General features: G+C 36.1%; 1 protein-coding gene across 1 annotated transcript; it reads right to left on the bottom strand.

Annotated features, from left to right (window-relative positions):
* Positions 1–64,744: 64,744 nt before the first annotated feature.
* Positions 64,745–125,056, bottom strand: LOC129229915 (uncharacterized). Its single transcript, XM_054864295.1, has 5 exons — positions 124,920–125,056; positions 74,093–74,192; positions 71,978–72,007; positions 71,101–71,139; positions 64,745–65,638 (listed from the first exon to the last, which is right to left on the bottom strand). Exons 1-5 carry the CDS (start codon positions 124,935–124,937, stop codon positions 65,175–65,177), a joined length of 651 nt encoding a protein of 216 aa, XP_054720270.1. The 5' UTR covers positions 124,938–125,056; the 3' UTR covers positions 64,745–65,174.
* Between the last annotated feature and the right edge of the window lie 19,123 nt (positions 125,057–144,179).

The following is a 144,179-nucleotide window of genomic DNA, read 5'->3' as shown; positions in this document are numbered from 1 at the left end:
ATAATATATATATATATATATATATATATATATATATATATATATATATATATATATATATATATATATATATATATATATATATATATATATATATAAATTTGAATTTTTGGCATCTTGAATTCAAATAATGTTTTTCGCAATCACGAGCCGTGTATGTGTATGTATGCGCGTGTGTGTTTGTGTAAGCGCATGCGTGTGGGTGCGTGTGTGTGTATGTATGCATGTGCGTGCGTGTAGGCGTTCGTGTGTGTGTGTATGTAGGCATGAGTGTTTGTGTCTGTGCAGGCATGAGTGTGTGTATGTGTGTGTGTGTAGGAGTGCGTGTATGTGTGTGTGTAGGAGTGCGTGTATGTGTGTGTGTAGGATATTGACGCGACCTGGAGACGGTTTTCGCCAGAGGAGCAGCATCGTGAGGCGGCCGGCCGACGATGGTGCTGCGGAGGGTGCTGGTGGGAAAATAAAATGATATCACATTAAAACAGTCAAAGGAAAGCAATAAGCAATCGTGATTGCTCAAAAAAATTAACATGCACAACTTTTTCACAGAAACATACAACAAAACCCCAGTGTCTTGCCAGTCATGTTGCAATAGAGTGTAGAATTAGTGGCTCTTCCCGGTGATAATTTGCTAAAAGGAAAAATTATTGCCTTGTCTAATTCGGGAAAAAGTACTCGAAAAATAGCCGACAGTGTGAAGTTTCTCCTTTAACAGTATCCAAATGGGTCAAAAAATAATAATTGCTCTCAGATAAGTTTACTGGTTTTTAGGAATTATTTTTTTTTTGTATAGAGTTTGAATAATTTTCAATGTGTTAGGATCTAGGAGAGGAAATCTCAATCGCACTAGTGGGCCGCGTGCTTTGAGCTGTATTCAGCACAAAAGTAGTAGTTGTGGCTAATTGTGAACTTTTTTTTTTTTTTTTTGACTTCGTCACAGATTTAACAAAACATTAATTTGCGTGTTAGATTAAGTTGAGTTTTTGTCTATTCTTAATTATAATTTAAATACTATTTTTCTATTTACTTTCTCGGTCATTGGCGTGCATTTCACATTAAAATAATTCTCGCAAGACAATGATAAAATTTCAAAATATTTTCTTCTCTTTTGAACAACATGGAAAAATATCGTCAAAGAAAGAAAGTGAAAAAAAATATTGTTATCAACTAATGGGTGCCTATTTTATTAAATGTATCTTTTTCAGAATCCAATATCTGGATATTCGGCTCCAACTTTGTGACACTGGAACTAATTCCACTTCCTGTTCTTATTCTTTGAACACACAACGGGCCACATGGACCAACGTCGCGGGCTGAATGCGGCCCGCGTCTTCACTGCGAATTGGTTTTCCCATTCCATGGCTGCTGTGAGTCCTAATATTGAACACAACAGCCCAGAACGAGATTTAACCGAACAATGTAGCAGGTGTCATGTCATTGAAGCCGAGAGTGCCTAAAAACTGGTGGATGAAGAAAATTTATCTCACCAGTGAGATGCCGTAAACATACAGCAGATAAATTTACTTTGCCTACCAGTTTATTCGCACTCTCAGCTTCAATAAGATGACTTCCGCATCCCACACGCTTAGTTCCGATTCCAGTCTGCGAAATATGCAGCGAGGACGAAATCGTAGCTTCTGGATAGTTCAACCCGCCTGTCGGGTATGCTGCCTATAGTATTGCTATAGGTGCGCCAGCCTGATGCTGTAGACAATGCTAGTGTGCAAGTATATAGTGCGCGAAACAATATCAAATAAAGCAAAGTTTTGTTTGTAATGTTAGAAAATCGGAGAAATGACAAGAAGTCAGATTTCCGTTCACCTTGGTTAAAATTAAAATGACTTTTTTTTTTTTAATTACGGGTTGAACCATCTCGAATCTCGTTGCTAGAAACAGCATTGGGAAATTACTTTCCTAAATTGGTTTTAAGAGATGTTACATGTTTAACTAAAACCGCCGATTGTGTTATGTCTTTTTAATAATACCACGCATTATGATCTTTCGCATAAATTAGGATTTGAAACAAATTCTCTTTTTTTGATCACAAAAAAGCCTCTAGAACAATTACTGTGTTTGTCCACTGGGTTAATTCAAATAACCAAATTTTTCCCAAATAAAGTTCGAGTATAAAGGGTTTGCTCATTAACGGGTATTTATATTCTCCTGTTTCTGCTTTATTTTTTAGATTGATACTTCGTTCATTTTATGTATTTAGAGCAAGTTTTCACGGAATAAATGGACCTTGCTTCGCTCGAGTCTCCAATCTATTTAATGCTGCGTCTTCCCACGTTGTGCTATATTTTTTATATTTTTGTGTGCGATGGTTCAAACTTCTGCCGATGTTCTGCGAAATTAAAAACGCGCAATTCCATTTTACAATCAAAGACTTTTTATTCATTCCAAAATAAACCTGTAACATAGGTGCAACATTTATCAAACATATTCACATCATGTTTCTAGGTATGAAGTTGAATATTTACATTTCTATGAGGCTTGAATGATTATATGAGCAATCCAATAGGTTTATATTAGGAAAAGTCAAAAAGTTCCATTACTTTTAATTTGTCATTATTCGGTTTACTAAAGAACGATCTATACGATGGACCAGCCAAACATCATCCGTCTTTCTTAGGTTAATGCAGATAGACAAAAATCAGTAAATATTTTTACTTTTTTTTTCAAAAAAAAAAAAAAAAACGACCGTAAATCGCTTTTTGCCGCAACATAATCGGCTAAAAAGTATCGGATTACGGAAGAAAAGAGAACTTCAAAAAAGCATGAGTTGAGCTGGATAATCTCGATCTTTTCATTGTTCACCTTCCGTTACTTGATAAACCGTGACCTTGAAAGAAGCGTTTTCAATGTGGGAATGTTCCCTAAAACGTTTTTCGTTAATAACTCCTGTTCTACTGCACGGAATGCAGTGAAATTTCGTATCCTGGCTGTATTTTGCGGTCTAAACATAATCATGTAGCAAAAATTAGGGGTTCCCATTTGAAAATCAAGAGTTGGTGCTCATTTTGCTTTGTATATGGTCCCTTATCAAAATTTTACTTACGTAGTTTTAAAGAAGACTTTAAACTAAGTCGGATGACATCTTTTTTTTCCTTTCTAACATGAAAAATGGCCGAATAATTAAAAGTGTTTCGTTTTTTTTTTCTATGACTGTACAAATCAATTACACTAAACCTACTTAATTTTTCTAGAAGGTTCTAGAGACACGACTGGCTTTAACAGGGGAGATTTCGCAGTTCTTCAGAAAGTTTCAAAGTTAATTTCAGAGAGGTTACTGACTTTTAGCGGAAAACGTTCCTGGTTTTTCCAAGATATGTTACAGGAAGAAATTGGGCACATCAGCTGCCTATTATTTTCCAGGAACATTTCTGAATCGTTTTTACTGTGTAATGTAGCTAATCTACATATTAGCAAAACCTCAGTTTCCATAAATATAAGGAGCATTTGAACAACAGGAATAGTGCAAAAATTCTGTTTTAACATTTAAAAAAAAATAAATAAATAAAATAAAAATAAACGAGTATTCTAGGGCTGCATTTCTGTGGATTATACACTGCAAAAACGATTCAAAAACGTTCCTGGAAAAAAATAGGCAGCTGATGTGCCCACTTTCTGCCAGTAACATATCTCGCAAAAACCAGGAAAGTTTTCCCCTAAAACTCAGTAACCTTCCTGAAAAATCCAGAAATCTTCCCGTTTAAAGCCTTCGTGTCACTGGAAGATCAAAGTCATCTCTGGTAGGGATAATATTACAGCTTGGCACCTTCCTGATTTATCAAGACAGTGCCAAAAGCAGTACTGCAAGCATGGCCAAAGCTAAGTCAGAATTGCAAGTGAATCGCTGATTTTGAAAAGGGCGTAAGTCACTATTTTTGACAAATCGAGATAATAATGGGAAACGGTACTGTGAACGTAAACCTACTAAATGAGATTTAAAACAGCATAAGTTTGTATGAAAAGTGATTGAGAAAAAGGGAGGGGAAATTTGCGATGATTTTGAAAAGGGCGTTAGTCATTGAACTTACGCCCTTTTCAAACTCATTGGCAAATTCTAATAGATGTCGCTGGTTGTGCAAGGTGCTATTTTTTGTTTCTCTTGCAATACAGTGTTTTATGAACTGTAGTGGGTAATCTTCCGTCACTATTTCGTGATATTGCATCATTATTTTACCAATAAAACGTCGTCATTATCTACGTTGTTTTGGTTTAGGTATTTTTTTTTAAACATTAATGGTGAACAAAGTAAATGAAAAAAAAAACATAAAAAAAGAGTCAGAAACATGTTTTGATTAATTTTTTTCACAGAAACGTGACGGTGTCCTTGCTAATCTGTACTCTATATAATCAAAGACAATACAAGACGTCTATTTTTAATCCCTCGTTGATCACCATGAAGTCGAAAAACATCGTCTCAGAAAAGAGAACCACGAGTGAGGCAGTCCAATTTTAGCTATCATGTCATGCAGGGCTCCCAAAAAGTATCTGTTTGTCAAAAGGTTTTTTTCAGTCTTCACAGCTTCTCCGAAAAGAAGCTAAGGCGTTTACAGGGATTGTTAAGAATAGGAGACACTCCAAAAGAACTGTTCGCTCAAGCTCCTCGACCAAATTTTTAAGAATTTCACCATTGAAATACACCGAATGGTGGAGTATCTTAAATCGTTTCCCACAAAAATGTACCACAATTCCAGCAGAGAAAACATCTACGTCCCTGACGAATATCATGCATTCATTCTGGCTACCAGAAAGGATCCCTTCACTGTCAAAGTGCTACGCCCCAAAGAAGTCAAAGATTTCAGTCAATGGTGGCCAGAGTTTTATAAGAAACCCTGCGTCCCTTTGAAAAAGACCCGCCCGGGCCAGAAGAGAGATTATCACGATTTATTCCTCGGGGAGGGGGGGGGGGTCAGTTCCAACAAGATGTACGTGTTTGATTCTTCAACATCTAGGATCCTTATTGCTTTTGACTGCATTGACGGTCTTAACTACAACAGTTACATATTCTTGAAAGTCAAGAACATCCCCGATCTACCAACTACGCCAGCATACACTCACTGATCAGGTGCCCATCAATGAAAAGAAGTTGACTAACATTAGAAAGCTCCTCTTTCACATTCCCGAATAACACCATGGATTCTACAAAATGATCCTCTCTTGGAAAAATACGGCTTCTAACAACGCCAACCAATTTGTAACATTTATACAATTAAAAAATATCTTTAAAATAAGTGCAAATAAAATATTTTTTTACTGCCAAAAACCGATTGATTTTGAAAAGGGCGTAAGTTATCTAATTCGTAAATTCGGTATTTGATCTAAATTAAATCGGAAATTAACCATAACTTCACTGAACATATGTAAAAGCATTGCCTTTGGAACGACTGCTATAGATTTATAATAACTAATTTGTAACTTGAGAAAAACGGTTTTATCAAGTTTTCTTAAAATTAATTACTGGTGACTTACGCGACTTTCAAAATCAGCGATTCAAGTAAGTATCAAGCATCTCACTTGCAAGTCTGGCAAAGCTACGAAGTCCATACTTATTCGCTCCCTTTTGGGGTTTAAACAGCATGGACGAGCCGTAAACGAACTGAAGCCGGTACACCTTATAAATACTCTCAATTAATCTTTAAACTGGGAGCGAAAATATTTTTTACAACTGAGAGAAGTCTGCATTTGTGCAACTTGTAGCAATTCAGGAAACTTTTTGACAATGATATTTGATATTTCCAAGAAAGGTATAAAAACCATTGAAATCCCGAAAGGTGACATGGAAATAGTCAGTAATGTTTCTGAATTTTTTACAGCGTACCTTAATCCTATTGCAAAACCGAAATATTAGTTTTTATTATTATTCGCTGAGGTTTTATAGACAGAATATGTGACTACGTTCTTATGAACATACGCATTTGGAGTTTTTACATACATTATCTAATATAAATATAATATATATATATATATATATATATAAACACTATCATATATTGTATTTATATTCTGGACAAGTCAACCAAAATGAACTTCACTAAAAATGAACTTCACTACTCAGTTCAATAGGCGCCACAGGCTGCTCTATGATACTGGTAGACAACACATTTGATAGCAATATAAGGATTGAACAAGAACGAAAAAATCTTTTAAAATAAGGAAAAAATGAAAAATCCCAAAATACCCTGGGGCCTCATCAGGGGATACTCCCCAAGGGTAGGGAAAAACCATGAGATGTTTCGTGAGTGCTGCTGGCGAAATTTGCCTAAAAAAGCAGCACTAGTCCCCGACATCTCACAAAACAAGCAAGTGGGTTACTGAAAGTCCAGAATATCAGCATGACATGAAATACAAACATTGAGCCTTTTAAAACGAAAAATACAAGTTTTATCTAAAGAAAATAGAACAATATTTAAGCTACAAGATTTATATAAAGAAAATAGAACAACATTTAAACCACAAGAGAAACAAAATTCATACCTGAACTCAAAATCAAAAGAAAGAACGGGCAACCATCAAATTCATGGAACAGAAAAATTAAGGAACTGACAATCGACAATCGCCAGTTCTCCAGAAGACTGCAAATAAAATGCTTCGTAAGATGCTCCGAATATTGGTTTTCAGTTAGGGTAGCAGTTAAAATTCGAATCGCTGTTTTCAGATTTGTTTTATTATTGCATATTTTTTTATATCTAATAATTTGTGAAATGATTATATTTTTGAACACTTTTCTACTGACACAACTGTGAAAATGAATTAAAGAATACACTTTAAAATCAAAATCCTGACGTTTATCATACAAAGCTATACTGGGAACTTTAGTCACATAAGTAAAAGAACGATCAAAAAAGTATTTTGCAAAGAATTGGATATTTTCATATTAAAACTTGCTTATAAATACAATTAGCCAACTGAAGGCTTTTTAGAATGGAAGAAAAATATTTTGGATGAATTCAGTTATTGCTATAATCTTCAGGAGATTCAGAACAACAACATAATTGACAAAAAACTTAAAAAAAGTATAGAGGACCTAAAACAATAGTTTTATTATAACCACAGTTGATAAAGCGGCAAATAATTTTGCCATCATGTGCAAATATTTTTATAAACTTATGCTTCAGAAGGAATATACGAATATCAATACATACAAAAACGTCACAGAAGCTGAATCCAGTTTAAAGAAAATAATCCTAGCCTTCGACAAAATTCTAAACACACGGCATCTCAATTTCAATTTTCCTTTCCTTTTCATAACGGTTAAGTTTCATAAAAATCCAATAAAGTTCAAATTCGTTACTAGTGGAACATACTCCTACAATAATCAAGCAGGTTGCATTTTTTTCGAAAAATTAAAAAAATATCTTGGCCAAAATTGCAGAAGAAAAAAGTTTTATAATTCTGAATAACCAGAAAGTTCTGGATTTCATAAACAGTGGTAAATACCATATTCATAGTATCAATACTTTTGACTTTGAAAATCTTTTCACCAACATTCCCCACAAACTCATAATTGATGTTTCAAATAGACTTTTCGACAGATATGAAAAACACATCAATTTAGAAAAACACTCTTGGATTAACCTAGTTAAATTTTGTATTTTTGAAAATTACTTATACAATGGTTCCAATTTCTACAGACAGATCAATGGAATACCGATGGGCACATCTTTTTCTAGTGCATTTGCAAACCTATTTTTGCATTTTTATGAATCTATTTTTTTTAATAAACAACAATATAGAAGCATTTAGATATATTGATGACATTATTATTTTTAATAACAATGATTTTCACAATTTACACAAAGAAATTTACCCAAATGAACTACTGCTGAAACAAACAAATAAGGATGAGTCAGTTAATTTCCTTGATCTCAATATTCAACTGAATAATAAAGTTCCCAGTATAGCTTTGTATGATAAACGTCAGGATTTTGATTTTAAAGTGTATTCTTTAATTCATTTTTACAGTTGTGTCAATAGAAAAGTGTTCAAAAATATAATCATTTCACAAATTATTAGATATAAAAAAATATGCAATAATAAAACAAATCTGAAAACAGCGATTCGAATTTTAACTGCTACCCTAACTGAAAACCAATATCCGGAGCATCTTACGAAGCATTTCATTTGCAGTCTTGTGGAGGACTGGCGATTGTCAGTTCCTTAGTTTTTCTGTTCCATGAATTTGATGGTTGCCCGTTCTTTCTTTTGATTTTGAGTTCAGGTATGAATTTTGTTTCTCTTGTGGTTTAAATGTTGTTCTATTTTCTTTATATAAATCTTATAGCTTAAATATTGTTCTATTTTCTTTAGATAAAACTTGTATTTTTCGTTTTAAAAGGCTCAATGTTTGAATTTAATGTCATGCTGATATTCTGGACTTTCAGTAACCCACTTGCTTGTTTTGTGAGATGTCGGGGACTAGTGCTGCTTTTTTAGACAAATTTCGTCAGCAGCACTCACGAAACATCTCATGGTTTTTCCCTACCCTTGGGGAGTACCCCCTGATGAGGCCCCAGGGTATTTTGGGATTTTTCATTTTTTCCTTCTTTTAAAAGATTTTTTCGTTCTTGTTCAATCCTTATATTGCTATCAAATATTTATATATATATATATATATATATATATATATATATATATATATATATATATATATATATATATATATATATATATATATATATTACATGAAACGTTACGTACAGAATGTTTATGTATACTTACGCAGCGCACATAATTAAAAGATACATACTGTCTGACCACGGATTGTATGGAAAGGCAGACATCCCGTTTACACGCGGAAATGGACGCATCTATTAGTTTTCAGGGATGTCCAATTTTGCAGATGTGTAATATCTTCCAAATTAAGCAGCGTCTCATTCAAGTGAGCGGAACACGAGCATCAAATTTTTATTTTTCCCCCTCATTCAGATGGACTCATCTTAACTGGACGTTAAGAACCATACAAACCGTGGACAAACGGTATATAACTACAAATATGTATAAATAAATAATTTTAATTGACCAAACAAAGTAATAACACAAGAGATACTGTACTTCAAATTTCGAAATGTATAGCGGACTACTACATATCCAGTAATACATATTGTATATTTTCAACATGTATAACTTCAAGAAAATGTTTTTTTTTTTTTTTATTTGTTTGCACAGTTAAAAAAGAACAATCAAGGAATTTTTAGACGGCGAGTTATTTTTAGATTCGTTTCGTATTGGTTTAATTTTGCTCTTTTCTTCGCGTCGTAAATCAAAAAAGGCGGTGATTGGTCAACGACTAATAAAATGCCAAGCCCAGCTGTCGGTGGCAATCAATTTTCTACCCAAGTAATCCCTTTACAAATTCAACAGTTTGTTGACATTTTATTATAAATTATTTTTCATCAAAGGCAGTGGAAATCTTGTTCTTTCAGACAAATATTTTTCTCTGATACGGAAAACTGATTGTTTGGAGTTGGAGTTTGTTGAAAGAAATAAAACTAAGATCTAGATTTCTTACAAAAGTAAAAAAAGAACTAGGCGAGAGATAGACAAAAAAATTCGTTTTTAGCTAGACTAATAATTAGGCTTTTAAATTTTTACACCCCTTAATACGTATAGTTGCGAGAGATACATGTTTTTTTTTTTTACTTCTTTTAGGCAAAATTTGTTAAAGGAAATAGATACAGTTGAATTCAGCTTAATGTCAAATTATAAAAATGAATAAAAAGAGAAAAAAAATCTTAAAAAAGACTGAATCTCCTGCAAAATGTATTGTAAAAAGTTAGTTTTTAACCTATTTAAAGATAGAAATATTGTTACAAATTCTGTAAATAATAATTATTGTAGTAACGTAACCTGTAAATAGTTTCCCGTAACGAATATACAACCCCTTTTTCATTCGGCTAAAGTATACGACCCCTATTTCCATTTCTTTTCATTGATAAAATTTGATAACGGTCTACGCATTTCTGGAAGCAGAAAGAATGTTGTGGAAAATTCTTCGATGTTTATAAAAGCCGTTAGCGATGGATAAACAGGAGAGTTTCGATTGATATTTCGAACTGAGAGCATTTTTGCTCTGTTGCGAGGCATTTCGCTGTGTTGTTTTCGTATTTGGAAGTAAATACGTGTGTAAACGTTGAGTTTACGGTGTAGTGTGATAATTGCTTAATTGCTGATGAATAATTTAGCAGTTGTTGAAGATCTTTCCTGTACATAGTGTAAATAAATTTCCCGTGCTTTTATCAAGAACTGTGTCTTCATTTCAAGAAAGTGGAAGTCGCACCGAATCCGTTACAATTTGGCGCCCAACGTGGGGCTTCTTCTGGACTTTCTTGGAGTAAGTGTGACTTTGGACATTTTTTTCATAAAGACTGTTTGAATTTATAGACTTTGTTTTTATGGTGATTACTCGCGCAATGGATGACCAATTAAAACAACTTCTGGCAGCAATTAATGCTGTGAAAAGTGACTTGACCGAAAGTTTCGCGGCTAATCAAGAACAATTAAAAAATGATATGGCGGCTAATCAAGAACAATTAAAAAATGATATGGCGGCTAATCAAGAACAATTAAAAAGTGATCTGACTGCAAGTATGTTGGCAAATCAAGACCAAATAAAAAGCGATTTAACGGTGCTGAAAAAGGACTTAACGTCTAACCAAGAAGAAATTAAAAACGACCTTATTTCGGTAAAGACTGTGATGGAAAATAAATTTAATGACATAGAGCATCGAGTTGATGCTATTGAAGAAAAATTTGATACCGTTGAAAGCCGATTCAATGCTGTAGAAAATAAATTTGAAGAAGAAGATAGAAGATTTCATCTACTTAAAGAAGAGATCTTTAAGGACGTGGAAAGGAGATTGGCGACCGCGGAAAGCAGCTCTGTACAGTTTGGTGCTCCCACATCGGTTGCTCGACCGTCCATTAAACTTGCCACATTTGATGGGAAAACTTCGTGGCAGGTTTACAAAACTCAGTTCATGATAGTGGCGGAAGCGAACGGATGGGACTCTGCTACCAAGGCCTGCCATCTTGCAGCATCCCTGAGAGGTGACGCAGCGGACATTCTCCAGACCCTTCCGGACAGCCAGCGCCTGGATTTCGCCGCCCTCACATCTGCGTTGGAGCTTCGCTTCGGTGAGAAGTGCCAGAAAGATTTCAGCCGACTCTAGTTGAAGTCCCGTTTCCAGAAAACCGGGGAAACCCTGCAAGAGCTTGCGGCGGACATCGAGAGACTGTCTCATCTTGCTTTTTGCGACTGTCCTGCGGATGTTCGAGACAACCTGGCACTCAACTACTACATCGACGGGGTTCGAGATCCGGAAATCCAGAAAGCTCTACGGATGGCGGATGTCAAAGACCTGAATTCTGCTGTTGTGTATGCGATGAGATACGAGGCCGCCCAAGAAGCAACCCGTGTGGATCGCCATCTAATCCGGACTCAGGAAGCTGATGAGTCTGATTCCAGGTCGTCCCACCTTGCTGAACTTGAGAGACAACTCGGTGACTTGACAAGACATCTGAGCAGCATAACAGCCCAAAAGAAACAAGAGCAGAAGTGCTGGAAATGCGGTAGTGAAGGACACCTGCGAAGGAGTTGTCCGGCTCGCCAAGCTACGCGAGGGAAGGAAATCACCACCACTAGAGCTCTGCAGATTTCCTCTTCTAGTAGTGGCAGTGATGGACTTTTCATTTACGCACATGTAAATGGGAACCCCTGCAGACTGATTGTCGACACTGGAGCCAATGTGACAATCATTAGGACAGATGTGGCTCGTGAATTAGGATTGGAACTGCTGTGGACATCGCCACGCGTAAGTCTCCAGACTGTGACAGGTGACAAGATCGAGATTGACGGTAAAGTGGACTTGGAAATAGTGTTTGGGAATGCCACCTACCATCATATGGCATTCGTCGCTAATATCACGGACCCCTTCATTCTCGGATTGGACTTTTTGAAGAAATATGACTTCACTCTCGACTTCAAGACTAATGAGCTGCACTCGATGAGAGAAGACATAGCCGTTTTCCCTGCAGAAAGTGATGTAAAATCCGCTCATCAAATAATAGCCCAAACAGATTTATCGATTCCCTCAAGGTCAGAATCATTAATACCTGGCTCCCTTGAAGAAAGCAATAGTTTTCGATTTGGACTCATTGAATACCCTAACCTAAGCAATGGCCTAAAAGGAGTGCTGGTAGCATCTACGCTTGTGGACCTTTCTAAGGATGTAATTCCTGTGAGAGTCGCCAACGTGAGTGAAAGGCCAAGGAATATCCGGAAAGGTGAAGTGTTAGCAACTTGTACTCCAGTAAACTGCATCATTAGAAGAATCAATTCCCCCGAGACTGTGTCTTCTGAGTCCTTGACATCGAAGTTAATTGGGAGTGCGCCATTATCGAAAGATCAAAGAACTGCTGCGGAAGAATTGGTGGACGACTTCAAGCATCTGTTTTCATCTACATCGGAGGATGTTGGCCGTACGAATATAACGCAGCACAGGATTTACACTGGAGAACACCCCCCTATTAAACAGCATCCAAGACGACTACCGTTCGCCAAGAAGGAAGAGGTTGAGACCCTCCTGAAAGAGATGAAGGAGAATGATGTAATCGAACCGTCATCCAGTCCTTGGGCCTCTCCCATCGTCTTGATCCGAAAGAAAGATGGCTCCACCAGATTTTGTGTAGATTACCGACGGCTGAATGAAATCACCAAGAAAGACAGTTACCCTCTTCCACGGATAGACGACACCTTGGACACTCTTTCCGGACACAAGTGGTTTTCGACCCTGGACTTCAAGAGCGGCTACTGGCAGGTTGAGATACACCCTGATGACCGAGAAAAGACAGCGTTTACAACTGGACAAGGCTTATGGCAGTTTAAAGTGATGCCCTTCGGCCTCTGCAATGCACCAGCTACTTTCGAGCGTCTTATGGAGACAGTATTAAGAGGACTTTCCTACGAATCCTGTCTGGTCTACTTAGACGATATCATCATCGTGGGACGCAGTTTCGAAGAACATCTGGCAAATCTTAGGAAGGTGCTGCAAAAACTTAAGGAAGCCAATCTGAAGTTAAGCCGTCTAAATGTAATTTGTTCCGCCGGGAAGTGAACTACCTTGGTCACATCATCTCTTCTGAAGGTGTACAAACCGATCCAGAAAAGGTATCTGCTGTCAAGAGTTGGAGTCGTCCCCAAAACATCCATCAGCTGCGAAGTTTCCTGGGGCTCTGCACCTACTACAGGAAGTTTGTAAAGGGTTTTTCCAACATTGCACGACCTTTGCATAAGCTGACGGAGAGCAAGCAAAAGTTCGAATGGTCCAAAGAATGCGAAGATGCATTTCTACGACTGAAAGAGGCTTTAACATCAACGCCTATCCTCGCCTATCCTCAGCCTGAAAAATCCTTCATCCTGGACACTGATGCGAGCAACGAGGGCATCGGAGCTGTTTTATCCCAAGAAATTGACGGAAATGAACATGTCATCGCTTACTGGAGCAAATGCTTATCAAAGTCGGAGCGAAATTACTGCGTCACCAGAAAGGAGTTACTGGCCATAGTGAAAGCTGTAGAACACTTCCATCATTACCTCTACGGCCGAAAATTTCTGCTTCGGACAGATCATGCCTCATTAACTTGGCTTTTGAACTTCAAAAATCCGGAAGGCCAGATAGCCAGATGGATACAGCGGCTCCAGGAATATGACATGGAGATCAAGCATCGAAAAGGGTTATCTCACGGTAATGCTGACGCTTTATCAAGGAGACCCTGTCCTGAGAACTGCCATTATTGTTCCCGAATCGAGAAACAGTATGGAATGACTAGCCCTACCGCCTATCAGGTGACAGTGACTCCAACATCATCAGTATCTGATCCATGGAGTGATGACCAAGTTCGAAAAGATCAACTTGAAGACCCCGACATAAAACCAATTTTAGAGTTCATGGAAAGTGACAGTCGACGCCCTAGCTGGCAGGACGTTTCCATCTTCAGTCCTGCAACAAAAAGATACTGGGCTTTATGGAACTCACTCCATTTACGGAACGGCGTGCTACACCGGAAATGGGAATGTGACGACGGCAAAATATCTAGGTGGCAGTTACTACTTCCCCGATCAAGGATTTCAGATGTTCTGAAAGAAATACATAGTAGTGCGACTGGAGGACATTTTGGTGTCTTGAAAACCCTCAATAAAGTTCGGGAGCGCTTCTTCTGGAGCAAGGCGAAGGATGACGTGAAGAAGTGGTGCCATTCTTGTGACGCCTGTGCTGCTCGTAAAGGACCGAAGAAGAGAAGCAGAGGGAAGCTACATGTGTACAACGTTGGAGCTCCTCTCGAACGAATTGGGATCGACATCCTGGGTCCTCTACCAAGAACTGCTGATGGGAACAAATACATTCTTGTTTCCATCGACTACTTCACCAAATGGCCAGAAGCATATCCCATTCCAGATCAAGAAGCTACCTCCGTAGCAGAGACTCTAGTCCAACATTGGATCTCGAGATACGGAACACCTTTGCAGATTCATTCCGATCAAGGGAGGAATTTCATCTCTGCTGTGTTTAAGGGCCTATGTCAAATTTTCGGAATTGAGAAAACTAGGACAACACCACTACACCCACAATCGGACGGCATGGTGGAGAGATTTAACCGCACAATCCTGAATAATCTCTCACTTATGGTCTCCAGAAATCAACAGGATTGGGACAAGAAGCTACCTTTGTTCCTGCTGACCTATCGCAGTGCTGTCCACGAGACTACCGGATATGCCCCATATCAGATGCTCTTCGGACGAGAGCTTCGGCTACCTTGTGATCTCGTCTTCGGTCGTCCTCCGGATGCGCCTGCATCGCCTGAGGAGTACATCCAGGATCTCCAGGCCCGGTTGGAAGACGTTCATAACTTCGCACGAGAGCGAATCAACATCGCGGCGCAGAAGATGAAGACCCGATTCGACACAAGGTCTACTGGACATGAATTCAACGAAGGCGACAAGGTTTGGTTATGGAATCCCATCCGACGGAAAGGTCTGTCACCCAAATTGCAGTCGCATTGGGATGGACCCTACAAAGTCCTTAACCGACTAAATGACGTCGTAGTGAGGATCCAAAAATCACCTAATGCAAAACCTAGGGTTGTACATTATGATCGGTTAGCCCCATACTATGGCCATAGTTCATGAGTATTACGTAAACAACCATGGTTGATAACATAAAAGTTGTAGATAATTTTTGCTTTTAATGTTTAGTAATATTTCTTGTTATTATTTTGTTTTCTGTATCTGTTAGTTATTAATTGATGTGTGTATTTGTGAACTTGTGATAGACTTGTGTTTGCACCCTTTCTGGGGATTGTACTGCCCGGGACGTGCAGTCCTTAGGAAGGGGGCAATGTTACAACTTCTGTAAATAGTAATTATTGTAGTAACGTAACCTGTAAATAGTTTCCCGTAACGAATATACAACCCCTTTTCATTCCGCTAAAGTATACGACTCCTATTTCCTTTTCTTTTCATTGATAAAATTTGATAACGGTCTACGCATTTCTGGAAGCAGAAAGAATGTTGTGGAAAATTCTTCGATGTTTATAAAAGCCGTTAGCGATGGATAAACAGGAGAGTTTCGATTGATATTTCGAACTGAGAGCATTTTTGCTCTGTTGCGAGGCATTTCGCTGTGTTGTTTTCGTATTTGGAAGTAAATACGTGTGTAAACGTTGAGTTTACGGTGTTGTGTGATAATTGCTTAATTGCTGATGAATAATTTAGCAGTTGTTGACGATCTTTCCTGTACATAGTGTAAATAAATTTCCCGTGCTTTTATCAAGAACTGTGTCTTCATTTCAAGAAAGTGGAAGTCGCACCGAATCCGTTACAATATGAAACTTGAGGTTATGTTTTCTTTGCTCAGTTTGCAACCATTAAAGATTTTACAATAACGATAGCAAAAAATGACATGGAACACTTAAAAGAGGGTTTTTTTTTTACTTCCTTTTACAAAAAAGGAAGTATTGTATTCGCGAAAAAAATTTCACTCAAAAATCGACCTTAATCTTCGTTTTACTCACCCCCGAATGAATATTGAGTTTTTTTTTTTTTTTTGACTCAACCACACGTGGATAAGTGCCTAAGAACATATAGACACGCGAAATACCCATAATGACGATTCCCGAGTTAATTACATCAAATTTTCTCGTGACGTCTGTATGTGCGTATGTATGTCGCATAACTCAAGAACGGCAAGTCCTAAAAAGTTAAAATTTGGTACGTAGACTTCTAGTGGGGTCTATTTGTGCACCTCCCCTTTGGTTGCATTTGGGTGTTTCTAAATGGACTTTGGTCAATTTTTGGGGTAAATCATTGTTAATTTCGATGTTAACCCAAGTGGTGTTATAACTTGGCGAACACTTGGCGATATATTACCAGTCTTTTGGTTGCCAAGTTTTGTCGCCAATTTGGCGACAAAGTTGGCGATTTTTTTTTTTTAGTCTGTTTCAATTTTTCCACTGTTGGTGATATTTAGAGAGAAAAACTATTGAATCACATTAAAATTGCCAGTAATCGGGAAATGACATTGAATTAAAGTAAAAGGAAGTCATGCACACATCAGCTCGTTTTTTTTTTTTTTTTTGGCTTAGTCTTTTAAATTTCACGTTTAAGAGCCATTATTTTGAAATTCAGACAAAAAACGGAAATTTTGGAAGTGACCATTTTTGATTTTCCTAATTTTTTTCTATGTCAGAGTAGGTCATGAGAAGTGAACATTCTGAAATTTTTAGCCAACAAAAGATTTTTTTTCGCTCGTTAAAAATTATTAAAGTTTAAGGTTTTGCAGCGCTTTTTTAGAAAAATTCTAAAAGTCGCATTTCAGTGAGCTATAGTTCTTTACAGAAACACCACCTCACGATTATGTTTATATTAGTGGCTGTACTGTATCTAGTGATGTTGACTTCATAGTCATTTTGGTTGGGGGTTGTTGCTTTCTTCAGATAAGTGGTCACAAAGTATGGATGTTATCCGTTTTCGCGCAAGTTTAACCTGCGTAATTTAACCCAAAAAGCCCCCCCCCCCCGAAAAAATATAACATAGACTGAAAGTTTATACTATGAAGAGAGTAAATGGCACAACATTTGTTTGAGGTTTAATTTTTTTTAGGAGAAAAATACCCTAATATTTTTCAAATTTTCAACAGTTGAGCTTTTTTGATCGCAATTAGCCCAAAACCGCATCACTAGGAAAAAAAACCCCTTTTATATATTATGGTACCTGGCTATGTGTAAAACTTCATGAAAAAGAAAGCAGCATGGGCATCTCTTCTTGTTTGCCAGAAAATAATTTTTTTTCTGCTCATTTTATGCGTTTTCTCGTACGTAAAACGTGTGTCCAGTATGCAGATTAGATCTGCGAAAACTTAAGGGATGTGGTAAGAATGTATATATGTGTGTATAAAGAAAGAGAAAAATCTTAGCAATACTTGATTTTTCTGATGTTTACAAATTGATGGTATTTTAATTGCAAGTAAATCAGAAAACGATAAATCGATATCATATATATATATATATATATATATATATATATATATATATATATATATATATATATATATATATAATAACGATAAAAGTGAAAAATATTGAAAAGACCACACCAAAAGCCCATAGATGCGCAACGCAGCAAAACTAAAAAGCCAAGTAAATATAAAATTAAGCAAACAGAATTTCAAATATTAAACAAATTATATATAACTAGCAAAAATACCCGGCGTTGCCTCGGTCAGTAATAATTATGAGAAAATATCGTTAATTGCTTTTGTTTTCTGGTTTAGGTGAAAGAATTTAAAACACATCTTTTTGACGTGATTAAAAATCGAGTTTCTTCCTTACCCATAAAAGTAAAATAGCAATAAGTATAAAGAACAAAATAGTATTAATTTAGAAACGAAAGCACTATATTTAAGCATATACAAATTTCCAAAACATGAAATTATTCTTCTCATGTTTAAAAAGATTAATCTGTTGATACTTTTTTTTTAATATGGAGTCTAAAACCTTCTCTGTATTGCTATTGAAGTTGCTCGTAATCCCCTTATACTTGCTTTAGTTATTTTGGGAAATTTCAATCATTGTGGGCTCTTGGTGCGATTTTACCGAATTTGCGGGAATCGTTTTGGGATAACTTTAATGATGCTCCCTCCTTCTTTCCTTACTTTGTAAAACGATATGATATTAATTTTCGTTACAGAGATATCGTCGCCAGATGCCGAGATATTTTTGGTCACCATAAAATGGCGCTAAACAATTTCATCCGAAATGTTTCCAAAATAAGTAGTAAAATTTGGCGATTGTTTGAAATTGTGCAAAAAGGAAAATTAATGGAAGTTTTTGTGCTGTTTATGGATTTGCCCAATTTAGTTGCTGGATTATTTAACACAGTAAAAAAAGTTTTTTAAAGATTCTTTGATTGGCGATATTTTGTTTACATGGTGAAAGCTGAGACATTATGACGTAGTCTTCGGCTTCAAAAACAGCGACGTTGAAAAAAACTGCCAAATGCATCAGCTACGGAAATCTTTCTGCAAAAATTTTGGCGATCTGCTGGTAGATTGGATAATGAGTAAGTGTTATATCAGCATAAATAATAATAAAAACCATTAATTACATGAAAGTTCCGTTTAAGTGGAAATTGATCAGCCAAATCATGTATTATTTGCCAATCTTGTGCAAAAATCTTACTTCAAGATTTGACTTGAGAAAAGCCTTGAACAGTCACGAAAAGCAAAGATAGTCAACTATACAACAATTGTCGCTATCGACAGGGAGTTAAGATGATACACTAAATACTGTATTGAGTTTAGGAAAGCCTTCGAACATAGAACTAAAAAGCTCATAACTCGTTTTTTATTCTACTTAGAAATTTCGAATAGGTGCTATCTTCAGCAGAAAAATCAGAGCTTTCGATGGACATATAATGTAAATATGTGCAAGTATTTTTTCATCCCTATATTAGAGAATTTATACGAAAATTGTATTTTATTGCTCTCCTAAGGGGGTTTTGCCCCCCATAACGGGACGAAAACTACCCTATGTGTTATTATGGTGCATAAGCTATATTATTGTAAAGTTTCATCAAAATCCGTTCAGTAGTTTTTGCGTGAAAGAGTAACAAACATCCATAAATCCATACATCCATACAGACAAACTTTCGCATATATAATAGTAGTAAGATTAATGATGATAAAAAGGAAAATTGCAAACAGCTATTAAATAGGAAAAGATAAAGTATGAATCCAGAGCAAATCAGCCGTGGAGGATTCATTAATTATGGTCAAAAGACCAAAAATGTAACTATGAACTAAAAGAGAATGTTTAAGCTCCAGTACATGCAATATAGAGTAACATTGGGCAAAAGCACCACTTGCTAAACTAAAAACAATAAACTAGAGCTCAAACCTAAAACTAAAAGCAGGGGGTTTTGCCTCGACTAATTAGGAAAACAAGTTCCGATAATTAGCCATCCACGGGACAGTACCTGCCTATAACAAAATTATCTTACCTTGAAATCCATGTAAACAGAGCAAAATTCCATTGTTCAACCTGATAAAAATCCTTTCCAGTTGTCAACCGTAAAAATAAAATAAAAATAAAATCATATCCAGAAGATAAATCCATAGACATACCAGTGGCCTGTTTCCCACGTGTAAAAATTCATCCACCCCGGTGATTCATAAAAAATGGTTTGTCACGGTTGTATCATACATTTACACAGTTAAACAGTTTCAAAAGAAGTGAAATGCTCATCGAAAGCTATACTTAAGCAAATGTTTTCAACTAGATTTTTAGGGAAGTTATTATTAAAAAGTAAGTTTTTGAGTACTGAAATTTCTTGATTAAATGCAGAAATGGTATTGCAAATTGTTTTTATTCTGATAGCTTGCGAAACAATGATGCCAATAAAAACCTTTTTACTTAGGCAGGAGGAAATATATATATATATATATATATATATATATATATATATATATATATATATATATATATATATATATATATGGACGTTTGTCACCATAAGGCTTTTAAACAACTGGACCGATTTTGATAACATTTTTTGTGTGTAATTAAGTTAAGGCAAGCATGGTTTCGAAGCGCGATGGATCGAATCGGAAACGTTTTTCTTAATTAATTAATTAATTTAAACATTGGATGGTCATATCCCCCAAATGATTAATATTTATTTTAACCTATTGTTGAGCGAGAATTGAAATAAATACTATTTAACATTTTGCCAAAGGACAACAAGAAAGTCAGCTCTGCTTTTTGTAATGAAATTTCCTACTGTGATATGTCAATGAAGAATAGATGAAACGTAAGGAGAGAGAGTGAAGCCTTCATTTCAAAAGCAAAGATTTTAGTTCCCGTGGTATATTATTTTAAAGTTAAGTACGGTTTTTTTTTCACTAACCAAAGTACCGTACCTAACAACATTAGTTTCTCGGCTTACAAACCCATTCGAATTTTGGCACCAATGGCAAGATGGCAAGAGTACTTTAAGAATCATCAAACTAATCAGTACATTATTAAAGGAAAAGACGGTGGATTTTAAACACGAAAGAAATTTTAATTTTCATCCAGGTAAATTACAGCAGGGTAGTTCTGTACACAAAAGATCAGTGCAGTGGAAGATTTTTAACTTTGGCGGAAAGAACAAATTTGGCAATATATGAAGAGCATTCAAGTACGCAGAGAAAGGTAGGGGGGATATTTCGATAATTGGGAATCTGGCGCGGTCGTCTCATTCTTGGTGTTAATAGATTTAGGAACTACTTTGATATACCCCCCCAAATCAGAAATTTGGCTACTTTTTTTGTTTTTGTTGACACAAAACTTTGTTGCCACAAAAATTGTTGCCACAAAACTTTAAAAAAAAACTCAAAAAATGGTACAAAATACAAGAAAATACTAAATTTGGCAACAGCAAAAACCTAAAAGCTGAAAAAACCTAAATTGGCAACACCAAAATAAGAAACAGCAACCCTAAAAAGTCCGTAGGAAATGCCAGATTTGGCGTGTAATTTTTGGGGGTGTATATCAAAGTTATACCTAGATTTATTTTGGTAACTCTGCTGATTTATAGTAACCCTATGTAAATAGATGTTTCAGTTCTCTTTGTTTAGCTTTGCAACGAAAAATACCTCTCGCGCAGGCGCTGGAGCCAAAAATTGACGCCAATGAAGAAAGATCGCCAGATTCCCAATTATCGAAATATCCTCAAAGATAGCAAGTGAGAATGCTTAGCGAGAGAGCGGGATTTAAAAGTTTTCGTTCAAAAAATCGGACCGCTAATCGGTCGGAGTTCGCTTTGCTCACTGATCGGCTGAATTACAGTAACGTGGTGGCTTGGCGACTTTGGCCATAAACAATACAATTGCGGGATTATTTGTTTGCATTTTAACCGTTTAACCGCCAAACTATTGACGGATGATCAAATTTGAGTAATTTTTTGAAATTATGTCTATTTATGTCTAGTAAATACAGAAATAAAATAAAATTTCCAGAAAATATTTTTTTTCTATGATTTTCAGTGTGTTCCATTTTTGGAACATTGGCGTTTTGCATGAAGTTTTTTTTTTTTTCAGAGAATTCTTTTAAACTAAGAGGTTTTGAATGCGGATTTTATCTTAGCATACTTTATTGCGGAAAAAAATAATATTTTAAATTGCATTTGTGTACATATCAGAATTCAGAAAATCCAATACAGAAATATCTAATGCCCATAATATGAAAGGAAGCGTTGCTGGTGAAGTCGTTTGTCGCAATGGAAACATTTCTTAGTCGTATTTTTTTGCACACCGCGCAACGTCCCTTGGGATGCAGATACAATATAATGTCCGTCAGACATTCTTGACCGTTTATGTAAATGACAACGAGGCCCTGGAGGACTTTCCACTCGTACTTTTCTTCTTAGGAGGTGAGTTATTTCTCTTCGGAACTCTAAATGCTTCATCTTGACTTCGTGTAAATCACAATGAAGTAACCAACTAGCTACAACTGAAATATTCAGAGCATTACTAAAAAGATTCCATAACCATTTTTTACTCCTCAAATGAGGTCTGTAGCTCCCTAAAAGTTTATCCAAGACGTCCACACTCCCCATTCCTTCATTGTATCTCTTGATAAGATGAGGTTTGTGGCACATCTATCTTGCATTTCTGCGCATTTGAGTAACATTTTACAGATGTAAGTGGCTCATGTGTATAACAATTAGATGCTACTGTGCCACTGCATTATCTTTCCAGCTGCACATGTACACTGATCCATCAGGTCGATAGTCGAAATTTCCGCGATCTTCTTTAGAAAGGGCTTTTTTGGATTTCCGTGGACAATGGCCAGTTCGGTTTTCACGAATTGTTCCTGTTGCTCGTACACTTTTTTTTTTGATAGCTGAGAAATTAAGTCATATGATTTAAAAAAGTTATCAAAGTATACTTCATGCTTAGACGTGTCAGTCAAAACTGATAATAGATCATTTACAACTCTGGATCCTAATTGCACATCAGGGGATCCTTCTTTTTTGCCTGAATAAATCTCTATGGAATATGGGTATCCACTTGAAGAGCACAGCATCCAAATTTTGAAGCCGAATCTTATTGGTTTTCATCTAATAAACATTTTACATGAATGCCGACCGTAGTAGGGAACCATAGATTCATCTATGCTTAATTTTTCATGAAATACACCAAATTGTTGAGGGTTTTTACACAATTCTTCGTAAATAAGGAAAACTTTTCTTAGTTTGTCATTTTGTGTTGGTTGTCCATCAAATGAAAGTTGTTTTTTATTTTTCGAAAACGATTTTGAGGCATAACTGTTAGTACAATTGGCACAGATGTATCTTCTGCACTGCTCCAATACATATCTTCAGAAGGAACAGAATGGTACCCACTCAATAGCAACAAACCAAAAAATTGTAGGATTTCATCTCTGTCAACATCTATTCTTCCTCAGTGATATTGTCTAGTTCATCAGGGGGTAATTGGCATATATCTACATCTGACAAATCCGAATCTGACAATGTCTCTAAATAAGCCACAGCTTGTTCTACAGTAAGAAATCTTGTAGACATTTTTTAACATTTATGAACAGTTGGTATACGTCAAACAGAATTTCGTTTCGCCCGAAAACAAAGCTAGCGAATTATTGAACTGCATTTAAAATATGAAGAATAAAACTCTCACTAATATTATTTTTTATTATTACGTGACAATGCAGCTGTCCGAGCAGGTGTGGATTCGGAGCCATGTAGTCCGTCAAACAGAAGACTGTTATTATTTTCTTTGCTAACGAAACGTCATATCCTTTCAAAATATAAACTTACTTGGTTTTGCCAACATCTACATCAGAGTACATTCAAAATGAGAAAAAAAAAAGAAACATATATTACGAAAAATGAAATTTCCCCTTGGAAGTCGAACGATTTACTTCTTGGAAATTTGACTCCCTAAAAGCGCCAATGTTCCAAAATTGGAACATGCTATTTTGAAGGAGTACACCTTTCGGAAATATCATTGTACATTTCTACAAGCATTTTAAAATCATACATTGAAGTATTTTTCACAATTATAATAAATATCATCACATTTTCTGAAAAAAACCAATTTTTGGTAAATTTTATAAGAAAAAGTTGCAAAAAGCTAAAAAAACACTCATCTTTGAAAAATCGCAATAAATAATTGAAAACATATAAACAATCAAGCAGGAAATCAAAAAATACTTTGAAATAAGACTAAACTGTGTTAAAAAAAACTTGTTTATTTTAACGTTATTTCTTGGGAAAATTTTCACTTAAATATGATGTTCCATTTTTGGAACATTGGCGGGTAAACGGTTTAAAGCTACTGTTTATGTAATTTACTATATTTTTTGTTCATTTCGCGAAATATTTTAAATTGCAAAGAATTGTTTTTGGGTTTTTAAACATGTAAGTTGAAGAATATTTGTTTTATATCGGGAGGGGGGGGGGCTGAGTGGTTTTTTCTTATTCAGGGAACTGTTTTTACCTTTAACATTTTTTCAAATGATATCCTTTCGATTGTTTTATTCTTTTTCATATGGGGAACTTTGCAGCGGGATTTGCCGTTTGTTTTAGATGGGTAGTTAGTTTTTTTTTACACTTAATATCCGAGGACGATTTTTATCCTTTGAGTATGGCTGAAGGAACAAATCATAAATTTTATAAAGATCTTTCAAGTACACGAGCAAAAAATAGTTAATAAAACAGCTGCTTAGTGGGCATTAGATAAAGCAAGTGTAATAAATATACGCATTCTGACACCAAGCAGCTTAAAATATTTTCGTTTCACTCTTATTTGTCAACAAAGAAGTTCAAATACTTTATAGTTTGTTGAAATTTTTCAACTTTTCTATTTACAGAGTTTTGAACAGAACTATATATATATATATATATATATATATATATATATATATATATATATATATATATATATATATATATATATATATATATATATATATATATATATATATATATATATATATATATATATATATATATACATATATATATATATTTATATATCCCAAAATTATTCTTTCTTATTTATGTCCATAGCAATGGAAGAAATTTCATGAACAATATCTGCTTCACTTTCCTCTAAATGTCTATTTTCTATGTCATCTTCAAAAACCTCTAAAAGGCTGTGGGTTCTTGATAAATCAGTATTATTCGTTTTTTTTTTTGCTTTGTAAATCGGCTAAAAGCAGCTTGAATTTGACTTTTTGTCAGACATTCGTTCGTCAAACGTCAATGTGTAAACAATGCGAAACACTATTTCATTGTCTAATAAAAGAATGTTTTATAAAACTATGTATTAAAATTAAAATCTAAACTTAAAATACGTTTGTTTTTTTTTTCTGCGTTTAGCTATTGTCTTTTGCAAAACAATAACTCAGAAAAAAAAATTAACATACACAACTTTTTCATAGAAACATACAATAAAATCTTATTGTCTTGCTAGTCGTATTGCAATAGGCAGTGTAGAATTAATTGCTCTTCCCGGTGATAATTTGCTAAAAAAGAAAAATTGTTGCTTTGTCTAAATCGGGAAAAAAAACACTCGAAAAATAGGCGACAGTGTGAAGTTCCGCCATTAACAGTATCCAAAGAGGTCATCTTACTAATATTATATACAGTGGCTCCCAAAAGTCTTCGTACACCTACGACTTTCAACGAAATAGGCCCCAATCCATTGGTTAGAGTTAATATTTCGGAATAGGTATTTAATTATAAGATCTATGATCAATTTTTTAACAAAACTGCATGAAATTTTTTTAAAAAATATTAAAACTTAATTTTTAAAAAATCAAAAACCGAAAAGTGCCGGAAATTTTATCTCACAAGTCTTCGTACACTTTATGAAATGTCTATATATTATTAAATAATCTAACTTTTGATTAAGTTATTAATTAGTAGAATATCATACAGTATTCATAACACCTTTTAAACGTCTGGGAATAGATTTCATTCTTTTTCTTTCTATTTTTAGCGTAATTTCTGAGTAAGTGTTCTGCTACACTTCGAGTCTTACTGTTTCTAGCTCTGTTTTCGTTTTAAAGCCCTATTTTCGTAATCTAGCCTCCAGATAACTCTAAATACATTACATTAAGTTAAAATCTGGAGATTGAGGGGGTATTTTCTGAACTTTAGGACAATTTTCGAGGCACTAGACGCAAATGTTGAAAACCGTGTGCTTCTTATCGTTATCTTGATAAAAAACAAAGTTGTTTCCAATAACCAAATTTTTGGCTAAGAGTTCAAAATTGATTTTAAAAATATTTAAAGGAACAGCATGATTCATTATTTCATCAAAAAATTACAAACTACCAAGTCCTGATGCTGATATGCACCCTCACACTAAAACACCTCCACCGTCATGATTAACTGATCCAACTAAATCCTTAACATTAAGTTCCTAATTTTTTCTTCTACTTACAGTTATACAACAATTTAACCAAAAATGTTGAATTAATTTTTATCTGTAAGTAAGACGTGATTCTAAAACGTTTTTAGCTTATTTATCATTGATTTTGTGACGAAAAGCGTAAGCTTTCTGTTTTTCGCACGATCAAGAAAATTTCTGCATGAAGAGGTCCCATTTAATCCAGCTAATCAGAGAACTTAGCGAACAATTTTAGGTAAAAATTAAATGTAAAATGTTTCATTTAACTCTGCAGAAACTTTTACAGTACTCAAATGTGTATTTTTCATAAATTTTTTAACTTTAAATCTACGATTATGTTTTGTCAACTTTGCCGGTTGACCTTTTCTTACCTTGTTTTCGGTCCGATTCCTTTCTTTAAAGCATTTTATCAAGCAATTTACTATACAAACAAATAAATTAACTAATTTAGAGACATTTCAAACCAATTTACCACTACTGTGGAGAAAAAATTCAAATTTTGAATGGTTTTTGCGGTTTTTTACGAATACCAGCCATTTTACAGAAATAAGCACAATATTAAGGAATAAATAAACAAAAAATTAAAGTCAAATGACTTATAAGGGTCAACACAATGCAAAAATTTAATAAAACGGCATATGATAATTTTAATCATGAATTTATTCGAAAATATTTGAGTGTACGATGACTTTTGTGGCGTGTTATTTCTCTGTCTCTTCGTTTTCTGACCCATTTCAAAACGAAGATCCGTGAATATTTTGAAAAAAACCAACGGGTTGTATTTAGAATGACATAGGAATGATGAGAAAAAATATTGGACTTTGTATTCAAATTCAGTTGAGCCACTGTATGCGAAAGTTTGTCTGTATGGATGTATGGATGTTTGTTACTCTTTCACGCAAAAACTACTGAACGGATTTTGATGAAACTTTAAAATAATATAGCTTATGCATCAGAATAAGACATAGGGTAGTTTTCGTCCCGTTATGGGGGCAAAACCCCCTTAGGGGGGCAATAAAATACAATTTTTGTATAAATTCTCTAATATTGGGATGAAAAAATACTTGCACATATTTACATTATATGTCCATCGAAAGCTCTGATTTTTCTGCTGAAGATGGCACCTGTTCGAAATTTCTAAGTAAAATAAAAAACGAGTTATGAGCTTTTTAGATCCATGTTCAAAGGCTTTCCTCAACTCAATACAGTATTTAGTGTATCATCTCAACTCCCTGTCGATAGCGACAATTGTTGTATTGTTGACTTTCTTTGCTTTTCGTGATTGTTCAAGGCTTTTCTCAAGTCAAATCTTGAAGTAAGATTTTTGCACAAGATTGGCAAATAATACATGATTTGGATGATGATTTTCCATTTAAACGGAACTTTAATGTAATTAATGGTTTTATTATTATTTATGCTGATTGAACACTTACTCATTATCCAAACAACCAGCAGATCGCCAAAATTTCTGCAGAAAGATTTCCGTAGCTGATGCATTTGGCAGTTTTTTCAACGTTGCTGTTTTTGAAGCCGAAGACTACGTCATAATGTTTCTCAGCTTTCACCATGTAAACAAAATATCGCCAATCAAAGAATTTTCAAAAGACTTTTTTTACTGTGTTAAATAATCCAGCAACTAAATTAGGCAAATCCATAAACAGCACAAAAACTTCCATTAATTTTCCTTTTTGCACAATTTCAAACAATCACCAAATTTTATTACTTATTTTGGTAACATTTCGGATGAAATTGTTTAGCGCCATTTTATGGTGACCAAAAATATCTCGGCATCTGGCGACGATATCTCTGTAACGAAAATTAATATCATATCGTTTTACAAAGTAAGGAAAGAGTGGGGGAGCATCATCGAAGGTACCCCGAAACGACTTTCGCAAATTCGGTAAAATCGCACCAAGAGCCACAATGATTGAAATTTCCCGAAATAACTAAAGCAAGTATAAGGGGATTACGAGAGCAGCTACTTTTTTTTAATCACTTCGTACTTCATTAGCCATACAGAGAAGGTTTTAGACTCCATGTTTAAAAAAAAGTATCAACAGATTAATCTTTTTAAACATGAGAAGATTAATTTCATGTTTTTTAAATTTGTATAGTGCTTTCGTTTCTAAATCAATACTACTTTGTTCTTTATACTTATTGCTATTTTAGTTTTATGGGTAAGGAAGAAACTCGATTTTTAATCACGTCAAAAAGATGTGTTTTAAATTCTTTCACTTAAAACAGAAAACAAAAGCAAGTAACGATTTTTTCTAATAATTATTACTGACCCAGGCAACGCCGGGTATTTTTGCTAGTTAGGTAATATTTGCTGTCATATAAGTTTAATGGTTTTTAAGAATTATTATTATTATTATCATTATATTATTATTATTTATTTTTTTTTGTTGTAAAGTGTTTGAATAATTTTCAATGTGTTAAGATTAGGAGAGGAAATGTCAGTCGCAGTAGTGGTCCGCGGGCTTTGAGCCGTATTCTGCACAAAAGTAGTAGTTGTGGCTAATTACGAACTTTTTATTTTTATTTTTATTTCGTCAAAGATTTAACAAAACATTAATTTGGGTGTTAGATTAAGTTGAGTTTTTGTCTATTCTTAATTATAATTTAAATACTATTTTTCTATTTACTTTCTCGATCATTGTCCGCGCATTTCACATGAAAATCATTCTCGCAAGACAAAGATAAAATTTCAAATTATTTTCTTCTTTTTTGAACAACATGGAAAAATATTGACAAAGAAAGAAACTTAAAATAAATTATTGTTATCAATTACTAGACGCCTATCTTATTAAATTCATGTTTTTCAGAATTCAGTATCTGAATATTCGGCTCCAACTTTATGAAAATGGAGCTAATCCTACTTTCTGATCCTATCTTTTAAGCAAACAACGGGCCACATGAAAAAGCTTCCCGGGCTGAATGTGGCCCGCGTCTTCACTGCGCTGAGATTTCCCGTCACGTGATCGATGTTGTCGAAAAAATCTCACAACGTTGAATTCTGAACAGCAGCTCACAGCTGTCTCTCGAATAGGCGATGATTTTCTCGACTTGTTTGGGCGGCCAGGAGGTACACGTGACTTCTTCCAACCAATGTCCTTTCAGCGCAGCTAGTTTTGTTTTGTTTAATCCTTGCACGGAAAAGCGCGAACTTTGACTCTGGCACGCTAATGGCTACTCTTCAAAGAGTACGTTTTACGTTGCAAAGAATCACACCGAAATAATTTTAGATTTTCGTGAAGCAAATCCAGATGTTCTTAAAAATTAATTCTCCGAGAATTTTACAAAATAGTACACAAAAGAAAAATGGCCGAGGGCTCCGGTGCAAAAAGCATAGTCAAATGGCAAAAAGTAAGTCATATTTTTTGCATGTTTCAATATTACAGTTTCGAAAACAAAAATCGAAGAGGTGAAAACAACCAATACATAAATAAGATAAAAATTAACCGTAAATTTTGTTGATTTACTATATAACACCATCTATACTAGTAAGAACGTCTTATATGAAATATATTTTTCCCAAGAAACTATAATCGAAATAATAATAATAACTTAAAAAAAATAATGATACTAAAAATAAAAAAAATCTTAACCGTCATAAATGCAGACGAAAAAATATAAATAGTTCGTAATCGTGGATTGAATATTATGTTGTTGCGGTGTCTAATGAAGTGCTGAGTGCGAAAGGTTTAGAGACATCCAAAAGTCTTGATGAAAAAATCTGCTAATTCAAATTGAATAAAAAAACACTAAAATGCAGGGGGGGGGGGTTAGGGCATGACGCTGACTGCGCCATTGGAATTTTTAAAGGGGGTTGAGGGGTTTTTTATTTGGGGGGGGGGCTCTTGCTTTTGGAGGGGTGAGTCTTCCGGATATTTGGGGGGAGGGGCACCCCTACAAAATGTAAAAGGTTTGTTGTGCTAATTGAGCTTTTGGGGATGGGAGCAGACATAACAGAATATATAATCTTCCATATTAGGATTAGTAATGTAAAAATCAACCCTCCCCCCGCTCCAGTTGCAATTATAACAACAATCTCAGTTTCAAAGACATATTTCAGATTTTTTTTCTCTTCTCATTTAAAATTATAATTTAATAAGCATATGCTAAATAAAAAGTATTACTTCATCAGTATTCCGGTTTTCAAATTCCATTTTTTCTAGGTATTGTTTTCCAAGACCCAATCTTAAGATATCTTCAAAACAGTACTTTTCTAGATTTCCTTTTTCGAAACCAGCAACTTGTACCTATGATTACACAGTTCCATCTTTATTTTCAAGATTAAAAACTCAAAACAGCAATCTTGGTTACAAAAGCAGTTTAAAATAAATAAATACTCTGTTTCTGTAAATATATATTGAAAAATATTCGTAAAAGGAATAAATTTTTCAATCATTATTTCTCTTCAGCTGATAAAGAACTTTAAAGTTCAACCCAAAGGAAAGATCCTAAATTGAAGAAGAAAAGAAAAAAGGAGCATTTTGAAGCATTCTCTTTTCCTTGAAGTGCATCATATTATATAGCAGCCAATTTACAAATGCTTACAGTATAATCGGATACAGTATTTGTATAATATTGCTAATTTTGATGTCGGCGAAATGGAAAATCAAATTTTAGAAACAATTCCCCAGAAATTGCCAGCCTTTGTACTGTTTTGTAATTAGATAATCAATATCAAATTTCAATAAAGAAAAATAAATTTTCTTACAAATTGAATTCAATTGAAACTGAATACTGACAGTAGGTAATAAATAAAGAATTTAGGAAAAAAGGGGGAGGAGGATTTTATAGCAAAAGACAAAAAAAAAAAAAAAAAATACCTACGTCAGTGGCGTACCCAGCATGGCTGACACCCGGGGCGGTAATTTTTAATGTCACCCCCCCCCCTAAAACGCAAAAAAAAAAAAAAAAAGATTGTATATTCTACGTAAATTTGAAATTCATACAATTTTCAGAAACAACTAGTACTTTTGTGAAAAACTAAATTTTAAGTGGGATAATGTACAAAAAAAAAAAATATAAACGCCTTTTACATAAAATTTGCCCTAGACGCATTTGTGCAGGCCGTCGAGCGGTCAAAAAAATAAGAGGGAGTAGGAAATTCCTAGCTCCTTAATTATTTCAAATGCATTATATCTTGAAAATTTAGAGTGCCCCCGATCCCCCCCCCTTTACCTTATTTCCTAAATGATGGGTTTGGTTACAAGAAAGTGGAATCAATGGAAGTTATCAACCTTAGCCGAATGCATTTTCATTCACAAACTAACCTTTTTTACATTGAAAAAGGAGCTCTTAATAGCTCCGAAACACGTGTCTGCAATTTAATTCGGATGTTTGTGCATTATAATGTTGTTATTAGTTGAATTAAGCATTTTAAGCTTTGAAAACTTGTTGCGAAAAATGTTGCATATATACCTATTTTATGTTTGCAGTTATAACCCCTCCTGCCCCCTGCACCATTTTTGGGGTTGGCCACATCCTAATTCGTTTTCCTCGTGCCAATACCTATCAAAAAAACCAACTGCCGTAATTTTATCACAAAAATTCCACGGACAACCACTCCCCCTCCCCCTTCACTATGTTCAAGGTTCCTAACATTCTAATTTGCTTTCTGCTTGCCAAAACTAACGCTCAGAAAAACTAACTCCCGTTTTCGTGTCACAAAAATTTAATGGAAAACCACTTGCCCCCAGCGCGGTTTTAACCCCCCTCCCTCCCCTTCACAATGTTCAAGGTTTGTAACATTCTAATTTGTTTTCTGCTTGCCAATACGTATCTGAAAATCTAACTCCCGTTTTTGTGTCACAAAAATTTAACGGAAAACCACTTGCCCCCCTCCAGTGCAGTTTTAACCCCCCCTTGCCCTCTGCACCAACTCCAAGTTTAGCAATATCCAAATTTGTGTTCCTCGAGCCAATACCTTTCAGAAAGACCAACTCCCAAATTGTATCACAAAAATCGCACAATCTCACCTACTTTAGGGCAGTTGAGATTTCGCTCCGCAAATAAGCGCCCGAAAAGTCACTTTTCCTCTTCTTTTGGCGATTGGAATTGCTACTTGCGAGAATTCCTTACGAGACCGCTTTTTTTCCTATAGCGCCATCTAGTGAGTCGATCAGAACTAATCTCGCAAGGAGAATTTCGAGCTTGGAATAAGCGCCTGAACTAGATGTAACCGAATAACGAAGCAGGTGTCATGTCATGGAAGCTGAGAGTGCCTAAAAACTGGTGGATGAAGAAAATTTATCTCACCAGTGAGATGTTGTAAACATACAGCAGATAAAATTCCTTTACCTACCAGTTTATTCACACTCTCAGCTTCAATGCGGTGAATTTTGCATCCCGCGCGATTTATGCCGATTCCAGTCTACGAAATCCACAGCAAGGACAAAATTGTAACCTCTGGATAGATCAACCCGCCTGTCGGGTTTTCTGCGTGTAGTATTGCTATAGGTGCGCCGCCTATTGCCTGATACTATAGAAAATGTTCGTTTGCAAGTATATATAGTGCGCGAAACAAAATCAAATAATGCTAAGCTTTGTTTGCAAGTGTAAACTTACAAAACGTAGAAATGACAAGAAGTCTGATTTCGATTCACCTTGGTTCAAGCTAAACTAACTTTTGTCTTTTTAAATTACGGGTCGGACCATCTCGAATCTCGTAGCTAGAAACAGCATTGGGAAATTACTCTCCTAAGTTGCTTTTAAGAACCATTACATGTTTAACTAAAACCGCCGATTGTGTTATTCTTTTTAAATAATACCATGCATTTTTTAATAATCCCATCTTTCGCATCAAATTTGGGTTTGAAGCAAATTCTCTTTTTTTAATTACAAAAAAGCCGCTAGAACAATTACTCTGTTTGTCCACTGTGTTAATTCAAATAACCAAAATTTTCCCAAATAAAGTTCGAGTATGAACGGTTTGCTCATTAACGGGTATTTATATTCTCCTGTTTCTGTGTTATTTTTTAGATTGTTACTTCGTTCATTTTATGTATTTAGAGCAAATTTTCACGGAATAATTGGACCTTGCTTCGCTTGAGTCTCCAATCTATTAAATGCTGCGTCTTCCCACGTTGTGCGGTATATTTTTTATATTTTTGTATGCGATGGCCCAAACTTCTGCCGATGTTCTGCGAAATTAAAAACGCACAATTTTATTTACATCACAAGACTTTCTATTCATTCCAAAATAAACCTGTAACATAGGTGCAATACATTTATAAAACATATTCACATCACGATTCTAGGTGTAAGGTTGGATATTTACATTTCTATGAGGCTAATTTGCTGAATGATTATATGAGCAACCCAATAGGTTCATACTAGAAAAGGCAAAAAGTTCCATTACTTTAAATTTGTCATTATTCGATTTATTAAACAACGATCTATATGATGGACCAGCTATACCCCATCCGTCTTTCTTAGGTTAATCCAGATAGAGAAAATTCAGTAAATATTTTAACTTTTTTTTTTCAAAAAAAAAGTTTTCGACCGTAAATCGCTTTTTGGCGCAACATTATTGGCAAAAAATCATCGAATTACGGGGAAAAAAAAGAGAACTTCAAAAATCATGATTTGAGCTGAATAAGTTCGATCTTTTCTTTGTTGACATTCCCTTACTTGATAAGCCGTGACCTTAAAAGAAGAGTTTTCAATGTGGTGAAGGTCCCTAAAACGTTTTTTGTTAATAACTCCTGTTCTACTGCACGGAATGCAGTGAAGTTTCGTACCCAGGCTGTATTTTGCTGTCCAAACATAATTATGTAAAAAAAATAGGGATTCTTATTTGAAAATCAAGAGTTGGGGCTCATTTTGCTTTGTATATGGTCCCTTATCAAAATTTTACCTACGTAGTTTTAAAGAAGACTTTAAACCAAGTCGGACAACACCTTTCTTTCCTTTCTAGCATGTATAATGGCCGAATAATTAAAAGTGTTTCGGGTTTTTTTTCTATGACTGTACCATAATATATAATAGTTTTTTTTCTTAGTGACGCTGTTTTGAGTAAATTGCGATCAAGAAAGTACAATTTTTGAAAATTTGAAAAATATCAGGGTATTTTTCTCCTAAAAAAAATTAAACCTCAAACAAATTTTGTGCCATGTACTCTCTTCAAATTATAAACTTTCATTTTATGTTACATTTTTTTCGGGGGGGGGGGTGGCTTTTTGGGGGAAATAACGCAGGTTAAACTTGAGCGAAAACGGATAAAATCCATACTTTGCGACCCCTTATCTGAAGAAAACAACAACCCTCAACCAAAATAATTATGAAGTCATCATCACTAGATACAGTACAACCAATAAATATAAATATAATTGTGAGGTGATGTTTCTGTAAAGAGCTAAAGCTCACTGAAATGCGACTTTTAGAATTTTTCTAAAAAAGCGCTGCGAAACCTCAAACTTTGGGAATTTTTAACGAGCGAAAACAAATTTTTGGAAAGCTAAAAATTTCAGAATGTTCACTTCTCATAACCTACGTTTACATATAAAAAAATTAGAAAAATCAAAAATGGTCACTGCCACACCTTGTCTGAACTTCAAAATAATGGCTCTTAATAGTTTGACTACATTAAACATTGGTATCTTTAGCAGCAGTTCAAAATTTTAACAATGCAAAAAGTATGGGTTTTCTAAATTTGGGAAGAGTGAGGGGTCCAGGCTTAATTTCCTATCACAAAGGTGGAGAGGACTTATCCTACATTTTGGTTCCAGAATTGATAGGTGAAAAAAATAGTATTTGTAAAAAAGCCTCATTGCAGAAAACTGGTGCCCAAGCTTTAGACGTGTTGCCTGATTGATGTTTGATTATTGTATTCTATAGATGAAGATGGTTTAAATAATACAAATTAAAAACAAATAAGGTGTGAAAATGAGGTATATTACAGTAAACATTTCCCGATGCCATTTTTGTTAAATTTGCGAACTGAGTTATCTCTCTAGATTCACCTTAAGTGACATTTTAGTCAACTTATCATAAATTTTTTTACGACATGCAACCAACGAATATTATAACGTATTTATAAATACTAGAAACGAATTTGGATCCAATTCTGTCATCGAGCCAAATTGTAGTACCAAGTCAGCCTGTCCTTTTCAAGGGGCTCTACTCTACACCCGGTAACACAGAACGAATATGGCTACGATATGTTCTTTTGGCTTTCGTTGGAATCTCTTAAGAATTTCGATTCGAAAGAGACTTTCATGACGGAAGTTTGCTGTCCGATCTTGTCGACGTTGGTTGCCTTTTTTTTTTAAGTTATACAAATGCAATCTTAACTCAAACTGGGAGTCAAAAAGATATATATTAGGGCGGTCCTTGGTTTTTAAGTTGTACAGTAGACCCTCGTTTTTTTTTTTTTTTTTTTTTTTTTTTTTTTTTTAACGCGGTTTCGAATATACGCTGTTTAAGATTTGACTCCTTTAATTTACTTTACGCAAATGAGTTTCGGTTTAACGCAGATGCGGCAATGCAAACAGATAAAAATTTCCCCTCTTTCAAAATCCAAACTCCTAAAGATTGCAGTTTACACGTAATAAACTGCAATTTGGCGTGCTAATAATCGAGCTTTGGCCACTGGAGACGTTTTATGCGTTTGGTTCCAGAGCTCTTTCCAGAAGTAAAGTTATAAAACTCACACTATTTGGAACTCACTGGAAGGAGAGCTTTAAGGAGTGACAGAGGAGGACAAAACCAACGAGGATACCGACATTGATGACACACAACCGAAAACTTTAACTTTGAACATTTTGATCCATTTCTAGACAATAGAAATGATGTTTCTGATTTGTCAGTAAAGAAAGATTCTATCATTCAAATGACGCAAGTGATTATGGATAAGCTAATGCTCTGCAAAGAAATACAGAGAAAAATTCTTAATGACTGCCAAAAGAATATCATAGCCAACTCCTTGTTATAAACAGAACACGATATTAGTTTAAGTTTTTATATGCATGTTTGTACATAGAAATCGATATAAGTACACATTAAACTTATACAATTAGTCATCACTAAAATGAAGCATTTTTCTATCTACGGAACCTAACCCCTATTTTAGCTCTAGAATTAAGTCTTAATTTACGCGGTACAGATTTACGTGGCATTTCCGTGGAACGTAACCCCCCCCCCCGTTAAACGAGGGTACGAGGGTCTACTGTAATTATTTTATGCGACGCCTCCTTAATTTTTTCTATTATATAAATAAATGATTCTTGCAAAAAGTTAACTCAATTCTTTAATATTAACCTGTGACCAAAAGAGATTCTTTATTTTAAACACATAAAAAATTGAAAAAAAAAACTTTGAAATTTTTTATTTTTACCGTGAAATTTGATTTTTTTTTAATTTTCTACATGAATTATTTTTTTTTATCATTTACCGTTTTCCTGTTTTACATTTTTGAAACAGTCAGTCTTTTTCAGGGCACCCTGTATAAAGAGAATAATAAAAGAACATATGGTTTCACTTTCAGAACCTAGACCAAAATACATTGGCCATGTTACTCCCATATTTTTGCTAGTTCTACACTAAAAAAATTCCGAAACGTTACTGGTTATTTCTGTGGAACGTCTCGGGATTTCACACGTTTTCACCTATTTCCCCGTAAAAACAAGTATCTTTACAAAAAAGTTTCCTGAATCGCTACAAGTTGCACTGTTGTGGTAAATATATTGTAACGGATCCGGCGCGACTTCCAACTTTCTTGAAAGGACAACACAGTTCTTGATAAAAACACAGGAGCTTTATTTACACTATGTACAGAAGAAATCGTTAACAACTGCTAAGTTAATCATCAGCAAATAAACAAATACCACTCAACACCGTAAACTCAACGGTTACACACGTATTTACTTCCAAATACGAAAACAACACAGCGAAATGCCTCGCAATAAACAGAGCTAATACACTCTCAGAACAAATTCTCAATCGAAACTCAACTTTTTATCACGCGGGACGCTTTTATAAACATCGAAAAGTTTCCACAACATTCTAAATCTTTCTCGAAATTCGTAGACCGTTATCTGATGTCATTAATGAACAAAAAAAAAAGAAATAGGGGGCTCGTATACTTCAGCCGAATGTATAGGGGCTATATATTCATTACGGGAAACTATTTACAGGTTACGTTACTACAATAATTACTATTTACAGAATTTGTAACATTGCCCCCTTCCCAAGGACTGCACGTCCCGGGCAGTACAATCCCCAGAAAGGGTGCCAAACTTCTATCACAAGTTTACAAATATACACATTAATTAATAACTAACAGATACAGAAAACACAATAATAACAAGAAATTTTTCTAAACATTAAAAGCAAAAATTATCTACAACATTTATGTTATCAACCATGGTTGTTGACGTAATACTCATGAACTATGGCCATAGTATGGAGCTAACCGATCATAATGTACAACCCTAGGTTTTGCATTAGGTGATTTTTGGATCCTCACTACGACGTCATTCAGTCGGTTAAGGACTTTATAGGGTCCATCCGAATGCGACTGCAATTTGGGGGAAAGACCTTTCCGTCGGATGGGATTCCATAACCAAACCTTGTCGCCTTCGTTGAATTCATGTCCAGTAGACCTTGTGTCGTATCGGGTCTTCATCTTGTCCGCCGCGATGTTGATTCGCTCTCGTGCGAAGTTATGAACGTCTTCCAGCCGGGCCTGGAGATCCTGGATGTACTCTTCAGGCGATGAAGGCGCATCCGGAGGACGACCGAAGACGAGATCACAAGGTAGCCGAAGCTCTCGTCCGAAGAGCATCTGAGATGGGGCATATCCGGTAGTCTCGTGGACAGCACTGCGGTAGGCCAGCAGGAACAAAGGTAGCTTCTTGTCCCAATCCTGTTGATTTCTGGAGACCATAAGCGAGAGATTATTCAGGATTGTGCGGTTAAATCTCTCCACCATGCCGTCCGATTGTGGGTGTAGTGGTGTTGACCTAGTTTTTTCAATTCCGAGAATTTGACATAGGCCCTTAAACACAGCAGAGATGAAATTCCTCCCTTGATCGGAATGGATCTGCAAAGGTGTTCCATATCTCGAGATCCAATGCTGGACTAGAGTCTCTGCTACGGTGGTAGCTTCTTGATCTGGAATGGGATATGCTTCCGGCCATTTGGTGAAGTAGTCGATGGAAACAAGAATGCATTTGTTCCCATCAGCAGTTCTTGGTAGAAGACCCAGGATGTCGATCCCGATTCGTTCGAAAGGAGCTCCAACGTTGTACAGATGTAGCTTCCCTCTGCTTCTTTTCTTCGGTCCTTTATGAGCAGCACAGGCGTCACAAGAATGGCACCACTTCTCAACGTCACCCTTCGCCTTACTCCAGAAGAAGCGCTCCCGAACTTTATTGAGGGTTTTCAAGACACCAAAATGTCCTCCAGTCGCACTACTATGTATTTCTTTCAGAACATCTGAAATCCTTGATCGGGGAAGTAGTAACTGCCACCTAGATGTTTTGCCGTCATCAGATTCCCATTTTCGGTACAGTACGATGTTCCGTAAATGGAGTGAGGTCCATAAAGCCCAGTATATTTTTGTTGCAGGACTGAAGATGGAAACGTCCCACCAGCTAGGTCGCCGACTGTCACTGTCCATGAACTCCAAAATTGGTTTTATGTTGGGGTCTTCAAGTTGGTCTTTTCGAACTTGGTCGTCACTCCATGGATCAGGTTCTGATGATGTTGGAGTTACTGTCACCTGATAGGCAGTAGGGCTAGTCGTTCCATACTGTTTCTCGATTCGGGAACAATAATTGCAGTTCTCAGGACAGGGTCTCCTTGATAAAGCGTCAGCATTACCGTGAGACAACCCTTTTCGGTGCTTGATCACCTTGTCATATTCCTGGAGCCGCTGTATCCACCTGGCTATCTGGCCTTCTGGATTCTTAAAGTTGAAAAGCCAAGTTAACGAGGCATGATCTGTCCGAAGCAGAAACTTTCGGCCGTAGAGGTAATGATGGAAGTGTTCTACAGCTTTCACTATGGCCAGTAACTCCTTTCTGGTGACGCAGTAATATCGCTCCGACTTTGATAAGCATTTGCTCCAGTAAGCGATGACATGTTCATTGCCGTCAATTTCTTGGGATAAAACAGCTCCGATGCCCTCGTGGCTCGCATCAGTGTCTAGGATGAAGGATTTTCCAGGCTGAGGATATAAGAGAATAGGCGTTGATGTTAAAGCCTTCTTCAGTCGTAGAAATGCATCTTCGCATTCTTTGGACCATTCAAACATTTGCTTGCTCTCCGTCAGCTTATGCAAAGGTCGTGCAATCTTGGAAAAACCCTTTACAAACTTCCTGTAGTACGTGCAGAGCCCCAGGAAACTTCGCAGCTGATGGATGTTTTCGGGACGACTCCAACTCTTGACCGCAGATACCTTTTCTGGATCGGTTTGTACACCCTCAGAAGAGATGATGTGACCAAGATAGTTCACTTCCCGGCGGAACAAATTACATTTGGGCGGGCTTAACTTCAGATTGGCTTCCTTAAGCTTTGGCAGCACCTTCCAAAGATTTGCCAGGTGTTCTTCGAAACTGCGTCCCACAATGATGATATCGTCTAAGTAGACCAGACAGGATTCGTTAGAAAGTACTCTTAACACTGTCTCCATAAGACGCTCCAACGTAGCTGGTGCATTGCAGAGGCCGAAGGGCATCACTTTAAACTGCCATAAGCCTTGTCCAGTTGTAAACGCTGTCTTTTCTCGGTCATCAGGGTGTATCTCAACCTGCAGTAGTCGCTCTTCAAGTCCAGGGTCGAAAACCACTTGTGTCCGGAAAGACTGTCCAAGGTATCGTCTATCCGTGGAAGAGGGTAACTGTCTTTCTTGGTGACTTCATTCAGCCGTCGGTAATCGACACAAAATCTGGTGGAGCCATCTTTCTTTCGGACCAAGACGATGGGAGACGCCCAAGGACTGGATGAAGGTTCGATTACATCATTCTCCTTCATCTCTTTCAGGAGGGTCTCAACCTCTTCCTTCTTGGCGAACGGTAGTCGTCTTGGATGCTGTTTAATAAGGGGGTGTTCTCCAGTGTAAATCCTATGCTGCGTTAAATTCGTACGGCCAACATCCTCCGATGTAGATGAAAACAGATGCTTGAAGTCATCCACCAATTGTTCCGCAGCAGTTCTTTGATCTTTCGATAATGGCGCACTCCCAATTAACTTCGATGTCAAGGACTCAGAAGACACAGTCTCGGGGGAATTGATACTTCTAATGATGCAGTTTACTGGAGTACAAGTTGCCAACACTTCACCTTTCCGGATATTCCTTGGCCTTTCACTCACGTTGACGACTCGCACAGGAATTACATCCTTAGAAAGGTCCACAAGCGTAGATGCTACCAGCACTCCTTTTAGGTTATTGCTTAAGTTGGGGTATTCAATGAGTCCAAATCGAAAACTTTTGCTTTCTTCAATGGAGCCAGGTATTAATGATTCTGACCTTGAGGGAATCGATAAATCTGTTTGGGCTATTATTTGATGAGCGGATTTTACATCACTTTCTGCGGGGAAAACGGCTATGTCTTCTCTCATCGAGTGCAGCTCATTAGTCTTGAAGTCGAGAGTGAAGTCATATTTCTTCAAAAAGTCCAATCCGAGAATGAAGGGGTCCGTGATATTAGCGACGAATGCCGTATGATGGTAGGTGGCATTCCCAAACACTATTTCCAAGTCCACTTTACCTTCAATCTCGATTTTGTCACCTGTCACAGTCTGGAGACTTACGCGTGGCGATGTCCACAGCAGTTTCAATCCAAATTCACGAGCCACATCTGGCCTGATGATTGTCACATTGGCTCCAGTGTCGACAATCAGTCTGCAGGGGTTCCCATTTACATGTGCATAAATGAAAAGCCCATTACTGCCGCTACTAGAAGAGGAAATCTGCAGAGCTCTGGTGGTGGTAATTTCCTTCCCTCGCGTAGCTTGGCGAGCCGGACAACTCCTTCGCAGGTGCCCTTCACTACCGCATTTCCAGCACTTCTGCTCTTGTTTCTTTTGGACTGTTATGCTGTTCAGATGTCTTGCCAAAACACCGAGTTGTCTCTCAAGTTCAGCGAGGTGGGACGACCTGGAATCAGACTCCTCAGCTTCCTGAGTCCGGATTAGATGGCGATCCACACGGGTTGCTTCTTGGGCGGCCTCGTATCTCACCGCATATACTACAGCAGAATTCAGGTCTTTGACATCTGCCATCCGTAGAGCTTTCTGGATTTCCGGATTTTGAACCCCGTCGATTTAGTAGTTGAGTGCCAGGTTGTCTCGAACTTCCTCAGAACAGTCGCGAAAAGCAAGATGAGACAGTCTCTCGATGTCCGCCGCAAGCTCTTGCAGGGTTTCCCCGGTTTTCTGGAAACGGGACTTCAACTGGAGTCGGCTGAAATCTTTCTGGCCCTTCTCACCGAAGCGAAGCTCCAACGCAGATGTAAGGGCGGCGAAATCCAGGCGCTGGCCGTCCGGAAGGGTCTGAAGAATGTCCGCTGCGTCACCTCTCAGGGATGCTGCAAGATGACAGGCCTTGGTGGCAGAGTCCCATCCGTTCGCTTCCGCCACTATCATGAACTGAGTTTTGTAAACCTGCCACGAAGTTTTCCCATCAAATGTGGCAAGTTTAATGGACGGTCGAGCAACCGATGTGGGAGCGTCAAACTGTACAGAACTGCTTTCCGCGATCGCCAATCTCCTTTCCATGTTTTTAATTTTCTCATCCACATGATTTTCAACTGTTGCGATACGGTTTTCTACTGTTTCAAATTTTTCATCAAAAGCATCAACTCGATGCTCTATCTCATTAAATTTATTTTCCATCAGTCTTTACCGAAGTAAGGTCGTTTTTAATTTCCTCTTCGTTAGAAGATAAATCATTTTTCAGCACCATTAAATCACTTTTCCATTGTTCTTGATTAGCCGCCAATTCATTTATCAGTTGTTCTTGATTAGCCGCCATATCATTTTTTAATTGTTCTTGATTAGCCGCCATATCATTTTTTAATTGTTCTTGATTAGCCGCCATATCACTCTTCACAGAGTTGATTGCATCAAGAAGTTGTTTTAATTGTTCATCCATTGCGCGAGTAATCACCATAAAAATAAAGTCCACATTCAAAAAGTCTTTATGAAAAAATGTCCAAAGTCACACTTACTCCAAGAAAGTCCAAAAGAAGCCCCACGTTGGGCGCCAATTGTAACGGATCCGGCGCGACTTCCAACTTTCTTGAAAGAACGACACAGTTCTTGATAAAAACACAGGAGCTTTATTTACACTATGTACAGAAGAAATCGTTAACAATTGCTAAATTAATCATCAGCAATTAAACAAATACCACTCAACACCGTAAACTCAACGGTTACACACGTATTTACTTCCAAATACGAAAACAACACAGCGAAATGCCTCGCAATAAACAGAGCTAATACACTCTCAGAACAAATTCTCAATCGAAACTCAACTTTTTATACCGCGGGACGCTTTTATAAACATCGAAAAGTTTCCACAACATTCGAAATCCTTCTCGAAATTCGTAGACCGTTATCTGATTTCATTAATGAACAAAAAAAAAAAAAAAAAAGAAATAGGGGGCTCGTATACTTCAGCCGAATGTATAGGGGCTATATATTCATTACGGGAAACTATTTACAGGTTACGTTACTACAATAATTACTATTTACAGAATTTGTAACAATATTAAGCAACCAGTTTAGAGATTGAATGAGCGTGTTTATTAAGTGTATCGGCCAAAAGTTGCTTATGGTCTGTCCAGATTAACCAAGCTTCCAATGAAAGTGAAAAAGTCAATGGATAGCTGCAGCTTGGCAAGGCAGGAATTGCAGGCAAGAGATATGCTTGGTTCCTTCTGATTTTTGTGGAGCATTCTTGGTAAATCAGGAAGGTTCTAATCAATTACACTAAAGCTACTTAATTTTTCTAGATGGTTCTGGAGACATGACTGGCTTTAACATGGGAGATTTCGCAGTTTTTCAGAAAGTTTCAATGTTAATTTCAGAGAGGTTACTGCCTTTTAGCGGAAAACGTTTCTAGTTTTTACAAGATTTGTTACAGGAAGAAATAGGGCACATCAGCTGCCTATTATTTTGACACTTTTTGAGAAAAATGTTGACACTTTTGGCTGTGACGGAATAGTGTTTAAACGCAAGTTCTAAAATTGAGCCATGAGGCCTATCGAACTTTCTATTACACGCCCTTTGCAATAGTTAATTTGTTTATTCACTGTAAAAACAATTCAGAAACGTTCCTTTAAAATAATAGGCAGCTAATGTGCCCAATTTCAGCCAGTAACATATCTTGCAAAAACCAGGAACGTTTTCTGGTAAAAGTCAGTTACCTTTCTGAAATTATCCGGAATTATTTGAAAATCTCCCCTGTTAAAGCCCATCATTTCTCGAGAACGTTCTAGAAAAATTAAGTAGGTTTAATGTTATTGACTAGAGCTTTCCCGATTTACCAAGAAATCCTCCAGAAGCATTACAACAACCATAGCCAAGGACGTGAATATTGCAAGCAAGAACCAAGCATAGTCCTGCCTACAATTCCTGCTTCGCAAAGAGTACAACTGTCCAGGGACTTATTTGTTCCCATTGGGAACTTAGTCAATCCGGACAATCCGTACGCAAGCTAAAGCCGATACACTTAATAAACACTCTCAGTCAATCTTTAAACTGGTAGCAAAAAATAGTTTTCTCACTAGTGGAAAGCATGCATTCGTGCATCTTTTAGCAATTCAGGGAACTTTCTGGCGAAGATACTGGGTTTGATGGGGAAATAGGTCAAAACCTTTGAAATCCCGAAACGTTCCACGGAAATAACCAGTAAAATTTCGGATTTTTTTAGTGTTGCATACTAATTTCTTCACTGTAAAAACAATTCAGAAACGTTCCTTGAAAATAATGGGCAGTTGGTGTGCCCAATTTCTGTAAGTAACATATCATGCAAAAGATAGGAACGTTTTCCGCTAAAAGGCAGTAACCTTTCTGAAATTATCCTTGAAACTTTCGGACGAATTTGGAAATCTCCCCGGTTAAAGCCAGTCATGTCTCTGAAACCTTCTAAAAATTAGGCAGGTTTGATGTAATTGATTAGAACTTTTTTGATACACCAAGAAAGTTAAAGAAACATAAGTGCAACCATGGGCCAAAGGTAAGGCAGCATTGTAACTACGATATGAGCATCTTCCCTGCCTGAATTTCTTGCCTTGCAAAACTGCAGCTGTGCAGCGATGAGCCATAATCGCTTGCCTTGCAAAGCTGCAGTTATGAAGCGATGAGCCATTATCGAATTTAAGTCGATACACTTTATAAACACGCCCAGTTAATCTTTAACGGTTAGATAATAATATTTTTCACAACAATGAAAAGCTTGTAACAATTCAGGAAATTTTTTTGCAAATGCAGTTAATTTTACGGGGAACTAGGTGAAAACCTATGAAATCCTGAAACGTGCCACGGAACTAATCAGTGATGTTTCGAAATTTTTTTACAGTGTACCGTTACTCAAACGAGAGCAACATTTGGACGGAAACACTATTGCTTTCTATTAATTTAGTAAAGTGTACGGTATCTCTACGAAATGTGTACTGGAATATGAAACAGAAAAATTTCATTCAGCTTATCACGAAAGGATCCAAAAAAGTGAGTCATTTCAGACGATTGAGGTCTTTAAGTAATGTAACTTTACGGTCATATATTTCTACAAAATTTAAATAGGGAAAATTGAAAATTTTAATACAGTATGTTATTATAGCATACGCACACACGGGATTGATGTTAAATATGGCAGTTAACAGTTTCAAAACATAATAAAAAAAATAATAATTTGAATTTTGACATCTTGAATTCAAATTATGTTTTTCGCAATCACGAGTGTGTGTATGTAGGCGTGTGTGTTTGTGTGTGGGGGTATGTGTATGTGTGTGTAGGCATGTGTGTTTGTGTCTGTGTGCTGGCATAAGTGTGTGGGTAGTTGTGTATATGAATGTGTGTGTGGGGGGGGGTATGTGTGTGTAGGGCGTGTGTGTTTGTGTGTGGGGGTATGTGTATGTGTGTGTAGGCATGTGTGTTTGTGTCTGTGTGCTGGCATAAGTGTGTGGGTAGTTGTGTATATGAATGTGTGTGTGTGGGGGGGGGGTATGTGTGTGTAGGCATGTGTGTTTGTGTCTGTGTGCAGGCATGAATGTGTGGGTAGTTGTGTGTATGTGTTTGTGTATGTGTGTGTAGGTGTGTGTGTGTGTGTTTGTGTGCGTGCGTAGTTGTGTATGTATGCGCGTGTGTGTAGGACATGGATGCAACCTGGAGACGGTTTTCGCTAGAGGTGCAGCATCGTGAGGACCCGGTCGACGGTGATGCTGCAGAGGGTGGCGGGGGGAAAATAAAACCAAAGGACATCAAAATAGTCAAGTCAGAACAATATGCAATCGTGATTGCTCAAAAAAATTTCGATTTCTGCCTGAAAAGCCGCAGAACGTCACTATAAAAAAATTCCCAAATGTTATTGAGCATTTCCGTGTAACATTTCGAGATTTCAATGGTTTTTATCCACCTTCTGCTAAAAACAAGATCATTGCCAAAAAGTTTCCTGAATTTCTACAAGTTGCGACTTCGTAGAATGCAGACTTCTCACCGTAAAATATTTTTACTCCTAAGGTAGGCAAACACCCTAATTTTCGAGGGAAAAAAAACCGATTTTGTGATTTTGAGACTTTTAGAAAGCCCTAGTGTTCTTCTTTCTAAATCCGCAATTGTTTCATTTTTTAAAAATTGACGAGTTATTGAGAAAACTAGAAGAAATTTATTAAATTCAAATGCACTGCTTATAACTAAAATTTAACTTTTCTTTCTTGATTTTCTCATAACCACGTTTTCAAGTTTTTATTTAAGCCAACAGCTCTAGCGAAAAAAGTCTTAACTTAAAAGATTTAAAATTTTTCAAACATGAACAAATTACTGTGACATAAACCTCGAAAAGTTAATGTACTTGCAATTTATGGTTTTGAAATAATAATCAAATAAACTTAGGGGGCAGAAAGCACGTTTTTCGGAGGAAATTTTCAAACATTTACCCATAAAACCTGTTTTTAGTTAAATATTTTCAAATTGGAGGGTCATATCACTCTCTGGTATCTCACAAAGGGATAGACACAAAAAGGTTTTAAAATGATGAAAAAATGAAGGCACGGGAAGTGATAAGTAAATGCTAGTTTTTGACTAAAGATATGGCCTTAAAAAAAAAACCTGGCGAATGTTTTTTTCCCAACAAATAAGCAGTCAAAATGTGTTATTTATGTCATGTTCAATAATTGTATAAAATTTTAGAAAGGTACTCCTCTATTGTGTGCGGTTTTGATTACAGTTGTGTTCTATTTATTGTTTTGATTTATGATGTATGAAGTTTTGGTAGTATTTTTTTCATTTTTAATTCAGTTCTGACTAAAACTTGCAATTTGAGGCATTTGATTACATTTCAGACTTTCCAACACAGTTTAGAAGTGTTCATGATTGCAGTTTCTCTATCCGCTCTCTAACTCTTATGTATCAGTATTAACTCTAACTCTTATGTATGATTGCTCAGTAATTTAAATGATATTGATAGTGCATGGACGACCGAACCTCGCTCGGCTTTAAAAGTTTTTTTTTTTACTCGAGTTTTTCTGAGGTTCGATACTTTTTCAAATATACTTGAAAAGCATCACGTTAACGAAATATTAAGGTTCTCGCCAGTCGTTGGATATGCCCCCGAAAAACGAGAGATATACATGTAATCACTTCATCAGCATTATAATCATTTCAGCTATAAGAAGTCTACTACTGAATATAGGCCTCCTCTCCCCCGCAGTCATCGACATAGGGAAGCTCTGAGCTGATTTCGTATACATATTTAGCGCACGGTATTGCCAAAACTAAGACCAAACATTGCGATAATAAATATGAAAAAAATGCTAGGGTTGAAATTGCGACGCGACCATCTTATAACACCAAAGTACCAAACAAAGATTCTGAATGCAATTAAATCAACATTTTGCTTTAAACTATTTGTTACATTTTTGTTTCCACTATACAATTTTTCTGTCATTAATTAAAGATTTTGAACTTGGAGCCAATTTTACTATGGTGAAATCGGTTTTAACCCAATACTTCCTTCCATACTATGTTGCGATTCACGATTTTATCCCAATCGAGATTTTCACTTGGAATAAGAACTTTTAGTGTAGTTGGTCACTTTACGCGATAAAAGGCTACATACAGCATGCTATCCATAAAAACTGATGATCCACAAACGACACCAACAAATTATAACAACAACAGTCTTAACAAAATATAAACAGTTTCAAGACATTTGTTTTTTCGAAATAAAATTTAGATGTGTGATTTAAAAAACATATAAAATTATTTGAAATGTTAAAAAGAAGATAAATAAATAAAATAAAATAAGACGGTCAAGCAATAGTTTTGCTTAAAAAAAAAGTTTTACATCGACTTACATAATGCTTTTGAATTTGCTTTTAGCCAAATGCGATTGAAATTAGCCAAAGTGGCTAATATCAGCCAAACCTGGCAACCCTAAGCAAGTTTAAAATTTTAAAGCGAGAAGGGACAAATTTTCATTGTTATGGTTGCAAATGTTTTTGCTTTATGTTTCAATTCACATTTTTTTTTCAGGGCTGAACTCAATTAGACTTTATATTAAAAAACTCTTTTTTGTAAAAAATTGCGTTTTTACAGAAAAAACGCTGATGCAAATGAACTTATATAGAATGCTAAACTACAATTAAATCCAAAATTTCGTCCAAATCGTTAGAGCCGTTTCCGAGATACGAAATATACATATATATACATACAAACAAGAATTGCTCGTTTAAAGATATGATTTACTACTGCATGATTCGTACCGAAAATCAAGAGTGTAGGTAATAATGGGTCAGTTACAGTTACTGCCAAAAATATTCAGTTACATTACAGTCAAGGAAAAATCAAATCCTTTCATAAAATGCAGGGGTTTCATAAAAGTTCAAAATTTTAAGAGTGACATATTGAAAAGAAAAATGGTTCAACATTTGACTATCATTTTTGAAGATAATTAATCTTTTTTTTTTTCAAGTATAAAGTTTTTTGACATTTAAAATAAAAAAAAAAAACTTTGAGCGATCTATTTATTCCACCAAAAGAAAATCATTGGTAACGGAAATGAAAAAAACTGGAAAAAAAGCGGAGATACTACATTGGTCTCTTGCTAAAACACCAACGACAGATATTAACGTTAACGCGATATTCAACTCGTGAGGCATGTCATTTAAACACAGAGAGAAAATACTTTTTAAATTTTTTTTTAACCTTTGCTCCTCTGCTATAGTTACGTCGACGAAGCTACTAAATTAATATGAGGAGAAATATACATTTTTTCTGATAGTTTCGTCATTACATTTTTATTTCGGTTACTTATTAACTGCTTCGTATTGCTAACAATAAACATAGTTGAGAAAAATCAATGAGATAACTCGCAAGTAACACCATACTATTTTATCAAAAAGGGATTCTAGATTTCAAAAAATGATAATTTCCAAAAAATTCTTAGTTTTTCAAGTATCAGCTCATTTAAAAATTTTGATTAATAAATGTTGTTTATCCAGTACCGAAGAAAATACTGACTTTTACACATTATGAAAATAGCAAGACATTAAATGCATCGCCATCCCATTCTTCTCAACTCTCTCCCAATTTTAAAGAAGACATTATTCAAGAATAAATCCTATTCTTGATTTTGTTTTCGCTGTTGTAGAGGAATTATTTAAAGAAAGGATTTTTACGCCGACTGAAATAATTCCCATGACAAATTAACTTGATTTCGGTGATTGAATTGGGCAAAAAAATGTGAGGTCCGTATCCCTTCTAGACACTAATGATCCGGATTCATATCCGTGGATCTAAATTTTAACGATTCGGCCGGCACTCACTAATTATTTATTATGCTTTGATTCGTATATATTAAAAGCTTATACAATCCCTCAGTGGGTGTTGTAACTAGTATGTCAGAAACCTGTCTTGAATGCATCTCTAGATCGAGGTTCTTGAGGGATTAAAACGAAGAACGTGTGCTTACCAGGGGGCGGATCCCGCGTTTGGATTTCAGAGGGCCATTGCTGTTCCTCAGAGCCAGAACAACATAAGTCACAAAATCACTCCTTTGGAGGAGAGATGGAAAACTATGATCTGGCGCATGCAAAAGATGGGACGCGCGCTACTTTGACGCTGGTAAACAACTATACAGGATGCTTTTTTTTTCTTTCGAATTACATTCACATGACTCGATGCGGAATAACATTCCACATACAATGCATTAATAAACTGAAAACCGCAAATTGCTTACTTACTCCAGTCCGTGTTTTGAGGTACAGTTTTAAAAATAAGTAAGGGGTCCAGGAGGAATTTTTCGAAATAGAGTCCCGAACACTCTAATTTGGCTAACTGCAGCCACTTAAAAGGTGGTCATGACCCTGACTTCTTGCTAGGTTTGCACCTGCTAGCAACAGTGCTTTTGTTACCTGTTATCCGAAGAATTTTACAGTCATGGAAAACTGGAACAAAACACTCTTTCGTATTAGACTATTTACAATAGTGAAACGTTATACAAATTAGTGTTTCAGGAATAATGTAGACGCAATTTGTAAGATTTGAACACAAAAACGTCTACTTTGATGATTTACGAGATTTATTAACAATGGAAAAGCTAAAAAGAAACACTTTTTAAGTTGCAGCGTGGAATATTTTTGTAACGTCAAAGAAACCACATGTCATGGGAAAATATAATTCATTTTGATATTAAAATTCATTTTGATGTAATTCATTTTGATTATAATTCATGTTCATTGCTTACAAAGGTTATCTTACACTCGTCATCCTCATATATACTAAGCCAAAATCACTGATCGTGTAACGATGACTTCGCTAACAATGAAACTCACGGCTAGCGTGCGTGACGGCATAATTTCATTGTTGAAGCACCAAAAACTCAATAAGTAATTTTTAATATAATAATATTTTTTGCAATGTTTGACATGCAGGAAAATGCTCTATATTGACAAGGTTAAACCGGATCCAGTAACTTAACTGTTTTACTGGTAATACAACATAAATAAACGAAAAAGTGGCCAATAGCTTAGCGCTATCTACTGGAGTTTAGGGTTAATCCACTGGAATTAGTGTTAAAATTTCAACTATCAAACAGGCAATTATTTCGTTCAAATATAGAAACGTTTTCACCCATCATACCATGACGGGCGATTTTCTAGCTACTTAATATAGCAGTCCTCGGCTGGAATTGACTGAGCTGGCGATGTATTTCATTTATTTCTGCCTTAGCTCGGCTATAGGGCGGTAACTTACTGAATCTACTAAATATTGCCCAATTTCTCAATTTATACCATGCGATTCTATTATCGAAACTTCATTAAAAAAACGCGCTCTCTACTTAACTGCTTCAATAAGAAATAGCAGCTAAAAAGAAACTAGACTGTTTTTCATAACTAATCACTCGAGTCGAGTACCTTAACTTTGTCAACAAACTCTTAGCTTTAAGCCATTGTTTAAATTTATAAATTTGTATAATTTAATATTATAAAAAAATCGTCCACATTTTCCCATACGTGGCCGTGAAGTAGTGGCGTAACTACAGTTTCTGCCACCCGGGGCGGTTCCTCTATTTGGCGTCCTTTCATTGAAACATATCTAATACATTAAAACATCGAAAATTATTTAGCAAATTGAAAACTTCATTTAAGGAAAAAAATGGAAGCTAATTTAATCCGTATTCCTCCTACAAAGAAAGGGGGGGGGGTTTAGGCACCTATTTCGGAGAAATATTCTAAATTTACATAAAAAATCGCAGTTAAGAGCTACGTTTAGGGGGATGGAGTTCTCTCCCGAATCTTCATGAAAACTGAAGCCAGGGTCTTTTTTCGAATATTTTCCGAAATTTACGTTTTAAAAATACAATTTAAGTCTGTCTTAGTAGACGTTAAGGGAATGAGGAAGGTTCAGGGGCTCACTACTGAAACATTTCAACTTTAAACACTGAGAAGCGCAGTTGTAGTCACAACAAAACCTCACATTTTGAAGGGGGTTTTTTTCTTTGCCTCCAGTAATAGATTTAAAGTATGATTCCCTTATTATAAGATTTTTTTCCTCATCAAAGGTGCTGAATCGCCGTCCCTAAAAACAAGCTGCCCGGGGCGAACCACCCCTCCGCCCCACCAGCTACGCCACCGCATGGAATCACTCCGCATCATTAATCTGTAAAAAACGCATTCAAATGCGGCAACTCTTTTGGGAAGGAGCGAGTAAAACAAAACAAAGAACTATCACAGCTCTAAATAAGAGGATAAATACATTATTTAAAACTTCTATGATAAACGACGGAAATGATTGCAAGTGAGTACAAGCGAGAAGTTGGCAGCTCGATGAATGCAATGACAAATGGAATACAACGAAAGCAGTTGGAAACAAAGAGCTCATTTACACGGAACACGCCGAAACTTCATTAATAACATTTAAATTGACAACAAAGATATCTGCTGTTAACAAATGAAGACAATTATTAGCTGTTAACTGGAATGGCGTGTGTAAATGAATTACAAAAAAGAAGATAAGTTTCAGGAAAGAGCTTAGCTAAGTAAGAATTTCACTTGTCATTGAATTCGTTCCAATCTCTTAGTTTTGGGAAAGTAAATTATTAACTATATTAGTTTCTTTCTGCATGGATTTAAATGTTTTTCTTTATCTTATTTAAAAATTGTTTAATTTGTCACTGTATAAATAATTCAGAAACGTTCCTGTAAAATATTCGGCAGCTGAAATGTCCAATTTCTGCTAGTATCGTATCTTGCTAAAACCAGGAATGCTTTTCGCTAAAAGTCAGTAACCTTTCTGAAATCATTCTTGTAGTTTTCTGAAGATTTGGAGAATCTTCCCAGTTAAAAACAGTCATGTCTCGCGCACCTTCAAGAAAATATAGGTAGGCTTATTGTATTTTGATCAAAATTTTCCGGATTAACCAAACAAGCTTCAGAAGCATAGATACAATCATCGCCACGGATAGGAGGCAATTGCAAGTACGAACCTTGCAAAGCTGTTTCAGTTGAATAACGTGTTCACTCTCAAGTCTAGTTTTGTCACTGTGGGCGCCCGTGCCCATAAAAAGCTGATACACATAATAAAAACGCTCAGTCAATCTTTAAACTGGTGGCTACAAATATTTTTCACAACAGTAAAAATTCTGCAGTTATGCAACTTCTAGCAATGCAGGAAACTTTTTGCAATGGTACTGGATTTTTCGGTGAAACGGATGAAAATCTGTGAAACCCCGAAACGTTCCACGAAAATAACTACAATCCAGTATTGCAGCACAGGTTTTTTTTTGTTTTTGACATACTGTGGAAAAATGTGGGGCAAAGTGAAAAAGAAAATGAACGAATTCGAAATTTGTTTTCAAAGTTACAGAATATTTTAAAAAACAATGCATTTTCTGATAATGACCGCATTGAAACATTTTTTATTTTTGGCAGAAAATTCGTAACTTCAAAAAACAAAAGGGGAATTAGCACATTTTGCCTTTGCTTTGTGGAAGAAAAATTAAAAATAATTTTTTTTGTGGTGAAATATATTATCCGCTTAATCAGATTTAATGTATTTCATCAAATGAAAAACTAAAGACGGAATAAGTGAATGAATAATGATATACTATGAACTAATATATAAACAAATACACCGCCAGTTCAATCATTTCCAGCCGAGGACTGCAGTTTCGTGCTTATTAGCACTCATCAGCCCGGCATAGGAAAGTGACTGAGCTGGAGATGGAAAACCTCTTAAGAAAGCCAAGAGTGCGAAACAAACTGGTAGCTAATATAGAAATAGCAGACCAGACAGTTTGTTTCGCACTCTTGGCTTCCTTAAGAGGTTTTCCATCTCCAGCTCAGTCACTTTCCTATGCCGGGCTGATGCCAATAAGCACGAAACTGCAGTCCTCTGCTGGAAATGACTGAGCTGGCGGTGTATTTCACGTATTTCTGCTTTAGCCCTGGCTAATGGGCGGTAATTTACTGAATAAATTCATAATATACTAGCAGTACCCACACAGCGATGCCCGTGCTAAAAATTTAATGGAAGTCCGTTGAATGAAAAAAAAAATGACGCCCCCTCCCCTTCTGATGTAAAATGATCATTTTTCTTTGTATAAAATGCATACACACCTTTTCAAAGAAAAAAAAACCTATTAAAGTTTCTTTGGAATTTAAAACTTTTCGTCAAATCCTTAAATTAGATTTACAGTTGCTTTAAAACTTTATTTAGCGAGTGAAGCGGTTTTTACTGCAATTTAAAATATTTCGCCAAATAAACAAAAAAAAAAAAAAAGACATCAAATAATATCTCTCAAATGTAAAAATTGTTCCGCAACTCTATTGTTTATCGCCAAGTTCGCCCAGCATCCACGCTCTCATAATCCATCCGTCTAACAAAAAAAAAAAAAAAAAAAAAATCCAGTGAAACATTAAAAATCATTGTAAGAAAAAATAAGAAAATGTCGTTCATTTCACTCGGATAAAAACAAATCAAAAGTTTCTTTTCTTCCAAAACAAATCGCCAAAACAATTAAATACATTTACTTTTGCTTTAAAACAATAACCCTAGACTGAACTGATCAGCGCCAAGCGGCCACGCTACCGGAACTCAGCCCTTTTGCAAGTGAAGCAGATGCTTTTTCTTTGGCAAAGAAAAATAAACTATATCACTCATTATGCGCTTGGGGCCTTCGTGGCTTTGTGGTAGAAACTTCGCTTCAAAAGCCGGTAAACGTGGGTTCGATAATCTGGGACTCTGAGTGGTGTTTTTCCTTTCTTTACGCTGAAAATTCTTCTCATAACGTCTTATGTGTGAATAAACCAAAAAAAGTCCAAAATCTCGAGGCAATGCCCCTCAATCCTTCCTTGCTTATTAACTATATGGACACGTAAACAACAACAGTAGTGTCATATAAGTTAAGGGCAACAATTTTCAACTTAGTTAAAAATATGGTCATTTTCATAGTAATGAATGGACTTTAAAAGCCACTCCACCGCAGTCATTCGTTCAAAACGCATAAACTTGAATTTGTCAATCTAGTGCACGAAAAGTTATTTAAATTAACAGTTTCTTATTGTTACTTCTCTATCACGAAAGTATTCGTCAGTTAAAAGATTGAATTCTTACACAATTTCACAAAAATTTCGTTTTCTTCTAAGTCCAAAAACTTGGTTCAGAAAAGTGTCATTTCATCACGGAGCAGAAAATGGCACAAACATTAAGAAAAAAGGAATATAATTTTTTTTCTCCGTCTTGTTTTTCATATTTCAACAATGAAGTGCAGAGAAAAAAAAAGTCAGCTGAAATGAAAATAATTTCACTGTAATCGTTTAAACCTTTTTAAACAACAAAACAAAAATGTCTTTCTGTTTCACATGGAATTGCTCTGAATTAAAAGGCATTACTTTCTCTATTGTAATTAAAATAGCAGGGCTGTGGACATTACCGAACGCTGTGGATCGCTGTAAAATAAAATTCCAACGAAACAAAAAGGAGCCAAATTCGATCAAAATGAGGCCCTGGGTAGACAGTGTCACCGATAAAATAGTTCAGATCTGAAAATGTACCAAGTTTCATAGCTGTTCCTCATAGAAGTTGGACTGTCCCATGCTTTTCAATTCATTCAGAAAACTATTTTTTTATTTTCTTTGATTCCGGGTTTTAAACTTGCGGCAAGTTTTGGTCTTCAATAAACAATTTCCTAAACATTTGACTGCTCCAATTATACAGTAACTTGCCAAGTTTAAATCCGGGATCAAAGAAAGTAAAAAATTGTTTTCAAAATGAATTGAAGAACACGGGGCAGTCCAATTTCCATGAGGAATTGCTATGGAACTTGTTATCAGTTGAGATCATAATCTTATCGGTGACACCGTCTACCCAGAACCTCATTTTGATCGAACTTGGCTGCTTTTCACATTGATATTTTGTTTGGATATCATTAAGTTTTTAAAGCTAAATCATAGTAATGTTCTTCTTTAGAATTAAATGCAAAAGCGCGTACAAATACAACTTCTATCCCCCCTGCTTTTATGATGCACTGGTTTCTTTTCATTAGTAATTTCGAAGATATTTCGATAACTGGGGGTTTGGCGCTATCGTGAATTATGGGCTATAATTGTTTGCTTCTGTCACTATCAGCAAGGCCATGGCCGAAGTACATTAACCCTTGGTCTTCGGCGTCCACAAATTTGGCGACAATTGGGAAATTTGCTAAGACTCCTAGTTTTCCAACTCTTCCCGCAATCTCTACATTGTCTGGGGGAATTATCATAACGTAGATCGTAAAATATGCAGATTTGGCGAAAATATTTTCCCATTGCTTATAATTCCGTGTCGCCAAGTTTGTGGACCTTTAAGAAATTAAAATGAAGCGGAGCTAAAAGACGTAACCATGGCAATGCGAAACAAAACATCAGTAATTTTAATGGAGATTAGATTAATTCGAACTTTATTTTTAACGGCTTGTAACTTTTTTTCCTTTGGAGATAGAAGGTTATTTTTTCAACCAAAGGTCGAGATATTTCTGGAGTAAAAAATGTCGCTTTTTTCAACGGTGTCAAAAAGAAAACTGTGGGACAATTCCTTCACTTTTTATTGATAGATTTAATGAAGAAAGTATTGCCAAAATTTCAGCTAAGCCTAAAAAAGTTCGAGTTAAAAACTCAAATTGCTCCCTTCGTAATGAAGTTAGAGCATTGAAACAAAATGTTTAGAAAGCGGAAAATTCTGCCCTTTTCAACGATACATAATATTAATATGTGCAAGTAATTTTTCACCCCTTTAATAGCCAATAATAGGCAATTTACGTGAAATTTGGGCCGAAATTGGAATAAAAAAAGAACTATTTATCGGATTTTTTAAAAATTATAGCCTATGTTACTCAGTAAGAAAGCACCTTTCATATAGTGAAGGAATTTTTCAAATAGGTGCAGTGGTTCCGGAGATTACCTCGAACATATAAACATACAAAAATCCGCCCTTCTCTCTTTATAATATTAGTAAAGAAAAGATTTTATATAAAAAATTGTTAATGAATATAGAGAGAAAACTATTGGGAATGAATAGATAAGTGAAATGATAAATGAAGGAATGCAAATCAATTAATTTCTTCTGCTTCTTTTTCAAGGATTAGGCATATAACCTGTTCCGGCTTCTTTGTCGCCCCACCGCTTCCTGGGACTACCACGGTCTCGTTTGCCCCTTGGTCTGTAATCGATAATTTTTGATGAATAAATATCCGAATTTTGATGAATATCCGAATAACTACGAGTACTTCGTTTTTTTTTTTTTTTTTTTTGCTTTTTTTTTCATGACCGTATCTGCTATTTTTCTGTGTTATCTTACTGTGTTATATGACTGTACAGTGAAAATAAAAGGCTTAAAACTGATGGAGCTGCATACTAGGAATCAACGATTTCTTTCATGTTTACTTAATTACTAGAAAATCGGCCGTCAAGATATGACATGTGAAAATTACTTCCACATTTAAACGAAACAATTCCCTGTTTGGTGATATTTTGATTGTTGAAATTTTAACTTTAACTCCAGTGGATGAACCCTAAACTCCAGTAGATAGAGTTTTTTGTTGACCACATTTTCGTTTCTTCAGGCCCCTGAAATGACACTTTTACCAGTAAACAGTGAAGTCCAGTTCAATCTTGGCACAATAAAGTCTTTCCCTGCATATTAAACATTATCAAATTATCATGCTGCGGCGCGAGTTTCATTGCTGATGACGCCAGGAGCGTTACTCGATCATTGGCTTTTATTTATATGAATATAATAAAAGAGTAATTAATTCAACATGATTAATTTATTATTAAATTAAAACAATTAATAAAAGTTTTAATTCTTTTATTTGCATTATTGATTTCCATTTGAATATTGCTGCTCTTTAGAAAGTTCTTTTGCAGTAAAATTTATATTGACTTGATGGGAGGAACTTTTTGACTTTCTGCCTTTAAACCTCAGAAACTTTTTCATCATTTCTTGACATTAAGGTGAGACAACAGTGCTGTCTTTCTACACAGGGGAAAGGTCATAACAGGATGCATACTTCCTAAAATATTATATGCTGGTTTATACTGGAATTGCGCGCACATTTCTGGAGTAGACTCGGGGCATTTTGTTGCAATACAAACATTCCCTTTTAATTATTTCTAAAATTTAATGACATTAGGACAAGACAACAGAGCTGGATTTCATTCTTTTGCCGGAGGAATAAAAGCAGGTTGCGTAAATATTACCATGTGGTGAACACTGAGATTTTATGTATAGAGGGATGAATTTCCTCGATTCCTTCTCTGGAACACTTTGCTCTGCAGTAGAAAACATTACTAATTCACCATTTCTAAAATTTATTGACATTAATGCAAGACAGCAAGGAGGAGGAGCTATAACACATGGAATATTTCCCTAAATATTAGTAACTGTTGAATACTGAGAGTATGCATGCATTTCTGGAGTAGGGATAAATTTTCTACGTTTATTAAACAGAGTACTGTGTTGGCATAGAACAGTGTAAAAAATTCCGAAACGTCACTGATAATTTTCGTGGAACGTTTAGGGATTTCTCAAGTTTTCAGCCATTTCCTGCGAGTATTAAGTATTTTTTTCAAAAATTTTCCTGAGGTGCTACATTTTGCACGAATACGGACTTCAAACTATTCTGAAAAACACTTTTAGCTGCCAGTTTAAAGATTAACTGAGTGTAACTATTAAGTGCATCGGCTTCAGCGTGATTGCGGCTCGTCCAGATTGACGAAATTCTCTATTGGGAGAGCGGATAAGTCTCCGGACTCCGAAGCTTTGCTAGAATTGCAGGCGAGTTAGATATTTGGCAATTACCAGCAATTTCGTCTTACCTTCAGCTATATTTGCTGTAGGAGCTTTCGTGGTAAATCCAAAAAATCCAGAAACAAGTTGGGCTTTAAACGGGGAGACGCATATATTATTTCGAAAGATTTAAGAACAATTTCAGGAAGGTCGGTGACTTTCGTTGTAAAACTTTCCTGTTTTTCCGAGATATATTACTGGGCATATTAGCTGTTTATTATTTATCAGGAACATTTCTGAATTGTTTTTACAGTGAAAATATTAGTATATCACCATTCCTAAAATGTATTGGTATTAAAACGGAGCAACATTGCTGGTTATTTATATGGGAAATTAGGAGCCGAAGCAGGTTGGATTTTTCTATAGTTGTTACTTGTAGGTGATTACTGAGACTATTTTTATACTTTTCCCTAGTAGGCATTAACTCTTTAGGTTTATTATACGGTTTATAGCACTTTGGTGTAAAAGAAAAACAGTAAGATTGATTTATTTCGGAACTTTGTTGGTATTCAGAAAATATAATAGTGCAGGTTATTCATATGCAAGGATCACATCAGGTTGCATATTTCTATAAATATTACTAACTGGCGAATACTGAGGTTGTGCATACATTTCTGGAATAGGCAAGAAATTTCTCGGTTAACCATCCGAATCACTTTATTGCAAAAGAAAACATTACTATTTGACCATTTTTAAAATTTATTGATATTGTAACGGATTCGGTGCGACTTCCACTTTCTTGAAATGAAGACACAGTTCTTGATAAAAACACAGGAAATTTATTTACACTATGTACAGGAAAGATCTTCAACAACTGCTAAATTATTCATCAGCAATTAAGCAATTATCACACAACACCGTAAACTCAACGTTTACACACGTATTTACTTCCAAATACGAAAACAACACAGCGAAATGCCTCGCTATCAACAGAGCAAAAATCTTCTCAGTTCGAAATATCAATCGAAACTAACTGTTTATCCATCGCTAACGGCTTAAATACACCGAAAAGAAATTTCTCAAATATTCCACACGCTTCTGTAAAGTAGTAGACCGTTATCAATGAAAAGAAAGAAAATAGGGGTCGTATACTTTAGCCGAATGAAAAAGGGGTTGTATATTCATTACGGGAAACTATTTACAGGTTACGTTCCTACAATAATTACTATTTACAGAATTTGTAACATTGCCCCCTTCCTAAGGACTGCACGTCCCGGGCAGTACAATCCCCAGAAAGGGTGCAAACTTCTATCACAAGTTTACAAATATACACATTAATTAATAACTAACAGATACAGAAAACACAATAATAACAAGAAATATTACTAAACATTAAAAGCAAAAATTATCTACAACTTTTATGTTATCAACCATGGTTGTTTACGTAATACTCATGAACTATGGCCATAGTATGGGGCTAACCGATCATAATGTACAACCCTAGGTTTTGCATTAGGTGAATTTTGGATCCTCACTACGACGTCATTTAGTCGGTTAACGACTTTGTAGGGTCAATCCCAATGCGACTGCAATTTGGGTGAAAGACCTATCCGTCGGATGGGATTCCATAACCAAACCTTGTCGCCTTCGTTGAATTCACGTCCAGTAGACCTTGTGTCGTATCGGGTCTTCATCTTCTCCGCCGCGATGTTGATTCGCTCTCGTGCGAAGTTATGAACGTCTTCCAACCGGGCCTGGAGATCCTGGATGTACTCCTCAGGCGATGAAGGCGCATCCGGAGGACGACCGAAGACGAGATCACAAGGTAGCCGAAGCTCTCGTCCGAAGAGCATCTGAGATGGGGCATATCCGGTAGTCTCGTGGACAGCACTGCGGTAGGCCAGCAGGAACAAAGGTAGCTTCTTGTCCCAATCCTGTTGATTTCTGGATACCATAAGTGAGAGATTATTCAGGATTGTGCGGTTAAATCTCTCCACCATGCCGTCCGATTGTGGGTGTAGTGGTGTTGTCCTAGTTTTCTCAATTCCGAAAATTTGACATAGGCCCTTAAACACAGCAGAGATGAAATTCCTCCCTTGATCGGAATGAATCTGCAAAGGTGTTCCGTATCTCGAGATCCAATGTTGGACTAGAGTCTCTGCTACGGTAGTAGCCTCTTGATCTGGAATGGGATATGCTTCCGGCCATTTGGTGAAGTAGTCGATGGAAGCAAGAATGTATTTGTTTCCATCAGCAGTTCTTGGTAGAGGACCCAGGATGTCGATCCCAATTCGTTCGAAAGGAGCTCCAACGTTGTACAGATGTAGCTTCCCTCTGATTCTCTTCTTCGGTCCTTTACGAGCAGCACAGGCGTCACAAGAATGGCACCACTTCTCCACGTCATCCTTCGCCTTGCTCCAGAAGAAGCGCTCCCGAACTTTATTGAGAGTTTTCAAGACACCAAAATGTCCTCCAGTCGCACTACTATGTATTTCTTTCAGAACATCTGAAATCCTGGATCGAGGAAGTAGTAACTGCCACCTAGATGTCTTGCCGTCGTCAGATTCCCATTTCCGGTGTAGCACGCCGTTCCGTAAATGGAGTGAGTTCCATAAAGCCCAGTATCTTTTTGTTGCAGGACTGAAGATGGAAACGTCCTGCCAGCTAGGGCGTCGACTGTCACTTTCCATGAACTCTAAAATTGGTTTTATGTCGGGGTCTTCAAGTTGATCTTTTCGAACTTGGTCATCACTCCATGGATCAGGTTCTGATGATGTTGGAGTCACTGTCACCTGATAGGCGGTAGGGCTAGTCGTTCCATACTGTTTCTCGATTCGGGAACAATAGTGGCAGTTCTCAGGACAGGGTCTCCTTGATAAAGCGTCAGCATTACCGTGAGATAACCCTTTTCGATGTTTGATCTCCATGTCATATTCCTGGAGCCACTGTATCCATCTGGCTATCTGGCCTTCTGGATTCTTGAAGTTCAAAAGCCAAGTTAACGAGGCATGATCTGTCCGAAGCAGAAATTTTCGGCCGTAGAGGTAATGATGGAAGTGTTCTACAGCTTTCACTATGGCCAGTAACTCCTTTCTGGTGACGCAGTAATTTCGCTCCGACTTTGATAAGCATTTGCTCCAGTAAGCGATGACATGTTCATTTCCGTCAATTTCTTGGGATAAAACAGCTCCAATTCCCTCGTTGCTCGCATCAGTGTCCAGGATGAAGGATTTTTCAGACTGAGGATAGGCGAGGATAGGCGTTGATGTTAAAGCCTCCTTCAGTCGTAGAAATGCAGCTTCGCATTCTTTGGTCCATTCAAACTTTTGCTTGCTCTCCGTCAGCTTATGCAAAGGTCGTGCAATGTTGGAAAAACCCTTCACAAACTTCCTGTAGTACGTGCAGAGCCCCAGGAAACTTCGCAACTGATGGATGTTTTCGGGACGACTCCAACTCCTGACCGCAGATACCTTCTCTGGATCGGTTTGTACACCCTCAGAAGAGATGATGTGACCAAGGTAGTTCACTTCCCGGCGGAACAAATTACATTTGGACGGGCTTAACTTCAGATTGGCTTCCTTAAGCTTTTGCAGCACCTTCCTAAGATTTGCCAGATGTTCTTCGAAGCTGCGTCCCACGATGATGATATCGTCTAAGTAGACCAGACAGGATTCGTAAGAGAGTCCTCTTAACACTGTCTCCATAAGACGCTCGAACGTAGCTGGTGCATTGCAGAGGCCGAAGGGCATCACTTTAAACTGCCATAAGCCTTGTCCAGTTGTAAACGCTGTCTTCTCTCGGTCCTCAGGGTGTATCTCAACCTGCCAGTAGCCGCTCTTCAAGTCCAGGGTCGAAAACCACTTGTGTCCGGAAAGAGTGTCCAAGGTATCGTCTATCCGTGGAAGAGGGTAACTGTCTTTCTTGGTGATTTCATTCAGTCGTCGGTAATCGACACAAAATCTGGTGGAGCCATCTTTCTTTCGGACCAAGACGATGGGCGATGCCCAAGGACTGGATGAAGGTTCGATTACATCATTCTCCTTCATCTCTTTCAGGAGGGTTTCAACCTCTTCCTTCTTAGCGAACGGTAGTCGTCTTGAATGCTGCTTAATAGGGTGGTGTTCTCCAGTGTAAATCCTATGCTGCGTTAAATTCGTACGGCCGACATCCTCCGCTGCTAATGAAAACAGATGCTTGAAGTCATCCACCAATTGTTCCGCAGCAGTTCTTTGATCTTTCGATAATGCCGCACTCCCAATTAACTTCGATGTCAAGGACTCGGAAGACACAGTCTCGGGGGAATTGATTCTTCTAATGATGCAGTTTACTGGAGTACAAGTTGCTAACACTTCACCTTTCCGGATATTCCTTGGCCTTTCACTCACGTTGGCGACTCTCACAGGAATTACATCCTTGGAAAGGTCCACAAGCGTAGATGCTACCAGCACTCCTTTTAGGTTATTGCTTAGGTTAGGGTATTCAATGAGTCCAAATCGAAAACTGTTGCTTTCTTCAAGGGAGCCAGGTATTAATGATTCTGACCTTGAGGGAATCGATAAATCTGTTTGGGCTATTATTTGATGAGCGGGTTTTACATCACTTTCTGCAGGGAAAACGGCTATGTCTTCTCTCATCGAGTGCAGCTTATTAGTCTTGAAGTCGAGAGTGAAGTCATATTTCTTAAAAAAGTCCAATCCGAGAATGAAGGGGTCCGTGATATTAGCGACGAATGCCGTATGATGGTAGGTGGCATTCCCAAACACTATTTCCAAGTCCACTTTACCGTCAATCTCGATCTTGTCACCTGTCACAGTCTGGAGACTTACGCGTGGCGATGTCCACAGCAGTTTCAATCCAAATTCACGAGCCACATCCGTCCTAATGATTGTCACATTGGCTCCAGTATCGACAATCAGTCTGCAGGGGTTCCCATTTACATGTGCGTAAATGAAAAGTCCATCACTGCCACTACTAGAAGAGGAAATCCGCAGAGCTCTAGTGGTGGTGATTTCCTTCCCTCGCTTAGCTTGGCGAGCCGGACAACTCCTTCGCAGGTGTCCTTCACTACCGCATTTCCAGCACTTCTGCTCTTGTTTCTTTTGGGCTGTTACGCTGCTCAGATGTCTTGTCAAGTCACCGAGTTGTCTCTCAAGTTCAGCGAGGTGGGACGACCTGGAATCAGACTCATCAGCTTCCTGAGTCCGGATTAGATGGCGATCCACACGGGTTGCTTCTTGGGCGGCCTCGTATCTCATCGCATACACAACGGCAGAATTCAGGTCTTTGACATCCGCCATCCGTAGAGCTTTCTGGATTTCCGGATCTCGAACCCCGTCGATGTAGTAGTTGAGTGCCAGGTTGTCTCGAACGTCCGCAGGACAGTCACAAAAAGCAAGATGAGACAATCTCTCGACGTCCGCCGCTAGCTCTTGCAGGGTTTCCCGGTTTTCTGGAAACGGGACTTCAACTGGAGTCGGCTGAAATCTTTCTGGCACTTCTCACCGAAGCGAAGCTCCAACACAGATGTGAGGGCGGCGAAATCCAGGCGCTGGCTGTCCGGAAGGGTCTGGAGAATGTCCGCTGCGTCACCTCTCAGGGATGCTGCAAGATGACAGGCCTTGGTAGCAGAGTCCCATCCGTTCGCTTCCGCCACTATCATGAATTGAGTTTTGTAAACCTGCCACGAAGTTTTCCCATCAAATGTGGCAAGTTTAATGGACGGTCGAGCAACCGATGTGGGAGCGCCAAACTGTACAGAGCTGCTTTCCGCGGTCGCCAATCTCCTTTCCACGTCCTTAAAGATATCTTCTTTTAGTAGATGAAATCTTCTATCTTCAGCTTCAAATTTATTTTCTACAGCATTGAATCGGCTTTCAACGGTATTAAATTTTTCTTCAATAGCATCAACTCGATGCTCTATGTCATTAAATTTATTTTCCATCACAGTCTTTACCGAAATAAGGTCGTTTTTAATTTCTTCTTGGTTAGACGTTAAGTCCTTTTTCAGCACCGTTAAATCGCTTTTTAACTGGTCTTGATTTGCCAACATACTTGCAGTCAGATCATTTTTTAATTGTTCTTGATTAGCCGCCATATCATTTTTTAATTGTTCTTGATTAGCCGCCATATCATTTTTTAATTGTTCTTGATTAGCCGCCATATCACTCTTCACAGAGGTGATTGCGTCAAGAAGTTGTTTTAATTGTTCATCCATTGCGCGAGTAATCACCATAAAAATAAAATCCTAATTCCAAAAAAAAAAGTCTTTATGAAAAAATGTCCAAACTCACTTACTCCAAGAAAGTCCAGAAGAAGCCCCACGTTGGGCGCCAAATTGTAACGGATTCGGTGCGACTTCCACTTTCTTGAAATGAAGACACAGTTCTTGATAAAAACACAGGAAATTTATTTACACTATGTACAGGAAAGATCTTCAACAACTGCTAAATTATTCATCAGCAATTAAGCAATTATCACACAACACCGTAAACTCAACGTTTACACACGTATTTACTTCCAAATACGAAAACAACACAGCGAAATGCCTCGCTATCAACAGAGCAAAAATCTTCTCAGTTCGAAATATCAATCGAAACTAACTGTTTATCCATCGCTAACGGCTTAAATACACCGAAAAAAAATTTCTCAAATATTCCACACGCTTCTGTAAAGTAGTAGACCGTTATCAATGAAAAGAAAGAAAATAGGGGTCGTATACTTTAGCCGAATGAAAAAGGGGTTGTATATTCATTACGGGAAACTATTTACAGGTTACGTTCCTACAATAATTACTATTTACAGAATTTGTAACAATATAAATACAAGACAAAAATGTATCTTGTTTATATGGAGGAGGAGCCATAGCAGGTTGCATGCTGGCATAATTATTGCCCGTTGGTGGTAGCGTGGATACCATTTCGCAGCATACGTAACTCTATAAGATTATGATGCGGAACATTTTGATGCGAAGGAAAACAAAAACATTAATTTATGAGCCTTTTTTAATATTAAGAAGATATAATAGTGCAGATCATTCATATGCAAAAGGGGTGGTACAAAATATGCATCAGGTTGCATTTTTCCATAGATATAAATAATTGGTGATTGCTAAAACAGTGCATATATTTCTGGAGTAGGCAAGAATTTCCTCGGTTCACCATCCGGATCCGTTTACTGCAATAGAAATCGTTAATATTTTACCGTTTCTAAACTTTATTGATATTAATACAAGACCGCAAACAATGCGCGTTATTCATATGGAGGAGGAGCCATAGCAGGTTGCATGTTGCCATAATTATTACCCGTTGGTGAATACTGGGAGTGTGCATACATTTCTGGAGTAGGCATGAACTTTCTTGGCTCATCACCCGGAGCACTTTGTTGTTGCATATATTGACTTTGATGCATTTGCTGAGGAGGATAATGTTGCATCGTTGGATTCACTTGACCCGTGTAATGTTGGGATGGATAAGTTGGATAGGCAACTGGAACCTGTTGGACAATGACTTGGGGTGGAGGTGCTGGTCTTTCATGAATGGGATTGTTCATGACGATGACACCACCCCTATGTTCATCGCTGCACAAGGCTGAGCAGCAACGTACGACGCAGTAGCACAAGCAACAGGCAGCTACGATGCATGATATTACTATAGCTACGATGACTCCAACACCTAGTCTAACTGCTCTGTCATAATCATCATCAAAGGCACCAGCTGGAAAAAAAAACCCGTAAGATATTAGTATTGCGATTCTCTATCATTTTCTCTGGCAAAAGCCTTACATATTATCACGAGCGGGGTCTCCTAAACTTTTCTGTATTGAGACACCCTTTGAAGAATTAGAATATTGTCACGGCACCCTACTCCAATATACAGGGTGTTCCGTTTTAATCTACAAGACCTTTATTTTCGCAACCGTTAAACCTAGATTCATACTTCCAGTTGCAAAAATTTTCAAAATCAGATGCGGAGGTAAGATATTGAAAGTTTGAGTAAAAATAAAAATGAGTCAAAAAATACAAAATTTAACTTTTTATACGGGCCCTAGGTCCCCTAACTAATATTTAGAGAAATAATCTCCATTGAAAACTATTACTGAAAACTTTTTATACGGGCCCTAGGTCCCCTAACTAATATTTAGAGAAATAATGTCCATTAAAAACTATTACTGACGAAAAAATCTTGACATTTTTGAGACCAAAACTCAAGGAGATATTCCAGTTCAAAGTTTTAAATGGCTGCACAGAAGATGAGATTGGAACTTATCGCCCTTTCAGAAGAATGACATGTCGTCAAAGTAAGAAAAGCAAGGTATTTATATTTTTCATTGTAATTCAAAAATAAATGCAAATACGATGCCATGAAACGCAAAAACACAAAACAAAACCTCGAACAATTTGAAAAACCACTCTATGCACACAAAAAATTTTAAACACTTGTCAACCACTATATTCCCCCCCCCCAATTTGCAACTCCAACGAACTATAGGGGCTCTGTAGCCACTTTCTAATGGCGGACGAAAAAGGTAAAACAAACGCACGTGGTAACGAAGAAAATGCCAATAAACCTAGTAAATTTTGTTCGTATGCATGATTTTTTCGCTTTATTCTTTTTAAATTAATTTTCAAAGTCTTGTTGATATTCTGGCCCACGTGCAAAGAAATGAAAATTCAAGAAGCATTACTAAACGTTAGAAATTATTGCAAATTACGTAGTTCGTAGTTCAAAGCAGCCAGTTCCACGATGTTGAATTCGATATTTATCAATTCTTGATAAAACTAAATAATAATTGTGGTCTGACAAGAAAAACAATTAATGCTAGAAAATTTAATATGAAATTACGAATTATTATCAAAAGAAGATGATACTTCTTTGCCTTGCTTGGCTAGCGCTTGTTGTTTTGCATTTGCAGCTGAGTTATTTTTATCAAATTCCCGAATCGGTTAATTTAAAAATTTTCTGTTTCGAATGTTTCTAATTTCTGAGTTATGATTTAATTATATCATGGCTATGCAAATCATCAACAAAATTCTCACGGATATATGGTGGTAGTTTTCTTTTTAGTTGATCTACCATTATTTCTTTTTACTTATCGAATTCTGTAATCTTTCTACCATTTTCTTCCACTCATGATAAAAATTAAAAATGGTTTAACTAACATGCGGAATCTCGCCAAGGGTACTTTGCTCGCACAATACTAAAACTATAACCCTAAACAAATTTGGCGAAACCTTTCAGCTGAGAATAAAAGCAATAAAGTACATTCTTTCTCGGTTAAACATTTTTCATTTTGTTCTACAATAATATATTCAAGAAAATATTTTGCATACTGTCTATTCCAACTAAATGCTGCTGTAAAATATGGTTAGTTCAATTAATTTAGGATTTAAAAAAAAGAACCTATATTCTTACAAATTCACACAAAACAATAAAAATTTTTACCTGGTATAACGTTACCCAAGTTTGTTAATCCAGAGTTTTCTTGTGTTAACGCTTTCATCATTTCTCAATCAACTCACGTTTTAGAAGGAAATAAGAAAAACTAACATTATTTTGAGAAGCTCGAGAATACTATTAAAAGACGAAACAATTTCATTTCTGTAGCTGAAAGCAATCTAAGACACATCCATTGCGTTAATAAATACTCAGAACAAACTGCCTGTGTTTACGTCAACAGACACACGTGGAACGCAATGTGGCAATGTTTTAGTTTTTTCGGCAGTTTTGTAAATCACCGCATGGTAGCGTATTCGAGCGCTGGAGTTGCGAATGGACGTTATTGACGGCGAGTGAAAAGTGGTGTAAGTCACAAAACGCTGCGTTTCATATCATAGTGAATATTGGTCGTACTAATTTCAAACATTTTGTGTTGGAATTATTTTTCAAAGGAGATTATTTCCCTAAAGATAAGTTTGGGGATCTGGGGCCTGTATAAAAAGTTAATTTTTTGACGTATTTTTATTTTTACTTCACACTTTCAATATCTTAACTCTACATCTGATTTTGAACATTTTTGAAATTGGAAGTATGCATCTAGGACAACGGTTGCGAAAATAAAGTTCTTGCAGGTTAAAACGGAACACCTTGTGTACATTTATGTTGATACCATGGACGCATTGCGGCGTCCTTTGCATCTTGATGCGGCACCTGGTTTTCGAACTCTTGTTCTTGAGCAAGATATTGTGACTCACAAAAATTTGCTCTAAAATCGTTTGCTAATCATGCACTTTTTGCATTAAATTATGCAATATGACAACGAAAGAAATATAATTTTTGTCCTTTTTTTATTTTGAGAAATTTGTAACACCGGTATTCCGGTATCAAGTTTTGAGAAATATCACATACCGGTATTGTAATCACTATTTCTATTCTATTCTATTCAAGAGTCACAACTGACTACAACTGTATTTATGTCGAGGACTGCATACAAAGTGCCTTGCCTCCATTATTTTATATACCGATAGATGGCAGCACCATCACCGGATCGAACAGTTAATGAGAATTTAGAACTAGTCCAAGAGCTAATAGCTACCTGGTACTAGCACCCCCAGAGGTATCGTTTCACTTGGAGGACATTGAGACCACGAGCATATTTAACGTCGCCCAGTCCCCTTTAATGACGACGGTGGGTCTTCGACCAGCGGGGATCGAACCCGAGCCCCTCCGGCCCCGAGTCCAATGCCCTACCGATCAGGCTACCACGGCCTTTAATCACTATTTGTGAGCTTAATTTAAAAAGATGAAATACACTGTTGATGTTGCCCGCAGTTACAAGGGATGGTGTACAAATTAAAATTGTAGAATCCTGAAAGAGGTTTTTAAAAAGCCTGCATAAAAGCTACATATATAATGAACAAAAAGGTATATAAGAGCTTAATAGGCAAAATCGCAAGGAATAAAGCTAGCCCTCTTAGTGACAGGACCACTTCTTTATACTTCATAGTTAAACCTCAAACTGCCGTCAAGATGGCTAGTGTTATCGTGTTATAATACACTATAGCACCAACAAATTGCAACCCTTTCAAAAATTTACATTTTACCGAATTTCTCGAGAAACAAGAGACATTGTTTTGTAACTTTTGTCATATGAAAGGTATGTTTCACTTTTCCAATTAAAAATGCATCACCCATGCATTTGAGGGATCAGCAACAAATTGAGTAAAACAAAAATGCTTTTTTTTTTATCAACCTTCATTGAAACTAGCTGAGAATAAGCTGCAAATTTCAGAAATTAGTTAGCTTACTATGTACAATTTTTTTTACATATTTTCGAGAAGTTATCTATCAAAATGGGAATTTTGAAAGTGTTTCAATACTTTTGGTGATGTAGTGTTACTATTCATCATTTCTGGATTTCATGGGTTTCAACCACTTGGATGTAAAAACCAAGTGTATCCGCAAAAAAATTTATGAACCGCTACAAGTTTCCTGAATGCATTATTCCAACTGTTCTGAGAAAAGTTTTTAGTTACGTGTGCGAAGATATATTTCTTTTCTTTTCTAGGTACTCCGCTTTTGGTTTAGCTACGGCCCTTCCAGACTAACTGAGCCCCAAATGAATGCAAAATGCACTCTCAGGATATTGTAGTTTTAAAATAATTGAAGATAAATAAGCTGATTTCTTGCAATTTTGCTTTAGCTTCGGTTGTATATTTGCTTAGGAAATCTTCCTGATAAATCGCCAAAGGTGTCAAGCTATATTAGTATAAATGTATTAAAGTTTTTTATAGAAGGGTTCTGATTTATTTCAAAAACTAGACTGGTATTTATTGGGAAGGTTTCTAAATTCTGCAGAAAGGTTCTTGGTTAATTTCAGAATAGTTATTGACATTTCATTTTTTTTAACTGACTTTCCTGTTTTTTTCTTTTTATTTTTTTTTCAAATATGTTACTGGCAGAAATTAGGCATGCTGGCTGCCCATTATTTACCAGGATGGTTCCTGCATTTTTAAGCGTACCTATGTTCTTTCTTGAACGCAAAATATTGTTGATACCGCGAACCCAATCTTATTTTAGGCTAAAATTTTTTGACCGATATTAAAATAGTGACGATCCGTATCCTTTAAAAATGTGTCGACAATTGTTTTCAAATTCCATTCCCTTTTCGGAAAAACAGATAAGTATAGAAATAGTTGAAACTGTTACATTGCTCCAGTATAATTTCAAAATGAATGCATTTTAGATTTAAAAGAATCTTATTTGGTAGTATTGCTTTTTAAATTATATGCAAGTGCAAAATGAGTACACTCAATTAATAATGACTATAAGTAAACATTAGAAACTATTACACTGCAAATTAAATTTGAAAACTTTCCTGAAATAAAAAGGGAAGCTAGTGTGACTAATTTTTGCCAGTAACATACCTGGCATAAGCAGAAAAGTTTAATGCTAAATGTAAGTAACCTTCTTCAAACTAGAACGGAATGTTTCTGAAAAATTCAGAAACCTTCTCAGGAGAAAACCAAAAGCCGGTCATGTTCTTAACACAAACCTATAATATTCAAAGAAAATTAATTTTAAGTTTGTAGTAAACGCCATCCCCTGATTTCCTAGGTATGCTCCGAAAGCATTCTAGTAAATATAGTCAAAGTTAATATAAAATTGCAGCAAAAACCTAAACGCAAAATTGTAAATATTTTCATTTACAAAAAATGTTCAAAATAATTTAAACCTTTAAAGTGGTGTAGGTTTGAAAGCATAAAAAATTCTTCTCATGAAGTTATTGAACTTATAACCCTGGTTAACTGTGACCGCAATAAATGCACTCAAGCAATGCATTCGACGATTGTACGGCGTTAAAAAATATATTTGAGTCAATATCTGACATTCCTATGTGAAATATTCCAATTAGAGATTCTCCGAGGAGAACATGTGAAATATAAAAAGTAACTAAGCCGCGCAAATGAATTTCCCCTGAAGTATGGCAGATTGAATCTGATTGGATAGCACATGGGGACATAGAAAGCTGAGATCCAGAAAAAGATTTTCATTATTATGTCAGACGTCAGCAGATAGATGCAATTGACATTTAGTAAGTCATAAAGCTTTAGGTTATAACTTGCGCAGAAAAGTAATTCTTAGGTGTATTTTTAGAAGTTGAGCAAAATGCCGTTTTAAAATCTTACATGTGATTTAATTTTTAATTTTTTGAATCTGAAAATAAAATTTGAACTTACAGTTTTGCAGTGATTCGCTAACCTCATTGCTTTCAACAGCTGAAAAATAAAAGAAGCTCCTTACTGATTTTTATAAACATAGAATGCGCTCATATAAGTAGTAGGTTAAAAAATAAATCATGCTATACTCCTTGAAATCTTGTTCCATTATTTTTATGTAACAAGCAAATTTTTATAGATATCATAAAAACACAAAAACAGCAAATAAGTATACAAAATAATAACAATGTATTTTACATACAGTCGAAACAGGGTTAAACCGCGTTAAATCGGTCTCAAAGCTTTTAATTAATCGACTTAACCGTAGTTCGTCTTATCCAAAAATAATAAACAACAAGTAAGAGAACGGGAATGCAATTCGTCTAAGTAGTAATTTATTTTAAGCGTTCTAAAATTACTGAGGATCTATTGTAATAACAAAATCAGAAAAAAGGTAATAAACTTTCGAACAGCAATTGCCAAAGTGCTACAAGTGTTTCGAAAGGACTTTTTTTTAGGACCAAAACTGATAAATTAGTACACACAGATTTTTATGTTCAGTTCTAGACAGCAAATGTTTGCCAAAGAAAAGGAAAAAAACCTAACAAATGTAAGGCATGGATTAAAAAAAAAATCGTTGTTCTAATATTGAAGTGAGATATAATTCAATTAATTTAAAATCAGGAGAGAAATTTACTCAAACTTAAAACATTATTAAATCCGCAATTCAGTCGCATCTAATATGAAAAAAATGTTGATCTGTACACTATACTACTATTGAAAAAAACATAAGTCGTATAAGTCAGCTTAACGAACCAGAAAATACTGAGTGAAACATGAGCAAATAGAGTAAAATTAGTATCACGTGTTCTCTTTTTATCATCAAAAACGTGCTAACCTGAGGTGCTAGGAACTGCAGTCGTAGATCCTGAAACGATGAAAGAAGAGTAAGGTTTTAAACACAAAACTATTAATTACATAAATCAAAACACGTCAAAAAGCACGTACACGCTTATACATGGTGCGATCCAAAAGTAATGAGCTTTCGTTTAAAAAGACAGATTTATTGAGTTGATCGGTACAACTGACTAATAGTTTCCAAAATAAGCACATCCCGCAACAATGCACTTCTCTAGACAGCTTTTTCGTGACTCAAAGTTATCCCTGAAGTCCTGTTCCGCAATACCTGCAACGGCTGCTTTGACACGTGCTTGGATACCCTTGATGGAGTCGAAACGTTTTCTTTTCAGCGATGATTTTGATGGTGGAAACAAGAAGAAGTCAGGAGTTGACAAGCCCGGCTTGTAGGTAGGGTGGGGCACCACGGGAACGTTGACTCGGAATTTCTTCAGTCAGAACTCTCGGCACAAGTTTTGCGCAGACTTTCCGCATGTGCAACTCCTCCGTAACAATGCGTTGCATCGTTGTCTCTGATAAGACCAGGGCTTTTGCTACTTAGGAGACTCAAACGCCAGTCCGTGCTCAAAAATTCACTCATTCATTGCACATTCACGTCAGTACGGGCCGACGACGGGTGTTCAGAGGGTTCGACATTCACCATTTCCCGGCCTTGCAAAAGGCCTCATTCCACTTTTCTATATGTGAATAAAACCGACACTTAGTTCCAAACGCCTGTTAAAGCATTGCAAAATTTCGGAAGGAAACTGGAAAAAAAATTTGATCGCTTTGCGTTGCTCTGAGGAACTTTCTACATCGGCGTGTCACGCAGCACCGTATAGGGGCTACTGTTAAAGCCGATGTTACCACTCCAAAAGCTGGGAGGCAACTGACCTGCGTTGCGCTGTAAAGCCAACAACCCCCACCACCATCGATGTCAAGCGGAGCGAGCTGCAGGGTGTACATGCGTCAGTGTAACGTGAGGCTCATTACTTTTGGTTCTCACAAATAGACAAACATATTTCAGTTACATTTACGTATGTATGCCAGTATGCCACAGATTTATGATAAAAATGTGTGGGTGTGTTACTGTCAAAGAATGAAACATGGTGAGTAAAGACATGAGTCGGTGAATATCAACATTCACATAGCAAAGACATCGGCAAAACACCGAGTATTTCTGGGGAATCACCGGTGAAAGTCTACGTTCCCTAATTTCGTGCTTTGACGGTAGTACAAGTACAGACACGTTATAGGTTTTCTAAGGTTAAGTTTCATGAGCTTCTACAGAAACTAAATGAATATTTGAATAGTAAGGTCTATGATGTATCTATAAAACACTAATTGTCACTTACGGTAAATTTACAAAAACTTGAACTCCTAGACAGGCGTAGACGTGGGGGAGACGTTGCAAAAGGAATTATAAATGCCGTCTCCTACACATATTTTCTTCTATGTGGAGCAAAACCATTTTTAACGTTTCGAAGGCTTTAATGTATTTTAGGTGGTCAAAAGAATTGAATCGGCGATAATTTTACAAGCTTCATCTAGAACATCTGGGTTTTGCAAGGGAAAAAAGATATAATTGTAATATTCTATCTTGTTTCTAGAAAATGTTGATAATTCCACAAGCCTCTTCTACTGTTAAAGCGTATGTGACTAAGAACAGTACAATATGCAGCTAGACAACAATACAACTACATAGTACTTAACGAAGAGTACAATAAAATTACACAGTACTTAACGAACAGTACAATAAAACTACATAATACTTAAAAATAAGTTCAATACTACTACACAATATTTAACAAACAGTACAATACAACTGCACAATACATAACGAACAGTACAATACAACTGCACAATACTTAACGAACAGTACAATACAACTATCTCGAAAGATAAAATTTTCATCAAAAAATCAATGTACTTTATGTATACCATATTTAGTACTTTAGATACAGAAAAAAAACAATATGGAACCAATTTGCCTTTTTTTATTTTTGAAAATTTCAATTGATTGTCGTTGAAATTTTAAAATTCTCACCATAGGTTTAAAATGAAAAAAAAAACAACAAAAACATAGATAAATCGTTTAAAACAAAAAATTCCTTACTTCTATGATTGTGGTGAAAAAAATTTTCAAAGTGGCAATCGACTACTGTTGTCGTGATGAACAATATCAAAATTGAGCAAAAACTTCTGAAGTCCTTCATCTGAAAGAAATATATATTATTATGTTTCGCAGAACATAAAATATGTTTCATTTGATATCTTATTTCAAAAAATGAGAAATCTATCAAGTTGACAGTCACAATTGCAATCCTTTTTGACGAAAATCTTCTTCAAGCAACTAAACAAGATTTTACAGCAATAATGCACTTACCGAAGCTTGTTTCAAATGTTCATCAACTAAGCTGGTAAAATGAAGACTAAATTCGTCAAAGCGGTTTCAAATTACCAAAATTTAGTAAACTATTGAGACTACAATGCGTTTACTTAAACCTAAATTTAACTATAGTAACATAGTAGTACTTCAGCTGATAATGATTTCACTACAATTCATGTTTCTCACCAGATATATTTTTTCTGAAATAATTCATTCGTCAAAATATATGCAACAGACATCGGTTGCACAATATTACATAATATTGAATTTCGTACAAGTGTTCTTTGTTGACATTTAGCAAAATACTTGCAACTTCACTAACTAAACCACACATAAAGCTTGATTTGGATACAAGACCATTTCAGTATTTAATTAATTTCCTAAAAAACAACATTTTATCTAACAATCATTTGATGACCGACTTGGCTTTTACCGAAGCACACACTATTTAAAAAACACAGGATTTGAGCTACGCGACTTTTAGATTTCGATAGGAAACTGCACATTAAGCTTTTTGTTTTACAGTCGTGACCAATTTACATAGGCAACGCGACGTAGATGAACTGGCATTTGAAAAATCTAAAATGATGTTTTGCTCCTATTCTTTTGAGTGAAAAAAATTAATTGAAATAAAAACATCCAATTGCTCAACAAATAAATAAATAAATAAAAGAGAAAAAAAAGACGCAAAGAATTTGTTAGCAACTTCTCCCTCTCTCTTTCATTACCTAAGGGAAAACTAACACTTATGCAACAACTTTATTTCGAAATTTTTCGTTGTTTAATTTATGACGCAGCTTTCTCAAGGTCTTCCATGCTGATTTGGAAGACCGTAAGCGATGTTCATTTATTTTGTTTCTCCATTTTTTGGAAATCAGTAATTCCGACAATGGTTACTTTCTTTTTTTGCTCTGACACACTGCAAAACTCCTATTTTTTTCAAATATTTTTTCAAAAATTGTAAGCGTTAGATGTGCGGCATGAATAAAGAAAAATCGATGTTTCAAAATATCGATGCCTAATTTGAAAACATCGATTTTACCAATACATCGGTCCGAAAAGACCAATACATGCTTGTAATAGAATTGTACGTAAAGTAAAAGTGTGATTTTTTAAATCATCAGTTTGTTGATTGGGTTTACTACTGCAAAATAAATTAATTTTAATATAAAAAGAAAACTATTTTATATACTATCGTGTACAGCTCCACATACAAAGTAAAATGAACACAAAATCGGAACTTTCAAATGGGAATCGATATTTTTAAATATATAGATGAATTTTTTAGGCGAAAAGGAACTAGGGTACCAATTTTTTTTTTTTTTTGCAATCAAAACGATTTATATAACGACGCTGCATTTAAAATGATACTTTTAAGGTCAAAAATTACACATCAATGCACACGTGCTTATTATATTTTAGTTCATTTTTTCAAATGAAATATCTGAAGCTACTCGTGGGGAGTTTTGCATAATTACGAGTATTTGACAGTTTTCGGCTTTTGTTAAAGTTATTTCAATTCATCGAACTTGGGTAGAGGGGGTAGGGTTATATGGCAACAAATTATAAAAAAAGATCGTTTCAATATTCGTTACGCACTAGTTTAGTCAGGAGAGGGTTTAAAAATCCCTAACATCTGAATAAACTTCTGTATTAGGATCGGCAGCAATGTTAAAATGTTTGAGGGAGTTGTTATGTTTGAAGAAGGTTTTGACCCACAAATCTGCGCCAGTGCCTCAACGGTCTGTGACTTCTTGTAACCTTCTCGGAATAAAAACTAGGGGCTGTTTAATGTTGTATCTGGATCACTTGGTTAGTTTTTTTCAACAAACGGAAACAGTTGCCACATGCAATATGCCAGACAGCCTGGTTATGATGTGATAACCGAGCTGTCTGCTATATTGCATGTGGTTCTGCCTCAAACCTGTATAGGCGGTAACTTTCTGCTAGAAGCAGCTAAACTACGTTTATTTGCATTAGGAATTGCTGGAAGCTGAGTTTACCTGTTTTGTAACGCTAGCACTACACTGTAAAAAAAATTCTGTAACGTTACTGATTATTTCAGTGAAACGTTGCGATATTTTGCAGGTTTTCACCAGTTTTACTGTAAAGTCAAGTATTTTTGCAAAAAAGTTTCCTGATTAGCTTCAAGTTGCACGAACGCAGACGTGTCACTGGTGTGAAAAATGTATTTAGTTACTAGTTTAGAAAATTAACTGAGTGCAAGAACAGAAGCTTATGCAGGGGAATGTGGGACAAAATAAAATGGTAAAATATTTACTCTGCATTTAGCGCAACCTATCTAGTTATATTTTAACTATGAAGTAACACATGTAGTCTTTATAGGCAAAAAAAAAAAAAAAAACTTTAAAAATCATAGAATATGACAATACAAGAAATTTTCAAAAGTTGATATTCATATTGTAATATTTTGTTGTTAGTCAAAAATTATCTTTGGTATTATTAAATGACGAAGTTCTTGTCTTTAACATTTCAAATATTAATTTAGTGGTTCTAATATTCGGTACATCATTTACTTAGTTAATATTAAGATTATTTGTATTTTAATTATTTTGTATAATAAGACAAGTACATGCGTAGCAAAATGGGTGGAGCAAAGTGAAATAGTTAATTTCGTTTAATTATTAAATCATTTATTCAGTCCCTTACGAATTCCTCATTAATTACTTTATTAACATACCTTAATTTTGTAATTAGCATATTTATTCATTCATTCACGAATTTTCGTATTCACTCACTCTTTTACTCACTCATTTATTTGTCCTCATTCATTCATTAATTAGTTTATTTAATGAACTATTTTTTTCAGTATCTTTTCAGTTATTCATTCAACGTTTTATTTACTGATTCATTTGATCAAAAATATTTTTTATAATAAAATAGATTATATTTCATTGCATAAATATTTTATTTTTCACTTTGCCCCATGCAAAAAAAAAGTTAAAATTTTCCAATATTCTTTTTGAAAGCGAAAATTTACTGCCAAAAATAAAAAATGCTATTTCAATGCTTATTTTATTATAAAATACAATGTCCTTTCTTTATGTACTGTAATTTTCAAAACGAATTTCCAATTTGTTCAATTTGTAAAAGCTCAGTCATCATTATTTCACTTTGCCCCAGATTCCCCTACATGTAAGGAGTGTTATGACCCCTCCCTCAGTAGGTAAATTCTGGCTGCTCTAGTGATTGAGGGTTTTTATCGTTTTCCAAGTACGTTTTACAGAACTCTTCCAAATCAATTTAGTGTTTACTCTTCTTGTTCACAACAGAATTCACAATGTTAAAATCGAAACTTTCCTGGCAATAAGTTCACGTCTACAGCGAATGGTGTTCCAAACACAAAAAATGCACAGGTTTAATTTGTAAAATCCTTAAACCGATTTCCAAACTCAAAGTTCATTTCGGGCATAAAACAAGCACATTTTTCGACCGCTGTGAGCAGGGTTTCTAGACATCCCAGATTTCAAGGGACAGTCCCGTATTTTGAAAAAGTGTCCCTCATCCCGGGGAACTTCCATACGGGACGGCTAAAGTCCCGTATTCTAGCTGATAACAATATTTTATAGAACGAGACATCATTTAAGGGGAAATAATGAAGTAAAACAAAAAATGTGAAATAATGAGCAAAAAAAAAATATATGTGGCAGCAAATGCCAAAATATTGTTTTCGTTTTGATTTGGTTTGCATGCTTTTTGTTTTGGCGGCAGACGATGAGAAGTCGAATAATTGCTTCTTCCTTGCTCATTGACTAATGTTGGAAATATATCTAGGGCCTCCGCGGCTCTGTGGTAGAAGCTTCGTCTTCTAAGCTGGAGGTCGTGGGTTCAATTCCCGCTGGTGCCCTGGGTGTTATTTCCTTCTCTTTTGATGTAAATCTTTCTTGTGTGTTACCGGAGGCAAGGCGCTTGGCACGCAGTGCTCTATGTATATGAAGCTGTATAGCTTCTAAATAAATAAATTACACTCTGTCTCAAAAAATATATGCACCCAGAAGAAATTGAGCTACACTCACGAAACTTGGCAGGCGTGTAGTGTATAAGGAGATAAGAAGATGATTAAAAATTCAGAATAAAAGATAATTTTATTAAGCAGTTACAGAATGCAAATGTTACAAATCAGTAAGTAGTAAAGCCACCTCTGGCAGCTATACAAGCCGAAACACGACGTGGCATCGAATCAATTAGGTCACTTATGACCCCCTGCGGAAGATCATTCAAAAATCTTTGCAACTGTGTCGTTAATTCCCCTGTATACCGGGATGACTGCAGATCCTCTCCCAGCAAGTCTCAGACATGCTCTGTTGGCGAAAGTCTGGTGAACTGGCAGGCCATGGGAGTATACTTCATATCACTGAAGACAATGTTGAGCGAGTCGCGCAGTATGTGGACGAGCATTATCCTGCTGATAAATGGCACCTGGGCGACTTGATAGCATAGGCAGAACAATCGGCGTTAAAATGCTGTCCACGTATCTGCGAGCTGTTAAAGTGCCTTGAAGAACAACGAGAGGTGATCGTGTGTCCCAAGAAATCACTCCCCACGCTGTCACACCTCGTGAAATAGCTGTATGCCGCTCGACAACAAATGCCGGATCGTAGCGCTGGTTGGTGCACCTCCACACACGTGTACGGCGATTATCAGCACTGAGACTGAATCGAGATTCATCACTGAAGATCACACGCCTCCAGTCTGTTACTCCAAGCTTCCCGAGGTCGGCAAAAATCCAGCTGACACTGCCTGTGATGTGGGGTCAGTGGCAAGCGTCTTAATGGACGTGGGCTCCAAGCCAATTTCTGCCAGTCGTCTCCTAATGGTTTCCTTTGATACCACCGGATGCCTGGAAGGAGGTAAGTGGCGTTGAATGGATGCTGGCGACGTTGTCGGCGCCGGCGTGACCGCTCTTCTCATTGCGCGATTTTCGCGTCCATTTGTGTTCCTGGGACACCCTGACCCTCAGCGACGGTAGAAGATCCTTCCGTGATCCACTGTTGCCAACACCGAGCAACTACCATATCACTCCGACCGAGATGGCGGCCGATACTCCTGTTTGACCTAGCTGCTTCTCTGAGGCCTATTATACGGCCCTTATCAAATTCCGTTAGCTGTTCGTACTTCCGCTGGTTACGTCTTAGACGCATCTTAAGCATTGAGAAGGAATGGATGAAGAGAGTGCAACCCTACTATCCCGATACGGCAACAGTACCATGTGACCTGGGGTGCAATTTCGAGTTGACCGTAGTCGCTGAAGAAGTTTTCATTAGCTGAAGCCATGCATGATAACAACCTTTAACTGTAGAAGGGAAAAATTAGATTTATAGTAATAGTGCAGTATTCTAGCATTGTAAACTGTGAGGAAAAAGCCAAACCAGGAGGTCCAGTAACTTTTCCCTAGCATGTATGGATGTTTTTTACTTCTAAATAAAGAAAAAATAACATTTATATGCATTCAACGAGTACATATTCCACAGTTGCCTATAATTTTTAAATTTTTGTACTTATTTTACCTATAAAAGTTAACATTATATATCTTGAGTGCAAATAACATTTTAGTTCCATAAAAACACTTTTTACTTAACTAGTAATTATTTAAGCATTTTGTGTACATTTGCTTTGTTGGCGAGTATCTTCTCGCCAAGCTCCTGTGAACAATAGATGCGCAAGAATAAAGATTTGCTATTTTTATGCTTCAATTTAAATACTAGTATGCCTGCGTATGAAATCATTTCAAAGCATTGATTACAATACATATGAATCCATAAATTTTCAGTCAATAACAGAACACTTTAAACTATTTGTACATGCCCGTCATTTTAGGGAATAAACATCAAAATACATGAAAAATGCAATTACATTATATTTTAAAATCCGGAAAGAAGTGGGGAGAAGGAGTTTGAATGATAGGCCTGTATTAGTATCCGTTATTTATTTATTTATTTATTATTATGCGGTAAAGGAGTTGGAGCCAGAGTTGCTCTGATTTGTAGCCCCGACTTCATAATAAGCGCCGTCTGAAAAATATTTAATGCCAAAAGAGCGATTGCGTGCCAGAACGCGACAACTTCCCAGTCAAACAAGTCACCTGACCTGGGAAACATTGATTCCCAAGCTTATTTCACTGAGACATTTGCTATGGCTCCCTCCATTAGTATTCCTTCTCAATGATCTTAAGTCACAATACAGTCTACCGAAGTCAACAAATTCGACTGAATAGCTCTACGACACAAGCACTCATGCTTTTAAACTATCCCACCTGTGCAACTCACATGCTCATAGCGCTTAGTCTTGTTTCGTTGCCGCTGAAATTTTCATTATTTGCATATCGGCTCTGAAACTGCATTTGTGCCGAGTTTCATGACTGTGGCTCTAATTCTTCTAGGTGCATATATATTTTTTTTTTTGCGACAGAGTGTAAAAAGAATAAACATATCTCTGCGCATGCGTCGTCAATCACAATGAAAATGATTTTTATACATAGATAGGCAACATTTTGTGAGGTTTAATGCTTTGTTGGGATTGAATCAGATTTATCATGAACAGACGTTTCAAAAATATTCTCCCCCCCCCCCTTTTACTCCTAGAAGCCTCTCCCGTATTTACTGTTCTTAAATCTGGTAAACCTGGCTGTGAGTGATGTCTATTTTGCAGTAAGAAAATAAACAAAGTTTTTTCTAAAAGATTCTTACAGGTTTGCAAAAAGTAGCTTGTTTTGCCAGTAACTGTGGAAAGAGGAGAAAAATTCAATTTTTAAAAAAAATGTTTGCTTGATAATTTTTCTAACTTTATTGAGCAAGCTCCAAGATACACAACAGGACCCTTGGCGGGTCGCATGTGAACCGCGTTGTTCACCCAAGCTTTAATCCATGTCGACTGACACTATTCTTTTTTAGCATATAGCCGAACCTTTTAAACGTCGCAATTCATTTTTTTAATTTTTAGTAAGTTAGATAAATAATTAAGATATATAAAGTTAGATGATTATTCTAACTTTATTGAGCAAGCTACAAGAGATACAACATGACCCTTGGCGGGTCGCATGTGACCCGCGTTTTTCACCCAAGTTTTAATCCATGTCGAATGACACTATCTTTATTAGCATATCGCCGAACCTTTTAAACGCCGCAATTCAAATTTTTAATTTTTACTTTTAATTTTCTGTTTTAATGTCTCAATTTACCTCTAGTATAGCTAATCTGAACTTATTTTGGCGAAAATAAAATTCTCATTAAGGTTTTCAGGATGTTTTCAATAGGGAATATCGGCGTTTGGAATGAAGTAAACGGGAGGATTTTTCTCAAAACTTTATTTATTAGAAAATGGATGAAAAAATCTGAATATTTTTGTTTATTTTATATACTATTGTACTTTTCTCTTATGAATTACTTTTTCTTCTTTATTGTCCATGGTATTGGGGGAAGCAAGATGAATGGAGTAGTTAAGTAATGGAGTCGAGTAGTGAAATGAAATGATCAAATGAGATTGGTCAAAGCAAAACTCATCAAAAGGCCCTTATCTTTACCTACCCGATAGTCACGAGATGCATTCCTAAGGCGTGTGGAACACGTACTATTCTTAAAAATTGAATTGGGTAGATAGGGTAGGAAACAAGAATTCCAACCCCCCAAAACGCGATTCACTTATAATAGAGAGGGCACGTGAAAGCAGGTGTGAAGGTCATATTTACATTAGAAAGGGGTGTGAAGGGCAAGCTGATTGATAACAGATGTCCGTTCGAAAATGAGAGAACCGAACATGTGTATTCAACACAAAACAGGTCTTCCACAACAAAATATTTGCGAAAGAAAGAGGAATCCGCGATTGACCAAAAACTCCCTCAAATACTATACTCTAAACGCCGATGTTCCCAAATGGGAACGTGTAGATTCTTACGGAAATGACTCCCAAGAAACAATAATTGGAGATATTTTGATAAGTTGAAATTAAATATATGTCATCTGGGTATTAAATAATACCAATAAAATATTTTTTACAACTTTTTCTTAGAGGCAGAAAAACTTAGACAAATTCTAAGTTCAGAAATTTAGTAGATATGACTTTAATTTCTATATAAAGGTTAAACATTTTTCAAAAAATTAAGAACACCTAAAATAAATTCATACTGTTATGTGTCATTTCAGAAAATATGACAACTCTAAACAAATAATTCGGTAACAAATTCACTAAAAAAAAAGGTTCCCATTTAGGAACATCGGCAGGTTAAAGGTTATTCGGTTGTTTTTTGTCCCCATAACTGTACTACCAAGAGTACTGAAAAACTAACTTATTTCTGCGCCGTAAAAAATTATGTATGAAACTTGGAAAGAAAATTTTCAATTCAGTGTTACGAATCTTTCATGGTTCCATTTCGAAAAGATAAGGAGGACTCAGACCCTGATCATTAGTGCCCTTGGTCAAAAGATTTAATGAAAATCGTAGGCGCAAATCACTAGCTCATGCCCGTGTGTTGAAATTCCATCATCAAGTTGTACAGAGAATATTTAGCTGATTCCATATTTTCAATTTATTGGAAATCTGCAGCTAAAAAAACTGGTAGATAATAATAATGCGTTTACGCCAGTAACGTTAACATAATGTAACTTTTTTCACTCAGATGTGGAGGGTGCTTTAAAAAACAAACTAATTGTAACAAGAAGTTCCGTCCAGAACTAAATGGGCCTGCTTTCCCGTAGATCAATATCGACTTTCTAATATTTGTTCAACATTTTCAAAATTAGCGAAAATTGCAAATTTTTCAAACCTAACGAATTAACATTTCAAGCTAATTTCTAGAAATAAAATATACCTTGCTCATCTAAAGAAATAAATGCGTTAAAAATCAATAAACGAAAAAATAAAGTAGTAGCACCTTTTAAACAATGCAGAGAATGTATTATTTTCCATTAGGAAAATATTTAATCGCTTTAAAAAAGAATTTAAAATAATGAGCTCATTAAAATAAATATATTATATCAAAAAAAAAAGTTTTTCCAATGTTGCATAAACTTTCAAAAATAAATAAACCACAATAAAATGTTCATTATTTAAAAAAAAAAAAAAAAAAAAACTAGTATGTTGTGGCCATTACGAAACTTTCTTCTATATCTTTCTTATAATTCTGATCTCTCCTCGTACTTGAAGAGGAAGCAATATTAACAACAAAAATAAAATTACGCACGCCAAAACTTGACAACCATCCCGATTCCCGATTTATCTCAAAAGCAAAGCAAAGAATGAAAATTGAAAATTATTTTAAAAGCCTTGCTTAAAATAATCACAAACATTTATTTTTTACAAACACAAGATGACAACACTTAAAAAGTTTAAATCATCGCGATTTTCTGGTAATTTTTCAACAATTAAAATCACGCGAAATACGCAGACGACAGTCTATTACGATTTATCTTTCTTATTGTTGCAATTATAAAGCTATTTTTATTCACAAAAAAAAAAAAAAAAAAAAAATCAGCTCCCCATGGAGTGATTTGTGCCAAAATTGAACCAACGCCTGTTTACATATGGATTGACATTTATTCCAAATTTCATCCAGAACGTAGCATTACTTCTTGAGATATGGCACTTACAGTGAAAAAAAAGAACGTTCGAATGCGCCATCCCCTTTTTAGCTGTTGACACCAAACTAGAATCAGCTCTTTTATCCTCTAAAGCCTTGTTTTCCTAGAAACGAACTCGCCGATCGTTGGCGTCGCTCCTCGCCAAAGGGGAAAACTTCATTTTTCTGCGCATGCGCGCCCGAGCTAAATCGACGTCGCGAATTGCCACGCCGGAATCCACTTGACTTTGATTTCAGCGTCACGGAGAGGAGCGACGATGAAGATCGGCGATTCGCTCCTAGGAAACCAGGGCTTAAGGGCTACTTGTCAATAAATTGTTGATCGATTCTGTTCATTACTTTTTGAGATACAGCAGTCACAATTGACGACAAAAACGTTCTATAGCTCAACCCCCGTTTGAGTTATTGACACCAAAATTGAATCAGCACCTGTTCCTGTTAATACCAACATATGGACCAAATTTTGTTTGATTCCGCCAGTTACTTCCTGAGGAATAGCAAGCACGCGTAACTCGAAAATGTCCCATTGCTCCACCCCCCTTGGAGGAATTCGCGCCAAAAACTAATGGGCACAAGTTCACATAGGGGCACATATGTGTACCAAATTTCGTTCGATTTCATGCGGTAGTTTTTGTTGTAGAGCGGCCACAAAAAACTGGTCACACACAGACGTGACACACATACATACACACACACACACAGACAGACAGACATTTTCCAAAAATGGTCGAAATGGACTCAGCACACCTCAAAACGTTCGAATCCGTCAAAATTCGAAATTCGAAAATTTGCACGGATCCAATACTTTCTTCTATATATCAGATATAGAAGAAAGTAAAAACTGGTAGACAAGTGAAAATTATTTTTTTTTCTGGAAGCGACAAGCAAGTGGTTCATTGGTTTCCAATTTTTTATACCAATTTTTATACGAAAAAACACTCTGCATCCCCCCCCCCGTTTTAAAACATTCTTAATAATTCAGTTCCATAAATGCTATCCTGGTATTAAAACGCACTTGAGGACTTGCTGGGTTACAAAAACAAAATTTTTTATGAAGTAATTTTGCCGCAAACATTATAAAACTGTAGTATAAGTAATGATAGTTTTACGACATACGACATTGAAAAAATAGTTCAAAGTTAGAGAAAAAAAAGTTTCCAGCACAGGGCGTTCCAAAAACGACTGACACATTTGAAAACTCAATAAAAACTGAATGGGCAGTGATAGAAATTTTCCGTTTTTGCATTATACTTGGAAAACAGTAAATTTTCATACAAAATGAACTATCAAAATTAGTTATAATGTTTCTCAACAGATAACGCTCCAGGTATTTTAAAAGTTATTAAAGTAAACGCAGCCTGTAAGATCGCCGAAATGACTGGTATATTTTAAAAATCAAAAAAGACTAAACGGGCAACAACGGAAATGCACTGTTTATATGCAAGATGCTCGGAAATACAGCAAATTTTCAGACCGAGACCCACGTGATAACAGGCCAGACAACTCCTTTCCCCCCCGCTTCGTTACGCCACCAGTCGTCGATCTATGAACTTGCCGCGAAACTTTGAAAGCAGTGCGTTTTACCAGTGAACAGTAGTGCTCTGGCTGAAATAGGAAATATGTAACTTCGAATGCACATTTTTGAGTACAATACTGTTGTATTTATCTCATCCTTTCCTCGTACCGGAATGTAGAGGCAATTAAAAATATATATAATTAAGTATTAAAATTGTCTGCCGGCCACAAAAAACTGGTCACAAACATACGTGACACACATGGACACATTCACTCAGACAGACAGATATTTTTCAAAAATGGTCGAAATGGACTCAGCACACCTTAAAACCTTTAAATCCGTTGAAAATCGAAAATTTTCACGAATCCGATACTTTTTTCTATGTATAGATATAGAAGAAAGTAAAAAAGGAAAGAAATCGTCTGCGGTCATCTTTGTGTTAAATCATAAAGGACTCCGCCGAATTTCTCCGCCAAAAACTGAATACATAAATAAAAACTTAGAGTGACAATAAAAACAAATCATATCAACAATAAATATCTCACAGTAAAGACCATGACTGCAGAGTAAGAGTCAATCTTACTTTGGGGAAAAGGAGTCAGAGTCGGAAGTCGAAGATCAAGGACTCGGAGTCGGAATTAGTCACTTTGTCTCAAAACCCGCATCTCTGCAAGCATTTGCGGAGTCGCATTTATTTTGGGAGAAGGGAGTTGGAGTCGGAGTCGAAGACTTTAAAATTCCAAGAGTCGCAGTTAGTCATTTTTCCTCGTGTCTAAATTTTTGCCAAAGCTACGGACCCAGAGTCGGAGATTCGGAGCCCGACTAATTTTTGGGTAAAGTAGTCGGAGATGTCCTTTGTCGATAGTTCGAAAATTCTGGGACTCGGAGTTGGGAGTTGATCATTATGAGCTACTTCCAACAAAATTTGTTTAAAGCAAATCCGCTTAATTTCGAATTGTTCAAAACTAAACGGAAAAGTGTTCAAATCTAAAAGATATTTCCGATACATGTTCTTCATCAAGAGCATTTCTAACAAAATTTGTTTGAAGCAAAGTCGCCTCTCTGCTTGGGATTTATATATTCCTTGAAATAATTAAATGACTAATTAATTCATTTACAAAATATTAAATGAATTTGACTACCCCACGGGCAAAGTCGGGTTACGGAAGAGTGAAGTTATTTGATATTTTTTGTAATAAAAACATGTGTTTGTTTGAATTATCACTTTTTAGCCTACTTTCCCAGTAAAAGTCAGAAAAAGAAGAAAAAAGCACGAAAGAAGGCTTAATGCATCTTAAAAATATCGTGAAAAACAAAAAAAAAGTCAAAAATAAATAAAATAATTAAATAAATATTGAAAAATTAAAAATTGGAAAGTAGGGTATTGAGATGGGGAAAAATGTCTGTCGGTCTGTCTGTCTGTCGGTCTGTCTGTCGGTCTGTCTGTCGGTCTGTCTGTCTGTCGGTCTGTCTGTCTGTCCCCCCCCTAATAACTTTTGAATGAATAGTCCGATTCGAACAAACTTTTTTTTGTTCGAAAGATCTCGGCGAGGACACCTCATTCCCATATTTCACTTTTTGATTTGAACTATTTTTTGTTCAATTTTGAACAGTTCAAATCCCTTAACATTAGCGCCTACGGGGAAACTGAAAGTCAATGTAGATTCCGTACTTGAAGGCGGATTTACTTCAAACAAACTTTGTTGGAAATAGCTCTTGACGACCTTCTCCCGACTCCGACTCCGAGAATTTTGCGGGGACCTGACACCGACTCTGACTCCTGTTCCCGACAATTAATCGGACTCCGACTCCCCGACTTCGACTCTGACTTCGTAGCTTTGGCAAACATTTATACACGGAGGACAAATGACTGACTCCGATTCTTGGATATTCGACTCCGACTCTTTTATCCCAAAATGAGATTGACTCCGACTCCGCTGCTGTGGTTTTAACTGTGAAATAATTATTGTTGATATGATTTGTTTTTATTTTCACGCTAAAGTTTTAATTTAGGTATTTAGTTTTCGGTGAATAAACTCGAAAAATATGCGCAGACGATTTTTTTTTTTTTTTTGACAATGAAAATTATTTCTTTAAAATGACATTTTATTGTTTTTTTTTTTATTTTGGTAAGTGCATTAATTCGTTTAAAAAATTATTTTCGGCAACAGGGGAAAAAGAAACGATTTTTTTTATATGATGTATTTATTTTAATGAACTTATTATTATTTTTTCGTTTTGAAAGCTGTTAAAAAGATTTTTTAATGGAAAGAAGTGTATTAGCTGCTTTGTTTAAAAGGTGCTGCTATTTTATTTGTTCGTTTTTTTGAAGAAAAGTAAGGAATATTTTATTCCTAGAAATCAGCTTAAAATATTAAAAAAATATGTTTGAAAAAATTTGCGATTTTAGCTATTTTTGAGAATATTGATCAGGTACTAGAAAGTAGTATGGGTATACGGGAAAGTAGGCTCGTCTAGTTCTAGACGGAACTTCTTATTATATTAAACAATCGTAACAACAAACAATTCCAAACGCTTTAATAAAAGCCAACTGCGTTTTCGCTACGACCTAATTTGGCTCACCCGCATTGGACGTACCTCCCCTATTAGCTCACTTCCGTCGCAGGTGCGAATTTTAACGTTCACGCCCACGAATTCATGACAACAACAGCAAATAGAACTACAATATGTTAATCCTATACAGATACAGATTGGGAGAGTGCACTGCGCCAGAACCGAGGTTCTTTTACGCGGTATGAATGAGAGAAGTGAACAGTAGTCGAGCTGGCGTGAAGGGGCGGTGTGAGGGAAAACGGAAAAAATATTTAAAAAAAAAGAGAGATTTTTCAGAGCCACACATTTATTTACATACTAGTGGCACCCGCACGGCTTCGCCCGTAATAGAAAAATTAAAGGTCTTTTGGTTCGCTTGTATATTTACAAATAATGTATGGTGAATTTTCTCGTCAATTGGCTTGTACCGACGTTACGGTTCCACGCTATGATAATTTCGTATCTCGCCAATTGGCTTGTGCCCATGTTACGGTTCCACGTTATGATGATTTCGTAATTTATGATAGTTTTTTTCTTAAAATTGGAATAAAAAAAGAACCACATCGAATTTTCGAAAAATCGCTTCGAGGTGCACACCCCCATGCTACATACTAACTTTGTGCCAAATTTCATGAAAATCGGCCGAACGGTTTAGGCGCTATGCGCGTCACAGACATCCTACAGATATCCTACAGACATCCTACAGACATCCTACAGACATCCAGACATCTAGACATCCTCCGGACAGAGAGACTTTCTGCTTTATTATTAGTAAAGAAGATGATAATTTCGTATCTCGCCAATTGGCTTGTGCCCATGTTACGGTTCCACGTTATGATAATTTCGTAATTTATGATAGTTTTTTTTCTTAAAATTGGAATAAAAAAAGAACCACATCGAATTTTCGAAAAATCGCTTCGAGGTGCACACCCCCATGCTACATACTAACTTTGTGCCAAATTTCATGAAAATCGGCCGAACGGTTTAGGCGCTATGCGCGTCACAGACATCCTACAGATATCCTACAGACATCCTACAGACATCCTACAGACATCCAGACATCTAGACATCCTCCGGACAGAGAGACTTTCTGCTTTATTATTAGTAAAGATAAAGAAGAAGATGATAATTTCGTACCTCGCCAATTGGCTTGTGCCCATGTTACGGTTCCACGTTATGATGATTTCGTAATTTATGATAGTTTTTTTCTTAAAATTGGAATAAAAAAAGAACCACATCGAATTTTCGAAAAATCGCTTCGAGGTGCACACCCCCATGCTACATACTAACTTTGTGCCAAATTTCATGAAAATCGGCCGAACGGTTTAGGCGCTATGCGCGTCACAGACATCCTACAGACATCCTCCGGACAGAGAGACTTTCTGCTTCATTATTATTTACATATGTACAGGTATGGGGGCAAGCTAGTGTGAGCGAGCTTACATATAGAAATTACAAGCAGTGTGAAATATATTTTTTGTGTTTTGAAATATTTTATGATTTTTTTAGTATTTTTGATTTTTATGATTTTTTTTTTTTTGATAATATATTTCGAGTATATGAAGAGAGTGGGTGTCTCAATTTAAATCTTCAAGAGTTAAATAAAAAACTGGTAGTGAATATTGAATTTAGTGCTACATATAAATTCATACTGGATTGGTAATTACCAAAAGACGGGGAGTAAATATTATTAATTACATGTCAAGCAGGGGGGGGGGGGGAGAGAATCAGGGCGTAGTTTGCACCGGAGCTCATAAAAGCTCATTTTCAGTTTATTGCGATATTTTCGAATTGCTGAGAAAACTTCATATTAATAGATTTGCATCTGTAAATACTTTTAAGGCCATAACGCAGAATTTCCCAAGCTGTGGTCCACGGTCCCCCTAAAGGATCGCGAGTGCATGCCAGGGTGCCCGCGGTGCTATCCAGCTTGAACGTTAAATGTAATTGAGATTAAAGGACGAGTAACGATATTTTAATTTAAAAAGAAAGCACAGTTATGAGGAATAAAAAAGTTCTTACTTAAGTACATGCAGGACGCAGCAGCCCCATCCCCCGTTGGAACTCTCGGAAGCAAACACAGTACACATTCATTAATTTTGTGCACATGACGAAGTTCATCTTTACTAATAATAAAGCAGTAAGTCTCTCTGTCCGGAGGATGTCTGTAGGATGTCTGTAGGATGTCCGTAGGATGTCTGTGACGCGCATAGCGCTTAAACCGTTCGGCCGATTTTCATGAAATTTGGCACAAAGTTAGTATGTAGCATGGGGGTGTGCACCTCGAAGCGATTTTTCGAAAATTCGATGTGGTTCTTTTTTTATTCAAATTTTAAGAAAAAAAGACTATCATAAATTACGAAATTATCATAACGTGGTATCGTAACATGGGCACAAGCCAATTGGCGAGATACGAAATTATCATAACGTGGAACTGTAACGTCGGTACAAGCCAATTGGCGAGAAAAATTCACCATACATCAGTTGTAAATATACAAGCGAACCAAAAGACCTTTAATTTTTCTATTACAGGCGAAGCCGTGCGGGTGCCACTAGTATTGTTATAAAACTATATCAAGTAAAATGCAAACATTAAGGCATATTTTTTTTAACTGAGATATCATGCATCAAATAAAACTTTTCCTCCAACTCACACATTAAAAGCGCATTGATTGCGATGAATGAAATTGCGTGCAGTTTCCGGACACTGGTGACCGATAGCAAGCAGAGGCCGATGGCTCCCTATAATTGAGGCAAACTTAAACAGAGAGAATTCTGAAGGCTACGCAGAATTTAATCACAGCATTTCGACGCTGTCAGGACAGGTTGGCCCAAACCATAGTCAATAAGTAAAATCCTAATACGCCATAAAAGTACAACTCATATGAAAAATTAACACACTTAAACCAGGCTAACAATGATGTTGTGAGTTTCCGGGCTGTTGTGCCATGGTCTGAGTGTTGTTTCCCGAAACGTTTCGACCGCATCTGCGGCGGTTATCTTCAGTGTTTACGTTGTCGAAGCTTCCAGGGAAGCGACTTCCTAGCAACTGATGCAGATTTCGAAGTGTTGTCACTATTTATGTGAGAAGGGCTAACTCTCTCTCCGTTCTGAGCCAGGACTGGCTGATGAACGTTCATCCTTGCTTCTGGTTTTGGCTGAAACTTGAGCTCTCTTCATGCTGGTTTGGGATTGGCTGAAACTTGAGCTCTCTTCATGCTGGTTTGGGATTGGCTGAAACTTGAGCTCTCTTCATGCTGGTTTGGGATTGGCTGCTGGACGTCCGTCGCTGTTTCTGGCTGGCTAAAAGTATCTCTCGAAATAATCTGTCTCAATGCAGCATGCCAGAGTTTGTTTATCTTAATTCCTCCTTTTTCTTTGTCGAAATTATTGGGATGTTTAAAACTTTCGATCGCTTAGCTCTGTTTAATCTGGAGTAAAAGTGGGAAGTCCTTGAAAGTATTTTGGTTTCTTTAAATTTAATGTCATGGTCCCATCACTAAAAGTGTGTTTCGCGACTGAAGATTTCTCAGTGTGGCCGAGACGGCAATTTCTTTGGTGTTCTTTTATTCTCGTATTAACGCTTCCTGTGGTTGTTCCAATGTAGGCTGATTCGCAGGAACAGGTGATCTTGTAAACTTCTGCCGAGGACAAAGGGTCTCGTGCATTTTTCACTGATCGTAATAAGTTGCTGATTTGATGGGTAGACTTGAAAACAGGCTTGATGTTGTGTTTGCGCAGAAGGTCGGTGATGTCCTCCACGTAAGGGAGGGTAAGCTCTAGATTTAATTGGTTTTTCTTCAGGAGCTTGTCTTCCAACTTTGGGGAGGAACGCTCTTTTAATTTCTTACTTCGAAAAGCCATTGGCTTGGAAGACATTTGTGAGGTGGGAAAGTTCTCCCTCAATAGCAGTTGGTTCGCAGATTCTGTTGGCCCTGACGAATTTGTAGGCCCTGTTTTCAGGACACCCCTCTTCTGTCGAGGATGATGATTGGAGTCCTTGCGCAGATAGCGATCCGTATGGGTAGGCTTACGATAAATACAATGTCCTAGAATTCCGTCAACTCTGCGGTTGGCCATGACGTTCAGGAAAGGCAACTTCCCGTCATTTTCAGTTCCCATAGTAAATTGGATGTTCTCATATTGGCTGTTTATGTGAGTCGAAAATCAAAGCAGTTCGTCTCATCCATGGCTCTATATCACGAAGGTGTTGTCGACGTATCTAAGCCAGTATGTCGATTGTTTTTCTGCGGTGCTGAGAGCCACTTCTTCAAATTTCTCCATAAAAAGTTAGCAATAACAGGACTCAATGATCTCCCCATGGCCACACCGTCCCTCTGCTCGTAGATGTTATTGTTACATTTGAAGTACGTCGATCCTACGCATTGGCCAACATTGAGACAACCAAAAGAAGGGTCAATTCAAGAATAAAAGAACACCAAAGAAATTGCCGTCTGTGCCACATTGTGAAATCAGCGGTCGCGGAAACCTTTTCAGTGATAAGACCCAATATATTAAATTTAAAGACACCAAAATATTACGGCAAACTATTACGCCATATTAAACAGAGCTAAGCAATCGAAAGTTTTAAACATCCCAATAATGTCAACAAAAAGTATGAAGGAATTAAGATAATCAAACTCTGGCATGCTGCACTGAGACGGATTATTTCGAGAGATACTTTTAGCCAACCAGAAACAGCGATGGACGTTCAGCAGCCAATTCCCAATCAGAATGAACAGAGCTTAAGTTTCAGCCAACCTGAAACAAGGACGAACGTTCATCAGCCAATTCTGGCCCAGAAAGAAGGGAGAGCTAGCACTTCTCACATAAATAGTGACAACACTTCGAAATCTGCATCAGTTTTTAAGAAGTCGTTTCTCTGCAAGCTTCGACCAAGTAAACACTGAAGATGACCGCCGCAGATGCGGTCGAAACGTTTGGGGAAGCACCACTCAGACCACGGCATAACAGCTCGGAAACTCACATCATTGACATCAGTCATGAAAACCTTCATTCTTACATAGGCCAACAGTGTTTTGTTCACTATCTTCATAAGTTGATTTTAATTAGCAGAGGCCATTGGGACTGAAAAAGAGGGGGGGGGGGTGAGTTCACGCCTGCCATTTTAGGTTTTAGAAATTGCTGAAATGTGTGATCCGTAGTCTAGAAATTACCTGCGCAGGGCCTAGTTAACTTAGCTATTTTAATATAATTTCGATCGAAATAAAGTGAGCCAGATGCAGTTTTATGCGCCTATGCTCGACATTTTAAATCACGGATCACACTCGCTCAGATTGGAAATGCAATTTGTTTGGTTATTCTCATGATCAGAGGCGGCGATTAAGACTGAAAAAGAGGGGGGGGGGGGATGACAACTAACTTAGTGGCAGAAAAAAAAAAGAAACCGGAAAAAAAGTACAAAGCTAGGGCTGGTTTTGAGAGCGGATGAGTGGTAATTAATTTAAATCTAACAATTAAACTCAAGTTTTTCTCAAGATTTTGATGATGTTTGTACACAAAACCTTTAATCGAAGAAACACTTAGACATCAATTAGACTTACATTATTTTACCCCAAAGAGAGTGTGAAATGTCACAAACACTTGGTGATAATTTCATTAAACAGGTATGGCTAGTTTAAGTAAAACACTTGATTCACTAATATCTAAACAATGAATACATAACCTAAAAGTTACTGCTTGTGCTAAATAATGTATCGTAAACAGATGTACAAAGTAAAACAAATAATTATGTTCAGAAAATTTTGATATATCTGCTTTTTTTTATAATTTCTAGTTTTGGTTGCTAAATTGGGGGAAAAATGAACCATAAAAAGTGGGGGGGGGGGGCGCTTGACACAAATCGCCGCCATTGTTTATTTGTAAATGTGATGTGGAAATTCGGTGACAACATTTTTATTCCTAATTGAATTTCAAATAGCAATTTGCTTCCATTAGTCAAAATAATAATGTAAGAAATGAAAACCAGACAAGAGCTCTGAAAAATATTATACAGAACAATACATAAACAAATTTAAAGGAAAAAAGCGTAAAAAATATATTAGAAAAAAAAAAAGATTTAACTGTGTCAAATCATGTTTTTTTTTTTTTTTTTTTTGCTTGCGCCGGAGGGAGGGGGGTCTACGAAGTTCTTAATTTTTCTGGAGGGGTTCAGCGAAGTTCTTAATTTTTCCGGAGGGGTCTGCAGAGTTCTGAAGTATGGGAACCTCTGCTATAGCGGACTAGGCAAACTTTCAGTGCAGTCAGTCTGATCCTAACTAGGAATCATTTAAATAACCTTTCCGTTACCAGAGACCAGGAAATATTTTTGAAATTCTTACATGGTTAGCGTGTCAATGCGCTGGTCATGCGCCTTTTCCAAACCAACAAACGTGAACAAACTCTACTCTTAAAAAATTTAGAGTGTGATTCCAGTTTGAAGATTTTTGATTTTCATTTTATCTTGAACCGATATAAGTACAACAACAGTTGCGAAAATAATTAATAATATTTAAATGCTACACAGTATTAAAAATATTAGATAAACAGTATAATAAACTACAAAGCACACTAAATCATCTTTTATTTTATATATTTAAGCACAGCAAAAGTATGCTGGCAAGACATTTCAGAAAAAAAAATGCATTGCATACACCAGCTACAGAAAAAGCTGTGCACAGGAGCATATTTACAAAGAAAACAAAAGCATTGTTTTGCCTTAGTACAGTGTATTTCGTAAAATTGAGTTGCGAACATTGGCTTAAAGGAAACAAGCTATAAAGAAGATTTAAAACGTTTCCACGCGGTAGCCAATGTAGCAGTCTCCAAATTCTTACATGGTCTCCAGCACAGTAATGGTTGTTTCTAGGCATCCAGGAGGCGTTCGAAAAATAAAACTTACAGTACAAACAACTGAGTAGTGCAGCGATTGAACTATTTTTGCACACATTCTTCAGCGGTGCTTATCCCCCAAAGGGCAACGGCCTATATCCTCATATGCTACGAAGTACAGCACCAATATGAAATTGAAGACGCTTTCATATTGCTCACCTCCTAGTAAAAAACAACAACAATGCATACGCTCCATGAACACTGCCCCCCCCTCTATTTGTAACGTCTGTTAGTTTTAGAGCAGGAATTAAAATGGAAGGAGCAAGTCTAATCATTAACTAAGCAAAAGTTTGGGCAAAGAGTTCCCGTCCCATGAATCAATAACGAGGAATGGTTGACACGTTTTGCTTGAAACTAGCAATACCAATGCCTTTCTTTAAAATCTATCACGTTACTTGGGGCATTTCTGTCACGAATGAAAGTCTTCACTACCTCCATTTTATCTCTTCTCAATGCTGCTAGCCTCACTTACTAAATTCATATCCTTCAGTCCTGCAATGATCCTTTTCGAACATCGAAAATGGCCACCGCCATCTTTAAGTCAAGAAGGCAGTGAAATGGCTGGTCTTACATAGTTTCTCTGCGCGAGAATTAAGACACAAATTAAATACTGCGTTAGTGGCATTTCATCACTTGTGATGTCATGCGCGGGAGCGCAAAGAATGAACCTGAATCCGCGCACAGATTAAAATATTTTTTTCGAAATATTAATCTTTGTAAAATTGTTTAAAAAATTGGTAGATACCACGTATTTTAGCGTGCTCCTTCAGAAAAAATAAAAAATTTTGGAAGCAACCTAATGGGGTTGTTTTCAAAATTTTAAAGGTATTTTTTTTTTCTGAAGAGCATGCTTAAAAACATAGGATCTCACCATTTTCGAAATAATTTGACTAAGTTTAATATTAAAAAATATATAGTATATTTTAATCGGTGCGCTTCATTGTTTACGCTTTTGCGGATGACATCACAAATGGTGAAATGCCATTTAGTGATGCCATGCACAAAGTGCAATATTTAATTTGCATCTTTACTCACGAGTACTGGCAACGATATGGTTGATAGCAAGGGTAGAACGCAATGTGTAATTCGCTGTTTGATTATAATTACGTGGAAGCGCGATAGACAGCTGCGGCAACTACATCATTTGTGACGTCATAAAGACCAAGCCTTATTTTCAAAATCAAACATTTAAAAAATATATTTATAAACTAAGCATCGGGAAAATGAAAGTTTTTTCTCGCTCCATATATATATATATATATATATATATATATATATATATATATATATATATATATATATATATATATATATATATATATATATATATATATATACGTTTACGAAGACGTAGCAGCAGTTTAATACCCATGATTTCATTAATTCTTGTTTTCAATGTTCCTAGTTTATTTTTTAACGTTCCATGTTCATTATTGTTGTTGTTATTGTTGTTTATCTTCGTTGTTACATACACTTTTTTCTGTGCTACCCGTGTATGTGAAACTACATACTTTACTATACTTTCAGTACATTTAACTACTTTAGCTGCAACATTGCGCTGTTTAAATGTAGAATATTTTACATCTATTTTGATCATTATATATATATATATATATATATATATATATATATATATATATATATATATATATATATATATATATATATATATATATATATATATATATATATTTTCTTTTGCTCTTTCTATCAATATTAGTGACTAAAAGTGGTGTGGTACTTTTGACTGACGGGAACAACCCCACTGTAATTTGATGCGTTTCATGCTCCTGAAGAGCAGTTTAAATGCACAACTACTTCCAACTAGCGAAGTAATTGACATAGAATATTTATACAGCTAAGGGCAATTGCGATGTAGGTTGTCAACCCTCAGAACCCTCTGCTTTAGCACATATAGTCAGTAAAAGAACAGAAGTTTATACACATGAAGGGAGTGTTATGACCCCTCCTTGAGCAGGCAAGTTCTGGCTCCTCTGGTGGCTGAGGGAATTATCGTTATTTTTCAGAACTCTTCCAAATCAACTTCATGGAATTTCTTTTTTTTCCTCTATATCACAGAAGAATTCACAATGTTAAAATCGAAACGTTTTTGGCAATAAGTTCAAGTCTACAGTGAATAGTGTTCCAAACGCATGAAATTGCATATGATAGTTTTTAATATCCTGAAACAGGTTTTCGAACTCAAAGTAAATTCGAATATGAAACAAGCATAGTTTTCCACCGCCTCCTGAGTGATGTCTATTCTGCTGTAAGAAAATGAAAAAAAAAAAAAATCTTTTCTATAAGATTCCTACAGGTTAGCAAAAGTAGGTTATCTTGCAAGCAACTATGGAAAGAGGAGAAAGAAATATATTCCCCCCCCCCCTTTTTTGTTTAAATTTTTAATTGATAATTTTCTAACTTTATTGAACAAGCTCCAAAAAAACGCAACGTGACACTTGTGACGGGCCGCATGTGACCCAAGTTCTATCGTCGCCACCGGGATTACTCCCGAGTAATCCCTGTGGCGAGGGTTCTATGCGTTGTTCATCCAATTTGTAACCCTTGTCGACTGACATCATTCTTTCTTAGCATGTAGCAGAATATTAAAGTGAGTTTTTTTTTTTCTTTGTCTGTACCAATTCACAATGTTACGAATATTTCATCTCGAGGCGATAAGGACTACGCCCGTCATCCTCGCATTTCCGCAGAAGAATACTTGATTTCAAAGCAATCGCAGGCGTGAATCTTTGGCTCACGCTCGCGTGTTTAAAACAAAAGCGCGTATTTACATTTCTTCACCGTACGATTAAAATATTTTCAATTTAACTAAAATCTGAAATTTAAAAAACCGGTAGCTAATAATTAAACGTTTACGCCAGTAATGCTATCAGAGTGTTAACATTTTTTTTCAGACGTGATGGATGCTTAAATTACGCAATTATTATAATAACAAGAAGTTCCGTCGAAAACTAAACGAGCCTACTTTACCGTATATCCATATCTACTTTCTAGTATCTGATCAATATTCTCAAAAATAGCTAAAATCGCGAATTGTATCAAATATATTTTTTAATATTTTAAGCCGATTTCCAGGAATAAAATATGCCTCACTCATCTAAAGAATCAAATGAGTAAAAAAAAATATAAACGAACAAATAAAATAGCAGCACCTTTTAAACAAGGCATTATACTTTTTTCCATTAAAAAAAAAAAAAATCTTGAACTATTTTCAAAAAAAAAAAAAAAAATAATAATTAAAATTAATAAACTCATTAAACCAAATACCTGCTGCCAAAAAATATTTTTTAAATGAATTAATGTACTTTCCAAAATAAATAAAACAATAAAATGTCAACTTAAAAAAATAATTTTCATTGTCAAAAAAAAAAAAAAAAAAATCGTCTGTGCATATCTTATTGTAGATACAGCGGTTCTCAACCCATGGGCCGCGGCCCACAAGTGGGCCTCGAACAGCGTGTTACTCGGCCGTGGACACAGGTCGAGAATATGAACCAAGATAAATCTTGGGGTATTAATTACCGTTTCTTACCAAAATTTATTTGTTAGATATACCGTCACAACTCTCTCAGGCTCATCGCCAATAAGGAACTTTAGGATTCAGATTTTTCATATTTCTCAGGAATTTTCCATTATAATTTAAGATGAAATCTAATGAATCAGAAACGTCTTTAATGAAAATTCCCACAAAGTGCAAGTTAAAAATGCTCCTCCTTCGCTGAACTGGCATGACTAACTAGTGAATTGAGGCACTTGAGGGCTTTTCGACAACCTAACTGTTTGAATGAGATTTTTCATTGCAGTTCTAAAAAAAATGTATTGAAATGCATTGAATGTTGCGAATTATTTGAGACTAAAACTATCCAGTTTCAGTCCAGATATCAACTCCCTCGGAGAGGAAAAACAACGCCAAAAATCCCATGGAGTTGACTTGTTCTTGAGTTTCCTTATAGCTATGCCAGCCAAGTAAATGAAATAAAATTATTTTTTTTTCCCTAAAAATTATTTTGAAAATTGTTCTTGCACAATTTATTTATATCTGTGGTGCAACATAAGGGGAGAAAGAGATTAACATCACCAGAGCTCTTGTTTTTAACGCACTTTCAGTCCAAATAAGGTAATATTTACACTTACGACCAGTTACAAACAGGAACCCCCTCCCCCCCCCCCACACATACAGAAAGTAAATTTTGTCTGTGAAAGTAATGTATTCGCTAGTGGGCCCCAATCTTGTTTTCTACAAAACTGGTGGGCCGCACAATCAAAAAGGTTGGGAACCACTGATGTAGAAACGTAACGGTCTTCGAGTTTACGTGAAATACACCGCCAGCTTAGTCATTTCCAGCCGAGGACTGCAGTTTCGTGCTTAATAGCACTTTTCAGCTTGGGGTAGGAAAGTGCCTGAGCTGGACATGGAAAACCTCTTAAGGAAGCCAAGAGTGCGAAACAAACTGGTAGCTAATATAGAATTAGCAGATCAGTCGAGTGACCGAAGCAATGATTCGATTCAACATTAAACCTCACCCACTAGCTCTTGGTGATTGAACGAAGCTTTACCTGCCAACTCATTCGAAGTAAAAGCGTTGACGGTCTAAATACCTTAACTGCCACTATAAAAACTGGTAGAAAAAAAAAAGTATCCATGTTAGGGGATGTCCAAATGATTTCACGCTTTCAGGGAGGTTGGGTGGTTCGTGAAATTGTGAGAAGGGGGAGGGAGGGTGTATCAAGTAGTGCGACATCACGCATTTTTTATGAGAATATGCTTAAGAAAAATGACTAGGGGAGAGGAGGGAGTAAGAGAAAATGTAGAGTTATTTGACAGAGAGGGGGTGTCGGGAGTAAGTTGAAAAAAAAGTCTATCATCATTGATGAATAACCCCTTAGTGACACTACTGATACAGAGTAAAAAGATGTTAAGGAACCTATTTAGAACTCAATTGATATGATGGAAATGGTTCTTTTGAAAATCAATGAAGTTTATGGATGTGCACTACGCAAACACATTTTTAGTTTTTTTTAAATTTGTTGTTCAGGATCCTTTTCAGATTGCGTTCGACAAATCACGCCTCTACCTCCTTCCTGTCATAAACTGTAACAGTTTCAGTACTCCGCGTCAAACCGTGTTGTGACCGGCTCCTTACTGAAAGCATAACCCTTATGCCTCCATGACACCTCTTCATCATCTTTTCTTTTTTTGTAACTGAGATCTTTTTTAAAATTATTGATTTCACTAATTTGGACGAGTCATAAAGAACTTACTAATTTGAGTAAATATAGAAATTCCGGGTTTCGGAAATTCAGTAAGACTGTAATGGGATGGTTTCCTTCAGTTAAAAGTAGTACTTTTAGTCACTGAAATTGATAAAATAAGCAAAAAAATAACATAAACCCAGAAAATTCTTTCATTTTCCCCAACAGTTATTTTTTAATTAATTTTCTTAAATGTCCGATTTTTCAAACAAGGCGTGGTCTTGATAACGTTACAAATGATGCTTTTTGGCGTATCTTTGTGCCGCGATTCCGCGTTACGATAATTAAGAAGCGAAATAAAATTGCGCTCTATGTTTGCTATCAACCATATCGTTGCCAAGACACGTGAGTAAAGATGCAACTTAAATGTTTTGCTCTGTGAATGGCAACACAGAATGGTATTTTATCACTTGTGATGTCATCGGCAAGACATGTAAACAATGAAATATCACCGATTTAAGTTTTTTTTTTTTAATATTAAGCTTAAACAAATTATTTAAAAAAGGTTAGATCCTATGTTTTTAAGCATGTTCTTTCAGAAAATAATACTTTTAAAATATTGGAAACGATCCCATTCAACAAACTATAATGTGAGCCACATAAAATATTGTTGTTATCGTGTTCAGAGATAGTAATCCCAACGAACGCTATTGCCTAGTTTTAACGTCTTTACATATAAGACAACACAAGAAAGATTTACAGTTGTTTGTGAGTCGATGTTTGCGGGTCGATATTTTTTCGACCATCCATGTTTTGCTTTTGATGTTTTTTTTGATGGCTATGTTTTATATTAAAAACCAAAAATATTCTTTAAAAAAGGGGAATATGTTTACCGTTATGATGAAAGCTTTATTATTAATTCGTTTTCGCGAGAACTATTGTATTGTAAAGAGTTTTCTATTGTTAGTTGTTTATAGCAGTAATGTATAGCAGAAAACAAAGCAGTCCTTTTTTCGAGCGCGTTATCTTCATATATATGATATAAGGCCCCTGACGTCTCCAACAATGAAACTCGCACCACAGCTTGACAATTTAACAATATTTTTTGGTAATGCTTGACATGAAGGGAAATGCTTTATTTTGACAAGGCTGAACTATATCCGGTCACTTAACTGTTTTACTGGTAAGACTGAAATTTTGAGAGAGTGAAGAAACGAAAAATATTGTCACAGTTAGCGCTATGTACTGGAGTTTGGGTTACAATTTCAACTATTGAAAAAACACCCAACAGGCAATTGCTTCGTTTAAATGAGGCCGTGAGAAGCAAAGGGATGTAAGTGAACATTTTCCAGTTTTGAGTAAAATGCGTTTAAAGATTACGTCTTAGGTAGGCTTTCATTGATTTTTTTTCCCAAATCATGCTATACAGCAGCACCTACCAAGGCTACTAGTACTATCTCTTGCCCCAAGACAGAGGCGAGGTTCACCTTTCTCCGGTATTCCTCTGGTATTTGTACTGGTTATCTCATTTTTTTTTCTTTTTGCCACTTACATCCCTTTGCTTCTCACTTCCTTAAATGTAGAAGCAATTTTAACCTGTCATACCTTTACGGACAATTTTCTACTTTGAAAGAATATTGAATGTTTTTAAAGTTTTTCCGAAACATAAACATGAACTTTTGTATTAAAAAAATCTTTTAAGACAGGTATGAACCTATATTTTTGTACCCCGCTCTCAACAACTCGTTGATTTAAAAAACTATAATTTTAATTTAGATATGTACTAAGTATGCATTTCAAGTAGCTATAAATATTAATCTTTGCATAATATAATTGAATTATAAATGTAATTCGTACAATTATTGCATGTAATGCCGTTGAATGTAAGTATGCTAGAGCAATTAATTATTATGCATTACATCTTCTTTCCTTTTCTTCACTTTCTTTCTCTTTCTTTTTAGTGCGTGCACGTTTTCAATATTGAAAATTTTTCCTAATTTCTGTAATGGATTCTCATTAGTTATTAAATAACTTACTTTCAGTGTTTGTATTATTCAAGTGAACATTTAAAACATATTCAGAAATCTTAATAATGAAATTGTATTGATGCTTCAAATGCTTGTAATTTGAATGTATGAGTTTTAAACGTAATGGTTAAAATGTATAATGCATTTGTATTACTTATTTAGGCATGTTAATAACTAAATATCATTACTAAATTTTCTTTAATAGATCACAGATCTATTTAATTAATACATTAATTTCTGTGAGTGTAATTCTACGATGAAACATTTTTTTGGAGATTATTGTAAAAGAATATACAATGAAAAAAGCATGATTATTAGCATTCATCAGCCCGGCATAGGAGTGACCGAACTGGAGTTAAAAAAACCTCAACAGGAAGCTTTAGGGCGGTAACTTAGTGAATATACCTGCCTTGCCTTCAATATTCGAGTTGAACCGAACCATTGTTTCGGTCACTCGTCTGGTCAGTGCTAATTCTGTATTAGCTACCAGTTTGTTTGCCACTCTAGGCTTCCTTTTGAGGTTTTTTGACCTCCAGGTTCGTCCCTCTTATGCCGTGCTAAGGAGTGCCAATAAGCACGAAATTGCAATCCCCGGCTGAAATTGATTGAGCTGGCGGTGTATTTCTGCCTTAGCCTTGACTATAGGGCGGTAGCTTAGTGAATATTGGGATTACGTTTTTACTTCAAAATACCTACTTCCTCTATGATCACACCATAATCACATTGTGTCTCACTGTTCCTTGATTTGCGTTGAGAACAGAAACGGCCAATTCAGTCACTAAACGATTGTGGCTCCCTGATCAAGTGCTTCATTTCTCTTCTGCACTAGTCGATTTCTCTACATAAAAATAAGGTAAAATCCCAGCTAATTCAATTTGGAAAGAATAAAAAAGCCGGGACTTCCGATCTTTCTGAAATTCTCGATTCAAAACTGCTAAATGATCTGTTGATTTAAATTTACTTTCGTCTATTAATATATTGTTTTTAGAAATTGATCGATGGTGTGGAACATCTGTTCATACCCGCGTATTTAAATCTCATGAAGAGTGAAACCTCCGAGGCAGATTCCTGACAGTTAGATTTAAAATTTATACATCAGCTGTAGTAAAAAAAACTGGAACAAGAGAAATAAATCTTCTCTGACAGCGGTTCCCTGGACTTCTTAGGGAAAAGAAACCTTTAGGCTTTAGTTTTTGCTTCATGGGGCCCAATTATTGTTAAAGACTAAAAGATAAAACGTCTAAAATCTAGGAGTTAAATGATAAAGGTGAAAATAGATTATCATTCGAGCACTTTCTTCTGTAAAAATGAAACTATTTTTTACGTAAAAACTTTCGTATTTTGACAGATTAACACGTTTTAAGTTGAACTAAGCCTAAGGCCCCTATATACATGGATGAGCCAACGCATCACCTTAAGATCAGCCATTTTGGATCGAAGCGCGTGTTTGAGTGGTTGTCTTTTCTAGCAAGTTATCGCGTTTGGTGATTTTTCACTGGGAGCAATTATTAGCGGCATGTGAATTGCTTGTTAAAGAAAATATCAATTTTGGCAAGTTTTTCAAACACGAAACTATGCTCTGGCAATACCCCAGCTCCACAAAAATAAAATATCCGCTCCAAAACTGCTAAACTTAAGCTAAAGGCGTTGGCTTATATATATAGTGTCTCTAACAAAACTTATCTCGATTAAATCTCGACCACGTTTAGTAATTATCTGCAATTTGTCCTTCTATTTACATGTACAGTAGACCCTCATATTACTCGAGCTTATCTTACGCGGGTTTGATTATACGCGGTTTAAGATTTGACGTTCTTATTTGGTTTTACACGGAAGCGGAATTGCTGACAGAAAATTTTTGTAGACAGCATGAAATGAAGAGTATTTTAGCGTGCTAATATGCAAACTTTGGTTACTGAAGACGTTTTTTTCCCTAAAAATAAAGACTTCTGGAACCAAAGTTACTCATACAAGTCAGAGCCCACTGAAGAAGACGTTGTAGAAGGGACAAAACAGGACAAAACCATCGAGGATCCTAACATAGGTAACACAATCAAAAACATTCACATTAAAAATTTTGAGACAATACTTAACAACGATATTTATAATTTATTAGTGAAGGGAGATCTAGTGACGGAAATACGACCGATCTTTTGAACGATGATATTGACTTTATTCGAAATACACCGCCAGTTTAGTCATTTCCAGCCGAGGACTGCAGTTTCGTGCTTATTAGCACTCATCAGCCCGGCATGGGAAAGTGACTGAGCTGGAGATGGAAAACCTCCTAGCTTCCTTAAGAGGTTATACTTGCAAATGAACATTTTCTATAATATCAGGTTTCGCTGCGGTTACTGTTGCAAAACTACACGCAGCACCCCCTACAGGCGATTTAATCGATCAAAACTCGATTCTGAAGTAACGGCTGGATCGAATTCAACAAAATGTTGTATACAAAGTTAAAAAATGATGCTGATCACAAATATGTGACATAAAAGGGGGTTTCTCACTGAAAAATTTGAAGTTGATGCTCGTTTTAATATGAAGACGACCCCTTAACAACAATTTTTTAACATAATTATGTAGAACTTTTTATTCCTTAAACAATAACACCTTACACGTGTCTCTAGTGTCAATAGTCTTTAAGTACGATCGAGTGTTTCGTTTTTTTTTCTATGACTGTACAAGGCAATACAGTCGATTATTGAGGCATAGTAGTCTCGCAAGATTTCCTTCGCCAACTCGCACCAGTTACTGTAAACGCGCCATTAATTCGATCAAACTCATAGGCTCTGCATTTCAACATTACAAGTTTACCCAGGTATGCTCGATTCGTGACAAATCAGGGCATCGCACAGGCCAGAGAAATTGATAATGTGGAAGAGGACCTCCCCTGATACCTTTAATGCGTGTGACTGAGCATTGTCCTTTCAAAAAATGACTCCTGACTCCCGTGCCAAGAATCCCAACGTATGTTACTGAACCATGACACAAATTTACACACTAGGCTGTGGTTGTGCTTTGAACTAGGCGTGAAACATGTTTTGCGCATGGTAGCACCGCATAACGCTTCTCCTGCTGTGGGTTCGGTGTGCCTCGTAAAAATTAAAGATATATTAAGGCATTCACAATGTCGAAATAAATTGAAAAAATTATGGTAGGAATTTTCGTGTTTACCTAATAATAATAATATTATTAAGAGATTGGCTCAAACGAAGCCATGATGTCACCGTCCCATCAAAGGGTTAACTCTTAGTCTAATTATTTACATACATTATTTTGATTTCGAAAGTTACACATAAAAATAGATACTTTCGCAGAACCAATCTTTTAATTAAGAAGGCCACATTTCAAAAATGATGCCCTAAAAATAAACAAACATACATACCGTAAAAAAAAAAAAAAAAAAGAAAGAAGAAAAAAACATCGCAGGCAGACAATATAAAAACGAGTTTTTGCTTTTGCAAGTTTTTTTCCTCCCAAATTTGAGGGATTCGATTTACCCAATGCATTGTAAACCAAATGTTTCAACTGAGAAAGTCAGCTTCGAAAAATGTCGTTTGGAGTCAGTATGGTGTATTAATTTTAATTCAAAGTTTTGAGTTAAGAAGATCAAACTTTGGAGCAATTATAGTGCTATGTTCTAGAAACATGTTTACAAAACCCATAGCACAGAATACGTTTCTAAAATGATTCTAAAATGTTCTGAAGTCTATTGGGAAAGACAACCGTTTCTAGAACTTGGTTTTGGAGAAGATGTTTGCGTATGCTTTATTTCTTCACGAAACTAGTAAACTTGGCAGAAATTGCATTGCACCTCTGGATTGAAACCTACACAATTAATCCCAACGTGATTCACTCATTGTTAGAAACAGATAAAGAGATAAACGAAGCGGTAGATAACGCTAAACTGAGAGAGATGATAAGAAAGGGCATGTCAGAAACAGGATTCAAGATGTCTTATCCTACAAACGAAACCATAAACAGTCAAAGCTAAGTTTTCCAAGAGTAGTTCTAATTTTCAATCATTTAAGGGCCTTTCGAGTAACTTAGTGTGTTTGATTTTAAAGAATACAGATGTTTAACTCAATTGTATGTGCTTAGTAGGAGAAACAACGCGACTAGCGATTGCAATAGCAGACGAAAAAATACAATTCGGGAATTAAGTATTTTTGCAACGTGATACCGGGATGCAAGTCTTATCGATGTTATTTAAAGACTACAAATTAGACGTTTTAGCTTTACAGGAGATTAGATGGACTGGAAATGGAACTCTAATGCAGAAAGATTGCTGCGTATATTACAGCTGCTAGGAAAGATCTCATACCTTTGGTACGGGCTTTATTGTAAATAAGAGGCTTATTCAAAAAGTTATCGACTTTAGACCAGTAGATGAGAGAATATGTAAGTTGCGTTTAAAGGGCAAACATCAAAACCTAAGTATTGTATGTGTACAGTCATAGAAAAAAAAAAACGAAACACTTTTAATTATTCGGCCATTATACATGCTAGAAAGAAAAGAAAGGTGTCATCCGACTTGGTTTAAAGTCTTCTTTTAAACTATCTAGGTAAAATTTTGATAAGGGACCATATACAAAGCAAAATTAGCACCAACTCTTGATTTTCAAATAGGAACCCCTATTTTTTGCTACATAATTATGTTTAGACAGCAAAATGCAGCCTGGGTACAAAATTTCATTGCATTCCGTGCAGTAGAACAAGAGTTATTAACGAAAAACGTTTTAGGGACCGTCACCACATTGAAAAGGCTTCTTTCAAGGTCAAGGCTTATCAAGCAACGGAATGTAAACCAAAAAAAAAAAGAAAAAAAGATCGAGATTATCCAGCTCAATTCATGATCTTTTTAAGTTCTCTTTTCTTCCTTAATTCGATACTTTTTGGCCGATAATGTTGCGCCACAAAGCGATTTACGGTCGAAAAGTTTTTTGTTTTTTTTAAAGGTTAAAATATTTACTGATTTTTTTCTATCTGGATTAACCTAAGAAAGATGGGGTTTGGCTGGTCCATCGTATAGATCGTTGTTTAATAAATCGAGTAATGTCAAATTAAAAGTAATGGAACTTTTTGACTTTTCCTAATATGAACCTATTGGATTGCTCATATAATCATTCAAGCTTCATAGAAATGTAAATATCCAAACGTATACCTAGCGTCATGATGTGAATATGTTTAAATGTATTGCACCTATGTTACAGGTTTATTTTCGAATGAATAGAAAGTCTTTGATGTAAAATGGAATTGCGCGTTTTCAATTTCGCAGAACATTGGCAGAAGTTTGAGCCATCGCGCACAAAAATATAAAAAATGTACCGAACAACGTGGGAAGACGCAGCATTAAATAGATTGGAGACTCGACCGAAGCAAGGTTCATTTATTCCGTGAAACTTTGCTCTAAATACATAAAATGAAGGAAGTAACAACCTAAAAAATAAAACAGAAGCAGGAGAATATAAATACCCATTAATGAGCAAACCGTTCATACTCGAACTTCTCTTGGGAAAAATTTGGTTATTTGAATTAACGTAGTGGACAAACACAGTAATTGTTCTAGCGGCTTTTTTGTAATCAAAAAGCGAGAATTTGTTTCAAATCCAAATTTGATGCGGAAGAGCATAATGCGTGGTATTATTAAAAAAGCATAACACAATTGGCGATTTTAGTTTAACCCGTAACGGCCCTTAAAAGTAAGTTAGGAAAGCAATTTTCCAATGCTGTTTCTAGGAACGAGATTCGAGATATTCCAATCCATAATTTAAAAAGACAAAAGTTATTTTAGCTTAAACCAAGGTGAACCGAAATCAGACTTCTTGTCATTTCTCTGATTTTGTAAATTTGCACTTGCAACCAAAGCGTAGCATTATTTAAATATGGTATCGCACACCATATACTCGCAAACAAACATTTTCCATAGTATCAGGCAGCCGCACCTGTAGCAAAACTACACGCAACATTCCCGTCAGGCGATTTAATCGATACAGAGGCTACAATTCCGTCCTTGCTGTGGATTTCGCAGACTGGAATCGGAACTGAATTGTCCTGGATGCAGAAGTCACCTGATTGAAGCTGAGAGCGCGAACAAACTGGTAGCTAAAGTAAATTCATCTGCTGTATGTTTACGGCCTCTCACAGATGAGATAAATTTTCTTCATCCACCAGTTTGTAGGCACTCTCAGCTTCAATGACATGGCATCTCCTTCAGTGTTAGGTTAACTCTAGTTCAGACGGGTCTGACTAGCCATGGGGTACCTAAATCGCAATTGTGTCGCAGTGAAGACGCGGGCCACATTCAGCCAGCGAAGCTGGTCTATGTGGGCCGTTGCTTGCTTAAAGTATAAGATCAGAAAGCAGAATTAGTAAAAGTGTCATAAAGTTTGAGCTGAATATTCAGATATTGGATTCTGAAAAACATGCATTTAATAAGATAGGCATTCAGTAGTTGATAATAATACTTTATTATAACTTTCTTTCCGTTTCGATATTTTTCCATGTAATTCAAAAAAGAGGGGAAAATTTTGAAATTTTATCTTTGTCTTGCGAGATTGATTTTAATGTGAAATGCACGGACAATGATAGAGAAAGTAAGTAGAAAAATAGTATTTAAATTATAATTAGGAATAGACAAAAACTCAACTTAATCTAACACCCAAATTAATGTTTTGTTAAATCTTTGACGAAGTCAAAAAAAAAAAAAAACTTCACAATTAGCCACAACAACTACTTTTGTGCAGAATACGGGCTCAAAGCACGCGGCCTACTACTGTGAATGACATTTCCTCTCCTAGATCTGAACACATTGAAAATTATTCAAACACTTTACAAAAAATAAATAAATAAAATAAAATAAAATAATTCCTAAAAGCCAGAAAACTTTTCTAAGAGCAAATATCCCCTATTACCCCATCTGGATACTGTTCAAGAGGAAATTTCACGCTGTCGGCTTTTTTTCGAGTGCTTTTTCCCGATTTGGACAAGGCAATAGTTTTTCCTTTTAGCAAATTATCACAGGGAAGAGCCATTTATTCTACACTGCCTATTGCAACATGACTTGCAAGACAATGAGGTTTTATTGTATGTTTCTATGAAAAAGTTGAGCATGTTAATTGTTTTTTTCTGAGTTATTGTTTTACAAAAGGCAATGGCTAAACGCAGAAAGAAAAAAAGAAAAAGAAAAAAAAAACAAGTATTTTAAGTATAGATTTTAATTTTAAAAGTTCTTTAAAATATTCTTTTATTAGGCAATGAAGTAGTCTTTTGCATTGTTTACACGTTGACGTTTGAACGATAGCCACAAAAAACTGAAGGTTGCAATATTGTGTTGTTCTTCTGCAGAGACAGCGAATGCACTTATGCATTTAAAAAATTCATAGATGTAACTCTAATGTAGAAAAAACACGTTACAATTGGTTTGCTTATTTTGTTGAACAATTTTTTTCTTTTTTACGAAGAAACTAACTTTCTTAATTTCCGTTTTAAAAAAGTATACGGTCCCCTAAAGTGGAAAAAAATGAATTTTTAAGCATAGCACGAAAACTACTGAATATTTTGAGCTCAAATTTTGGATTCCCTCATAAGAGCTCTTTTAGATTGTTTCTCTGTTAAAATTTAATATGGTTTCATATCATATTTTTTTCAAAAAATATTACAATAATTCATAAAAAATAAATAAATTTGCATTTTGGGTGTTGTAAATGATGTTTTTATTATTGGGTCGGTTCATATTGTGATATAAAAAAACAATCTTTGCCGTACCTAATCTAGTTTTTGTGTTATGAGCAAAAATATCAAATTACGTTTTAACATTACGAGAGGAATTTTTCAAAACTCGATTCTGAAATAACGGCTGGATCGAATTCAACAAAATTTTGTATACAAAGTTAAAAAAAGATACTGATCCCAAATATGTAATAAAAAAGGGGGGTTCTTATTGAAAAATTTGAAGTTGATGCTCGTTTTAATATGAAGACGACCCCTTAACAACAATTTTATAACATAATTATGTAGAACTTTTTGTTCCTGAAACAATAACACCTTACACATGTCTCTAGTGTCAATAGTCTTTGAGTGCGATCGAGTGTTTCGTATTTTTTTTTTTTTTTCTATGACTGTACATTAGGGTGGGCCGCAAAAACTTTTTTTGGAAATCTGTTTTTGGATAGTGCGGAAAAGTTGCTATATGGGCCCGTTATTACCCATAAAAAATTTCTCTAAATTTGTTTAATATTTAGCCGGCGCTATTTGACCTTGAAAAACTGAAAAAAAGGGCAAAAATGCACTTTTTTCAAAAAAAAAAAAAAAAAGGGTGGGGGTCGAAAATAAAAGTTTGAAGCTAGTTTCAGCAAACATTAGAAGTATCTGTCAGTGAATTAGTTGAAATCCTCAAAGACTTTTATACATTCGTAGAATATTTAGCTACGCTCCTTTAAGACTGAAACATTGGAAAAATGAAAAAAAAAATTAAAAGTAGTTTCGAAATAAGTAAGTACTGAAATGTTACGCAATACGTTACTTAGAAAAAACAGTGAAAATTCAATCAATTTTATGCGACATTTGTACGCCAATTTTAAAAAATGCACACACTCAAATAAAAAATAGTTACATAAGATGCTAATTTTTTAATCTTCGGTTTCAATTGTTTCTCCTGGATAATAAACGGCGCTCAACTACTTCTATTATTCCTAAGATTATTTTATAACTATTTTATATATATTTGACAAATAGAGTCCTTGAGTATTAAAAAAATGTGAATCCTCTGAAGTCCTTTAAACTGATTAATGAATTGAACGCAAGTATTCTTCTTTTTCTCAAGCCATTTCTTCCTCTCGACTTTATAACCCTCTTAAGAGACAAAACCCCCCGACAAGAAATGCTGTAATTCTACACCTCAACAGCTGGGAATTAAGCAATTAAATGGGTCCTCTCTTGTGTCCAATGTCCACAATGAGTTGCCACTGAGGCATCGTATACTGGAATTGAACGGTTGCACAAAGTGGCCACATTCATATTCTGGAGCTATCGAACAACTTCTTAGAGATTGTGAAAAAAATCCGGTGGTCAAATTTGATAAAATTGACTGCAATCTTCTGGTTTTGGACATGGAAGATATAAAAAATTTAAGTACTGAACAACAATATTTGTATAGAATCTGTCTTGCCGTAAAAGATGGTATTTGTCCATGCGCGATGGCTGACAACTACAAACCGTTTGTTACGCTTGTATATAGACACTCCAACTCCATCAGAAAACCTTACAATGCTTGTAAAGTATGTAATTTTAGTTTATGCTCCAATGAGGTTTGAAATAAAAATGAAACCGAACTGCCAGTACCGCGCCCAACATTTTTGGAAAGTGATTTCTCTTGCAAGGCAGTTTCCAGACAACGTAAAGGAGATAATTTTAAAAGTTCTCTCAAGTAATGCATATTTCGCTCATCCTGAACAGCTAGTGTTGACAATGTTGTTTGACTCAAGAAAATACATTCGGGAATTAGCTGTCAGGCGCATTCTGAACTCTAGAAATAAGAAGACGAAGAGCTCGGATGGTGTACGATTTTTTGAGCGTCCTAAACTCAATTTTGAAGCCGTTGATTATGTTGATTTAGTTGATTGGGCAAACTGTGTTGTAACAGAGCCACCTCTTACAATGCATCTAAAAGACCTACAATGGAAAGAAATGTGCAAAGAACATTCTACAGAGTTTACTTTCGAGAAATTTCCCTGCCACACGCAAGCTGTGAAACGTTGTGTGAAACTAATAACCGAAGCTGCAATAAAAGTTCGTGGTGAAACTACACGAGATGGATACATTCGTGCTAAACTTCAAGCTAGGAAAGAACTTCCATCATTTGATAACAAGGGACAATATTATTCCAAAAAATAATTTCATTATGCATGAGGTATTATAAATCAAATTTGAAGATTTCCCTTTTTTTAATTTTATTATCTATATATGTAGTTCTCGAAAATGTATGATACTATTGCGTGATAATAATTACTATGATTAATGGCGCTATTTAATTAATTAGTCTATGATTTAATTTTGAAAAATAATTTTCACATTGGTTTTTAAAGAAATTCAATATTTTTTCACTTTTCTCCAATTTTTGATGTCGGAAAGGAGCGGTTAAATGCTCATTAAAATCAATGAAACATTTTTATGCGTTCAAACTGGCTCATTGTATAACATTTTCGGTGCATTCCAGGAAAATAATTGGAATTTAGTTTTTTAAAAAAAATTTCGACAAAAATTCATTTTTCTCTTTTTTTTCGGTTTTTCAGTGTCAAAAAGCGCCGGCTAGATATTTTTTAATATCCAAGAAATTTTTTGTGAGTGCTAACTAGCTCACTACGCAACTTTTGCGCACTATCCAAAAATTGATTTCGAAATTTTTTTTTTCTTTTTTCGGCTTATTTCGGCCCACCCTACTGTACATGCACCTACAGAAGAAAAAGATAACCTTGTAAAAGATGATTTCTATCATCTTCTTGAACTAACTCTAGACGATTGCCCTCAAAGTGACATGAAGATGGTTATTGGAGATTTCAATGCTAAGATTGGGATTCAAAGACTGGTACCATTTGTGGGGAGCCATAGTCTACATGATATTAGCAATGGCAACGACTCTAGATTAGTTGATTTTGCTTCATCAAACCACCTTAATATAGGAAGCACTATGTTCCTGCATAAGAATATACATAAAGGTACTTGGAAATCCCCGGATGGAAACACAGTAAACCAATTCGACCATATCCTAATTGACTGTAGGCATGGGAGCAGTCTGCTTGATGTCTGTAGTCGGAGAGGAGCTAACATTGATTCCGACCACTACCTTGTTGTTTCTAAGCTGAGATATAAACTGAAAAAATCCTTTTTCAGGAAGTGTGAGCCCAAAAAGGAATTGTTTGATGTGAATGGATTAAAAAATCCTGATGTTCAAAAAAATTATAAGGACAGCTTAAGATCCAAACTACTATCAAATGCAGAATCAAGGAATGATGACGGTGGATGGGAAACGCTTAGACGGATTATCACCGAAACAGCCAAAGAAACCCTCCCTGTTCTAAAAAGTAACAAACAGAAAAATTGGTTTGACGAAGAATGCTGGAAAGCCACAGAGAGAAAAAACAAAGCTTATAAGCTATTAATTCAAGGAACATGCACAAGAAGTAAGGAAGAAACTTATAGAGAACTGAGAAAACAGGAGAAGAAACTACATAGGAAGAAGAAAAGGTGCTTTGTTGAAGAGCAATTTAAAGACATTGAACTCTCCAAATCTCACCTCAGAGAGAATCAAGAAAATATTTCCAACTCATTAATAATATCAGGAAAGATTTCAATGCGAAAGTGTTCACCTGCAAAAAAAAGAACGGCGAACTTGCCTGTGGAATACCAGAGGTACTTGAGCGCTGGAGAGAACACTTTAAAGACCTCCTTGATGGCAGTGACAACCCAAGACTATACAATCATTGCACCCATGAATCTGTGAATGCAAATGCTGATGAGACCAACCTTCCCAGTCTTTCTGAGAATGAACTGGCGATCAAAAGATTGAACAATAACCGTTCAGCTGGTCCGGACGGAATTAAAGCAGAGCTTTTGAAGTTCAAGGACCAAGTTCAGCTAGGTGCTGTCCATGAAATCATTTGTAGAGCATGGGAATTGGAAGTATTGCCCAATGATTGGGACAATGGATCTATTTGCCCTATTTTTAAGAAGGGGGACAAATTTGAATGTGCCAACTAGAGAGGAATCACTCTACTTAATACTGCTTTTAAAATTTTCTCCAACGTGCTTTACACTAGGCTGCTACCACACGTGGAGAAAGTTATTGGAACATATCAATGTGGTTTCCAAAGAGGAAAATCCACTACCAACTAAATTCATGCCCTAAGACAAATCATTGAGAAACCAAAAGAATTTAATATCAGTACATCCCACCTTTTTATCGATTACAAGGCTGCATATGACAGCATTAGAAGAGACAGGCTCTTCGCTGCCATGGAAGAGCTCGGGATCCCATTAATGCTTGTTAACCTTACGAGAGCAACCCTTAGAAGAGTCAAATGCCAGGTGAAGATGCAGAATGAATACTCTGAGCCCTTCTACACCGACAGGGGGTTGAGGCAAGGGGATTCTCTTGCATGCATCCTTTTCAACCTTGCCCTTGAGAAAGTCATTAGATCTTCTGGTATCAACACTCGAGGCACTATTTTTCAACGATCAGTACAGATTCTTGCATATGCCTATGACATCGACATAATTGGAAGATCCAAAAGAGCTGTCACAGATGCTTTCATCGCTATTGAGGCTGCTTCTAAAGAAATGGGCCTTAGCATTAATGCTGACAGAACCAAATATATGGAAATAAACCATAAATCATTTGATTCTACCCATTCCTTGTTAACGGCTACTCATTTGAATCCGTTGAGGAGTTTAAATATCTTGGAAGTGTCATCACTAGAAACAATGATATTAGCGTTGAAATCAATTGCCGCCTAACTATGGCAAACAAATGCTACTTTGGTTTGAAAAGCCAATTAAAAAGTAAACTTCTTCGCCAAAGTACAAAAATAAACATATACAAGACCCTGTTAAGACCAGTCCTAACTTATGGAAGTGAGTGTTGGGCTTTAACTAAAGCAGAAGAGGAGAGATTGATGGTTTTTGAAAGGAAAATTTTAAGAAGAATTTTTGGTGCTGCCCAGGAAAACAACAGGTGGCGCACTCTCTATAATTTTGAGATATATAAAAAATTCTATAAACAGCCAGATATTACCCACTTTATTAAAGCCAATTGCATCAGATGGCTGGGGCACCTTTTTAGACTAGGTAGTAGGGACCCAACCCATAAAGTCACCTTCACAATTCCAGATGGTGCGCGCAAGAGGGGACGTCCACCAACCAGATGGCTCGATTGTGCTGAAAAAGACTTAAAAATTGTTGGCCTCAGTGGATGGAGGAAATCTGTTTCTGACAGGGCGGGATGGAGGAAACTGATTGAGACGGTCTTGGCCTGCCCTAGGCTGTAGTGCCGAAGAAGAAGAAGAAGAAGATACCGGGATGCAACGATCTATACGGGTATCAAAAAATTTTAAGAAACGAAACAAAAAAGTACTTTTTCTATTTGCTACAAAATTAAAGAACATAGTATAGAAGACACAATATATTTTATACAAAAAAGGATAACTAAAATTGAACAGATAAAATGAAGGAATCAAATGTTACAATGAAACTCTAATTTAATAACGCCTTTTCTGACGTTATAGCGCTTCAAAACTCATCACGTAAACAGAATATTTGCTGTACCAGTAAGCTAAAGACAATTGATTAGTATTAAGTTTTTAGAATTGACATTAGATTTTTTCATCCCAATGCTTTAAAGCAAATAGAATAAAAATATATGAAAAGCTTACAAAAAGCTGGTAGTTAAAATTCCTCGAGTTTATGAACCACTGTCTGTAAGAATCAGGCAGTTTACGGCATTTGTGATTGTTGACATTTTGAATTTTTCTTATTTTCACATATGTTGTTCCTTATCGTGAATGTAATGTTTGTGCAAAATATGAGCTTTGTCTGCCTTACCATTTTTGGGAAATTAAATTTTTAAATTTAGGGGGCGTGGCACATTTTTGCGTGTTTTTCAAATTTGCAGATTTTAAAGTTCTTGTTGCTTTAAGCGCCCTTATAATGACATGGATTTTTAAATTCTATACTATTATATGGTCTTCTGAGATACTATTACAGCTGTCAAATCAGTGTCACTACGAGGGCGACGGCCACAAACTCCATTTAAAAATGACCGAAAATGAATTTTTTTACTGCATTCAATGCCAATTTTCTCAAAGCGCCTTCATGATGGCACCAACGTTTTTACATAAATTCCTAGCTACACTTGCATACATCAAAAATATATAATAAAATTGGTGTCACTATAAGGGCGCCAGAAGATATTGGAACTTTTATGTGATAAATATCACAAAAATGCAAATGTTTAAAATCTAACTACTACTCTCGCCCTCATAGCAGAGATTTGAAACTAATTCAGTTTGATAACCAACATGTTCGTCTAACATATGAAATAAAAAAATTCGGTGTCACTCCTATTACTTTCGGAAATATAATCATTCGAAATTAGTATGTTATGGAGTTCTTTAAATAAAGACTTTTCTAATTCGAATGGCTTTTTGCACGGTTTATTTTGAACTTCAATATAAAATTACAGTAGAGACACCTAAAATAATACGTTTCTAATGCTTTTTATAAAAAAAGCTTTATAAAAAGCATTAAAAAAACAGTAAATCGATATAGTTACAGATGGACGAATTGTGTAATGTGCATTATAGGCTAAAATAGTCGTACTAATATTCATATTTTTTCAACCATACTAATTTTTTTTATCTGTTATTTATATTAAAAATGTAACTATTTATAACATAATGTCTTAAATAGTTATGAACATAACGAATTACATAGGGAGCATTCAGAATCTGAAACATAGTTTGAGGATGACGTAGACTAAAACAAAGAAAACATAAAAAATCAAATCACCCAGTTGCAGAAAGACGGTCATCTCTTATTGATGTTGTAATTTTGTAGCACTAAAGCTTGGGAAAACATGGTATCTCGGAGAAATAGTAGAAGTTGACCATTTGCAAGTAAAGGTCAAATGCATGGCAAGAATAAGGATTGGAATAAATAAATTTATTTGGCCGGAAAAAAGGCAAGTATTGCTATGATAATCTAAACATATAATGCACAATAGATCCACCTGTATCTATATCAAAACAAGCATTTCCTCTTCAAGATAAAGACGCTCTTACTGCCCAAAGCTGTTTATGTTAAACGTTGCTTCTTTGTGATAAATTAAAAATAAATATGTTAAAAAACGCTATCTGAGTGTGATAAGATTAAATTAACAAAATACATAAATAAACAAATAACATAAATTAAAAATAATAATAATAAATTACAAAAAAAAAAAATGCTCCACAAGATAGTAACTTCGAATGATTATATTTCCAAAAGTAGTAGGAGTGACACTAATTTTTTTAGTTCAAATGTTAGACAAACGTGTTGGTTATCAAGCTGAATTAGCTTCAGATCTCTGCTCTGAGGGGGCTAGTTGTATGCTGATTAGCCAAATGGTCAACTTCTACTATTTCTCCGGGATACCATGTTTTCCCAAAGTTTAGTGCTACAAAATTACCAGATATCAATAAGAGATGACCGTCTTTCTGAAACTGGGTGATTTGATTTTTTATGTTTTCTTTGTTTTAGTCTACGTCATCCTCAAACTATGTTTCAGATTCTGAATGCTCCCTATATAATTCAATATGTTCATAACTATTTAAGACATTATGTTATAAATAGTTGCATTTTTAATATAAATAACAGATAAAAAATTAATATGGTTGAAAAAATATGAATATTAGTACAACTATTTTAGCTATAATGCACATTACACAACACGTCCATGTGTACCTATATCGATTTACTGTGTTTCTAATGCTTTTTATAAAGCTTGTTTTTTATAAAAAGCATTAGAAACATATTATTTTAGGTGTCTCTGCTGTAATTTTATATTAAAGTTTAAAACAAACCGTGCAAAAAGTCATTCGAATTAGAAAAGTATTTTTTTAAATAACTCCATAACATACTAATTTCGAATGATTATATTTCCGAAAGTAATAGGAGTGACACCGATTTTTTTAGTTCATATGTTGAACGAATATGTTGGTTATCAAACTTAATTAGTTTCAGATCTTTGCTATGAGGGCGAGAGTAGTAGTTAGATTTTAAACATTTGCGTTTTTGTGAAATTTATCACAAAAAGTTCATATAGCTTATGGCGCCCTTATAGTGACACCGAATTTTATTACATATTTTTGATTTATGCAAGTGTAGCTAGGAATTTATGTAAAAACGTTGGTGTCATCATGAAGGCGCTTTGAGAAAATTGGCATTGAATGTAGTAAAAGAAAATTCATTTTCAGTCATTTTTATACGAATTTTGTGGCCGTCGCCCTAGTAGTGACACCGATTTAACAGCTGTAATAGTATCTAAGAAGACCATATAATAGTATAGAATTTAAAAATCCATGTCATTATAGGGGCGTTTAAAGCAACAAGAACATTAAAATATGCCACTTTGAAAAACCCGCAAAAAATGTGCCACGCCCTCTAAATTAAAAAATTTAATTTCCCAAAAACGGTAAGGCAGACAAAGCTCATATTTTGCACAAACATTACATTCATGATAAGGAACAACATTTGAAAAAATAAACAAAATTAAAAATGGCAACAATCACAACCTGCCTGATGCTTACAGACAATGGCTCTTATATACATGTATATGCAAATATATAAATTCGATGTTAATAAATAAAGTTGTAATATTTTGCTAATAAATACTACTGGTAGATTTGACATCATATTTAAATTGGCATTATTTGTGTACTAGTTTTTACCCGCGGCTTCGCTCACGTTGATGTAGTTTTTTCAATCGATTCAAGTTAACGGTCAACGCAGGCAGAGGTCAAATAGTTACTAAAAAATGGTTTGTCTCCAGTTTCGCTAACATTTCAAATTGCCTGCACCTTTAAATGTATCAAAAGGTATGATTAACACTGAAAATCAGGGGGAAGGGGAGTAAATGAAATGTCGGCGAAACTGGGAAGACACCCAAAAAATCACACAAAATAAATCACGAAAACGTTCAGGAGTTCTAAAGAAGTTAGTTTGAGTAATTCTCAAAAAATCCAATTCGAGTGAGATCAACTGTTCTTAAATAAAGTGAAACAGTTTCCTTATAATCCCGATCTCCATCAAATAGTATCCAGCGCTACACCGGCTATCCAAAGTATTGTATAATGTATAGCTTCTTACCGGAGATATCGTCCCAAAATAGGGTCAACAATCACTACATATCCTGATTCTAATAATGTCCCTTTAGAGTGAAAACATCAAACCTTTAAAATCCCCATTAGAAGGAAATCAACTGTTTCTAAATAACGTAAACGGTCCTGATTACAATACCAAAAAGTTCAAAGTGAAAATACCTATAAAATCAGAGTAAGAACAACAGTTTTGTTTTAAAGTTCCCGTTTAAATGAGGACAATAGTACAAAAAACATCTCATTTCGCAAAGAGAAAAATTCCTAAAAGTCCCTATTAGAATCGTCTCTATCAGTCTTTTCAAATATTTCCCTCTGATGATCTCATTCATGATTATTTCCAAAAAAATTCCTCAGTACAGGTCCGATAGGATAAAAAAATAAATAAAAAAACAAAATAAAAGAAAAAAAGAAAGAAAGAACAATTTTCTCCATTGTCGCCATTAAAATAGGGGCATTAATTCCACAAAATCCTAATTAGCTTCATTAACTATTGAAAATACACACACGAAAAAGAAAAAGAAAAGTTTCATAAAAATTTTAAATAATTCGCCAATTCACTAACGTAGTCGCCTGGTAAAACTGGAGATAAAAAAAGAATTTGGTGGATTAATTTACATTTTAATATTAGTTTTAATGTTATTTAAGGGTGTTGTTTCACTAATTTGGCGGATTAATTTTAACTTCAATACCTCATAGTACGTAATGATCTTTTTACCAAAATTGATTTGGCGGAGTTTTTACATTTTAATGCAACTTTTGAAATGGTTCTAGCGCCAAAATTTTTGAACATTCGTCCCGAACACGTTATCATAACTCTTCCTATCAAAAAAGTTTTTGGGTGCGAACTCTATTTCATAATTTTATTTAGTTACCAGATAATTGTACGTAGCAAAAAAGCCCGGCCTTACCTGGGTCTGTAATAATTATGAGAAACAATCGCTATTTTTTTACTGAAACAACTCAAAACACACCGCTTTGGACGTGATTAAAAATAGAGCTTCTTCCTAACCCACAAAAGTAAAACGGCAAGAAGTATGAAGAACAAAAGTATGAAGTACTCTTTTAGAAACGAAAAATTGATACTTAAGCATATACAAATTTCAGGAATTTCCAAAATATGAAATTAAATTTCACTTGTTTAAAAAGATTTATCTTTTTTTTCAACATAGTCGAAATTATATTGCTATTTAAGTACAAACTTTTTAAAAACGTAACCGCCCGTAATCCCTTACTGCGATTTAAAATGTTATTAAATTTGCATTAATCGTATTGGGATAACTTAAATGAGGCTTCCCCTCCCTACTTTGTAAAACTGTGTATTACTAATTTTTATCGAAGAGATAGTGTCGCCAAATACTGAGATACTTCTTGTGATTATAAAATGAGACAAATGAATGGAAGTTTTTATGCTGTTTATGGATTTGCTTGATTTAGTTGGCGAATAGTTTTACGTGTTAACAAATTTAAAGAAAGAAATATCAAAGAAATGGCGATATTTGGTTACATGGTCAAAACCGAGAAACAGTATTGCGTACTCTTTAGCTTCACAAACAGCGACAGTAGAAAAAATTGCCAAATGCCTTAGTTATTGAAATGATTCCACAAAAAAAGTTTGGCTAGATTCCTGCTGATCGCTTAAATACCCAGTCAACACAAATAAATAAATAATAAAAAAAAACGCATTATAGTCCAACCACGGATTGCATGGAATTTTCAAGCGTCCAGATAAGTCGAATCTATGTGAATTAGGGGGAAAAGTAAAAATTTGAGGTGCGTATTCCACTCATTTGAATAAAACTTCGCAGAAGCTGACATCGGTAAAAAAAAATAGATTCGTCCATTTCTGGCTGAAAAACGGATGTTTGTCTTTCCATACAATCCGTGGTCAGACAGTAATTGCCTCAAAGTTGCCTTAAAATGGAAAATAATCAGCCAAATCCATGTATTATTTGCCAATCTTGTGCAAAAATCTTATTTCAAGATTTGACTTAATAAAAACGCCTTGAACAGACACAAAAAGCAAAGATAGTCAACAATACAACAATTGTCGCTATCGACATTGAGTTGAGATGATACTCTAAATACTGTACTAAGTTGAGGAAAGCCTTCGATCATGGAACTAAAAAGCTCATAACTCGTTTTTTATTCTACTTAGAAATTTCAAATAGATGCCATCTTCAGCAGAAAAATCAGAGCTTTCGATGGACATATAATGTATATATGTGCAAGTATTTTTTCATCCCTATATTAGCGAATTTATACGAAAATTGTGTTTTATTGCCCCCCAAGGGAGGTTTTGACCCCCATAGCGGGACAAAAACTACCCTATGTGTTATTCTGATGCATAAGCTATATTATTGTAAAGTTTCAACAAAATCCGTTCAGTAGTTTTTGCGTGAAAGAGTAACAAACATCCATACATCCATCCAGACAAACGTTCGCATATATAATAGTAGTACGATTGAGGCAAACTTCAACATCTATGAAGCAGAAGTGGAATGGATTCTGTATTGGCATGTGATAAAAAATAAGATAAGACTCTGATTGGGTGAAATTCGGGTTTGTATACGTCGGTGTATTTCTGTACACAGTTTTAAAACTTTTACAGAATAATTTTTTTTTTTATTTTCCTTTGTAGTGATGCTACTTGCTGTAAATTTTATTTCTCAAATATTATTAAAGTTTGTTTCTAAAAAGTTATCATTAAGTTTCTATTTTGTCAATAGTTAACTGTATTATGTTACTTTTTGTAACTTAATGACATTTGATCCGTTAATAAAAAATATAAAGTAAACTGAAAAAATCAATGACTGAGTCAAATAACTCTGAAAGTGTCGAAATATATGTTAAAAATCACAGTCGCAATGTTTTTCTAATTTCTCAATTTATTATGGGTTACTAACGTTATTACGCACAAATAAAATGTCTTAAGAATTTTGTGTATGCGTAAATCAGCAACTATTGCGTTCTCGTCTTATGATTTGTATTGATTTCCATTCATTTAGTTATTTGTTTACACTTTTTGCTTGCTATAACAAGTTTGGTGATGTTACTTAGACTTGCCAGGCATCCCGGTTTGACCGGGACAGTCCCGGCTTTCAGACAAAATCCCGGTGTCCCGGCCGGTTTACTTGGCGACAACCAAAAATGTTTTGAAATAGTTAACTAAGAAGGAATTATTTAGAATAATTACTTTCTCTTTTTTTTACCTCCCTGTGCGAAAAATGAAAACGCACGTCTCGGCACCAGCCGTTTATGGTAGAGGAAAAATAAGTCTGACCAGTTGAGAGAATATTTTCTTTTATCACAACACATAGACTGATGATAGGGGTTTCATGAAGGAATGTACGGTTAAAGGCATAATGATATGTAAATATACTATCTGATTGGATTGTACCGATTTTTACAGTAAGATTAAATCTAAAAATGAATTTCTGAAAAAAGTCTTATCCAATGAAAAAATACTTATAAATATTGTTAATTTTTCCCGTCATTTTAATTGCTTCTTCTAATAAAGTAATTTGTAAATATTGTCTTGCAAAAAATATAATGTTTTTTGCAAGCTTGTGTCATTAATGATTACCCCTAATTTAAGTTCATAATTATTGCCATTTTTTCATAGCATTGATTAAAAAAAACTGGATTTTAAAAACCAGCCAACAATGTGTACCCTTGAGTATCCACGACACTGTGACAGGGAGAGGGGAGTATACCGATGCGATTCAACCACTTGTTTGCTATTTTTGATTCAATGTGTGCAGTCGGTCTAGAAATTCTTTCCCAGACCACACTCATCGCGAGAAAAACATGATACGCGGGTGTTTTATATCTGTCACCAGTATGGAAGCTGGATAAGTATAAGACCACACGTAAATATGGTTTTTGTTCCCCTTTTCTGAGAAATGTTCGAAATTAGATCTTCAGAATAGCTGAATTCTATCCGAAGCTGGACATTTGTTGTGCACATAAATTTTCTCCGTTTGGTGTGATATGATGTCTGTGACACTATAGGGAACATTTTTCACCACCTTGTCAACATCGTCTGATTGTTGTAAACAGGGGGTGCATTCCCCGCCAAACGAATCCCCGTATGAAAGGGAAAGTAAATAGGTCAAAGGGGGAGACACTCGTAGAGCAGAGATGCTGTTGAGTCGCGGAGTGGCTCACGCAGTTCAAAATATCTTTGTAACATTAAATAATCTGTAATTTGTAATATAGCTGTAAATATTGATGTCATTAAACGTCTCTAAAAGACCATGCATTCTCTTGTCGTCTTTACACAAGAAGTGGGATCGGTACAGGAGGGCATTCCGATGTCCCTGTTTAGCATTTCAGAAATCTGGCAAGCCTATTGTTACTTCAAGTGTGGCATTTAACCTTATGTATTGGGTTCAATAGTCTGACTGTCAAAGTAATATGCCGTAAAAATACATTTTTTTTTCCTTTTTGCAATAAAAAATTTAATTCGTAGTTTTTGGTCATGTTTTCTATTATACAGCTTCTGGACCTATATCAAAAGAGTACGGGGGTATTTTTTTACATATTTCGTTAACATTTCTATTTTTATTTTTTAAGTTTCTGTTTAGATGGGGCGAGATTGCTGGACTTACTCCATATTTTAAAATAAGGAACCATTTTGCAACATAATTTGTCGTACCAAGATAATAATAAAAAATTGTACTCAAAAAATTATGATTTGTACACATGAGATACTTCATGTCATGATGCAAAATGTTTCCTCATATTCAAATATATGAGAGTTAAAATCTCAAGTTTAAAATTCCACTCATAAAGTGCAAGTTTGTACGTAAAAATGTCATACAGAAAAAAAGGGATTAAATAGTATGCAATAAATGTGTAGTTCGAGTGAGAAAAAATACATTGGATAATCTGAAACTAAGTCAGAACTAAAATTTAACAAGCTGTTTGTTTGCACTATAGAAACGTCAATTTATAACTTTAAAGTCCCTTCTCCCTGACATCATTTTGCTTACTTAATTATCTTGATTTGATATCGCTCGTTTGGAACAAGAGTGCCACAATACGAAAATTTTAATTTTCTTTTTTTTTTTTTCGCTCGAAGGTCTTCAAACGACGTTATCTCCTTTGGAAAATAATAACAGAATTTTTGTTTTAATATTAATCCCTGGAGAGCACAGCAAATTTACTTTTCTTAATGCAAATTGCCTAAAGAGTTCAACTTCAAACGCTTCCTCCAGTAAAATTTCAGTTCTTCGTATAGTGGCACTCTTTTTCCGTATGAGCGATATGGTTTTCCATTACTAAGGTGATACTTATGTATTTAAAAAAAACATTCAAATGAAGTTTTCATAATCAATTGTCTCTTAAAATTGCCACAATGCAAAACGTTTCATATGATAATGATAAAATGTTGAAAACTAATAAAACAGCAAAATCATATCAGATTGATTAAAATAATGAAATCATTATAAATTAATTAAAGAGTAAAATATTTGGATGCTATAAAGCAAAACTTTAATTAATGAACAGAAAAATCTTTGACACTTTAAATGCTCTTTATGATTAGAATTATTAATGTTTTCATTTCGTGTTATCAAGGACTGGTAAGTAACGCAGAAGCGAAATCCTAAACAAAAATTAACAAAAGATATGTTAGTAAATTCAAATACCTATAAAATACAGAAGAGAGGTCGCAGGACATTTTGTTATTTGTTATTATATTTGACATTATTCTTTATAAGTGATAGAATAGTCTGCAGTTATAATTTTATATTTCTGAATTTGATAAACAAAATTCTCACATTTCGCATTTCAAAGTTATCTCCTTCGTAGTTGAAATACGCAAGAAATATGCTGAAGTCCTTACCTTGAATATATATCCCATTTGAGGCTGGAAAAATATAAGGCTTTATTAATTCAAATACCATCCATTAGTTCTCCAACAAAAAATTTGCAATAATTTCTAGAACTATAAAAGACCAGTTTCTTCTAGGCCTGTCTCTTGATAATAAGGAAATGAACAGCGCTATCACTAAGGGTTCAAAAACTGATTTTTGAAGTACGCCTTCAGATAAAACTTACCTGATAACTTTAATTTTACTCCAGTGCACTGATAAAGACTTATCAGTCATGCGGATTGGCATGACAACAACATTCTATTTTCGTTTCTTAATTGTGGAGGAGTATTTTACTGTGTTTACTAATCAAAACACAGTTCATACGAATTTATATGCTGCGTGTTTTTCTTAAAAAAAAATCTGACAAAGCATTTGAAATTATTTTAAGGGAAAATTTCGGGCACTACAATAAAATTATTATTGTCTTCACTTTTATTTAACCCGGGAGAAAGCGCGCCTTTCATTCAAACACGGAAGCGCGCGTGGGATCCGCACGGACCCCGAGCACCTAACTCATAATTAAATCTAATTTTAAAGTAATATTTCAAGTTAGATTGTTTATTAATGTAAAATTAAAGATATTCTACCTTTTATAATGCAGTAAATCTGATGAATGCATTAAAGAATATGCATACATGATGCAAATTTCACTTCCGAACCTGGCTTCATTTACAGCTCTATTTTCATTCTTCTTTATCCATGCAGAATTTAAAGAGGTTCAGTGTATGTTCTTTGCAAAAAAACTGGCCTTGTTGCTTAAACCCGTAACGTTCTCGAAACTTCAAAAGTTTTTCGTCAATCGTGACATATTCCCCTACGCCGTAGGAATTTCGACAAAGTTTGATAAATATTTAAAAAATGCTTCTGAATGCCGCAAGTTTATCTTTTTGTTGTTCTTCCCTTGTATTGCTGCCATCAAAACTCAAACATCTCAGAATAAGTAAAAATTGCAGGTACGACAATTTGGCAGGATACATTTCTATACCTGTTCCATCTGTAGCCGTTAGGTTACGAACATTCAGGTGAGACAATTTGTGTAACCCACACAAAAATAGAAATCCAAAGACCGCTCGAATTCAATTTCATCAGTTTCTTTAGCTTCTCTAGTTCTTGAATAATCAGACGATATTTTTTTAGTAAAAATGTTGGTGTTAATTATAATTTCATTAATAATTTCTTCACCTATAAAAATATCCCAAGTCTCATTCGGTGTTGATTACATTCTTTGCATCCAGTCTGGGTCCTGGGAGATGCGAAATGATGTTGTGTGCACGTGTTCGAACATTTGCTTAAAATTTTTCTTTCGCTCATATATAACGTACACTTATCTTTTCCAATAAAGTCTCCCTCCTAGTGTAGAACTAGCTCTTGTACATCAGAATCTTCATAAAATTCTGATTCTGAATCGTGTTCACTTATATTTTCATGATCAGAACAAATTTCATCATCTGAAAAAATGTCTTCTTCGCTCTCAACTTCCTTCAAAAGAGTTCGTAGCCTCTCAGTTTCTATTTCGTACAGAGTCGCAATGGTGAAGCTAAAAATGAACGTCCACTCACGGAAAGTAGCCACGATAAAGTGGAGCTATTTGACTCACGCGATAACGCGCGCGGGGTCCAGTCAGACCCCAAGCGTAACAAATCCCTTAGTTAAAGAAGAAATATTGCCCTTAAGAATTTTTGCCACCGGCTATGAGTAGAGGGATATGTAAAAGTCGACTACTAAAGAGAATGACCTTTCGAGGCCAATAGAAAAAAAGAAACTCCATTTTCAAATTGCATGGGGTCCATACGGACCCCGCGCGCGTCCTCTCGGGTTAACTCCTGGATTTTCAACCCAAGGAAACAGTAGTTGCATTGTGAAGCAGGGTTGCAATATAATTCTTGGGGACTCAAGTTCCTTGGCAGTTTTTTAACCAGTTTTCTCCTTTTCTACACCCAAGTTCCACCCTTGTAAATCCTCCATATAATCAGCAATCCTTTTGGTGTATTATTATGCGTTGAAAAAACAATTCAGAAACGTTGCTGGAAAAAGTGAGCAACTAATGTTTCCCTTTTTTGCCACTAACGTATCTTGCAAAAAACGGAACGTTTTAAGTCAAAAGTCTGTGACCTTTCTGAATTATTCTTGAATCTTTCGAAATTATACGGAAATCTCCCCGGTTAAAGCCAGTCATGTTTCAAGAACCTTAGGATTTCAGTAATAGCTTGGCGCCAGCCTGAATAACCAAAAAATTTTTAAAAGCAACCATGGCCGAGGTCACCAAAATATCGTAAGTATGTCACTTTTCTGTAATTCTGGCAAAGCTGCCCTGCGGAATTTAGAAACTTATACGGTCCCTGAGAGAACTTTGTCGATCTGGCCAGGCAGTAATCCAGCTGAAGCCGATACACTTAATAAATACGCTCTGCTAATCTTTAAGCTGGAAGCTATAAGTATTTTTCACACTAGTTTGAAGTCTGCCATTCGTGCAAATTGTAGTACTTCAGGAAACGTTTTGACTAAAATACCTAATTTTGTCAGAAAATGGGTCAAAACCTGAGAAATACTAAAATCATCCACAGAAATAATCAATGATGTTCCGGATTTTTTTTTCAGGGAACTCATAAGACAACTTTGTAATTAAAAAAAACTTTTAAAAATCTCCCGAGTTACAAAACCGGAGGTGCAGCATTTGCTTTGCGAAATGATATTATGAGTTACTTCCCGGTACCACGTTCTACAACAGTTGTCAAGTTGAATCAGGTTTTTTTCTAATCAATGCTCAAGCTGCCACCTTTTTCCAGAAAATCAGTATTCTTCTAGATATTATATCCTTAACTGAACTTCGTTTGGTGTAGTATTGTTTGACGAGACTCTTAAGCCATAAGCACACGATCTCACACACAAGCACTAAAAAAATCTATGTGAATCATCTAAAAGGCGAAGGAGTGTCAAAATTAAAACTTTGTACATAACTGGAGCAAATTTCAGAAAAAAGTATCATTTGTTTTGTGCAAGAGATGGAAACGGAACGCCTGGAAGATGTTGCTATACAATATTATTTAGAAAAACTTTTTTTTTTTGATAGCCTACCTTCGCTTGGAATTAGCAACTTGCTCAAAAAGTAAAAATTACGAAAATTTGCATAATTTAACACGCACTGCAAATAATATTTTGACCGTAGAAAAGCTCTTTAATTTTACAACTGTTGTAGATCTCATAATGAGTACTCAAGCAGAAAGACTATTCTCTCTGGAATCTGGTTTAAGATACGTACCCGGTTTAAGGCAGAAAGGTGCTGCTTCCATTTGCAGAGTACCGCTAAGGTTGAAGTCTGATTTAGCTCACACAGTACTCGACAGATGGAAGTGGCATCTATTAAAATTTCGAAAATTTCAGTCCAAACCAGAAGCCGAACACCTCTTAGATCAGAAACCCCAGAATTATAGATTCACTTGGAGGATTTTATGATCACGATATATTTAACGTGCCATTGTCATCATCAACAAACACGGAGGATCTTCGACCGTTTGGCATTGAGCCCGTAACCCTCCAGTTACGAACTTAGTTATGCCTTACCGAACAGGCCACTGCGGAACTTCCTATAAAGTTTTAAAAGTATTTTCTGCACGTTACGCTACTCCTTTGATTCATTTTTTTTTCAAAATAAGCTCCCATACTTCAGATTTTAGCAATTACCATGATAAATAGCATGTAAATACTACAATTATACTTTTTGTTATATAAAATGCATTGAATATCAATATGCCTTTTAATTAATGTTGTGAAAAAATAATAGATTTTTTTTTAATTTTGTTTTAGACTTGTATTTAAAACAAAACAATAATTGATAATTTAGAGCTATATCTAATTTAAAATTTAACTTAGGTTTCATAACCACTATTAAAATAAATGTTATTTATTTCAACTTAGAATTTTTGTTAAGTTTAGTTTTACAAACTTTTCACTTCCCGTAAAACTAGAAGAAATTTTGAAACTTAAATTTAAAATTAAAGCCTGAAAGTAAAGCAAAATTTTCCGTGTTATTAAATTTCTCTGAAATATCTGTCTTCTAAAGTTTTTATCTTTTTCAATAACCATAGAACTCTCTAAAAGCACTTATTGTCCTTTTCAAAAAAAAAAAAAAAGGAAGCAAGAAGTTAAAATGTTTCCATTTCCTTTCAAGTTTAAAAATTGTAGTATAGGGAAAATCTTCAGATAAAGAGTGCCCTAATGGATTATCCAGGTCTTTGAAAAGCATAATTTCACGACTAGCTTCCCCGTGCCACGAACACATTTTAAGTTTTATTATTTCCAAGAGTAATCGAATTAAATGCAGAGATGATTGCAGAAATATTTTCCTAATACGGCAAGAATTGTTGAATAATATGATAGATAACATATCAGCCAAACTATTTTAATTTTTAATGCAGTTTCTTCGACAGCTGTTTCCCAACTGTAACACAATTTGACTTAAAGGATAAGTCACATGCAACATACCGACAGCCTGCTTATCCCGTCCAGAGACTGACAGTTTCGACCTTGTTATGGACTCATCCAGTACAGAATACAGAGCAACCGAATTGAGGCAGAGGTCATCTCGTTGAAGCTGAACGTGCCTACAAACTGGTAGATAAAATATATTTATCTCACCAGCGAGAAGAGTCCACAGACATCGTGCGTCTATTCAGTAAGTTACCGTCCTATAGCCAGGGCTAAGGCAGAAATACATGAAATAAACCGCCAGCTCAGTCAATTCCAGTCGAGGACTGCAGTTTTGTGCTTATTAGCACTCATCAGCCCGGCATAGGAGTGACTGAGTCGGAGGTGGAAAACCTCTTAAGGAAGCCAAGAGTGTTAAGTTTAATGTAAGGGAGGCTAAGAGTGTTAAATTTAGTGTTAAGGAAGCCAAGAGTGTAAGTTACCGCCCTATAGAGCGGAAACTTACTGAATATACCTGCCTTGCCTTCAGTATTCGAGTTTGATCGAACCATTGTTTCGGTCACTCGTCTGGTCAGTGCTAATTCTGTATTAGCTAACTGTTTGTTTGGCACTCATGGCTTCCTTAAGAGGTTTTCCACCTCCAGCACAGTCACTCCTATGCCGGGCTGATGAGTGCTAATAAACCCGAAACTGCAGTCCTCGGCTCGAATGACTGAGTTTTTTTTTTGGCGGTGTATATATCATACGTCTAGTTTGTTAACTGAAGGCAAAGCTTGGGTAATTCAGCAGTAAGTTACCGCTCCTAAGCCAGTGCTAATACATTACTTACTGCAATATAACGACAGCTCGAGTATCACGTCCAGAAACGGCTGTTTAGTCTAGGATGATTTTTCAATCTCTGGATTGGGTAACCGGGCTTGTCAGTATCTTAGAACGGGAATATAAATGGAGGGCGCAAGTACAATCATTGGATTGGCAAAAGCTGAGGCTACGACCCCAAGTCACGTGACTCAAAAACGACAAATCGTTGACACACTTTGCGCGAAACTAACGAAAGAAATCTGATTACTTCCAATGCTTTGTTTTGAAATCTATCACATGACTTGGAATCCTTGGTTCACGTAAGAAAGTCTTCACTCCCTCTATTTTATCTCTTCTCAATGGTCAGTATACTGCACTAAGTTATGTCTTAGCACTGGCTTTGGAGCGGTATTTTACTGTTTAAGAGAGGTTAGCTGCAACAGTTTCGGTAAACTTTTCGTATAATTTTCCCCCCCGAGTCAATGTCCACTATAAAGTGCAGCCAAAATTTGCTTCTTGTGTGTGTGCGTAGGAAGGGGGGGGGGATAACAGTCCCTACATGTAACTTAACTAAGGCTGCGGAGTCGGAGAGAGACTGATCTACTCCGGTTGCAGGATTTTTCTGCATCCGACTCCAAATTCAACTTACTTAACCCCCATCTTGAGTCCGAATCCGCAATCCTGGTAGAGTCTCGGAATTGAAGGGAAAATTACTGATACCGAATCCGGCAGCTGGAATTTCATAAACTCTGACTCCAACTCTAACCCCAAAATCTTCTCGACTCCGACTCTGCAGCCCTGACAGAGAGGAGGATTCGGAAGGAAAATGACTAAACCCAACTCCAACTCTACACTGTAAAAACAATTTTGAAACGTTCCTGGAAATTAATGGGCAGCTGGTGTTCCCATTTTCAGCCAGTAACATATCTTGCAAAAACCGGGAACGTTTTCTGCTAAAAATCAGTAAACTTCATGAAATTAGCCTTGACTGTTTCTAAAGAATATGGGTATTTCACCGGTTACAGCCAGTCTCGAACTTTCAAAGGAAATTCGGTAGTTTAGATACAATTGAAGGGCTCAGGGCAAGGTTGTGATATGCCGCATGATGTGAATTCTTCAGTGCGCCAATTTCCAACTTATAAAAAATATTTATAGAATTTTTAAAGGTATTATGTATTCTATATTCAACAATACTGAAACCAGATATGTTTTTCTCCAAACGACATAATCCATTATCATGTTTGTTTCAATTTTAGTTGTGATAAACAAATTTTGATCGAAAAGTTACTCATTGTTACATTTCTACCCCGAGCTCGTCAAGCGATTAGAACCTTCCAGAGTTACTATGAAAGCTCTAGGGGCTTACAATACAACCTAAGGGTCCTATATAAGGGGAGCTGACTTGTCCGGCATTTTGGTTCCAAAATTGTCAGGCGAAAAAAGTAGTATTTGTACAAAAGCCTCGTATCAGAAAACTGGTGTCCAAACTTTAGATGTGTTGCCTGGTTGATGTTTGAGTATTTTATTCTGTAGATGAAGACGATTTAATTAATACAAATTAAAAGCAAATAAGGTGTGAAAATGTAGTATATTACAGTAAACATTTCCCGATACATTTTTGTTGTATTTGTGAACGAAGTTATCTTTCTAGATTCACCTCAAGTGACATTTTACTCTACTTATTATCAATTATTTTGCGACATAGTAACCAGCAAATATTATTACGTATTTATAAATACACTGTAAAAAAATTCCGAAACGTTACTGGGTATTTCCGTGTCACGTTTCGGGATTTTAATGGTTTTTATCCACTTCCTGGAAAAATGAAGTATTCTTGACTAAAAGTTTCCTGAATTGCTACAAGTCGCAAGAATGAAGACTTTTCACTGTTGCGAAAAATATTTTTATCTCCCAGTTTAAAGATTAACTGAGCGTATTTATAAAGTGTATCGGCTTTAATTCAGGTATGGCCCGTCCATGCTAATTACGCTCCCAAAGGGAGCGAAAGAGTGTGGACTGCAAGATTTGCAGGCAAGTAAAATTTTCGTTACTTACTTGCAATTCTGGCATAGCTTTGGCCATGTTTGCAATAATGCTCTTTTAGCTTGCTTGAAAAAATCAGAATGATTCCAAGATATAACTTCCACAGACACGGCTGGTTTTAAACGGGAAGATTTCTGAATTTTTCAGGAAGCTTCCAGGATAATATCAGGAATGTAACTGAATTTTAGCGGAAAAAGTTCCTGGAATTTGCAAGATATGTTACTGGCAGATATTGTGCACATCAGCTGCCCATTATTTTCCAGGAACGTTTCTGAATCGTTTTTACAGTGTACAAGAAACGAGGTTGGATCCAATTTTGTCTTTGAACCAAAATGTCGGATAAGTCAACCTGCCCTTTTCAAGAGACTCTATTTCAACCATATCGGAACCTTAAGGCAGAATTGCAAGTAAGATGCCCAATCATCCTCGCCTGCTATCCATACCTTGATCTACGCTGCAGATTTACATCGACTTACCTGCTCCCACTGGGAACTTAAGTCAACGTGGACAGTAAACAATTGCCATTACGACGATGCACTTCAAAAATGCACTAAGTTATTCTTTAAACTGGTAGCTAAATATATTTTTTACATCAGCGGGAAATCTGCATTCGTACAACTTGAAACAATTTAGGAAACGTTTTTGCAAAAATTCTTGATTTTATGGGGAAATAGGTGAAAACCCGTGAAATCCCGCAACGTTGCACGGATTTATTCAGGAACGTTTCGGAATTTTTTTTCAGTGCAACTTCTTAGAGACGTCAGAATGTGTGTTAATTTGTCACGGTAATTTTAATGTTGAACTCACGCTTAATAGGTTTTTTAAAGATTTTACTCACCTAATGAATTTCAAATTAATTTCGTCTTATGGATGTTTCCCCTTAGAGTTAACATGAATAATTTCGTTTACTTGCGGTGACAAAAGAATTAATAAAATCAAAAGTAAAGATTTAAAAAAAAAAATGCAATGTTCGTACGGAGTCGCGGCAGAATTCTCTAGCATTGGATGTTTTAATGTTGTTCAGTGTTTTGGTCAAAGAGTTTAGATTTGCATTTCGTTCAAAGAATTACACAAACAAACATTCAGCTTTGTAGATACACATTATATTTATAATTAATAATTTTTATTTACTCTTGTTGCAGCATCACTGGACTCTATGCACCGTAAGGAATGTGCGAACGCATTCTAAATAGAAAACAAAATAAAATAAAACACACTGGCTAGGAACTTTAAAACACAAGAAAAAGATTTAAACTCATTTGAAACTTTTCAAATTGTGCGAAATAATATTTTAAAGAATTTTAAATCCATTTATCGTTGTCTAAAAGTAATTTCAACTTTAGTCAAGAATTCCTTAAAATTTATCGAGCTGTCAAACTGTTCTATCAAAGACGAGAATACTTTTAAAATTGTATTTTGAAAAGTAATTTGTTGGAAGACACTGAATCTTTTTCGTATTTCATTGAATGCACGCGAATTATCTGTGTTTAAATTCGTTTTCTGTCACTATCTATAATTTGTTCTGAAGGAGCCTCCTTTTTTAGTGATTTTAACAGTTTCGAATTCCTTTTGATGTCCCGAGCTGACGTTTAGCAGCAGGAATAGATTTGGCATAGTGAATTAGGAAGAATATCCAATGACCTCAGAGAAATTTTATTGCTAAATATAGTTTATGAATACAATAAAGTTTGAGCAGTTGTTATTAAACAATTTTCAAGAAGTTTTTGATTTTAAAAGATTTCACTAACTTTTTGCTAAGAGCTTCTTCATTTAATTTTTTGAATTTCGCTAGAAAAAATATCAATTTTTTCATGAAATTTTTTTTTTAATGTACTGTAATTCAAAGTAAAGGATATTTCAAAAAAAAATGACCCGATTTGAAATGCATTATAATTAAAACTATAGAAAATAGACACTTCATATTATTTTTTTATTGCATGGATAATAATAATTTTTTTTTTACATACTAAATTAAGGTTCTCAGTATGTCCACCTATGATTGCACGGCATATGTCCACACGGTACTCATATTCGTCCCAAACTTTTGCAGGTATGTCTGCATCGATTGTTTCCACTGCTGCTGTTATGCGTGTCTTCATTGTGGCTAATGTATCTGAATGGGGAGGCACATAAACGCAGTCGTTTACTAACCCCCGCAAGAAGAAATTACACACTGTGAGGTCCGGTGATGTCGGAGGCCATTGATGTGAAAAATGTTTCAAAGTATTTAAGAAATGATTCAAGTACTTGTGATACACTGGTTTTAAATATTCTGATAGAATTTAAAGGACAAGTACTTTTTGTTTGAACAGATAAGAGATTTAACAACAGACGTTGTAAGAAAAAAACCTTTAGAGCAATTGCGTAATGAACTTATCACTAAAATTTAAATATTTGAGGCTAGATTGATTGAATATATTTTAAATAAATGAGAAAAAAAGTTCAGATTTGAAATATTCCTTTAGCATCTCCTTAATTGTTATTCTCCAGCGAAGTGTCCCCCGGGCGCAAAAACACCCCCATCGCATATCCAACCTTAGTGATGCTACTGTGTTTGATAGATTACTTATAAATGATTTAAAATATCGGAGGAAACTTTAAAAGGGAATTTTTCATATACTCTTGAATATATTTTTGGTGTCACCTCTCAGAAGCGTGTCACCTGAGGCGCAAGAGCAATGCCATTATATATGTATGCATGCAGTGGCGGATACAAGGATACAAGGAGAGAACCATGAGGGTCATGAAACCCCCTCCCCCCCTAAGCTGTCAACAACAGTATCTGTCCACACTGTGTTCAAACACTTCATACATAAAATCTAAATGATTACAGTACCTTTTTAATTCCTCAATTATTTTTGAAAGTAAAATTTGAATTACTACTTAGTTTTATTGCTTATGAAATTAATTTGCAACGTTTATCCAAAATAACGTCTCTCATTCCTAGCCGATTTGGTGATTTTTTTTGACCTCCTAGCAATTTCAGAAATTTTTCGCAACCAAAACCGTACGTTCGTTTACGGGGGGGGGGGACATTCCCCAACATGACCCCCCCATAAAATGGTTTTCTGTATCCGCTCCTGTACGTATATATGTATGAAATCTTAACCCCTGAACAACCTAAACATTTATAAATAGTAGTGCAGTTTTTAAAACGTGTTAAATTTTTGCTTTAGAAAAATTTGTCACAAAAAATCTTTAAACATCTTTGCGAAATAGGGAACATAACAAAAGTAATTTCAACACGTGTCCAAACATCAATTTACATCTGAAAGGGTGATTGCCGGATATAAAAATGCAAACTGTGGTGTCGCGTCACAAAATTAGTCTTTTGTTCTTATGTGATATTCTGATTGGGACAAGAGAAAAATGCGACAGGGAAGAAAACTTTTCATCTAACAGTGTCTATAAATGAAAATAATCTGTCAACATAGTGCTTTCACATGAATAATGCATACCTTATTTAAACACGGAATATATATCAAAAATTAAGTATTTGATAAGCTTATTAGGAAAGTGTCAGAATGGAGATTCTATATCGTGAATACTAATGATGTTATGTATTGTTTTTGATTTTTGATGTAACGAACTTTGTAAATTGTGTTTCATTAACTTTTAGTTTTCATTTTGCGTTCGGTTGGGTTTTTTTTCTGAATAAGGCATTAAGTGCAATGTGTTTTAACGGAAATTTATTACTTTATCTTTCTGTACGGATCTTTGATTATTAGTATTTTGTGCGAGAATATTTTCTTTTGCAAATTAATAATCATTTTTGCTGTGGCTTTTGAATATTTCTTTGTTTTTTTTTTTTATTATTTTTATTTTTTCGGCTGTACCTGAAGTCATCAACAGTTTTTGTTCGTCGAATATGGTAGAGATGATATATGCCACACAAAAAAAAAAAAAAAAAATCCGAAACGTTACTGATCTGATAATTTCCATGTAACATTTCAGGATTCCATGGGTTTTTATCCACTTTCTGGGAAAATCAAATATCTTAGTTTAAAAAGTTTCCTGAATTGCTATAAGTTGAACGAATGCGTAGTTTTTATTTTATTTTACTGTTATCAAAAAATATTTTTGCTGCTTTTGGAGTTTTCTTTGTGTATCAGAAAGGTGTCGAGCTACAATAAACCTACCTATTTTCCCTGAAGGTTCCCGAGCACTAACTAGCTTTAATTGGGGAGATTTCTGAATTTTTTCAGAAAAGTTCCAGAATAATTTCAGAAAGGTTACAGGATTTTCGTGGAAAACATTCCTGTTTTTTGCAAAATATATTACTTGCAGAAATTGGGCACATTAGCAGTCCATTATTTTCAGGAACGTTTCTGAATTGTTTTTAAAGTGTATTTGTTGGCTGAATGTGATAGGGGAAATATTTACTGCATGTTTCTTAAATACAATAACTATATAAAATATGATTCATATTTTCCAAATGTGGTAAGATATAACACTTCTCTGCAAATGTAATATCTTATAGGTGTAATACTTGTCTGCAAATGTCAAGTCTTTCAGCACTGTAAAAAAATTCCGAAACGTTACTGGGTATTTCCGTGTCACGTTTCGGGATTTTAACGGGTTTTATCCACTTCCTGGAAAAATTAAGTATTCTTGTCAAAAAGTTTCCTGAATTGCTACAAGTTGAAAGAATGCAGACTTTTCACTGTTGTGAAAAATATTTTAACTCCCAGTTTAAAGATTAACTGAGCGTATTTATAAAGTGTATCGGCTCTACTTCAAGTATGGGCTGTCCATGCTCATTAAGCTTTCAAAAGAGAGCGAAAAAGTAAGGGCTGCGTTGCTTTGCAAGAATTGCAGCAAGTAAAATTTTCGCTACTTCCTTATAATTCTCGCATAGCTTTGGTCATGTTTGCAATTATGCTCTTTTAACATTCTTGATAAATCAGGAAGATGCTAAGATATTATTTTAAGAGACACGACTGGCTTTAAACGGGAAAGTTACTGAATTTTTCAGGGGGCTTCTAGGATATCAGGAAGGATACTGAATTTTAGCGGAAAACGTTCCTGTTTTTTTGCAAGATATGTTACTGGCAGAAATTGGACACATCAGCTGCCCATTATTTTCCAGGAACGTTTCTGAATCGTTTTTACAGTGAGATATAATACGTTGGTCAAGTTTAACAGCTATGAGACATACACTGTAATAAAATTCCGAAACGTTACTGTTATTTCCGTGGAACGTCTCGGGATTTCACACGTTTTCACCTATTTCCCCGTAAAAACAAGTTTCGTCACAAAAAATTTTCCTGAATCGCTACAAGTTGCACGCGTGCAGACTTTTCACTGTTGTGAAAAAAATTTTTAGCAACCAGTTTAAAGATTGAATGAGCGTGTTTATTAAGTGTATCAGCCTGAGGGTGCTTATGGACTGTACAGATTGACTAAGTTTCCAGTGAGAGCGAAAATGTCAATTTATAGCTACAACTTTGCAAGGCAGGAATTGCTGGCAAGAGATATGCTTGGTTCCTTCTCCTATAGCTTTGGCTGTGGTCGCTTTGGTTTTTATGGAGCCTTCTTGGTAAATTAGGAAGGCTCTAATCAATTACTCTAAACCTACTTAATTTTTCTAGAAGGTTCTAGAGACGTGACTGGCTTTAACAGGGCAGATTTCGCACGTCTTCATAAAGTTTCAAGATTAATTTCAGAAAGGTTACTGACTTTTAGCGGAAAGCGTTCCTGGTTTTTCCAAGATATGTTACTGGAAGAAATTGGGCACATCAGCTGCCCAATAGTCTCCAGGAACGTTTCTGAATCGTTATTACAGTGTAGAGACATGCTTTTCAAATATAATACATGCAACATATTTAACATTTGAGCGAAATGTGATATATTTAATATTGTTACAAATTCTGTAAATAGTAATTATTGTAGTAACGTAACCTGTAAATAGTTTCCCGTAATGAATATACAACCCCTATACATTCGGCTAAAGTATACGATCCCCTATTTCTTCTTTGTTCATTGATAAAATTTGATAACGGTCTACTATTTTCCAGAAGCGTTTGGAATCTTGTGGAATATTTGAGAGATTTCTTTCGATGTTTATAAAAGCGTCCCGCGTGATAAAGAGTTAGTTTCGATTGAGAATTTGTGCTGAGAGTGTATTAGCTTTGTTTATTGCGAGGCATTTCGCTGTATTGTTTTTCGTATTTGGAAGTAAATACGTGTGTAACCGTTGAGTTTACGATTTGTGAGATATTTGCTTAATTGCTGATGATTAATTTAGCAGTTGTTGACGATCTTCCCTGTACATAGTGTAAATAAATTTCCTGTATTCTTAATCAAGAACTGTGTCGTCCTTTTAAGAAAGTTGGAAGTCTCACCGGAGCCGTTACAATTGGCGCCCAACGTGGGGTTTCTTCTGGACTTTCTTGGAGTAAGTGTGACTTTGGACATTTTTTCATAAAGACTGTTTGAATTTATAGACTTTGTTTTTATGGTGATTACTCGCGCAATGGATGACAAATTAAAACAACTTCTGGAAGCAATTAATGATGTAAAAATTGACTTGACTGAAAGTTTGGCGGCTAATCAAGAACAATTAAAAATGATATGGCGGCTAATCAGGAACAATTAAAAATTATATGGCGGCTAATCAAGAACAATTAAAAAACGATATGGCGGCTAATCAAGAACAATTAAAAAATGATATAGCGACTAATCAAGAGCAATTGAAAAATGAATTGGCGGCTAATCAAGAACAATGGAAAAGTGATTTAATGGTGCTGAAAAATGATTTAGCTTCTAACCAAGAGGAAATTAAAAACGACCTTACTTCGGTAAAGACTGTGATGGAAAATTAATTTAATGAGATAGAGCATCGAGTTGATGCTTTTGATGAAAAACTTGAAACAGTAGAAAACCGTATCGCAACAGTTGAAAATCATGTGGATGAGAAAATTAAAAACATGGAAAGGAGATTGGCGACCGCGGAAAGCAGCTCTGTACAGTTTGGCGCTCCCACATCGGTTGCTCGACCGTCCATTAAAATTGCCATATTCGATGGGAAAACTTCGTGGCAGGTTTACAAAACTCAATTCATGATAGTGGCGGAAGCGAACGGATGGACTCTGGTACCAAGGCGTGCCATCTTGCAGCATCCCTGAGAGGTGACACAGCGGACATTCTTCAGACCCTTCCGGACAGCCAGCGCCTGGATTTTGCCGCCCTCACATCTGCGTTGGAGCTTCCGCTTCGGTGAGAAGTGCCAGAAAGATTTCAGCCGACTCCTATTGAAGTCCCGTTTCCAGAAACCGGGGAAACCCTGCAAGAGCTAGCGGCGGACATCGAGAGACTGTCTCATCTTGCTTTTTGCGACTGCCCTGCGGATGTTCGAGACAACCTGGCACTCAACTACTACATCGACGGGGTTCGAGATCCGGAAATCCAGAAAGCTCTACGGATGGCGGATGTCAAAGACCTGAATTCTGCTGTTGTGTATGCGATGAAGTTGGAGGCCGCCCTGCAAGGAACCCGCAAGGATCGCCATTCAATCCGCGGTGTGAAAACTGATGAGCCTGGTCCGGTTTCGTCACGCTTTGCTAAACTGGAAAAGCAAATAAAAAAAATTGCAGGAATCCTCAAAAGGACTTCGGCTCCCAAGGACCAAAATGGACAATCACTTAAGTGCTGGAAATGTGGCAGCGAGGGTCACTTACGAAGAAATTGTGAAGCTCGCCAAGAAACCAGAGGGAAGAGCAACTCTCCCTCGCAGGTCCAGGAAAACTAAGCCATGGCAATCTCGCGGGGCGGACGTCGCCAAATTGGAATGAGCCCCATCTTAAAAGTTTTCCAGATTTCATCGACGAGTGACGGCAGTAATGGACTGTTTGTTTACGCATATGCAAACGGGTTTCCCTGCGAACTGATTATTGACACTGAAGCCAATGTTACAATCATTAGACCAGATGTGGCTCGTCAGTTTGGACTCAACATTCTATTGACGCCGCCCTGCGTTACCCTCCAAACTGTGACAGGTGACAAGATCGAGATTGAAGGTAAAGTGAACTTAGAAATTGTGTTTGGAAATGCCACTTACCATCATACGGCATTCGTTGCTGCTATCACAGACCCCTTCATTCTCGGATTGGACTTTTTAAAGAAGTATGACCTTAACCTCGACTTCAAGACTAATGAGCTGCACTCGATGAGAGAAGACATAGCCATCTTCAACGCTGAAAATGATGTAAAATCCGCTCATCAAATAATAGCCCAAACAGATTTATCGATTCCCTCAAGGTCAGAATCATTAATACCTGGCTCTATTGAAGAAAGCAATAGTTTTCGATTTGGACTCATTGAATACCCTAACCTAAGCAATAACCTAAAAGGAGTGCTGGTAGCATCTACGCTTGTGGACCTTTCTAAGGATGTAATTCCTGTGAGAGTCGCCAACGTGAGTGAAAGGCCAAGGAATATCCGGAAAGGTGAAGTGTTAGCAACCTGTACTCCAGTAAACAGCATCATTAGAAGAATCAATTCCCCTGAGACTGTGTCTTCTGAGTCCTTGACATCGAAGTTAATTATGAGTGCGCCATTATCGAAAGATCAAAGAACTGCTGCGGAACAATTGATGGACGACTTCAAGCATCTGTTTTCATCTACATCGGATGATGTTGGCCGTACGAATTTAACGCAGCATAGGATTTACACTGGAGAACACCCCCCTATTAAACAGCATCCAAGACGACTACCGTTCGCCAAGAAGGAAGAGGTTGAGACCCTCCTGAAAGAGATGCAGGAGAATGATGTCATCGAACCCTCATCCAGTCCTTGGGCCTCTCCCATCGTCTTAGTCCGAAAGAAAGATGGCTCCACCAGATTTTGTGTCGATTACCGACGGCTGAATGAAATCACCAAGAAAGACAGTTACCCTCTTCCACGGATAGACGACACCTTGGACACTCTTTCCGGACACAAGTAGTTTTCGACACTGGACTTGAAGAGCGGCTACTGGCAGGTTGAGATACACCCTGATTACCGAGAGACGACAGCGTTTACACCTGGACAAGGCTTATGGCAGTTTAAAGTGATGCCCTTCGGCCTCTGCAATGCACCAGCTACGTTCGAGCGTCTTATGGAGACAGTGTTAAGAGGACTTTTCTACGAATCCTGTCTGGTCTACTTAGACGTTATCATCATCGTGGGACACAGTTTCGAAGAACATCTGGCTAATCTTAGGAAAGTGCTGCAAAAGCTTAAGGAAGCCAATCTGAAGTTAAGCCCGTCCAAATGTAATTTGTTCCGCCGGGAAGTGAACTACCTTGGTCACATCATCTCTTCTGAAGGTGTACAAACCGATCCAGAAAAGGTATCTGCGGTCAAGAGTTGGAGTCGTCCCGAAAACATCAATCAGCTGCGAAGTTTCCTGGGGCTCTGCACGTACTACAGGAAGTTTGTGAAGGGTTTTTCCAACATGATGCATTTCTACGACTGAAGGAGGCTTTAACATCAACGCCTATTTTCGCCTATCCTCAGCCTGAAAATTCCTTCATCCTAGACACTGATGCGAGCAACGAGGGCATCGGAGCTGTTTTATCCCGAGAAATTGATGGCAATGAACATGTCATTGCTTACTGGAGCAAATGCTTATCAAAGTCGGAACGAAATTACTGCGTCACCAGAAAGGAGTTACTGGCCATAGTGAAAGCTGTAGAACACTTCCATCATTACCTCTAGGGCCGAAAGTTTCTGCTTCGGACAGATCATGCCTCGTTAACTTGGCTTTTGAACTTCAAGAATCCAGAAGGCCAGATAGCCAGGTGGATACAGCGGCTCCAGGAATATGACATGGAAATCAAGCACCGAAAAGGGTTGTCTCACGGTAATGCAGACGCTTTATCAAGGAGACCCTGTCCTGAGAACTGCAATTATTGTTCCCGAATCGAGAAACAGTATGGAACGACTAGCCCTACTGCCTATCAGGTGACAGTGACTCCAACATCATCAAAACTTGATCCATGGAGTGACGACCAAGTTCGAAAAGATCAACTTGAAGACCCCTACATAAAACCAATTTTGGAGTTCATGGAAAGTGACAGTCGGCGCCCTAGCTGGCAGGACGTTTCCATCTTCATCCTTGCAACAAAAAGATACTGGGCTTTATGGAATTCACTCCATTTACGAAACTGCGTACTGTACCGAAAATGGGAATCTGATGACGGCAAAACATCTAGGTGGCAGTTACTACTTCCCCGATCAAGGATTTCAGACGTTCTGAAAGAAATACATAGTAGTGCGACTGGAAGACATTTTGGTGTCTTGAAAACCCTCAATAAAGTTCGGGAGCGCTTCTTCTGGAGCAAGACGAAGGATGACGTGGAGAAGTGGTGCCATTCCTGTGACGCCTGTGCTGCTCGTAAAGGACCGAAGAAAAGAAGCAGAGGGAAGCTACATCTGTACAACGTTGGAGCTCCTTTCGAACGAATTGGGATCGACATCCTGGGTCCTCTACCAAGAACTGCTGATGGGAACAAATACATTCTTGTTTCCATCGACTATTTCACCAGATGTCCCGAAGCGTATCCCATTCCAGATCAAGAAGCTACCACCGTAGCAGAGACTCTAGTCCAGCATTGGATCTCGAGATATGGAACACCTTTGCAGATCCATTCCGATCAAGGGAGAAATTTCATCTCTGCTGTGTTTAAGGTCCTATGTCAAATTTTTGGAATTGAGAAAACTAGGACAACACCACTACACCCACAATCGGACGGCGTGGTGGAGAGATTTAACCGCACAATCCTGAATAATCTCTCGCTTATGGTATCCAGAAATCAACAGGATTGGGACAAGAAGCTACCTTTGTTCCTGCTGGCCTACCGCAGTGCTGTCCACGAGACTACCGGATTTGCCCTATCTCAGATACTCTTCGGACGAGAGCTTTGGCTACCTTGTGATCTCGTCTTCGGTCGTCCTCCGGATGCGCCATCATCGCCTGAGGAGTACATCCAGGATCTCCAGGCCCGGTTGGAAGACGTTCATAACTTCGCACGAGAGCGAATCAACATCGCGGCGGAGAAGATGAAGACCCGATACGACACAAGGTCTACTGGACATGAATTTAACGAAGGCGACAAGGTTTGGTCATGGAATCCCATCCGACGGAAAGGTCTTTCACCCAAATTGCAGTCGCATTGGGATGGACCCTACAAAGTCCTTAACCGACTGAATGACGTCGTAGTGAGGATCCAAAAATCACCTAATGCAAAACCTAGGGTTGTACATTATGATCGGTTAGCCCCATACTATGGCCATAGTTCATGAGTATTACGTAAACAACCATGGTTGATAACATAAAAGTTGTAGATAATTTTTTTTTTGGTTTTTAATGTTTAGTAATATTTCTTGTTATTATTGTGTTGCCTATGCATTATTGGTTATTATTTAATGTGTGTATTTGTGAACTTGTGAGAGAAGTTTGGCACCCTTTCTGGGGATTGTACTGCCCAGGACGTGCAGTCCTTAGGAAGGGGGCAATGTTACAAGTTCTGTAAATAGTAATTATTGTAGTAACGTAACCTGTAAATAGTTTCCCGTAATGAATATACAACCCCTATATATTCGGCTAAAGTATACGGACCCCCTATTTCTTTTTTATTCATTGATAAAATTTGATAACGGTCTACTATTTTCCAGAAGCGTTTGGAATCTTGTGGAATATTTGAGAGATTTCTTTCGATGTTTATAAAAGCGTCCCGCGTGATAAAGAGTTAGTTTCGATTGAGAATTTGTGCTGAGAGTGTATTAGCTTTGTTTATTGCGAGGCATTTCGCTGTATTGTTTTTCGTATTTGGAAGTAAATACGTGTGTAACCGTTGAGTTACGGTGTTGTGTGATAATTGCTTATTTGCTGATGAATAATTTAGCAGTTGTTGACGATCTTTCCTGTACATGTGTCGTCCTTTCAAGAAAGTTGGAAGTCTCACCGGATCCGTTAC

This window comes from Uloborus diversus, chromosome 9 (genome assembly GCF_026930045.1).
Source record: "Uloborus diversus isolate 005 chromosome 9, Udiv.v.3.1, whole genome shotgun sequence".
Taxonomy (NCBI): Eukaryota; Metazoa; Arthropoda; class Arachnida; order Araneae; family Uloboridae; genus Uloborus; species Uloborus diversus.
This window is presented reverse-complemented; position numbering and strand designations above follow the sequence as displayed.

Bases quoted from the DNA above. Each gene is read 5' to 3' on its own strand.
- LOC129229915 (XM_054864295.1), bottom strand. The intron at 71,140-71,977 runs GTTAGCACGTTT...TTTATTTTTCAG, and splicing joins TGCAGTTCCTAGCACCTCAG to CTGTTGAAAGCAATGAGGTT. The intron at 65,639-71,100 runs GTAAGTTCAAAT...TTTTTTTTCCAG, and splicing joins TAGCGAATCACTGCAAAACT to CTGGTGCCTTTGATGATGAT.